This window comes from Geotrypetes seraphini, chromosome 9 (genome assembly GCF_902459505.1).
Source record: "Geotrypetes seraphini chromosome 9, aGeoSer1.1, whole genome shotgun sequence".
In the NCBI taxonomy this organism is placed as follows: Eukaryota; Metazoa; Chordata; class Amphibia; order Gymnophiona; family Dermophiidae; genus Geotrypetes; species Geotrypetes seraphini.
The window spans coordinates 23,146,995-23,291,173 of record NC_047092.1 but is presented as its reverse complement, the minus strand read 5'-3'; the positions used below and the strand labels follow the sequence as shown (position 1 = coordinate 23,291,173).

General features: G+C 43.0%; 1 protein-coding gene across 1 annotated transcript; it reads left to right on the top strand.

Moving 5' to 3' along the window:
- The first annotated feature begins 25,908 nt into the window (after nucleotides 1-25,908).
- On the top strand, nucleotides 25,909-105,602 carry MAPK8IP2 (mitogen-activated protein kinase 8 interacting protein 2). Its single transcript, XM_033958859.1, has 12 exons — nucleotides 25,909-26,210; nucleotides 41,358-41,463; nucleotides 43,179-43,409; nucleotides 50,482-50,578; nucleotides 52,887-55,535; nucleotides 74,886-74,961; nucleotides 75,527-75,699; nucleotides 79,691-79,800; nucleotides 88,371-88,490; nucleotides 88,882-88,952; nucleotides 100,695-100,793; nucleotides 103,510-105,602. The coding sequence occupies exons 1-12, from the start codon at nucleotides 26,146-26,148 to the stop codon at nucleotides 103,580-103,582; spliced, it is 3,870 nt and encodes a 1,289-aa protein (XP_033814750.1). The 5' UTR covers nucleotides 25,909-26,145; the 3' UTR covers nucleotides 103,583-105,602.
- The last annotated feature ends 38,577 nt before the right edge of the window (nucleotides 105,603-144,179 follow it).

The window sequence follows — 144,179 nt, the reverse complement described above, 5'->3', positions numbered from 1 at the left end:
TGCCCCAGCGGAGGCAACTTCTTATGTTCTTATGTTCTTAAATTCAACTTCATACCATTTTCAGCTTCATACCATTTTCAGATCTCAAACATTTTCTGGGTTGATAGATTTCAAAAAAACTCCTTTAGTGCCATTGGAGAAACATGATATAAGATTTGCTGTGCGATTGAAAGAATTTTAAACTGTACTCTCTGCTGCATAGGTAACCGATGCAGTTGGTTCAACACTGGGGTTATGAGTCATTCTTGAAACCCCAGTAATCAATCTTGCTGCAGAGTTAATTAACATCTGCAGTGCCCTCATCTTCACTTTAGTAACTCCCAAGTAAAGAGAATTGCAATAGTCCACTCTACTTAGTGTTACTGCTTGCACCACACTACGGAAATCATCTAATCTAATCTAAACCTTAAGTTTATATACCGCATCATCTCCATGAGAATGGAGCTCGACACGGTTTACAAGAACTTAAAATAGTGGGTAGAGAAGAAGAAAAAGGATGACATGAACTTATGTGTAGAAGGGGGGAGAGAAAGGGGGGAAGGAGAGAGCTACAATTTGCTGAAAAGCCAGGTTTTTCAGTGGTTTGCGGAATAACTGAAGGGAGCTCAGGTTCCGCAGCGGGGTGGTGAGGTCGTTCCAAAGACCTGTGATTTTGAAGAGAAGGGATTTTCCCAGTTTGCCTGAATAGTGGATGCCGCGTGGAGAGGGGAAGGCTAGTTTAAGCCTTTGGGCAGTTCTGGAGGAGTCGAAAGACAGTGGGAGAAGAGGAGGCAGGATTCCGTGAATGATCTTGAAAGCCAGGCAGGAACATTTGAAATGGATTCTGGAGATTATTGGGAGCCAGTGAAGTTTGGCGAGGAGTGGTAGCATAGGTTTTAATCTATCTAACAATTGCAATTGCATATATCCTCTCCGATTCGTTTTCAATATTTGTTTTTCCATAGTCAAACAACTCTGCGAACATACTCCCAATATCGTCATCTCTTTTTTAACTAACAGTTTCTCACCCAGACGCAGGCAGTAGAGGAGGAAGTGAACCACTGTCAATAAACATCATTCAAATGATTTACACAATAACTTTTCAGTCAAACTTCCATGTCTCACTCGAGGATATTTAGGCTCGGAAAACCCTGGCTTAATATACTGGTGCCTAACTCAATTCAGACACCACTAGTTGCGATTTTGCAAATGGCGCTTATCTTTGAATGACGTGCCATAGGTGCTATTTTGCTTGGAGCCTCCCGAGTTAGGTGTCATTTATAGAATCAGGCTCTGAGCGCCTAATGCAGCAAAATAAAAGGACCCCAAAGCTTTAATCACCTCGCATGTAGGTGGTTTCACGCCAAAACACGTTGCACTGAATGGTTGAGCTGCTCTTCTCTTTCTCATGTATACAAATCCGTGTGTGTCTTATGATTTTGCTACTTTTAAGATGTTATAACTGGAAAACAGGAGAACCCCATGGAAGGCATGTTGCTGTCTTGCCTACCTGACTTGTGCATTTTGCTGCTGTGCAGGTGGTGTTGGAAGATGAGCAGGCTCCCGCGGAAGGTGAGGCTATTGCCCACAGGCTGATGGAAGAGCTGGGAATTCAGTCCGAAGACCTTGTTACAGGAGCTTACGTTGACCTTCTCCTGAAGGCAGTTCCATCATAATAAATTGATAAAAGTTGCTTCCCATACCTGACACGAACCCAGCAGCTCGATAATAGAAAGACTCAGATGTGAAGCAGGAGCCCAGATCCTAGAAGGCTGGACCTTTGTTAAATTTTATGAACCTCAACTCAGGCCCAGCTCAAGGGACTTTTGTGTTGATGCCCCCTCCATTTCCACAATCTGGTATCTCTCTCCCCCATCTATCCACCTGTGATCCGGTATCTCCCCCTCCAGCTGAATCAGGTGAGACATTGGCTCAGGACACTGATGATAAGGGGTGCCGAAATCCCAGAATGGCATCTGTCCCTCTAGAGCAGTGGTTCCCAACCCTATCCTGGAGGACCACCAGCCAGTCAGGTTTTCAGGATAGTCCTAATGAATATGCATGAAAAAGATTTGCATGTAATGAAGATGATAGGAATGCAGATCTGCCCCATGCATATTCATTAGGGCCATACTGAAAACCTGACTGGCTAGTGGTCCTCCAGGACAGGGTTGGGGGACCAGTGCTCAGGAGTTTGAAGGTACGTTGGACTGGGATTTTGGCACCCTTTATCACCTGGGCCAGGGCCTCACCAGGTCCATAGCCAGTCCTACCTAAACTCATGTACAGAGGTATCTGCTTCTGTGGTAGTTTGGGTGCAGTCTTATTCCAGGCCTGTGGGGGAAGATCATGACTAATGTTATATGCTTTAGGTGCTCTGTTTGCCCGGAAGGGGACAACTAGTTTCAAGTATAAAGTCCTACTGAATTGTAAAATTTCTCAGACGTGTACTACTCATAAAAGCAATTAAAAAAAGAAAAAAAAAAAGGTCTTGCTGAATTTTATGTGTCATAAAATTAGTAGAAAAATCCAAATACACATCCTTTCGGATGTCCAAAAATTCAAAATTCACAAAAACACCCTTCAAAACACAGGGCTACGCGTCAGACTTATAGCAAAAAAAGGAGAAAAGACCTCAGTGTCCAATAGGGGCTCTAAAAAAGCTTCCCACATAGACAAGCTGGTTTCAGACAGAGTTTGAGACCAGCAGACACATCCTCGGTCAAAAAACTCCTCAAAGCTCTATTAGCAAATTCAGAGTCTCACAAATCTATTTTGATAAATCTATTTTTTAAAGTATTTTCATTAATATTTCATTTTCATTACTTATCTGAACAAATAGCTGTTTAAACGTAGTCCTGGGGTTAGAAAGCAGGAACAAAATTGCTCCGTGGGAAGTAAGTTGAAAGCTTATTCAAGCATGTCCATTATCACACTTCCACACTTCCACATCAATCCAACAGGGCTCCCTGTTTCGCTACAATGCTTCATCAGGGATTTGAGTGTTCATTCACCCGCTTCAGGAGTTCATTCACCCGTGACAGGAGGTCTTTTCTCCTTTTTTTGCTATAAGTCTGATGCGTAGCCCTGTGTTTTGAAGGGTGTTTTTGTGAATTATAAAATTAGTAGAGACAGTTCTGTTGTGATGTGGTTGTTCATATACCACTTCTCTTTCTTTGGTTCTATATTGTGATAATTTGTTATGTTATTGTATACTTATATTGCCTTTCATGAATTAAAAAAACATTCCAAAGCAGTTTACAAAAAAGAACAAGAAGTACCGTATTTTCACGCATATAACGCGCGCGTTATACACGGTTTTTACAAACCGTGCATAACCTTGCGTGTTATACGCGTGAGCGCGTTTTACAAATTTTTTTTTACATAGTTCCCCCCCCCGATGTCCGATTCACCCCCCCGCAGGACCGCTCGCACCCGCATCCCGAAGGACCGCTCGCAAGCACCCGCACCCCCACCCCGAAGGACCGCTCGCACGCACTCCCACCCGCACCCCCACCCTGAAGGACCGCTCGCACCCCCACAGCCTACCGACCCCCCTCCCCTCATCATGTAGAAGCTCCTACCGGTGTCCTGCTGTTTCCTCTTGGCGGTCCCGGCCCCTCTGTGAGCCCTGCGTCTGTGCTGCTTCGTCTTCCGGCGGTCCCGCCCTTTCTCTGACGTCTGACATCAGAGAAAGGGCGGGACCGCCGGAAGACGAAGCAGCGCAGACGCAGGGCTCACAGAAGGGCCGGGACCGCCAAGAGGAAGCAGCAGGACACCGGTAGGAGCTTCTACATGATGAGGGGAGGGGGGTCGGTAGGCTGTGGGGGTGCGAGCGGTCCTTCAGGGTGCGGGTGCGGGTGGGAGTGCGTGCGAGCGGTCCTTCGGGGTGGGGGTGCGGGTGCGTGCGAGCGGTCCTTTGGGGTGGGGGTGCGAGCGGTCCTGCGGGGGGGTGAATTGGACGTCGGGGGGGGGGCATCAGGCTTTCAGGGTGGGGACAGGACTTCAAGGGGGAAAGGAGAGTCGGGGTGGCCAGAGGAGAGTCGGGGCGGACGAAAGGAGAGTCGGGCGGCGACGGGAGAGTCGGGGCAGCATGCGCGGTATATGGGTGTGCGCGGTATATAAAATTTTTTTTACATATATGTCGGTTTCCCGCGTGCTATACCCGTGTGCGCATTTTACATGGGTGCCCGTTATCTACGTGAAAATACGGTAATCAAATATGCCACAAATAATACTTTGAGCTGCTGTCTAAGACCTCTAGTAATTGGGCTGCACGGATCTGAATGGGCTGGAGTTGAGAACATAAGAGCACCTGTACTGGGTTAGACCAATGGTCCATCTAGCCCAGCTTCCTGTTTCCAACGCGAGAATTGCTACTGTGGCTTTGTAAAAGGAGCCCTTATTATTTTTGTTATTGTGGGCCCGATATGCAAAGGATTTATGCCCCACACTTTGGAGCCCTTTTACTAAGCTGCATTAGGTATTAATGCACACCTAATGCAGCAAAAAATGGAGTACGGTGGGATGCGCTACAATGTCATGCAATAGTTTTAGAACGTGCGCTAACTGCGGGCTAATTTTTCATTTTGAGGGAGCATGTCAAGGGCAGAGAATAGGTGTTCCTTTGTTAAGCAATTAGCACTTCTGCATTACCATGGTTAGCACGGATAATGCAAGAGCCTTTGCCACCTAAAAAACAGGTGGGGCTAAGTGCTGCCCTGGTAATTTTTCAAAAATGGTTGTGTGCTAATGTCAACGGCGCTTGGCCGTTAATGTGAAAGAAAACGGGGGTCCTTTTACTAAGCTGCGGTAAGTGCAGGCATGTGCTTATCGCAGCTTAAAATGGTTTAACGTGGAACATGCTCAGGCGCAGTGGCGGGGGGCAGGCCGCCCTGGGTGTCAACTTGGCAAGGACGCCGGCACCTTTTTCCTTCCTCCACCCCCTCCTTGGTGATGAGATGGAATGGGACGGGTCTCTGAAGGGCATCCTCCACGGTTACCTCTTCAAATCTTCGACAGCAGCGAGCAGGCTGTCCTATGTGCTGCTCACGCCAGCCTCATCCGTCACTCCCTTTTCATGGGGCCAGGAAGTGACGTCAGAAGGAAGCTCAGTCAGCACGAGCAGCGGGTATTCCAGCCTGCTCTCTGATGGTGAAGAAGTATGGGGGGGGCGTGGCCATATCAGGGCAGTGAGGGGTGCTCAGATGGTAACACCGGGTATCTCTGCTTCCCTCACTACACCACGGCTCAGGCATCCTGCAGTAATTATGAGATTTGTGTATGCTAACTGCATGCAAAATCTATATAATTTTTTTTGCAGGGGGGGGTGTGTGTCTGGGGCAGAGTGGGTGTTTCTGCGTTGATCAGTTAGCACAGCTACATTATTGCACACTAAGGCCATGATTCTATAAACAGCATCTTAACCATTAGCCATTATTTATAGAATTGCAGCTATTGCTGCCTAAGCGTTCTTAAACACCAGTAGGCGTTGAATCCTTAGGCGTCCTGCCATTTAGACCAGGGATTTTTTTTGGCCTAAATGAATGTGCATAAGGTAGGAACCTATTGATACCTAAGTCATTCCATGCTCAAACTCCGCCCTGAATCCGCTTTACCACGCTTGCATGCCATGTAGGCACCTTGGTCTATGGTTTATGGGTTTTATTTATATCCCGCTTTATACAAAGCGGGTTCCAAAAGCACATACATAGACGTCTGTGTATGTAGACGTCTATGGGCAAATTTAATTTTTTTTTTTAAATCAACAGTGCTTTTAATTAGCGCTGATTGAACCCATTTAAAAAAAAAAAAAAATAGGTTCCTAATTGTAGGTGTCTTTTATAGAACCAGGACCTAACTGATTAACGCATACAAAATAGGAGTCGCTATGTGCTAGCATAGTAATTTTTTTAAATGGCTGTGCACTAATGCGAAATTACTGAATGAACTTATAGCTTCTATCTAATTACCTGTCCTTCCATTAATTCAGAAAATGGAAAATTGACACATAATTGGAAGAGCCATGACAGAATTAATTACACTTTTTGGTGGGCAAATGTGTGTATCACATATAAATATGAGAGAATGAATGCGGAACATTTGGGGTCTAGTAATTCATTTAATAAAGTTTAGAGTCCATTGACTGCATTTGTTACCTTGCAATAAGGGTTATATAGCTTTCCTTTTCTTAGATTTCCTTACACATCCAGGGTGGGTGGGTGGGGGGAGGGAAATGTATTTTGAAAATTTAAATTACTTAATTATAATACTGTAATCACATCATATGTCTTATTGTATTAATAATTGGGAGGAGGATGGAAGAAAATGATTGTTTTATGTATTACTTGTGTAGTTAATAGTGCGTTATAAGCAGTATTTTATGTTCAATTAATTGTATTGCACTGTCAAAGTTTGAAAATCAATAAAGATTAAAAAAAAAAAAAAAGGAAAATGGAAAATTGGTCATTTACTGATGTGGTAGAAATGGCCTTGGCTGTAGGAAAAACTCATGTAAGGGCGCACTAAGGCCAGTTTGGTTGAGTTGGGAACATACAAGCATAATCATTGTCAAAAATAACACCCACTGGTTTTCTAACTTAGCCGTAACCAAGTTTTATTGCATCCACCTTTCACGCACATTGTTCCTTGTTTACATAAAAACATAAGAATAGCCTTACTGGGTCAGACCAATGGTCCATCAAGCCCAGTAGCCCATTCTCACGGTGGCCAATCCAGGTCACCAGCACCTGGCAAAACCCAAGGTGTAGCAGTATTCCATGCTACCAATACAGGGCAATTTCATGCCAAAACATTTCCAGTTATTATGTTGTTAGTTTGCTTTCAGACTGCATATGATGGAGTCTGCTAAGGCAGAGCATCTACTGAACTCTGTGCCCTGAGAGTTGCTGATCACCCACTTCCGGAGCTGTTTTATTTGTTCAGCTGCTGACCGTGGGATTTTAAAAGCAATGTCTAAAAGATGTTGGAGATATAAGAGCCTTGAAGGGAATGTGCCAAGAATAAGCTTACGACATCCATCCAATTACTTCTTCCATTCTAGGCTCGTTGCCCTGTGCTCAGTGGCTTGTGAGACTTGACATTGCCTGTAGATCACCAAAATAAAGCTCATACTGAGAGCAATATTTCTAATTATCCTTTAATCTGCGTTTTTATCAAGGCCTATATGATGTCTCTAAGGGACCCTTTTACTAAGCTACATTAGGTGCTAATGCATACCTAACACAGTAATAAAATGGACTACCACGGGAGGCGCTAAAGACTTTGGGCAGAATTCTGCACCATGCGAGGTCGTGGTTCACATAAACAGTCATGGTACAGGAGGAGGAAGTAACCTGCTGTGCAGTGGTTCACTTCCTCCTCTACTGCCTGCGTCTGCACTGAATTCTGCCCTCACAGAATTCTGCCTGGAGTAATAATATCACATGGTAGTTTTTGAATGTTTGCGCCAGTGACTTGCTGTATTTTCTAAGGGACTCTTACTAAGGTGTCCTAAGGTGGGAAGGTTCCATGGTAGGGTGCGCTGGGTCCATTTACTAGTGCAGCAGAGTAAAATGGCCCAAAATGTGTGGGTGCCATCTTACCATGGGCCTGTGGACATACGAGTAGGTGGGGCCAGGGCAGGATTAATTCGTCGAGGGCCCTTAGGCCCACAAGTACACAGGGCCCCTGCCCCACCCCACCATACGCCCAGGCGGAAACAGGAAGCTGCATCAGGGGGAAGCTTTGGGCAAGCAGCACCGCTTGCACACAGTTCTCATAGCCTTTCTTACCCGCATTGCTTGCTTGTCTTACTTTCCATCGAGGGGGGGGGCCGCATTGCCAATTGGGGAGGGGCTCGCATTGCCAATCGATGCTGGAAGGGCCCATCGCCGTTTGGAAAAAACAATGTTGATGCCCTCCTTCATCGGGCCCCCCTGACCATTACGGGCCCTAGGCATGTGCCTACTTGGCCTATTGGTTAATTCTGCCCTGGGTGGGGGCTCATGTTCTCCATTCGCCTCAAATTGTTTTCACTAGGTAATGGCAAATAATGGGACTTTCAATTGTCATGAAATTAGACATGTGGCAAAACGAAAAATTGACTTTCTTTGCTAATAAAATTGATGACATATACGTTTAATGTGAATTTAAAATTAGAGAAAAATGAGATTCTGTGACATTGTGCAAGAGTCCATCAAAAGGAATGTGACACATTTTGCTTATTAAATACTGAACGTACAAAACATACCCTGTAAGAATAGTTAAGATAAGTCGGAATCCTCTAATAAAGGCAACCACTAGCCTCTAAATCACTTACAATAAATAATTAGTGAGTTCCATGGACAAACAAGTCTGTACATTAACATACTCAGACAAAGCCCTTACGTTGTCTAGAATTATTCAGAAACACTGGCATGTTTTGTCCATGCATGAAGCTTTTAGAGAGGGTCCCTACACTGCTTTTTCTAGACCTAAAAACCTTGCTAATCATTTAACAACTGTGAAGATGATGGCACATTCAGGAGAGATGAGTAGAGCAGGGGTCATCATTCCTGTAATGAGTGTGGAGCTTGCGCTACGTCATTAAACTGTGATACTTTTGTTCATCCATTCAGTGGCAAGAAATATGACCTACGTGGCTCCACAACATGTAAATCAGTGTGTGTGGGGGGGGGGGGTCATATATATTATAGTTTGTCCTTGCCAGCAGCCGCATGTAGGAAGGCATTACAATATCTTCAAGAATACTCATCCAATAATCCACCCAGCACTACCCACATCAATACCATTGAGCCCCAATCAAACTCAAAATTGGAGAAAAGACCACAGTGTCTACTAGGGGTATCTGCAAAATAGAATTCCCACATAGACAGACCTACCTCAATATACAATCATTGAGGCAGGAAGACACATCCTCGGTCTGAAAAACTCCAAAGATAAGTGCAAAAAAAATTTTTTCTTAATTAAATAACAGTTGCATAAATATCAAAATATTGTCACACTTATCTGAAAAGGTAATCTTCGTAGTGCTGGGCTGTAGGAGCAGGAAAAACCCATAAAGTGGAGCATGAGCTAAGTGCAAAGTGGCCACTCAATCTCCACTGCTTGCACACTGTTCACCACGATTTCCAACAGGGCCCCCTGTTTCGCAAAAAGCTTCGTCAGGGAAACGAACGTTAATTATCCAGCTTAAGATAAGACTATTGGAACATAAAAGCAGAATACATAAAGCAGTGGCCACAGCCCCCATTGTATGGAAACAACCCATACTTTTCAAGATCTGCAATGGTTTGTAATTGAACAAATTTCTGACTCCTTTATGGGAGACAAAAGAACCCGCATACATACGTGGGAGCAATACTGGATTCTTGGAACTGGACTCCGTTATGACCCCATTGGTTAAATGAAAACATTGCATGGAATTCTTTGTTATGAACAAGAATTTTCCTTTTTGTAGTAGTGTGTGAACAATAAAGTTTTGAATAGTTATTTTGCCTTGATGATGTCTGCCCGGTAGTTTAAATGCTTTGGCACGTTCTTCTTCTTCTCATTCATGGGCAGCACTGCTTTCTCAACCATGTGCTCCTCTTTGGAAATTTTATGTGATTTTGGCTCTCTTATCCTCTATAATAAAATCCTAAGCGAGCATGCGCACTTAGGACGGCTTGTTCCCTGACAGCATAATGTGTCCCTCCATGCCGAATTCCATTTTCAAACACGGAGGCAGGGAACACGCTGGTGACTCCCCCCTCCCGCCCTCACTCACCAACCGCTGCCGCCGCTGCTGCTCCTCTTCAGAGCAGCCTGCTGAGGCTCGCCGGCCGGCTGTAGTGAACCTCACAGGCCGATCTCCGCCTCGGTAGCACATTCCGTTTGATGCGATCGCATCAGAGGGTACATGCTACCGAGGTGGAGAGCGGCCTGCGAGGTTCACTACAACCGGCCGGCGAACCTCAGCAGGCTGCTTTGAAGAGGAGGGCAGACGCAACGAGGAGAATGAACGGCAAAAGCAGCAACAGAAGGAAATACTGTTGAAAGAGGAGACAGCAGAGGAAATTGCAGTGCGAGCTTTACCCAGCAATACCTGGAACAGTAGCAGCGGCGGCAGCAGTTCGTGCCGGTGGGCCAGAAGAGATCAGGAAGCTGGATGTTGGACAGGAGGAGCAGGTAAGGGGTGCTGCTGGACAGGGGGAGAGGTAACAAGAAGGGTTAAGGCCTACTGCTGGACAGGGGGAGCAGGGAAGAGGTGCTGCTGGACAGAGGGGGAGGTAAAAGGACAGGAGATGGCCTACTGCAGGACAGGGGGAGCAGGGAAGGTGAATAGGGGAGATGTAAAACGAAGGGAGAAGGGCTGCTGCTGGATGGGGGGGAGCAGGCAAGGGGTGGTGGTGGACAGCCGAGGAAAGAGAGAGACAGAAAGAAGGAAAGAGAGACAGACAGACAGAAAGCAGCCAAGGAGAGAGAGAAAGAAAGACAGACACACACATCTATTCTAGCACCCGTTAATGTAACGGGCTTAAAGACTAGTCATATATAAGGCTCCTGCGGAAGGGTTTTTAAACCAAAACTGAGCTTGGTAGAGCCTAGAAGCTTGATTTACAAGAAATTTTGAAGTATGACGAGACATTGAGAAAAATATAACATACAGAGGTGCCCTTTAGTGAAAACTTGAGATAATTACTTGATTTTGTGCTTTTTTAAGCGTTTAGTTCTGATAAGTCAGTAACAAAATAAAGAAAATAAAAAAATATACATAAAAAGAATTTTATGATGAAGATTGAACTGCACTTTATTGATGTGTGCACTATATAATTTTCACACAAAGTGTAGTCCTATGATGGTGTGAAACATTTTTTGCATTGGACAATTCATTTATTAAATATTGAAAACATACCTGCCGGGGAATGACAAACACAACCTCTGCGAGTCAGCACTTCCAATCCACAAAGCCTAAAAACAGGAATGCAACGCCTAATTTTTATACACTGTAAAGCTATAAATTCCAAATGAATACCAGGCACAATTTGAGAACATAAAAAAGATAGAGAAGATTTAAAAAAACCAAAACAAAACCCAGCAACATTTCTTGCTCACAAAACCTAGAAAAGAATCTGACATGCTCAAACCGCAGCTAGTTAAACGCTTTTGCTGGGGTCAGAGTTCATGCCAAACAGTTTATTAATTAAACATTAAAGGTAGTTTTCTGTCAAATCAAAGCCAGCCAATGAAGAAACTTTCCACAAAACATAAAAGGAAGTGACATCAGAAAGAGAGCAGAGGCCAGCGTGAGCAATAGCTTGGAGCTGCTGCTCACTACCTGCAAAGATTTTGAAGAGGTAGGTGGGTGGAGAGGAAGCGAGGTTCCAGCACCCCTGCAAAGATGGTGCCCAGGGCGGTCAGCCCTCCCTCACTATGACACTGTGTGGAAGGTCACAACACCAACTTGCATGTCTCTATCAGTAAAGAGAGGAAAAGATCTCAGAAGCTTGCAACGATTAATGACAATCAGTTTTTAAAGCAGGTAAGGCCTCGTTCATTGATCAAAAACCTCTTGCAGTGAAAGTTCTAGTGCTATTATGCAAATTATAACATTAAAAAACATTTCAAGTGAAGTGCAAATAAACACTCGCACTTATCTTAAAGTTGTCGGTAGTCCGTAAAGTTGTTGGGGTCCGTTTCGCTGCTGTTATTTGCCTTGTTCATGGGTCTATGAGCGCTACAATCCACAAAAATACTATTAAAAACTCAGACTTGTGACAATCAAACTGCAAGTTGCTAAACATTTCATCCAATGTGTACTTACTGCGTGCAGCTTTTTGGCTGATTCTTAGCACTTGCATTCAAAGATGGCGCCAGGTCAACTATTGACACCGGGCATGCACATTATAATACTATTTATCACTGACGTCATTACTCACAATGATAACAATCTTGATCGCATTCACTCGATACTTTTATTGTCTAAATATTTTTTGTCTTATGCTTACAAAAAGGCACTGTTAAAACATAAAAGAGCGCATGATAAAAAGAAAATTTTCAATGATGTATTTAACTAGTAGGCTTAAATGTAGAAGCTTGAAATCTTTTGGTGGCCCTCAGGGCTTGCTTGTATTCACGTTGACTGGATTCTATAAATGGCACTGTCATGCTCAACCACCTTAAAAACGGCCACCGTTAATCACGTGATGGTGCTATTTATAGAATTGCATCTTCGGGAAAGGTAGACGCTGGAAATGTAGGCCAGGGTTTTCAAGGCCTACGTTTCCGGCACCTGCCTTTCACATGAATTGCACCTATGGAGGTGCTTTGACAACTAATACCACTTTTCGGTGTTAGCCACGTCTACAATGGCATTAGGCATTATAAAGCACCTTTGTAGGGGCAATGCAGGTGTTATTTTTTAGGCATTGGTAGGCGCCTTGAATAATTTTTTTTAACCCCTAAGTTAAGGTGCCATGTATAGAATACAGGCCATTTTCATGAAAAAGGCTGGAGACCACCGGACTAGGTAGGGCAACTAAAATAGTCCTTTAAAGAAGAGATAGATCATTTGGTTACTGTTTGCCAACACCTCATAAAACTCAATATGAGATATCTGACAATGTTTTCATATTTAACATATTACAAAAAAAGGAAGGCATGTTATAAAAAACCCCCCCAAAAAAACACAATCCCAAAGAAATTTATATTTATTCATTAGCCTGTCATCCCAAAAGAGCCCAGAATGGGTTACATTTTCCCTATCTTTTCCGGCAGACTCACAGTGTAATGTACCTGGGGAAGCAGAGGATTAAGCGACTTGCCTAGGGTCACAAGGAGCAGTGTGGGGTTTTGAACCCACAACCGTAGGGTGCTGAGGCTGTAGTTCTAACCACTGCAATACACTCTCCTCTATATTTTAAGTGGTACCTCGATAGAGCCAATGTTGGCACTGTTAGGGCTGTATATGGAACAACACTGGAGATTGTAAGAAGAAAACTGGTTATTGTAAAGTGATGCAGTATAAGCTTTCTCAACTGGTATCTATTTTGGGTGTTATTGTAGTATTATCACTATTTTATCATTTTTGTCCTTTTATTTTTACCTCTTTATATATTACTTTGGAAACATGCAAAATATGGTGTAACTAGTGTTTAAGCCTGTTACATTAACGGGTGCTAGAATAGATGTCTGTCTGTCTTTCTCCTGCCCCCCTGTCTCTTTCTTCCTTTCTTTCTTTCTGTCTCTCTCCCTGCCTCATCTATCTTTCTTTATTTCTTTCTATCTTTCTTTCTCCCTCCCGCTGTCTATCTTTATTTCTTTCTTTCTTTCTGTCGCTCTCCCTACTCAGACCCTCACTGAAGCCGCCTTCCAGCGGTGCCAGCTAAGGGATCCCTTGCCCTTTCCTCAATCCAGCTGTGGTCAGTTGCCCGCACACTCCTGGTGGGGGAGGGGAGGGGTTCCTTTAGCTCTCGTTCGCTGAGGTGGTGGTGGGCCACCCCATCCATGCACTCTCTCTCTCCTACCTGCACTCCAAATGCCTGCTTCTCTCACCAGCTCTAGTGGCTATCCCATGTCTCCCTTATTCTTATGTCCTTTTATTTTTACCTCTTTATATCTTAGATGCTTAATGTTTATATCTTAGGTGCTTAGATGTTTAATTCAATCAAGCCAAGTGGTGCCATATAGCATGGGGACAATTTTTGTATCATTCTGCCATGTTTTCTTGGTATCCAATTGCACCTTTCCCAAAACAGTGTGCAAAAATAGCCTCCTTATATTGACACTTTTGTTAGTAATGCCAAACTCGTGCTTTGTCCTGTAAAATATGTTGAATCTATCTTTACATTAAGGGTCCTCAGTAGTTACGGCTTCCCTGTAATAGCTGTATCACTGCAAAACTCAGGTATTTGTGTTTCTCCCTTCCCTGATATCTGTCTCCAGCAAGGACCCCAGGGAGCTCCTTTAAACTGCAGCACACCTGCGCAAATCCTTTACAGCAAGCAGCGTTTCAGCACCACTGGGACACGGACAGCTCCCCACCAAGGAGACAGCCAGAGTCCTTGCCGGAGCACCGCAGTTCAAGACGTTTCTGTCAACGTGTTTGTTTTCAGCTGGAGCTTTCTCCGGTTATCTACCAAGTCTTCCATTGCATAGACCAGATCCTCTGAGCACAGTTCCCTTCTGCTGCCTCGGGAGATTTGCCACTGTTATTCTAGTTCGGCATGTTGAGTGCATCATCCCGATGCAGGCGTCATATTTTGCCAAGACATTTCCCCGATGTGTTAGGTAAAGCAAAGTCCTAACACGAAAAACTCAGGAGTGCATCTCCGAACAATAGTGTCAGCATCATAGCTTGGCTAAAGGCTTTAGGCATTTCTCCAGTTGAACTTTCATCACATCCTGTAGCAGAAACGCCCCCCCACCCCCACCACTGGAGAGATTTCCCGGAGATAGTTTCTCTTACGAGAGAGATTCTGAGATTATTGTGTTTACTCAAGCTGTGCTGCCACAAACCACTAATTTCTCAATTATATATCTAGCGAGACCGTTTGTTGAGCATTACGTTTGCACTTTCTTACATCTCTATTCAGTGCAGTCAGAGCAGGGAAGGGGTAAAACGCGGACCTGACGGACCTCGCGGATCTGCCGCTTGTAGTTCGTTTCTGGCTCTCAGGCCGCTGTACTAACCACTAGGCTATTCCTCCACTTCAAGGGCTATTTGCATTGGCAGAGCGTGGGCGAAGCTTCCATTTAAAGCATAATGATATAGGTTAACACTAGTATTGTATAATGGAATTTGATTGCACTTAGATGCAAGCACACACTTATAGCATTGCCTCCAAAGTAGGGGAACCCCTTTGTTTTGTCCCAAGATGAGAAATGCATCTTTCTACCATTTAAGAATTCTGCTACTCTTCAGTTTTTTCCTCTTTTCCCTTCCATTTCTTTTAGAAACTGACTAATAGCAATTTATGTAAGCCTTTGATTTTTATAATTTTGTAAGGCATTTGTTCTGTTACATTTTGTTGTTGTTGTTGTTGTTATTATGTCCAAAGAGAGGAATCCAATGACACTGCAGTAGATGTCAAACAACAGAACCTTCCCCCCCCAAAAAAAAAAATACTGCCGAAGTGATGTAGTAGATGCCGAGTCTATATATCTTTCAATGAATATTGTGTTAATGTGGTCCACCTTTGTGATAAAGGAACAAAGTCCCAACATGGTCCATGTTTCAATTAATACATCTTCCTCAGGGGTCTGAAGAAATCCTTTATGGGCCACGGTGTCAGGTCAAAAGCGCGCCGGGACAAAGGCGTGCGCAGACAATTGAGCGCCGTGCGGAGGTGCGCGCCGCAGAAAATTACAGTTTTTACGGCTCCGATGGGGGGGGAGTGTGGGGGGGAACCCCCCCCTTTACTTAATAGAGATCGCACCGCGTTGTGGGGGCGTTGTGAGGGGTGTGGGGGTTTGTAACCCCCCACATTTTACTGAAAACTTCACTTTTTCCCTGTTTTTAGGGAAAAAGTTAAGTTTACAGTAAAATGTGGAGGGTTACAACCCCCCAAGCCCCCAACAACGCCGGCGCGATCTCTATTAAGTAAACTGGGGGGGCTCCCCAACAAAAACCCCTGTCAGAGCCCCTATAAACTGTAATTTTCTTCGGCGCGCGCCTCCGTCTTGCGCTCAGTTGTTGGCGCGCGCCTTTGTCTTTAGCGGGGTTGTCTATGAACCATGGGCCACAATGATGTTCTATAAACCTGAACCTCATAGTAAAATAGGGATGCCTTGAAGAGCTGCATATCAGTGGGTCGCTGATAGACAAAGTGTTCCTTTATCACAAAGGTGGACCATATTAAAACAACATTCATCGATTGATATAAAGGCATCTAGTACATTGCTTCTGCAGTATTGTTGTTATTATGTGTTCATGTGTGGCAGATCCAGCCAATGCTGCCTAGTCTTTCCATTAATTTAGGTCATATCCAAGTACAGTAAAACCTTGGATTGCAAGTAACTTGGTATGAAAGTGTTTTGCAAGACAAGCAAAACATTTTATTAAATTTTAACTTGATATACAAGCAATGTCTTGCAATACAAGTACATACAGTATACACGCATCACAGTTGAGCCAGTGGTTCTTCTCTCTCTGACGCTGCAAGAGCGTAATGACTGTTCTAAACAAGCGAGGCCTTGCAATACGAGTATGTACAGTATACGCACATTACAACTGAGTCGATAGTTTTCTCTCTGACGCTGCAGGAGTGTAGTGACTGTTCTAAACGAGCGAGGTCTTGCAATACAAGTATGTACAGTATACACGCATCACATCATCACAGCTGAACCGATGGTTCTTCTCTCTCTGATGCTGCAGGAGTGCAGTGACTGTTCTAAACGAGCGAGATCTTACAATACGAGTACATATGGTATTTTGTATGAAAGTTTTTGGGTTGTGGAGTGAATCATCCGAGTTTCCATTATTTCTTATGGGGACATTTGCTTTGATATACGAGTGTTTTGGATTACAAACATGTTTTTGGAACAAATTATGCTTTACTGTATCTGGGAATCACAGAAATTCAGCACAAAATATATGCTGTTCCATATTATATAGTTTTGTTTTTTATTTTACAAAATTGATGGAGTTATGTCTTTTATATTTGAAATGCCCAAGGATTGTAGGAATTTACCACCACCCCTTTTACAAAATCATGTGTTTTGTCCTGTAAAGCAATATCCAATTTTCTTGCATCTATTTTTTTTTTTTTTTTAAATCAGTGGGAATGGAAATATCTCAGGTGATCACAACTTCCTCATTCTTTACAATTCTGTCAGGGTTGTGATCCTGGAGTATTTTTCAGGTAGACTAGGACTGCACAGTTATTCACAGTTTCCAGTGGATGAGTCATGTTACCTTATTGTGTTTTTCTGACTGCAGGTCTTCTAAAATCAGCATATCACATTCAGAAATGAGATATATAATCATTTCAGTTCTGCTTTACATCTAGTTCTGTCTGTTTTGCCAGTTTTTGTTTTGTTTGGGGGTTGGCTGTAAACCATCTGTCTGTAGTTCACTGTCCTGTCCTTATAATTATCAGCCTATCAGGTTAAATTGGTCTCTTAACCATTCCCGTGCCAGGCTTTGAACTTTGAGTGGAGGTATAGTTAGAGCTGCCCTCAACACCTTGAGGTTGTGAGTTTGATTCCCACTGCATCTCCTTGTTTCCAAGTTTCAAGTTTTATTTAACATTTGATATACCACTTAAAAGATTGTCTAAGCGGTGTACAAGGTCATGAACAGATAAAATCAAGGGGGAACAAAAATTAGACAACAGACTTAAGTGACATCATGAGACAAGAGGGATGGGGGGAAATACAATTTGCGAGAGAGACAATAAAGGTCTATACAGAGGGAGGTGGATATGCTCTTCCTTCTTTCTAAAGTCTGGAGATTACTTGTCATAAGCGTCTTTGAAAAGGTAGGTCTTTAGATTAATTGTAAATTTGTCCATAGGTATTTCTTGTCGGAGATGTGAGGGTAAGGAATTCCACAGTGCTGGTGCTGTAACAGAGAAAATCTTCTTTCTAGTGGTATCGTAGAAAAGATGACGTAGGGATTGGGGAAGGAATAATTAGAAGGTATTGGTTACCGGATTGAAGTGTTCTAGTTGGACAGTGAGGGATGAGAAATCTGTCTATAAATCCAGGAGAGTGAGTTACTCTGAGCAAGTCACTAAACACTTCATTGCCCCAGGTACAAAATAAGTTTCTGTCTAAAATTTGTAAACTGCTTTAAAAAAAAAAAAAAAAAATTTTTTATTGATTTTCTAAATTCAAAAGTGCAATACACAAATATATATCATATAATAAGTTAATAAAAGCACATTCAACTTACAAATATGCATAACCAACCATTTTCTCCCACTCACCCCACCACCCACTGATTATTCAATAAAACACAGAAACATAGACTATCCCAATAACCTTACCCTATTCAGATTAAAAATATCTTCCCACCCCAGGTGGACATACTCAAAAGTAAATTAGGACAGAAATAGCCCCCACCACCCTTTCCTGGATGTGTACGAAAATAAACCAAAACTGACTCATAATCAAAGACCTACTATAGTGAGGTAATACATGATGTCAACGGCCCCCAAACCAGCTTAAATAAGTTACTGTGCTCCAAACTATCGGCATTCATTTTTTCATATCTATAGCTGGAGAACAAATTTGCCCATCAGAAAGGAAAATTTAGGCGGTCATAGTTCTTCCAATTTCGGGTTACCATCTGCATGGCTATCAAACTGCTTTGAGTGTGTAAACCACACAGAAAAAGTGGCATATCAAGTCCTATTGCACCCCCTTTACATGTGATTGCTAAAGTAACTATGCCTGTACTGTTTTTCCTTGTTTGTTGTTTAATATTTTAAAGAGTTATATGTTGTCTTGTTTTTCAACTTCTAATGCTTAATACTGTTTGTTATTTAAGCTTGTTGAAGTGCAAAGATAAAGAGTGCTTGTTTTTGGTTATTTTCATACTTCAGAACTTCTAGATTATTAGGTATGACAGCTGGTCATACCTTTTTTTTGGCATTTGGGGTATATGGTCTTGGCATAAGGTAGATCTTATAGATTATCTGGTAGGGATCAGGGAGTCTTCTTACTTTCAAATCCAACTGGTAGAGAATTTTCTGGAACTAATCTACAGTTCAAAAGCTGCATGAAAATGCAGAGTGCTGTGCCTGTAAGAATAATGCCTTCTGGCTTCCTATGTGTGGATGTTGCTTTATGATTTGGGGGGATAATTTTATAAAGGATTTTCCATATCTAGAGCATATTTTAAAAGCGTAAGTAAGATTTTCAGGTATAAGTGCAAGGAAAGAGCGTGCCTACTTGTAGACATTACCAGGAGCAGAGTTACGATATATGAGAGTGAATCAAAAATTAAAGCAATTGTTAAATTATGCGATAACCGGAACAGAGCTAGCGAAATATGCACTCATACATTGCCTGTTGGATAGTTCATCCACGCTTAGTGCAGCAGTTGGACTTTTGTTGTGTGACTGTCAGAAGATCAGAAACATGGACCCCTCCCCTGCACTTGATATGCCTCCAAACTCTGAACCCTCCTACCTTGCCAAGCCACTATATGGCCTCTCATAATCGATTCTGTTTATCTAAACGGTCTGTCCTTGTTACTCCTATATATTATATGTCTTACCATTGCCATGTTTGTAACTTCGCTGTAAATGTACAGTCTCTTCCTCTGTTAACCGCATTGAACTTCCATGGTATTGCGGTATACAAGAATAAAGTTATTATTATTATTATTATTGATGTTTTGTATCTTGTACCATGCTGTAAAGCCCTTTTTCAATATCAGTTTCAGTCTCCTATAATATTCTTTACTGATTTTTTTTTTTTACTCAGTAATTTGTGCTGGATCATTCCATTTTCTGTCATTCTTTTTCATTTGTATCAGCTTTGCGCCCTTTAATTGTATTATTCCTTTAATACTAACTTTCTAGTCATTTTATTTAATTCATTTTATATACTGTAGGTTTATACCTGGCGGTGGAATTGCCGGATGATGTGCTTCTGCAAGCTATCCGTAGATTGCCTGCTTTTCGGAAGTACACCACTTTCTGGGAACAACATTATAAGCTGGTTTTCCGTTTGTATATCTCTCCCAGGAGGGCTTATTTCTCCCACTTGCGAGAATCTGCTGCCTGTCTTCGTTGTCAGGCTCCTGAGGCGAGCTTGGGACACATGCTTTGGGCTTGCCCTACTGTTCAGACATTTTGGACTGCAGTTTTTGTTTTTGTGGAGCGCATTTGGAACATTACCGTCCATTGCTCCCCTTTGATATTGTTTGGAACTGTTCCTCATTATTTCCCTTGTGTGAGGGGGGCTGCCACTTTCCTCAAATGGACTGTTCTAGTGGCCCTGAAGTGCCTCTTACTTACCTGGCTTGATGCTGCTGCTCCAGATTACTCTCTTTGGAGATGCCGGATGATTTCCCTTTTGATGTGGGAACGCAGAGATGTGATCGACCTTTCTTCTCCTCCAGGCCATATTTTTCAGCGTACCTGGGAACCGTTTTGGACTACTATGACCCCGCTGGCTTGTAGCCGCTTGCTGAACTGTTGATTTTTTCCATTTTGTTTCCATTTGTTTTCTTGGTTAACCTGACAACTGTTAGATTTTTCTGATTGTGCATTGCTTGGAAGGAGGACCCTGGGGGGGGGGGGGGTTATTTATTTTGGGCCGGGTTGTGTTGGGCTGGGGGAGAGTTTCTTTGGGAGGTTGGGTTCTGTGGTGTTGGGCACTGTTATTTAAAATGCTGAGCTTGCATAACTGTGGTTTGTTTCATGTTTGTTGTTGTTGAGCTCAATAAAATACATTTGACCATACTGTAGGTTTATCTGTCTTTCTGTTGATCTGAATTTGAACTGTTGAACTTTCTATTGAGGCATCAAATGGAGAATAAATTAGATTGTAAGCTCTTCTAAGAAGGGATCATCTATTACATGTTAAATGTACAGCACTGCCCCAGCCAGTCAGGTTTTCAAGACATTCCTTAACTAGACCTTAACTAGAACTGTTGCAGAACGGGACCTCGGAGTAATCATTAGTGAAGATATGAAGACAGCCAATCAAGTGGAGAAAGCTTCATCCAAGGCTAGACAAATGCTGGGTTGCATCCGGAGAAGTTTTGTCAGCCGTAAGCCCGAAGTGGTAATGCCGCTGTACAGATCGATGGTGAGACCACATCTGGAATACTGTGTGCAATTTTGGAGGCCACATTATCAGAAGATGTGCTGAGAATAGAATCGGTTCAACGGTTGGCCACCAGGATGATTTCAGGACTCAAGGATGTCCCATATGAAGAACGTCTAGGTAAGTTGCAGTTATACTCTCTTGAGGAACGCAGAGAGACATTCAAATATGTTACTGGCCGTATTGAGGTGGAAGAAGACATCTTTTTCCTTACAGAACCTTGTGGCGACAAGAGGGCCTCCGCTAAAAATCAGGGGCGGGAGATTTCATGGTGACACTAGGAAGTATTTCTTTACCGAAAGGGTAGTTGACCGTTGGAATGATCTTCCACTTCAGGTAGTTGAGGCCAATAACATGACTGACTTTAAGAACAAATGGGATCAACATGTGGGTTCACTTCAAAGAAGAACTTAGGGGGAAGGGTTATTTGAGTGGGCAGACTTGTTGGTCCGAAGGCCCTTTTCTGCCGTCATATTCTATGTTTCTAATGAATATGCATGAAGCAGATTTGCATATAATAGAGGTGACATGCATGCAAATTGAGCTCATGAAATCATGCATATTCATTAGGGATATCTTGAAAACCCAACTGGCTGGGGGTCCCCCAGGATAGGTTTAAGAACCACTGATTTATGCATTGCTTCTGTACCACTCTTGATGTTTTCACTTGTTTGTTGGTTTGATCTGAAGATTAAAAAAAAAAATCAGATGATCATTAGTATAATCAGATGGTCAACATTCATGGGAAATTTGAAATGTACTTAATGATGATTTTATATTTCACTATATGAGGATTGGGAGATCAGGCATAATAAAGACTGGAAGGTTAAGAGTTTGGATAGCGTGAGTCATCTGAATCCTTTCGAAGAACTGGGTATTGGGCAAACCAAACTTTTTCTGCACTTCTGCAAAAGTTAAAAACTGCCCTGCCCTGTAATTAACATTTAAATCCCAAATATTACACCAATAGGTGATCTAGCACCAAACTATATAAAAGGGGCAATAATGGGCACCTTTGTCTTGTGCCACAATTTAACAGAAAAAATGGCGCAGAAAGCATATGGTTGGCAACAATTCTAGCACGTGAAGCATAAAACATGTGATTGTGTATCATATCAACAAATTCTAAAGGAAACCCAAGGTGCAAAAGAACACAGAAAAGGTATTGCCATATGACCTAGTCAAATGCTTTTTCTGACATCCAACAATACATTGATGATAGGATGTGGAAAAGACTGGGCCATGTGTAGTAGATCAGTGTTCTTCAACTGCCGGTCCGTGGACCGGTGCCGGTCCGCAGAAATTTTCTGCTGGTCTGCAAGGATGGCACATCCATCGGGCCCAATACAGCGTTCTTCAGCTGCCGATCCATGGCGCGATCAATGCGGCGTCTTCGGGCTGGCTCCCTGAGTGCTGCAGTGTACAAAGCCAAGGGAAAAGGCTCCTACGCGCGGTCTGTGCCTGAACCGGAAGCCTTCTCTCTGACGTCGCAACGTCGGAGGGGAGGCTTCCAGATGAGGCGCTTGAGGAGCCGCTGCCCACAGCTTTGTGCAATGCAGCACTCAGGGAGTTGGCCCGAAGACGCAGTGTTGATCGCACAGTGGACTGGCCCATAGATAATACCGGGGGGGGGGGGGGGGGGGGAGGCCAGAAGGCAAGGCACATGGAGGGAGAGAGACAACAACAGTAGAAGAAATGCTTTTATGTTTTTTATTTAGTGATTGATTTGTGTGTTCAGGAAGAAATGCATTTGTTTCTTTTCCTCTGGGGTTGTACTGCTTGTAGAGTCTTGCATCTTAGGGTTTGTTTGTAAATATTAGTACTTTTAGTTTTTGGTCTTGCATTTGCATTTGTTTTCTGGTAGGAATGAATGTTAAAAAGCATTCTATTGTCCATTTATTATGGAATTTTGGAAATCAATTTGGAGCCAGATAAATTGCTTATTAGAAAATCATGTGGCATTAACATATGACACAGTATTATTTGGCATGGCGATGAGGGCCAAGAGCCAAATACCCTCTAATAATAATAAACTATTGCTCATTTTGACAGGGGTTGCCATACAACAAATAACACATAATTGGAAAAGTTGGAATAGACTGAACTTTAGTTTCTGGTGGAATTCAGTATGCCATATTTATAAAATGGAAAGAACATTAGCCATTCAAAAAGGGAATTTTAATAAATTTCAGGATATGTGGAGGCCATTATCAGAAGTATAAATGAAAAATAGGCGGGGGAGGGGGGATTTTATTATTGAAGACAATGATTTTATGAAATATAAAATGTAGGGGATAAATTTAATTTGATAAAGATCAATTGTAAAATCTCAAGTGTATTATCTATGTTACAATGTTAGTATCAATATTGTTGTACTTGATGTAAGTTATACAATGAATAAATAATTTTTTTAAAAAAAGCATACAGTGTGCTTTGTGTATTTTAATTTTGTGGTAAACATTATGTGTTGTTAATACAATTATATTGTATGTATATATGAAAAATGAATGGAAAAATTGGTGTTACAATTAGTACTATTATGGGGGCAGGGTCTGGGGTGGAGATTGAGTGGAGATGGGCACGACGTAGCCCAGTGTTCTTCAACTGCTGGTCCGCGGACTGGTGCTGGTCCACAAAATAATTATTTTATTTCCGCCGGTCCATAGGTGTCAAAAGGTTGAAGAACACTGTAGTAGATGATAAAACAGTCATGTATTATCAGCCCCAAAGCGTCCCTTTATGAATCTTGCTTTGTCTATGCGAATCAAGGAGGATATCTGTGATTCCAACCTAAATGTAAGAACTTTGGCATATATTTTAAAATCCAAGTTCAAAAGGGAGATGAGGCAATAATTTTGAACATACTGAAGATATCTATTGGGTTTAGGTAAAACAACCCACAGAAGCCTCTAAAAAACAACCCAGGTGAGTAGGACTTGAAATGAAGGATTGCTACAGTCAATGCAACTTAGGGACAAGCTCCATAGTAAACAATTAAAAAAACCTCAGAAAGCAATCCATCAGGGCCAGGAGCCTTCCCAGAGGTCAAAGATTTAATTGCTGTAGGAATTTTGTTAGCAAGAATATGGTAAGTTGCTTTAATTTTAAAACTTGTGAAAGTGAGGGCAAGCATAGCAAGGAAAGTAGTAGGAACATCACATTTAGAGGTATAGAGTTGGGTATTTAGCTTATGCTTCTCTGCAAGGGAACCGTACTTTGGACTTGGGGGCCCCACTTTTACAGCGAGGGAACCATTTTTTTGATCTGAGATGCTACTTCTAAAAAGGTGCTAAAGCAGGGATCTCAAAGTCCCTCCTCGAGGGCCGCAATCCAGTCGGGTTTTCAGGATTTCTCCAATGAATATACATTGAAAGCAGTGCATGCACATAGATCTCATGCCTATTCATTGGGGAAATCCTGAAAACCCGACTGGATTGCGGCCCTCAAGGAGGGACTTTGAGACCCCTGTGCTAAAGTGAAAATTAAAAATGTTTTGAGCTCTAGTTCACCTCAGCTGCAACTGACAAAATGGTTCTCAAACCCATGCCTTAATAAATTGGTTAGTCTCCTATAACAGTAGTTCTCAATTTTTCTTCTGTTGGGAAAAACCAAACAAAAAGTGCAGGCTATGTACAAGATGCAGGCAATGTTTATTATACCAATGATAAAATGCATTAAATATACGACCGTATTACCAACCCAAGGACCCGACACGCCTTCCTCAGGGGTCCAGGGTACATAAGGTGTGAAAAAGACTGCAAAAAGGTACCAAACAAATGCCTGTGTCAAACAATATAACAAACAGTGAGAGTCCGTCGCATAGTTTAACTGCAAATTTTGTATGAGTTTGCCTATTTAAAAAAGGTGTATGCAACACATCAGTCCCAGATTTCTCACTTGTAATAAAAGAAAACACATATATATTCAAATTCTGGTGTTACCCCAATAGCACAAAATCCCTCCACTGTCTGTGTATGGCAGTTTGGTGGGGGATGGGCTGGGGAGGGCTTCAATGGCTGGGAGGGTGTAGATGGGCTGGAGTAGGTTTTAACGGAGATTTCGGCAGTTGGAACCCAAGCACAGTGATTTTTGCCCAGAAATAGCTAAGAAGAAAAAAAATAAAAAAAAATTTAAAGTGAATCAGGTTGGGCAGACTGGATGGACCATTCGGGTCTTTATCTGCCGTCATCTACTATGTTACTATGTATGTTAGATCCTGTGAAGCAACACCAAAACCTCGCACATATGCTACCCAGAAACTATATAGCAAGCAGAACCTATGGACAGCAGACCTGCAACTTGTCCAGTTGAGGCTGGAGGCAGCAGTTATTATTTGGGTTAGTGGGGACAGAGAAATAGGGGGATTTCAAGAACCTGATTCTCAAGACTGCTGGTCTTCACAGCTTGCAAGCACTGATGGTTACACAGGAAACACAAACTTGCTGTCTATACCAAATTTTTGTGACACCCCTCCCACCTCTTGAAGACAAATCCGGAGCCACCTGCTTCTGTCAGCCTTATGACTTTGGAGTGTACAGCTCAGGTATTTAATTTTTTTTTTTTTTTAAAAATCTCCCTGAACATGTAAACCACAATATTTTGACCACCCTGGTGCATATTTTGGCTGCTGGCTTTCCCCAAAGGTTAGGAGGGACTCATTTCTGTACTGTTGCCAGGCTGAATTATATTACCAGAGCATTGGACAATGTGTGCCATCTTCCAGCAAGGCGTCAAGAACAACTAAGAGCCCAATGTGGAGCCCTCCACCACCCTTGCACCTAGGGGCCTTTGTGTGTATCAGCACCTGGCTCAGGGACAGCAGGCTGCCCTCCCCCTAAGGCTTCCCCCCTTCCAACCCCAATCTTGCATTCTGCAGAACCTCATTACTTACTCCCAGCTCAAACCCCAGGCGATGCTCAAGTAAGGAAGATTCGAGCAGTGCCCTTCTGGATTTTAGCGCCTGAGACAGACTAGCGTCTTTGTGCCCCTCCCCAACTCCCTCCTCCTTGATCCTCAGAATCTCTCCCTCCCTCCCTCCCCCCCCCTTCTCCCCGACTTTCCATCTGCTTCCAGTGCACACTGGCATTCCAAGCAGCTCGGCGCCCCTTTGCCCACCACCAGCCGAACCAGCTAAACGGGCGAGGCTGAAGGCAGGGGCCATGGTGTAAGCTCTTCAGGTGTCACCGCCCCTTCCCTTCCCTTCCCCCGGCTTGGGCTGCGGAGTCCTCTGCAGTCGGCGGGAGGCACTGCTTCGGGGAAGAGGGGTTCGGCTGGCTTTGGCCAAGGCTTCGCAGCATCTGCAGTGAAGGCGGGCGGCTGCTGCATTCGCCTCCGCCCGGCTCCCGGGCTGCATCACTAGGATTTTGCTCTGCAGTCAGCTGAAGGCAGTGCTGGAAGAAGATGGCGGATCGAGCAGAAATGTTCTCCCTCTCCACCTTCCACTCTCTTTCTCCGCCAGGATGCAGGTGAGACTCCAGCCTCCCGACCCTCCCTCCCTGTAGCCCCGCTTAGATCGAGGATCTAGTTGGGGGGGGGGGGGCAGTACCACAATCCCTCCTTTCCCGGTATGATGGAAGCTGTTCAATGCATTTTGTTTTTGCTGGGGTGGAGGGGGGTGATCTGATAAGGATGCATCGCTGATCTTTTATGATAGGGCTCAGTTTTGTTTGGGAGGGGGGCAAAGAGGGGAGCCACGAAAGACAGAGGAGCTCTGACCTTGCTCTGTTGGAGGATGGAGTGTGAGTGAGGACCTGGGATGGAATATTTCCCGTCCGTAGTGAGGCAGATCGACCTCAAAGATCCGCAGGAATGGATTTACTGCCGTTTATGCAAGGGGGAATGGGTGCAATTTGGCCATTGAGGTTTCTCTGTGTCTCGAAAGAGGATTGTGTGGGTCAGGCCTATGCCCTGTTGTAGCCACACCGTTAACCCTTTCGTATCTGCCGATGGAGGGGCAGAGAAGGGATAGCCGGTGTATCAGATACACTACCCCCCTACCCCATGTGTCTGTAATACGATAATGTCATACAAAATGGCATCTCTGATGCTGTTTCCTGTTGGTTCAGAAGTCAGGATGAACGCCTTTCTGGAAGTGAAGCAAATAGCTGATGGAACTGTATATTGGCCAGGGGTGCTTTTGAAAGGCAACAACTTTTCAAAGTAATATATTTTTTTTTTTTACCCTGGACACAACAAAGGAACGTACTTGATCTTGGGGATGCTCGGCACCCACAGGTTTTGTTTATTTTTACCTTAACTGCTAGACACAAATAAGAAAACCTTTCATGTCACCAGATCCCTAGATCCATCTCCTGATGGGAAAGAGGACCCCAACATGTGGTAGACGTGGCATCTCTGATTATCTTTGCAGCCTTCAGGTCTGCTGAGGTAGAAGCAAACTGATGAGGATGTTCATTCGTTTGAAACAACATTTCCCATGCTCTTTCGTGTTCTTGCAAATGAAAAGATGCACATTTTGTAGGGGGGGGGGGCTTCCATTTGCTGTCAATAGTGCATACTCTTCCGAAAGAGGGCACATTCCCTTACTCCAGCCAGTGAAGAATTGCTCAATCAGAGTACCTTTCTATAACCTGGACACGCCAAGTTCCAGGTCTAACTACGAACGTCCATCTTTTTGGACATGGACGTCCCTTCCTTGTCTGTTTAAGGAGTGGAAGGAAAATATTAGATGGGAAGTAGAGGTACTGTATGTTTAAATACCTGAGATGGGTGAAAGGATTAGGTAAAAAGCAAATCAGGAATGGTGTGGTCATACTGTATGTCAAGCTTTTTCCAAGGATTTGTGTATTGGAGGGAGATCCTGATTTAAGGGCTGCTGGTTACCATTATATGAGAAGTTCAGTAGGATATTCCTGCCCTTGAGGGCCACGATGAATGAGTCATATAAGAACATAAAAATAGCCTTACTGGGTCAGACCAATGGTCCATCAAGCCCAGTAGCTCGTTCTCATGGTGGCCAATCCAGGTCACTGGTACCTGGCCAAAACCTAAGGTGTAACAACATTCCATTATCTCAGAGTAAGCAAGATTCCGGAACCCCAAAGAGTAGCAACATTCCATACAGAATCCCCAAAGAGTAGCAAGATTCCGGAACCCAAAAGAGTAGCAACATTCCATACAGAATCCCCAAAGAGTAGCAAGATTCCGGAATCCCAAAGAGTAGCAACATTCCATATAGTTCAGTATCTTGTCATATGTTACATAACGTTCATGACAAGTGGACTTGATAATGTTAATGAATGTTATTTTAAAATTTAATGAAAGTTCTGTTGATTTGAAGTTCTTGCATTGTAAATAAAATAAACTGCCCAAAGCATTCCCAGATCACACCACCTTCCCATATGAGTGTACTGGCTTTATAAAATTGGCATTTAGATGTCCACGCAGTATAGATGTCTAAATGCTGATTTTCAGACATCAAAACCAAGAATAAAGCTTCTAAAATAACCATCATTGTGTATTATCTAATAATACAATGTTTTAGGAGCCATTTTGGTCTTGCAATAGTCTTTGCAAGATGTAACATTATTTATTGGGACACATAACTGTTATCCAGAAATGTTGTTTTTCATGAGTTTTCCAGAACATGTATAAGTTCATTATTCAGATGTACTCACTTTTTCATGAAAGAGGATTACATTTTAAGACATTCAAGCTTTCTTTCAGACTAGTAAAGTTATAAACATTAAACTTTTGCATCAAAGATGACATGTTATTCAGGGAGTCAGTACTTTGAAATAATTTTAAGGGCTCGGATCTTCTCTTGGGCATTTCATAATTTTCAAGTCACTCTATATTCTATCCCATTAGCAGGAGAACTAGGATGGGCAAGAATTGTTTTCTAAGTTAGGGAAGAGATTTTTATATTGCCCATAAATCAGATGGGTCTTGATGGTTGGATGATAGCATTTGGAATTTAATACCTGCCAACAAAATAATAATACTAGTCTTTAAGCCCGTTACATTAACGGGTGCTAGAATAGATGTGTCTGTCTGTCTGTCTGTCTAGATGTGTCTGTCTGTCTGTCTGTGTTTCTTTCTCTCTCTCTCCTTGGCCGCTGTCTGTGTCCTTCTATCTTCCCCCCTCCCGAACAAAGCTGTCTGCCCCCAGCACACCTCTCCCCCCAAAGCAGCCCCCTTTCCCTCTCCCTAACTGTCTCTCCATGGCCCCTTCTGTCTTCCCTCCACAGCAAAGCTGTCTGTCCCCAGCACACTTCCCCCCCGCCCAAAGCAGCCCCCTTTCCCTCTCCCTGTCTCTCCATGGCCCCTTCTGTCTGTCCCAAGCACATTTCCTCCCCCCCAAAGCAGCCCCCTTTCCCTCCCCCTATCTCTCCATGGCCCCTTCTGTCTTCCCCCTCCCCCCAAGCACAGCTGTCTGTCCCAAGCACACCCCTCCCCCCCCAAAGCAGCCTCCTTTCCCTTTCCCCCTGCCCCCCCCCTGTATTGGCCCCATTTCTTACCCTCCCTCCATCCCGGTGTCTTCTGGCCTGCTCCTCTTTAAAGCAGCCTGCGATCGTGGTGGCCGGCTTTAGCGAACCTCGCAGGCCGCTCTCCAACTCGGTAGCACGTTCCCTCTGACTTGATCCCGTGCGTCAGAGGAAACTGCTACTGCGCGGTTCGCTAAAGCCGGCCATGATCGCAGGCTGCATTGGAAGAGGAGGAGAAACGGCGCTGGCGGTTGGTGAGTTGAAGCTCCAGTGTGTTCCCTGCCGTGGACGCGGGCAGGGAGAGAGCTTGCCTGCGCTTCGGGTTGGTGAGTGAGGGCGGGAGGAGGGGGAGTGGCCAGAGTGATCCCTGCAGCTGGGTTCTAAAATGGAACACGGCCACGGATCACACACCACAGCGGCAGGGATCACGCTTTTTTAAAAGCGCATGCGCCGCTAAGGTTTTATTATATAGGATAGACCAAAAATGTTCAAAGGATTTGTGCTGCTAACTTCCCCTTTTACAAAGCCTTGGTAGAGATTCTCCCGCAGCAAATTCACCGAAGCCCATAGCAATTGAATGGGCTTTGGCACATTTTCTGCGCTGGTACTCACTACTGCAGCTTTGTAAAAGGGGTCCTTTGAGAGGTGTGCTTATAAATTGGTCTCTTTGAAAATGTATTAGGGCTGAGTACACAAATGTTTACTCAAAATGTTACTAAACTCTTAAATTTAGGAGCATAAAAAGAGGGGGGGGGGCAACGGGGATGGATTTAGGGGATGAAATTAGGAGCTGAGAACTGATTTTCTTGTTTAGGCTCATACATCAAGGCAAATGAAATGCAGGCCTAAATTCCGCCCCCCCCCCCCCTTTTTACAAAACCGCAAAAGCGTTTTCTTAGCGCAGGTCGGCACGTTGAATGCTCTGTGCTGCTCCCAACATTCGTAGAGTTCCTATGAGCGTTGGAAGCAGCGCAGAGCATTCGGCACACTCGCCTGTGCTAGAAAACCGCTTCCGCAGTTTTGTAAAAAAAAAAAAAAAGGGGGGGAGGGGTATTAAAAGCATACCTTTTAAGCTCCTAAATTACGATTAATTTTCATCTGAAAAGTTATGCTCCTAAATTTGGCTGAAACAGGGCCCAAATTCAGGAGGCTAGCTGAAGAACGTAAATGTAAGCGTTCAGCATTTTCTGACTATTGCGCCCACAGTATTTAGAGCACAGGAGAAGATACTGTGAGTATACTGGTGGAGCGATGGAAATGAAGTTCAAGACCTAATTAACAAAGAAAGTGATCTCTCAAGTGAGAAGGAAGCCCCATCAAACCAGATCTGTGGTGCTCCAGTTCGAGGAGAGGCAGTTGTACCTTTCTTGGTTACCAAACTAATCAAGTTTTCAAGACCTCTGCGATGAACTTGCACGAGACAGCTTGTTGCAGGTTTCCGGGTCTCGCTGCGTCTTTGTCAGGTAGAAACCGACATTTTCACCACCATGCGGTGGCTTTCTTCAGGGTTTACTCTGAAGTCTGCAGTGTGACTTTGGAAACAGTGGGTTCACTGGCCTGATTGGGAACAGGGTAGTCCACCAATTTGAATTTTGGCGGGAAAGTCAGTTGGTCAGAAATTTGAGTTTTGTTGTGAAAGTCCATAGAATGGAAAAAGTCTCTGGTAGGTTTAAAGATGTTCTCCCCGTGGAGCTGGGTTAGATGTTCTTTCAGGGTTTCCGCAACTGGCATTGTGTTTGTTGCAGGTTTCCGGGTCTCACTGTGTCTTTGTCAGGTAGAAACCGACGTTTCAGCTGCCATGCTGTGGCTTTCTTCAGGGTCTGCTCTGAAATCTGCAGTGTGACTTTGTAAATAGTGAGTTCACTGATCTGACTGGAAACAGGGCAGTCCACCAATTTGAATTTTGGCGGGAAAGTCAGTTGGTCAGAAATTTGAGTTTTGTTGTGAAAGTCCATAGAATGGAAAAAGTCTCTTGTAGGTTTAAAGATGTTCTCCCCGTGGAGCTGGGTTAGATGTTCTCTCAGACAGATTTGGTTCCACTCCTGCTTTAATGGAGCAGTCGTGGGGAGTGCTTGAGATTGTATGACCATGGAAACTTACTACTAGGAGAAGGCCTCAGCCCAAAGCAAAGGGCTCCTTTTACTAAGCTGTGTTAGGGTATTAACGCTTGGAATAGCATGCGCTGAATTTCCTTGCATGCTAGACCTTAACGCCAGCATTGAGCTAGTATTAGTTCTAGCCATGTAGCGAGCGGTAATATCCTGTGTGCGCTAAAAACGCTAGCACACCTTAGTAAAGGAGCTCAAAGAGTTAAGGAGCGTATTATTGGAACATTGATAGGAGATATCAGTTGATATTACGCAAGCGGAATCTATGCAAGGAGATTGTGGTGGAGCTTGATAATTATTAATAAATCAGCATCCATTTCTAAGTGTGGCTTTTTAATACAAACCCTCTTATACTAAGCCATGGTAGGGGTTTTTACCGCGGCCTGGGATGCTAATGCTTTGACGCTGCTCCGATGCTCATAGGAATTATATGAGCATCAGAGCATTTAGTGTTCCAGGCTGCAGTAGAAACCTCCATCACAGCTTAGTAAAAGTGTGTGGGGGGTGAGGGGGGGAGGGGGATAGTTAGCTTAAAACTGAAAATAGTACAGCAGGTCATAATCATAAACCACCTTTTCTCTAGTTAGTTATATTGTTTGTTAGTTTACTGATTTCCGTGCAGTCTTTTTCCATTGTTTATGCATAGGTCAACTATATGATGTGGTTCTATCTACTTTTGACCACTGGCTATAAAAACTCTGGAACTCCATTTGCTGTTGAATCTTGGCCCCCACACCATTTTGGTATGGAAGTCCTGTTACATAAGAGAATATTATTTGAAAAAGGAGCAGAGTTCTCTTGCTGCAAGGTTTAAGCTAAAATGCTGCAAGGTTTAAGCTAAAATGATGAATGGTGAAATACTCCTGCCATGTGTATGAGTGAGACACACGTAAGAATCAATGTCTGATTTACTAGAAATAATTTAAAAAAAAGCTTCAGCTATTTTTTTTGGCTTGCAGTACATGACTGGGGGCTACCATGAATACAGAACACTGGAAACTGAATGTCCAGGTCATCCAATAGGATCCAGCAGTGTTTTAGCAGATGCCATGGATGCAAACACCTAATGAAGTCTCTTTTCCCTGGAGACTGTGATCCCCCCTACCCTCTAAATATTGAAAGCTCATGGAAACATGCCAAGATTGAATTATTTTTATCTGGATTTTCAACTTGCACTTTACTATGAATCCTGCACACAAAAGAGGAGATGTAGCCCAATTACAAACTCATTAGTCTAACTTTAGAAGTGGGTAATTATGGAGATAAAAATAATGAAAAGATAGTGAAGCAACTAGAAGCAAATCAGATTTCAGGAGAGCAGACAACATGGTTTCAGACAAACTTTATTGAACGCTTTAATGAGACAACAAAAGTAGTAGATAATGAAGGTGTAATGGATGTTGTCTATCTGGACTCTAGTAAGCAAAGAAACCCAAATTACTCCCACATGAAACCAAGAAGGAAAATGACCAGTGGGAATGACTACACGAGCAGAGCAGGATGACAACAGCAAGTCCTTTATTGAAGAACTGGAATTCAACGTGGAACATGAGCTACCAAGAAGGTAAAGGACCAGTGGGAATGACTTCACGAGCAGAGCAGGATGACAACAGCAAGACCTTTATTGAACATACAGTACTGGAATTCAACGTGGAATATGAGCTACCAAGAAGGTAAAGGACCAGTGGGAATGACTTCACGAGCAGAGCAGGAAGACAACAGTAAGACATTTATTGAAGATACTGGAATTCAACATGGAACATGAGCTACCAAGAAGGTAAAGGACCAGTGGGAATGACCGCACGAGCAGAGCAGGATGACAGCAGCAAGTCCTTTACTGAAGATACTGGAATTCAACGTGGAATATGAGCTACCAAGAAGGTAAAGGACCAGTGGGAATGACCATACAAGAAGAGCAGGATGACAACAGCAAGTCCTTTATTGAAGGCATTGGAATTCCCTTTAACTAGCTGGCTTCAACTGCAAAAGAAACAGCATGTTTCCTGCTCACTGCTACAACGGCTTCATTTGAAAGGAAGCTCTGGAGTGAGAGGACATAGGATGAAGTTAAGAGGTGATAGGCTACAGAATAATCTAAGTAAATACTTTTTTACAGAAAGGGTGGCAGATGCATGGATTAGTCTCCTGATAGAGATGGTGGAGAAAAGACTATGTCTGAATTCAAGAAAGTGTGGGACAGGCATGTGGGATCTCTTAGGGAGAGGAGGAGATAGTAGATGCTGTTGATGGGCAGACTGTAGGGGTCATTTGGCCTTTATCTAACGTCATGTTTCTAACTAGTCAATGTAATAAAGCCACAGGGAAAACATACGTTGCAAGGTAGAGGCATCATCAGCAAGAAGTCAAAAATCATATTGACTTTGTACCATTTTCTTGTACTGGTGAAGCCCTATCTTTAGTAGTTCTAGAAGTTTTACTTTATAAGGACATGGGGAGGATGGAAGCAGTTCAGCAAAGCTGAAATGATACAGATCCTGCCAGACAAATGCTAGAAAAAGAGACTTAACATACTGAAATTGTACTTGTGGAAGAAAGAAGGTAAAGAGGGATAGGGCAAAACGTTCAAATATTTGACAAGTTCCAAAAGAAAGTTAATTCAAGAACAAGGGCTCCGAAGGAGAAGGGTCAGGAGGGAATGGGAGAAAATACTTGTAGATGCCTTGAATAACCAGCAGCAGTGGTGAAAACCAGTATTGTGACATAATTCAACCTTGCTTTTTATAAGGGTTCTCATGTTCCTGGACTGTTCTTTGTAATTGCTGTTTTGCTTTAGTTTTGATGGTTTGGTGTTCATTTCTGATATTTGCTGATATTTTATGTCAGATGTATATTTTTAATTATCATGTAACCCGGGAACAAGGGCTTAGGACTAACAGACTATACATTTAGGCCCAGATTCTCTAAAAGTGCGTCCCGATTTTAGGCAGCTGTAGGCGTCCTACAGCTGTCTAATCAGCCAATCGGGATGCACGTTTTAAAAAAAAAAATGCTCCCCAGGCAGGCCGCCTATATTGAAGGCGAGGTCCGCAAGACACCTAGGCCCTGATTCTGTATAGGACGCCCGGGAGACGCGTCCTATTCAGAATCGGCCTAAACTAAACCCCGATTCTGTAACCGGCGTCCATGTTACAGACGCGGGTTAGAGAATCGGGTTAGATTAGACACGGCCCGCTACACTTATCGCGGCAAGGGATCTCTCTGCCGCTATAAGTATAGCGGGCCGTGGCCCCCTGACCGATCACTAGCAGGAGGGTGCCCAAACCCTCCTGCCCGAAGACGCACCCCCCTCCCCGACACTACCGACCGCCCCCCCCCGACATTACCGATCTCCCCCCCCCCGACAATATCGGTCGCTGGCAGGAGGGTGCCCAATCCCTCCTGCCCGAAGACGCACCCCCCCCCGGCGCTAACAACCCCCACTCCACCAAACCTGTTCTTACAGATGGGTCTTGCACGTCGAGCAAGCAGGCACGCCTCGTCGAAATGAGGCGGGCCCGCCCCTTCCCGGCCCATCCCGCCGAAGCCTAAGGCCTGATTGGCCCAGGCTCTAGAAGCCTGGACCAATCAGGCCTTAGGAATAGCGGGTCCGCCCATCCCTACTAAGTCTAAGGTCTGATTGGCCAATCAGGCCTTAGATTAAGTGGGGATGGGCGGACCCGCTATGCCTAAGGCCTGATTGGTCCAGGCTTCTAGAGCCTGGGCCAATCAGGCCTTAGGCTTCGGCGGGATGGGCTGGGAAGGGGCGGGCCCGCCTCATTTCGATGAGGCGTGCCTGCTTGCTTGACGTGCAAGACCCATCTGTAAGAACAGGTTTGGTGGAGTGGGGGTTGCGTCTTCGGGCAGGAGGGATTGGGCACCATGCTGCCAGCGACCGATATTGTCGGGGGGGGGGATCGGTAATGTCGGGGGGGGGCGGTCGGTAGTGTCGGGGGGGGCAGTCGGTAGTGTCGGGGGGGGTGCGTCTTCGGGCAGGAGGGTTTGGGCACCCTCCTGCCAGTGATCGGTCAGGGGCCACGGCCCGCTATACTTATAGCGGCAGAGAGATCCCTTGCCGCGATAAGTATAGCGGCCGCGTTTACTTACAATGTAGACCAGCATTTTGCTGGCCTACATTTTTAAGCTTCTCATCTACTAGGGAGACGCTTTGGGCCGCCTAGGATCAGCCTAAGGCCCTTAGACGAGCTTAGGCATCTTGCGGGTCTCCCTAGGCTCCCGGAGGCGCCTTCAGGCCTGCCTGGGGAGCATTTTTTTTAAAAAAAACGTGCATCCCGATTGGCTGATTAGACAGCTGTAGGACGCCTACAGCTGCCTAAAATCGGGACGCACTTTTAGAGAATCTGGGCCTTAATATATAAACGTATGGAACAGATAGAAAGGACAATAGGACAAAAGTCTCCAAAGACTTCAGCGAATTCAGAACACTGTGGCCAAGCTGATCTTCGCAAAAAACAAATTTGATCATGTTTCCCCACTTCTGTCCAAACTTCACTGGCTTCCAGTAATTCCAAGGGTTCATTTTAAATGTGCCTGCCTAGCTTTTAAGATCCTACACGGCATCTTCCCTCCCCTAATTCCACTATCTTGGAACTCCTTGAGTCCTGATACCACCCAAAAATTTAAACTATCCTTCCCCTCGCTAAAAAGTATCCTCTATGCGGGAAGTTAGGGAAATCTCTCTTCTTCAGAATCACAGGGCTTTGGAATAACCTCTCTGCCCCACTACGGAATCTGGGCTCCTTCCAACTATTCCGAAAGCATCTAAAAACTAGGTTATTCACAAAAATATAAGGCTCGCTTTCCCCCTATACTCATCCTCCAACCCCATTATGCTGTTCCTTTCTTATATTAAGCTTTTGTAAACTGTGCCGAGCTCTATAATTATGGAGAGGATGCGGTATATAAACTTAAGGTTTAGTTTAGTTTAGGATTGAGAGACTGCAGTGTTTTGAACAAGTTATCTTTCGTTTCCCTGAGAGCAGAGGCTAGGAGAGAGATAATAAAAAGAAAAGGGTAAGGTAGATAAAGGAAGTAAGATTTAGGGTCATAAGAACACAAAATTTGTCACTGCTGGGTCAGACCAGTGGTCATTCGTGCCCAGCAGTCCACTTACACGGCAGCCCTATTTGAGTCTAGCCTTACCTGCATATGTTCTGTTCTAGTAGGAACTTATCCAACCTTGTCTTGAATCCCTGAAGGGTTCTTTCCCCTATAACAGCCTCTGGAAGAGCGTTCCAGATTTCTATAACTCTCTGGGTGAAGAAAAACTTCCTTACATTTGTATGGAGTCTTTTCCCTTCTAACTTTAGCGAATGCCCTCTCATTCTCTTCACCTTGGAGAGGGTGAACAATCTCTCTTTCTCTACTAAGTCAATTCCCTTCAATATCTTGAAAGTTTTGATCATGTTCCCTCTCAGTCTTCACTTTTCAAGTGAGAAGAGGCTCACTAAGGCTCTTTTCGCCTTCTGTTTCTATGGAAAAAGATTCTAAAACTGCAGCGCATGCTATAGTTCAGGGAAGGGCAATCTCAGCCCTTGAGGGCTGCATCCCAATCTGGTTTTCAGATTAGAGCTTCTTTCAAGATGACCTGATGGTTGGTTCCTCTTAGCTGTTGCATTTATGATAACAAGGAATGTCTTTCAGAAACCAGTGGGAGTCTTTGCCTAAGCTCCTGAAGACCTTCGGGCGCCTTCGGGCGAAACACAGTCTTGTGTTGAGCTTACGGGCATTCTACTGTTGATTGTGGAAACACATTGTGATGGATTATGCAACAACTGAATGAAGAAGATAACGAGTTAATAAAGGAAACAGAAGAAAATCAGAAATGGGCATTTTATTGAAAGAACTCAGGTTTTCAAGTTTTGTCAATTTTGTATGAGATTGAAAAAATGTTATGTGTGTAATGAAAATGTAAAGTAGGAAAAGGCTTTTGCTGGTGATGTTGTTTGTTTAAATGTGTATATTTGTGATGACAAGTATTTATGGAGGGATATTTGATATAAATTTAATGAGAAATAAATAAAATTATTTATACAAGTATATTTAAATTTTAAATAGCTTCTGTTCTTATTAACAATGAATATGCATGTGATCTATTTGCATGCACTGCCTCCATTGTTTGCAGATGGATGTCATGCATATTCATTGGGTGAATCCTGGAAACCTGACTGGGTCGTGGTCCTTGAGGACTGAGGTCACTCACCCCTGGTATACCTGAATTGACATTCAAGAGGCTAAAACTCTTCAGGAACCAACCCAGTAAGTGTTGGTAGGTTGATGATAGCCAGGTATAAGCGTTCATTCAGGAAACAACCTGACTAGATTTCATAGTTGTTGTTGATTATTATTAATCTTGCTCGTAAAACATGGGGCTGGGGTGTTTCCAAGTATCAGCTTAAGTGAGGGTAGGGTAGAGTTACCTTATGGTTCCATTGAAAATAATGAAAGTAAAACCCCCGGTGTCTCAATCTGTCCTCCTTTTTCTGGACTATATACTAGGGAAATTCAAATTACCCAATGATGATAAACTAACAGCTCTATCATTGATCACCTTAAATAGATAATAATAAATATAATATCTATAATAAAATTACACTATCAAACTGGCTTCAAAAAGTGCTATTAAGTGAACGCTCAGACCCACAACCTGAACTCTACTGATTTTTCATTGCGCCAGTTGCAAATGAGACCATCATAGCATGTTCACTGTCTCTGCCACCTGCTAAAAACTCTATAAAGATAAGAAGATTGTTACTTATCTGTATTGCATGGTGGAAAAAATTCAGCTCTGCAACTACTCCGGGTATATTCTTAGCTTCTAAAGTGCTGTCGTACTCTCTCAGACCCCCGAACCTAGGTTTCACAGTTGGTTTCTTCAGGAGGGGACACGGGTAACAGGACTCCCCCCGCCCAGCTAACAGACAGCTCCAGCAACAGTGAACATGCTATGATGGTCTCATTTGCAACTGGCTCTGTGAAAAATCACTAGAGTTCAGGTTGTGGGTCTGAGCGTTCACTTAATAGCACTTTTTGAAGCCAGTTTGATAGTGTAATTTCATTCTATATATTATATTTATTATTATTATCTATTTAAGGTGATCAGTGATAGAGCTCCTTTTTCTGGAGCCATATGGTAACTCTACGTGAGGGCACTTGTATGCTCAGTTACCCAGGAAGGTAGAGAACCAACAAAGAAGACAAAATACTGAATTGGATAAGAAGTGCTGTTCTGTTAGTGGCTGGGCTTTTTACAGCTAGCAACTGGGAAATAGCCTTAGCAATGTAGACCAGAATAAGTGGGCAGACTCTGTGGGATGATCGACTTTTAATTGTTATCACCTGCAATGTTACTAGTTATTGATTTTAAAATTTTCTATTCTGCTTAAAACCTTAAATACATAAATCCAGTTAACAAAACATCAACATGCCACAGAATTACAAATCTTCTCAGATAATCAACCATACTAGAAAAAAGAATCCTCCAGGCTGATGGAATGCCTTAATAAATAAAAAAGTTTTCAATAATGCTTTGACATGACCTTAAAAATCCTTTTAGGACATTTCATAACTGTGGACCAGCCACTGAAATTGCTGCCACCCAGTGGCATAGTAAGGGGTGGGGGTGGGGGGCGGTTCGCCCTCCCGGTCGCTATCATGGTGGGGGTGCCAGTGCCTCTCCTCCTCTCCACACCCCCACCTCTTCCCACTCCTCCCCTCCCCTTCCCTTCCCTGTACCTCTAGTTGCTCACCTCCGCAAGCAACGTCAACGTGCTCCTTGCGACCATGTCAGCTCCCACTGATATTACTGCCAGAGGCCAAGCAAAGGAAGTGACATCAGAGGGAGGGCCGATGCGGTCGCGAGGAGCACATTGACGTTGCTGGTTGTGGTAGTGAACAACTAGAGCTACAGGGGAAGGGAAGGGGCGTGCGCGCGGCAGGGTGGATTGGGGAAGGAGCTGGGGGGGGGCAGAGACAAGGGCAGGGGAGGGGCACCACCAGCCCGGGCACCTCTCATCCTCGCTACGTCACTGCTGCCATCCATGTTTTCTTATAGAGTATTTCGTATACATGTTCAAGAGATAACCTCATTGCTGATTGTGATCACAAAGAACGAGATGGTAAATATTTCCTCAGGACTGCGTCAGATACCAGGGAGTCTCGCCATATACTACTTGATGTAGAATTGTCGGTTGTTCTCTGGTTGTGCAGATTGAGTGAAAGTACCCCCTAATATTCAGCAGTACTTAGCTGGCTATCCTCCCATATACGGCAGGAGATAGCTCGCTATCTCTAACCATGAAGGGCTAACCAACAAAGTTGGCTCAGTCTCCATTGAGGGCTATATACTTAGTCCAGCGATTTTCCACTTTTTTTTGTTCCGTATTTTTCCAATAGAGCGAAAAAAGAGGAAAATCACTGGACTAAGTGCATAGCCCTCAATAGAGACTGCCCCAACTTTGTTAGCTGGATTGGCAAGTGACCAACTGTGTCACATGACAATATTCAGCAGCTAACCGCTAAGGCTAGGGGCTAGATAGACTCACCCAAAATGCTAAGTCTGAGGCAGTGAACTCTATCCTAGAAATTTAATGCTGGTGGCCGTATATGGCCCCTGGCATTGAATATTGGGGATCGCTGTTGATCACAGGAGGTAGCCAGGCTGCCTCCTGTGGTCTCAATTTCACCTTGTCCCTTTGGCTTGGTTTTTGGGACTATGTGAGCCGAAGTTTGGATTAATTCGAGTTTTATGATTCATGTACAACATCATCATACAATGATTAACTCGAGCTAAGTGACTTTTGAATTTCTTTTCTACAATATGAACTTAGTGGTTTCCTTTGCCTCCTTTTTTTAGGTGCATGTATGCATGTTTGTATGTTCATTTGTGATGAATTAATGAGATGTTATGAATAAAGTTATAGTGCTTTTAATGTATTTGCATTAGATCTATTGATATCGGTTTACTTGGATCGCATTGGATCACATTGGCATAACTTGTGAATGAATTTAACTTGTATTTTTAATGAGTGGATTCTTTGTGGGTTATATTTCATCAGTTTTGAATCCTCTTGTGAAATCTAATTTTTCTCAGTGTGTTTGTTTGTTGGTCTCAATTTCAGCGCCATAAAATCTTAAATCCCTTCTCATCAAAGTGATTTAAAAACCTGATCCTAACAAGTAACATACAGTATGATCTCATAATTCTGATTGACTAAGGGCCAGATATGCAAACAGGCTTTTCCCTTTTATTTCAGTTGTTTGGACCTTTTTAATGCAAGCAATAAAGATTTGCATATGTTAAGTTTCGTTGGTTATGCTGAGTAGGCCTGCGTGTTTGTCTTTGGAGTAATGGAATTTCTTTTCAGTCAAAGTTCTCGACAATTGGGTGACTTTTCCATTCCTTGAAGGAATCTTCTTAACCCTTTCAGGACCATAAGGATCGTAGGCCAATTTTTGTGGTTTTGACGACATTTTTATGGTAAAAAGGGCTTGCAGATGCCAAAAAATTGATTTTTTTTGTGAAATATCATTATTTTTTTTTAAAAAAAATCACACTTCTGGCTTATGGACAGTGTGGCAAGTGAATCTTCTCGTCAATCTGGCAACGACGCTAATGAATGAATGTCGGAACCAGTTTGTTTACATAAAGGCAGTATCATATGGAATCCGTACATATCAAATTTAGAACTGTAGACTATCCCAATAAAAATTTATAGGATTTTAAAGTTATGGGACAAATATGTCCCTTGGTCCTGAAAGGGTTAAAGCCCTTGAGGCTTGTGCAGATGAGGACGGAGCTTAGGCATTGGTGGAATGAGGCATTATGACATCACAATCTGAGCTCTAGAATGTTGCTACTTAGGATTTTAAAGTGTTTGAGGCTTGTGCAGATGAGGACGGAGCTTAGACATTGGTGGAATGATGTATTATGACATCACAATCTGAGCTCTAGAATGTTGCTACTTATGCTTTTAAGTGGGGGATTTTTCTTTTGAATTGAAAGATCAGTGATCTCCTTTTACTTGTCTCCTGCCTCTAGACCACCTCAGGATATCAGTTTAGAAGAGTTTGATGATGAAGACCTGTCAGAAATTACAGATGACTGTGGAATTGGTCTCAACTATGACTCTGATCATTATGATAAGGTAAACACTCAGACAGTAATGGACAGTAATACAATAAAAACCCACGTTTTGACTTCTCAGGTGATTCCACAGGTAAAATCAGTTATTCTATATAAATAAGATCACTTTATCTAATCACTGTTTCTCTCTACGCAACTCATGGTGTTTGTATGTATTTATTTATACCCCGCTTTCCCCAAGGCGGGTCACAATAGAGTACATACACAAACAGAATCACATACAGTACAACCAATCGAACATGAATAAAACATAACAGTGATAATGAAAAGCCTCCTACAATTACAAAGAGGCTACCAGCGCCTCACTATAAATCAAGTCCCATATTTTATCCAGACGAGGTATTTCTTCAACATTTTCTTAAAACTACTCAAACTTGTTTGCTGTCGTAAATATCCCTGACACTGACTCCCAACATTATATTTGAGCAGTTTGCTTTCCACATATGCCTTCAAGGCAAGGGTCTGGTGACAAATCTTGGTTGAGTCCTGATAGAACTTTCAAACATAAAGAAGTGGGACACCATCGACGCCATCCTATAAATTTATTTTCCTCCTTAGGGGTCAGTTCATGAAGTTTTCCCCCATTCTGTGTCTATGGGAATAGACCTTGATGAATTAGGCTCTTGGCAGTAGTGTACTAAGGGGAGGGGGCGATGTTGGTGTGGGCGCTGGCACCCCTACTCCTCTCCACCCACCACCTCCTCCCCTCTCTGCGTGTGCCCCCCTTCCATTCCCCCATACCTCTAGTTGTTCACCACCGCGAGCAACGTCAACGCGTTCCTCGTGACCGCGTCGTCTCTCCCGCTGACGTCACTTTGGGCGCCACGTATAAGAAGTGATGTCAGAGGGAGAGCCAATGGGGTCATGAGGAGCACGCTGAAGTTCTCGTTGCTCTTGGGGGGGAAGCAGAGAAGGGGGCGGGGGAGGGGAGCCACTCATCCTTGCTATGCCACTAGCTCTTGGGATGTTTCTTCTCTTGTCCTTTTATTGACTCTGGCTCTTTGTTCTTTGCTAACGTTTGCTAATGTCTCTCCTGTACTCCTTTCCCTTTGGTCTATTCCTGTTTCTCCTGATATCCCTCTAGTATTCCAAGTTTATTAAAATTTTTGATAAAATGCTAATCATTACTTCTAAGCGTTTTGCATTAAAAATGGGGGAAACCATCAAGAGACAAACTAAAACAATGAAACAAAAGGAGAGAAGGGAGAACTACAATATTTAGAGAAAAGAACACATTAAAGGTAAGAGCCAAGGGGATGGGGAGATCAGAGTTTAAATAGAACAGAATGCTAAGTGGACCAGATCAGCTTTCGTAAATGTCTTTAAAAAGAAGGCATTTTAAATTTCCTTTGAATTTTTCTAGATTACTTTCTGCCCTTATGTGGGTTGGGAGGGAATTCCAGATTGTAGGGGCCGTAGTGGCAAATGAGGTAGCTCTACGAGTGCTCTTGATTTTTAAAGAGGGAACATGAAGAAGATGTGGAGTGGTGGATCTTAGTGTTCTAAGCGGATCGTGTGGGATAAGATGCTTGTGGATAAATTCAAGTTCTTTAGTTTTTTGAGCTTTGAAAGAGAGAATGGCGATTTTGAAAGTAATTCTGCGCCTCTGCCTGCCACAGTCTTGTCTCTGCTGGTGTCTCTCCTCTGCTCCACTTTTCCCTGACCTGGCTTCATGTCTCTACTAATGTTTCTTGACTTTTTTTTTTCCCTTGGCAGGATTACTTGGTTCTAGAGCGATGTGAGAAGCCTCATCCTATCTGCACGTTCCAAGAAGATTTCCAGGAATTTGAAATGATAGATGACAATGATGAGGATGAAGAGGATGAAGAGGGTAACGAAATGGAAGTTCCACCTTCACCCTCGCTCTCTCCCATCCCATCACCCTCCTGTGAAGAGTCACAGAAAACTCGACCAACAACTTTAAACCTGACAGCTCCAGGATCTCAGGTGATATTCAAGAATATACATTTGAGAGACAGGTGGTATATATATATATATTAATAATAATAACAGTTTATATACTGCAGTACCGTGAAGTTCTATGCAGTTTACAATGATTAGAAAGCTGCTACAAATTGAGTGGAACTTACATAGTTGGAGATTAGTGGCTAACAGTTTAAGAGATCATTTGTTATGGGAGAGATTGGGATGGGAGAGATTGTGCAGATCAGCTACCTAGGTACTTCAGGGACAGGTATGTTTTTAGGTGTTTCCTAATTCATCATATGATTCTAAATGTTTATTTATGTGTTATATATCTCTCAATAGTGTCTCCTGAGGAAGGCATTTGTATACGCCGAAACAGGGATCCTTGTTGGGATGTATACTTGTTTAATAAAGACTTATCATTGGTTGATAGTAAAAAAAAAAAAAAGACTCATACATGTGTTTGACCACATATGAGAGAAATTTTATGTTAGACATTGTATATTGGAGACATTACATGAGAGGGCTTGTATATGGGTCATATGTATGTGAAGAAAATGTATGTGTTAAACAGACTGTGTGTGAGATACACATATAAGATAACCAGTTTGTGTTATACATAGAGGCCCTGATTCTGTATAGGACGCCCAGGAGAGGTGTCCTATACGTAATCGGTCCTACACTAAACCCCAATTCTGTAACCGGCGTCCATGGTACAGACGCCGGTTAGAGAATCGGGTTAAATTAGACGCGGCCGCTATACTTATGGCAGCAAGGGATCTCCCTGCTGCAATAAGTATAGCGGCCGCAGTCGCGGCCGCCTGTCCCATCACCAACAGGAGGATGCCCAGTCCTCCTGTCGGAACCCCCCTGGAACCCCCCTCCCCCCCAAACTGGTAATCGCAGGCAGGAGGATGCCCAGTCCTCCTGCCGGAAAGCCCGACGACACCCCCCCCCCAAACTAACCTTTACATGTTGGTCGGCTGGACGGGTCTTGCTGCCGTCCAGCCGACGGGCCCGCCTTGTGGAAATGAGATGGGCCCGCCCCTTCCCGGCCCATCCCCGCTAAATTTAAGGCCTGATTGGCCCAGGCTCTAGAAGCCTGGACCAATCAGGCCTTAGGCATAGCGGGTCCGCCCATCCCCACTAATCCTAAGACCTGATTGGCCCAGGAAGGGGCGGGCCCGTCTCATTTCCACGAGGCGGGCCCATCGGCTGGACGGCAGCAAGACCAGTCCAGCTGACCAACATGTAAAGGTTAGTTTGGGGGGGGGTGTCGTCGGGCTTTCCGGCAAGAGGACTGGGCATCCTCCTGCCCGCGATTACCAGTTTGGGGGGGAGGGGGGTTCCAGGGGGGTTCCGGCAGGAGGACTGGGCAGCCTCCTGCCCGCGATTACCAGTTTGGGAGGAGGGGGGCAGCAGGGAGATCCCTTGCTGCCATAAGTATAGCGGCCGCGTCTACTTACAATGTAGACCAGCATTTTGCTGGCCTACATTTTAAGCGTCTCTTCCTCTACTAGGGAGACGCGTAGGGCCGCCTAGGTTCGCCTAAGGCCTGCCTAAGGCCCTTAGGCGAGCTTAGGCATCTTGCGGGTCTCCCTAAGCTCCCGGAGGCGCCTTCAATATAGGCGGCCTGCCTGGGGAGCATTTTTTTAAAAAACGTGCATCCCGATTGGCTGATTAGACAGCTGTAGGATGCCTACAGCTGCCTAAAATCGGGACGCACTTTGGAGAATCAGGCCCAGATTGTGTATAAGCCAGGCACATTGGGCTTGATATTCAAAAACAACTGGACTCCAAAATTTAGACTTCTAAATTTGTGCCCTATTTTGAACCCTTTACTTTAGAAGCTTGTGTTTTAGTCATCCATAAGCTGGAATTTAGGTGTCCATATTGCATGATTTTATAAAGCCAGGATAAGATTGTCTATAGCCATATGCCATGAAGGTGTGGTCTGGATTTCTTGTAGGCAGGGCTAGGGAGGGACCAAAATATAGATGTTCATTCCCCATTTCAGAAGGAGAATTAATGTCTATGTCCACAAAGATGAACATTGACATTTAGGCCTGTTACCCAAAACATCTGTTTGAGCAGCACTCCACTGTAGAAATGAATGGAGGTTGCCTCCTTAATCCTCCATTGGTTGATCTCCCCTATGATATCAAAACTGGCAAAGGATAGTGGGCTTTGTGACACCTTCAGGAAATATAGAAGTTTGTGATACAAAAATGGCTGAGATAAATGTCTGTTTGCTACTATTTGGGTAGGCCAACAGGCAACAGACAAGAAGGTTACAGTTAGGCTGTGAGAGACACTTTAAATGTGTGTAGTAAGGAATCCCCCGAGGAAGGTTTGAGAACCGAAATGCCATTAGGGACAGTATATTAGATGTGCCCTGGCGTCAGGAGTGAAATTCAGACAGTTCTGGAGTTCTATGGAACAGATAAGAGCAGTTTCACATGTTGGGATTGACATCGTATGTTGGGATATTTTGCTGTGACTCTTTATGGAACATTTTTTATTATTATTATATATTTATTCAGTTTTTCAAACTTAATTACCAAGCATAACTGGAACATTTTATAATGATTTAACTCAAAAGTCAGGATTATAAAGTTAATTAAAAAGCATTTAGATGGTTAGGGAGGTTGTAAGAGGAACAAACGATAAAACAGATCAGAATTGGTGAAGAAGGTTCTGAAATAGTTGTGTGCTATAAGAGACTCCAGGATCTACTTTCCTGGATTAAATCTCTGATGTTCCTCTCCTGGTTAGTTAACTTCAGTTTTTTAAATTTTAAGAAAATCTCCCTAGTGCATGGGATATAAAAGAAAGGTTTGGAGTAATTACTCTTAAAAGTCATTTTAGTGCAATGTGAAAGTGTTTTTTTCTATATAACAGTTGGAGTGATTTGACTCAGTTTGAAAGTGTGGAATGAGAAACACTACCTGTTTTTTCTCTTTCTCACTATTTGGGTTTCTGCCAGGTACTTATGACCTGGATTAGCCACTGTGGAGACAGGATACTGGGCTAGATGAACAATTGGTCTGATCCAGTATGGCTAGTCTTATGTTCTCAAACATCCATGTTGCCATTTCATGGGTCCAAACATGGAAGCAGCAAAACAAATCAACCAGTAGTCATAAATTTACCTAAAACTGTATTAGAAGAGCAATCTCTGATATCAATGTTGTCCTGTCGTTTAGAACTGTGGTTCCCAACCCTGACCTGGAGGACCATCAGCCAGTTGGGTTTTCAGGATAGCTCTAATGAATATGCATGGAGCAGATTTGCATGCTTGTCACCTCAATTATATGCAAATCTCTCTCATGCATATTCATTAAGGCTATCCTGAAGACCTTGCTGGCTGGTGGTCCTCCAGGACATGGTTGGGAACCACTAATTTAGAAGGTACAATGAAAACTCAACATGTTTTGGCAGTACAATGCCTGCATCAGGGGCATAGTTAGACACTGCTGCTAGGATAGGGTTACTATATGGCTCCAGAAAAAGGAGGATGGATTGAGACATCCGGGTTTTACTTCCACCGAAAGCAATGGAAATAAAACCCGGATGTCTTAGTCCGTCCTCCTTTTCCTGGAGCCTATGCTAGGACATGAATCACACCTTAAAACAGGGGTGTCAAAGTCCCTTCTCGAGGGCCGCAATCCAGTCGGGTTTTCAGGATTTCCCCAATGAATATGCATGAGATCTATTTGCATGCACTGCTTTCATTGTATGCTAATAGATCTCATACATATTCATTGGGGAAATCCTGAAAACCCGACTGGATTGCGGCCCTCGAGGAGGGACTTTGACAACCCTGCCTTAAAAAGAGAGCACACAATATGTCAAAGGGTGCCTATATCGAGCTCTCAAAATGTTAAAATATAACATAAGTTTTTATTTGTATACTGTGCCAATGCCTTTCAGTTCTAAGCGGTTACATAAATTGGATACATCAAAGAAGAAAATGTAACATAAAAAATTAATTTGAACGTTTAAATTTAAGGTTAATTCTATGTGTCCCAGATTATGAGCACAGTCTAAACCAGACATGGTGGGCAACTTCGGTCCTCGAGGGCCAGAATCCAATTGGGTTTTCAGGATTTCCCCAATGAATATGCATTGAAAGCAGTGCATGCAAATAGATCGCATGTATATTCATTGGGGAAATCCTGAAAACCAGATTGGATTCCGGCCCTCGAGGACCGGAGTTGCCCATGTCTGGTCTAAACTAAGGTGCCTAGAAAGAAAATGGAGAAAAACGGTATAAACGTAATTAAAATAGTATCAAAGAAAAATAAGGACGATCAAAATTAAAAATGCCTAATGAGCAACAACATTTGTATGATAAGAGATCAAGAAAAAAACCCCCACTGTAAAAATCCTTTGATTAGCAAGAACATTGTATTTGTATTGCTGTTTCGTAACATGGACATCGATCTGCTCCTGTTTTGCCATAGTCATGTTTCATTTTTTAAATGGATATCCATGCTGTATGTCAGTGATTCCCAACCCTGTCCTGGAGGAACACCAGGCCAATCGGGTTTTCAGGCTAGCCCTAATGAATATGCATGAGAGAGATTTGCATATGATGGAAGTGATAGGCATGCAAATTTGCTTCATGCATATTCATTAGGGCTAGCCTGAAAACCCAATTGGCCTGGTGTTCCTCCAGGACAGGGTTGGGAACCACTGCTGTATGTAACCAGCACATGGACACCCATTTTGGCATGTATTTTAGCAGGTTTTACTTCAGAGTTACTGATGTTTCTTATTGGAGGTGACTGAAGCATATGTGTGATTCAGAATACCATCACCCCTGTTTCTTGTTTAATAGTTTTGGGGTTGATTGTATTTTGTCATTTTGTAATTATGGAAACTTCAATAAAGATATTGAATGTTAGAACAGCCTCAGAATTGGCATGTTCTAGTCTGAAATACAAGCACTACCACCATAGGGTTACTAGACGTCCGGATTTCCTCTAACATGTCCTCCTTTTGAGAACATTCCCACGGGTCCGGATGGCTATTCAAAACCCAGCATGAGCAGATGCCTTCCTGTGTGATGAACAGGCAGCCGGGGGGGGGGAGGGGGCTGGGGGCGTAGCTAGGGCGTGACGACGCTGGGATGAGTGGGACTAGGCAGGCCTAGGGGCGGGACTGGGGGGGGGCTGGATTTTAGTGATGTAAAATCTGGTAACCCTATACCACCATGACCTGGACATCTTTATTCCAACTTGGATGCCATTTCTAAAACGCTATTCCATGTTTTCAGCTGAAAATTCATATTAATTTAGGAGCTTACAAATTGTGTGTATAAATTGAGGACTGCCATTCACTTGCCTAGATTTATAAACCTAATTTACGAGCTTAGTGCTGAAAATCTAGGTTTAGGCGGAATAATTAATGAACCTAAACCCCCCCAAAATTAGTGCTAAGCTCCTAACTTTTTTTCCTTACCCTAAATCTGCATCTGTTCCATCTGCCTTTTATGCTCCTATTTGAAATTTAGAATATACATTTAGGAACTGAGCCTTCTGAGGCAAAAAAAAGAATGTGTGAGAGAGAAAAAAGAGATAGACATGGGGAAAATAGGTGCAGAGAAGGGAATGATTGGGTTGGAGGCAGGGGTGTAGCCAGACACCCAATTTTGGGTGGGCCTGAGTAGGGTTGCCAGATTTTGCATTTAAAAAAAGAGGACATGTGGCCCCCACCTCGTTCTGCCCTCAAGCACTACCCCATTCCTCCCACAGCCTTCTACCATACCACCCCCCAACCCTGCCCCCCCCCCAAACCTCATCTCTTCGGGGCTGCATCTGGAGGGCATCTGCGCATGAGAATGAGATGAATTTATATATGATCTGGAAGTAAAACATGACATCTTTCTATGAAATAATAAATAAATAAATGGATGTGAAGGGGAGGGGAAAGGGGGGTGGAAAAGGTATAGGGGTATATATGATATTATGAATAGGTAATATAGAAAATATATTTTGGAGAAATGATAAAATTATTTATGTAATGTTTGAGCTTTGAATTTAATTGTAATGAGCATATATTGTATAATTGTATATTTGATTGATTTCTTCAATAAAATGTTTCAACATAAAAAAAGAAAGTAACAATAAGAAAATATCCGTTTTATTAACTTCAATATACTTTTGACTAGCCTTTGAAGGCTAGTACCAAAATCTAGTCAAAAATTGTATTAAATCAGTCCAGTAAAAAGTATCATATTTTTCCTTTTCATTTTGTTTTATTCATTTCACTCATTTTATCTATAAATTGAGAATATGAAAAATTGCTCTCAGTAGGGGGAATGTGATGAAGAGTGGCAAATTTCTGTAGGGCGAGAACAGAAGGACGGTTCATAGACAACACCGCGAAAGACAAAGGCGCGCACCGACAACTGAGTGCAAGACGGAGGCGTGCGCCGAAGAAAATTACTGTTTGTAGGGGCTCCGACGGGTGTTTTGTTGGGGAGCCCCCCCAGTTTACTTAATAGAGATCGCGCTGGCGTTGTGGGGGGGGTTGGGGGGTTGTAACCCCCCACATTTTACTGTAAACTTAACTTTTTCCCTAAAAACAGGGAAAAAGTGAAGTTTTCAGTAAAATGTGGGGGGTTACAACCCCCCAAACCCCTCCAACGCCCCCATAACGCGGCGCGATCTCTATTAAGTAAGGTGGGGGGTTCCCCCCACGCCCCTCCGTCGGAGCCCTAAAAACAGTAATTTTCTGCGGCGCGAGCCTCCGTGCTGCGCTCAATTGTCTGCGTGCGCCTTTGTCCCGGCGCGCTTTTGTCCCAGCGCGCTTTTGACCTGACACCCAGAAGGACGTTTAGCAAGCTGAAAATGGAATGAGGCTTGAATAAGGACTGGCTTTGGTGAGAATGGGATGGGGATTGTCTGTGAGCTGAAAGTAGGATAAATGGCGGTGTCTGTGTCTACGGCGAAAATGGGACAAGAATGGGATTAGGAGTGGCTTATCTCCATGACATAAGAGTAGAGTGAGGAGACTTTTTGCTGAGATGAGAAAGAGACAAGGGGGCTTAATATCTAATGAAGACTGTCCCGGTAATTTTCCCCAGGATACACTGAATAACAATGGTGGATTCGTGCCTCAGAAAGCCACTTGGCAAGAAACCCTCTTTCATTCGTCATCTTCGTCTTCGGCCTTGCATAATGGTGAGTACTCTGATTGTGGGATCCCAGCTAGATAGCCGGAGAAGAAAAGATGGCGTGCCTTTATTCAAAGATCACTCAAGGACTAAGGGGTCCTTTTAGGAAGGCGCTCTAACCGATTTAGCGCACGCTAAATGCTGAGGCACCCATTATATTCTATGCACTAATCTTTAGCGCGTGCTAAATTGAATAGCACGCGCTAAATCAGTTAGCGCGCTTTAGTAAAAGGTAGAGAATAGAACAGGCATACTGACAAATTAGCCGCGAGGCAAAAAGGCATGCATAATAAAGTGGAGAATACTGAACTGAAGTTGTGGAGCTTTTATTGGGAAACCATTAGGAAACACTCCCAAATTATGCCCATGGGCTATAAGATAAAGAGATAAGTGATCATCATTAGTTGCTTCAATTTAGAATTCTTTATTCAGAGCTCCCTCTTAAAAAAGCCAAGTGTGATGGAAAATCTATTTAGTTATCTGGTATCCCCTCTTTTTATAGTTTACCTCCATGTTTTTGCTCTTTGTCTGTCTCCTCTTTTACCCCTGTGTCTTCTTGTGTTCCTCTTTCTTTTCCCTTCCCTGACATAATAGGTGTTGACTCTGAAAGGATTAGATGTTTTCCTGAAGGAAAAGGGGATTGAAGGGTATAGATGGAGGATTAATATACAGGTCCTGGACCTGATGGGCTGCCGCGTGAGCAGACTGCTGGGCATGATGGACTTCTGGTCTGACCCAGCAGAGGCACTGCTTATGTTCTTATGAAGGGGTGAAAGAAAGAGAAGGAAAATGGAGAAATCTGGGATATGTTCTACAGAGAGTGAAATAGTTGAGACAGTAAATCTTGAAGTTTGAGATCAAATCCAGTAATTTCCTACCTCTCTGTGAGGGTCTTCTATCTGTTCTTACATATCATCTTTCTACACTCCCTATGCCTTACTCCCACAAGCCTACATTCCATTTGTGCATACATTAACATATACTTTGCATGATTTTCTCCCATAAGGCACTCTTTCAGTCTTATACACTAGATTCTGAGCAGGTTGTGGCTTCTTTTATTGAATCAACATAAGAATAAATTAGTGTTGATTCTGTACATGAGATATCAAGCAAGGCCAATTCTTCAGAGGTCTTCTCTGGTCTCAAAAATTCATGCAACCACTTTGTGTAATTCAGTTGGCTCAAGGATATGGCTATTAGTACTGAATTATGGCCTTGCACAATTCAAGTCTACATTCTCTGTGACCTATTCCCAAAATAGAATATCCCAGTCTTAATAGACTGCTGAGTTCTAAAGGATTAGATGCCCTAGGCAAATCTTTAGGTTTACCCACCCTCTTTCCCCAAATAACTTTCAGACCATAGGTTTTCCCTCTGAAATTTTATAATTAAACTGAACAATCATGATCATCCCTACACCATCCTTCTGTGAAGGATCCTGTAAAAATGTGTAATTGGACACCAACTTTAAAATATTTGTTTCATAAAGAGGGACATTTCCAAATAGCATTTACTTACGTAAACAGGCTATTTGAAAATTGCTTACTCTCCCTGCAGTCGATAGCACACACTGATTTTTTTCTGTGTCTTCTAAGACCTAGTGTTTTGCTTTGACTACAACAGCTCTTTGCCGTCCTTTAGAAGGTGACATTTGAGGCAGCTCCCTAGTCTGCTTGATGGTTAAGCTGGCACCGGCTCCTGCTGAGCATACCCTCATTTCTAACAGTCTCTCCTTTTCATTACGGACTCACTCTAGACAAATTCCTCCAATTCTACTTCTCAAGCTTCACTGTTAAAGGCTAGGTTGGTTAAATGCCTTCTCTGCTTACCGCTGTCAGGATATTCAGACACACCATCTGACATTCTGTGCTTAATGAAAAAAGACTTCCCACTGTATAATCCTCTCTTGCTACTGTTCTCTTTTTAGTTTTATGAGCCTTCAAAGTACCCTGCTTTCCTGTTTCCAGCGCTCAGCGGGCACTATTTTCAAAAGGTTAGCTCACCTAGTGATTAAACTAAGTAGTACAGAAAGTCTTGGTATACAAAGTCAACACTTGAGTTATAGGAAAATCTCCATCAACAAGAACCAATGTTTATTTTGAAACAAGAGTTAGTAGAGGTCAAGAAATACGACTTGAAAGTCTTCAGCAACTGGACAGGTCAAAGATAGGATACCAGTTGCATGTTTCCTCTGTCCCGTGATGCTCAGTGCTTTCCGGCACTTTGAGAATCATCTGATTATGTACAGTGGTTTCCTGTGGCAGGACCCATCCCTTCTGGAGGTCTAACCACATTCTTTGTTTTCTGTTTCATAGGACATTTCTCCCCTTCTCATTCTTGTGTCCAAGATGGAACCTGCTCAGAAAGCCAAAAAGCTCTGGTGCTGAATACTGGATCAAATGCCAAAGGGGATGCAGGGCAGACCCTGGCACCACTAAAGCCCACCTTCTTTCACTTGGAAAGCAACAGACATGGTTCCCTAGAACACAGTAACCAAGAGCAAGAGAGTGCTGGGGAAGATTATAACATGAATATCATCTCTTCTCCACCATCCTCACCACATTCCCCATCTCATCCCAGCCAAGTGTCTCCTAAACCATGTCTCTTTCCAACAGGGTCTTTCACTCACCATAACATGTCTACCAGTTCTGAAGCCATCAAGGATCTCCAGCATCCTGATGCTCACCAAGTGCCACCAGACTCAAGCCAACATGAAACTTCTGAAAGACAATTAGGGCAAGATCAGACCTGCAGTACAGTAGAGAAATCAAAGAAGCAAAAAAAAGAGATGCATGTACCAAATCCACAAGCCTTAGAAAGTCACGGGGACCTAAAAGAGGAACTAGATCACAATCTTTCTACAAACCCTGGCAACATATCTACTGTGGACCTTGTCTGTCAGGGAAGTACTCCTCTGTATGATGAAGAGCTTGAATGTGATACTGAACACAGCAAAGTAAAAATGTTCTTGCAGAAGAATAATGAGGAAGGCACATCACTAGGTGGATACACTTGCCTGCAGGGGCTTACAGATGAGCTTAGATCAGAAAGAGAAGTCTCTCACTTCAGTGGTGGTGCCAGTGTGCATGGACATTCATCAGGTTCTTCCAATGATACCTCTTCTCCATCTTCTGATCCAGGTATTGAGGCAGATCTCACCAGCAGAAACTCCAAACGGTTCTTGCCATCCTCTCGTCACAGTGAGGACCTGAGCTCTCCTGGTTCTGATTCAGACATAGAGAGAGAAATCGAGGCAGCATTTGCCTGCAGTGACCATATAGAAAGCAATATGATATCATCAATATCTGAGACAGAGCTAGATCTCAGCAGTGACAGCAGCAGTGGAAGATCCTCTCATCTCACTAACTCTATTGAAGAGGCCAGTTCTCCAACATCTGAACCAGAACTGGAAGCTGAGCTAGAGGCTGAAGGTGTCATGTGCATCAAAGACTCGTTGCTTTCGGCAAATTGCAAAGATAAAGAGAATTCAGATATGAAAGGGGAGATCCCAGAGATTAGAGTTGCAGATATAAATATGGTGAAAAGAGACAGTTTGTTGGAAACAAAAATAGAGGATTACTACAATAGTATAAACCCCGATGATACTTCAATGCCAATCGATCAAATTGATACATCAGTTCCCTGCCCATTAGATGTGAAAATAGATCCAGATCACAGCCTTGAGAGCATCCGCAGGTCTTTCTATCTTCCAATTGGGCCCAAACTCATGCCAAATGTAGAAGATGATGGAAATAGTGAATATGATTCTGATTCAGAGTCTGAAGCCGACTTGAGTGAAGACTCTGACTCACCATGGCTACTTAGCAACTTGGTCAACAAGATGATCTCAGAAGGTTCTTATCCTATTAAGTGTCCTGATGAGTGCTTCCAGCAGTCCAACTCTCTTTGTGATACCATCTCACCTGCTTCAGACCTGGACACAGAGATTATCACTGAAGACCTGGACCAAGAATCAGACCTGAGAGATTCACCACTGAATCAGGAGGCACCCATCCCAGTATGTGAGGAATATGTTAAGGAGTCAGGGTGTTCTCACAGCATAGAACTGGTAGATATGGAGACTCTTCGTAGCTCTATCCAGACTAGAGAATATGAGAATCTAACTGGTGTAGATCCCATAGCAAAGTCATCTACTCCCATTGATGATCCAGAACCCTGTTTGTACATGAGCAATCCAACACATGACACCATTATACCTGTATTTTCTGAGCTCTCCGTTGACAAGCCTGGTGATTCAGGAGGATTAATTAACTTTGGGTGTCGTACTGAGCCCGTCAAGAATTTTTCTTTCAGAGACATGGTGCCCAGCACAGAAAGTTCAGAGATAAGTTCCAAACCCACTGCTCAGGTACAACCAAGACATGGTGCAGATGAATGGACTATTGATAAAAATCATGATTCTGGTAATCTAGAAGACAACAAATTTATAGATGATATCCGGATAGAAACAGTTAGCCGAGAGTCAGCCAAAACTCAGTTGACTATTGATGTCTCCACAGCTAAAACAAACAGGTGTTTCAACCTGACCTATTCTACTGATGAAGACGATGTCCCCTACTTTGGTAGCCTTAAGAGCTCTCCGTTTGATGAGAACTGTTTGGATGAGCCTCACAACTTTGATGAGGATTTGCAAGACCTTCCCCCACCTGTCATGTTAGGACCTAGGCAGCTGGATGAGTCCCTGGCATATGACTCCATCAAGTATACTCTGGTGGTGGATGAGAACACGCAACTAGAGCTGGTGAGCCTGAAAAGGTGCACCTCAGTGCTGAGTGACGATAGTGAAATTTTACCAGTCTGTGACTTTGAGGAGGATGAGTTTGGGGAGGGGGTAGAGGCGCAAGACGGACGATCTTCATCAGAAGACTCTTCCCCAGAGACTAATATGCAGTTCTCCAAGAAATTCCTCAATGTGTTTGTCAACAGTACATCCCGATCATCCAGTAAGTTCCAATTCTAATTTAACTCATTTTTAATTTTTGTGTCAATAAGATTAACCTGGTCAATATTCAGCTGGCGGTAGTCAGTAGTTTTTTAAATGCTGACTGCCATGAGCAGAATTAGGCCCTGATATTTAATGCCAGGCCATGTCTGGACAATGACATTGAATAACAGGGGCTGAGTGGAGCGTGTCATGTTACCAGTTCTTATCTGGGTCCCAACTGACCTTCAGCCAGGACCCACATAAATCTTGTGTCAATGTCCTGAGTTCCCCCCAAATAGACAAGACCCCCTTTCTACCAACCCCAGTAAGAATAGGACACCCTGACCTAACTGAACTCCCTAGTGGTCCAGCAGTGCAATGGGAGCAGAAGTAAGCCCCACTTGCTCCTGCTTCTAGCAACTCCATGGCCAAAATGGCCACTGTGACCTTTTGAGGTAGTCTGAAGGTATGGTGAGATTACCACTAGAAGTTGTGGTGTCCATTTTGACCATGGAGCTACTAAGGGCAGGAGAAAATGAGGTTTGCTTCTGCTCCCATAACTCTGCTGAACCACCAGATTTGCGGGTTATGAACCCGATTTTATAGCTACCAGATTTGAATTATAAATTGGAAAATTTTTCCTGAATTCTCGTAGTGGAAGTAAGTGGTCGTCTCATATTAAGAACTCATTTATGCTCCTGAAAAAAACTGAGTGCATTTAGAAATGTTTTTGAACCACAAGTATCTAGTCCTTCAGTCCTTAGTCCCTTCACAGTTGGACTTACTCTAGGTTGTACCAAATTTCAGACATCTCAACTAGAGAATGTCACGGGGACAAATTTTTCCCCGTTTCCGCGGGAACTCATTTTCCCGTTCCGTCCCAGAGAGTTCTTTTCCTGTCCCTGCTCCATTCTTGCAAGCTCTGTCCTCTTCTGCTCAAGCCTCAAACACTTAAAAATCATAAGTGTTTGAGGCTTGTGCTGTTAAAACAGAGTTTGCAGGAATGGGGCAAGGACAGAGACAGTGACAAAACTTGCGGGGACGGGATGTGGAAATTGAGTTCCTGCGGGGAAGGGGAAAAATTTGTCCCCGTGTCATTCTCTAATCTCAACTTCAGGTGGTTCAAAATTTGGTAGCCCAATTGACTTATTTTGCATCTAAATATGATTTGATAACTCCCTTACACTCACTGCCTACATGTTTGAGAGCTGTTCTCTGGACGTATTTATGAAGTTACTGCTGTTGAATGAAAGTGAGAATCAATGGCGTAGTAAGGGAGGGGCGGTCTGCCCCGGGTTCCATGTTGGTGGAGGCGCTGGCATCCCTCCTCCTCTCAGCTCTCCGCCTCTTCCCATTCCTCCCCTTCACCCCCGCACCCTGTTCCTTTCCCCTGTACCTATAGTTGAAGTTGTTTGCGGCGGTCAACAACATGCTCTTCGCGACCCCGTTGGCTCGTCTGCTGATGCCACTTCTTGGTGCCACACATAGGAAGTGGCACTAGAGGGAGAGCCGATGGGGTCGTGAGGAGCAGGTTATTGACCACTGCAGCAACAACTTCAACTAGAGTTATGGGGGAAGGGAAGGGGGGGCGTGTGCGGCAGGGGGGCGGATACCAGGGCAGGGGAGGGGCGCCTTTCACCCTCGCTATACCACGGGTGAGAATTTCCACCTTCTTTCGAAGATTCACCAGTGTGTTAATTTGAATTGCCCTTGATGCAGGCTTGAGGAAAACCTGCCACGTTGGGTTTTTAGCTGGTATTAATTTGATCTGTGGATGTATTTTAAAGCTTTAGGATTCGTGCAGCCCCATTTTAGAAAGAATGTTGACGTAACAATTGAGATGTCTAGTCTAGGATGTCTCAAATTATACGAGTATTTCAGGACAGAATCTGCTGAAATGGAGCTGGTTCTTAAATACAGTAGAGGTCTGCATGGGAACGGGGATCGCGGGAATCCCGGAGGTCCCACGGGAGTCCCCCCAACCTATGGGACTCCCACGGGGACTCCCTCTGGCCCATGGGACTCCCACGGGGACCCCCCTCTAGCCAACGGGACTCCCACGGGGATGGAAGGCTTTGGAAGCAGGGTTTGTCCATCTAATATAATGGACACGTCAGCCTTAGTAAAAGAGGGGGTTTATAAGTCAATTACCTGAACAGCAAACAAAAAAAGGGTTCCACCAAAGAGATTCCACAAGGAAAACAGCAGCGCAAACACAAAAGAAACTGTGGAATTGATGATCCTGTCAGAAGTAATTGCTGCTTTTTATGGGGACGGGCGGGGATGAAGGTAATTCCTTGCGGGGATGGGTGGGGACGGAGAGGATCCTGGCGGGGACGGAGAGGATCCTGGCGGTGACGGGCGGGGATGGGTGGGATTTCTGTCCTCATGCAACTCTCTAAAATACAGGTGAAAGAGATGTTTATATACTGGCTATGTGCTGCATAAACACCTATTTTAGAAAATAAAACATCAAAAATTTCAAGGGGTTGCAAACCAACACATAAACATATTTGGTGCTGGTCAACACTCTTTTATTTTTGTGTTTAGTCTTTTAATTTTCTTAAATTGCATAACGACTGTGTTGACTATATTGTTTTTTATCATTATTACTACTTTTTTTTTTAATGTTTGTTGATTGTGCCAATTTCTGCTGTATATTTATTTTTTTATGCTTGTATGGTTTTGTAGATTGCGAATCCCTGATGCAGGCAGTTGCTGAAACACGGCCTGTGTCGGGTTTGTTTGAAGATTGCTACATATATCTATTGTTATTTAAAATCTTGCCAGCTTGGATACGTTGGTCATCTCTGCTTTTAAGTACCAGTTTCTGCATATTTCGAATGCAACTAGCCCTTCTAAAATGTACATTAATGGATGCAATAGTTAATTATGTTTTTCTTTTTATTATTATTCCTTTGTCTTTCTTCTCATTGCAATTTGTGGAAATCTTTAGCAATCTAACTTATTCTGTTTTCCCAGCAAGAGGAGTAATGGTGCTTTAATAATAATAATAACTTTATTTTTTATATACCGCCATACCACAAACAGTTCTAAGCGGTTTACAAGGGAAGAGCCTGTATACAGACAGCGACATTACAGAGAACTTTAGAAATTACACTTCTCCCTCCGTATTCGCGGTTTCAGCAATCGCGGTTTCAATTATTCACGGTTTGTAGTTTGCTGGCTCCTTCCCCCAAATACATCAGCTTGCATAGAGAAATCGCTGATTCCAAGCATTTACAGAGAAAATCGCTGATTCCCAGCACTTTCTTCACCGTGTTTTGCCTCTCCTTCAGGAACAGGCCAGGTCTCCCACCATGTCATTCGCGGTTTCACCATTCACGATGGTTTTTAATAGAAAACATATGAAAATAACATATGAAATAGAATAGCATATGAAAAAGTTATTTTCGGTTTTTCTGTATTTGCGGTTCTGTTAATCCCCTATCACCATGAAAACGGAGGGAGAAGTGTACATTGGCATGTTAAGTTTAGTCTGGTAAGTAAGGTTTATCTGGAAGTGTTTTGGAAGTACATCAGGTTGAAGTGGGGTCAGAGAAATTTGTCAAAGAGATAAGTTTTTATTGACTTCCTAAATGTTTGGTACAAAAGTGCGTTTGAGATGAAGTTGGTTAAACATTTGTTCCATTTGCCTGCTTGAGCCAGGTGTAATATTTACAGAGCTACCTTTTCTTAGGCAGGGTTGGTGCTGTTTGACTTCTGGGAATTAGTGTTATTTTGGCATGATATGTTTGCTGTCTAGGTTCAGAGTGTTTGTTTTCCGGGGTTTGTATTTACTTCACAGAATATCTGGCAGTGCAAGGAATTTGTGTTACTATCATTGAAGTGATATCAGAATTTGGATAGCTTTTTCATGTATGGTGAACTGAAAGGTAGGCTCCTTATTAAGGGAGTTTTTGTGGACAATGAGTGAGTATTAAAGGGGCAAAGTTTTCAAGAGATTCTGTTAACTTTTTTATAGAAGCACTGGTTAGTTTCAGGGCAGGATTACATTACATTACATTACATTACTGGCTTATATTCCGCCTGTACCTTTCAGTTCTAAGCGGATTACATCAGAACTATAACTGGACATTTCCAGGAAGAGAAATACAAATTACAATTAAGGCGTAAGGTCTAAAGCAATTTTGATGAGTAGATTCTAAGAGGGGGAGAGAGGGGAAAAGGAAGGGATTAGGACGTTTGGGTGAATTTCTTGAATAGTAGGGTCTTGATTTCTTTGCGGAAAGCCTTGAGGTCAGTTGATGCTGTCAGTAGGTTGGTGATGGAGGGGTCCAATTTAGCTGCATGTGTTGCAAGTAAGTTGTCATACATCTTTTTGCGTTTAGTTCCTTTAAAAGGGGGGAAGGAGAAAGGGGATTGGGTTCTCCTCTGTCTGGTTGAGAGGTTCCTGTTTAGACGGTTGTTTAGGTGGGTGGGTGCCGTTCCGTTTAAGGTTTTGAATAACATACAGTATAGTTTGAATTGGATGCGGGCTTGTATTGGAAGCCAGTGTGAGTCTAGGAAGGCGTTGGTGATGTGGTCAAATTTTCCAAGGGAATAGATCATTCTGAGGGCAGTGTTCTGCACGGTCTGTAGTTGTTATATTAGGTAGGTAGGACAAGAAAGGTAGAGGATATTGCAGTAATCCAATAGACTTAGGACTAGGTATTGAACTATGAGTCTGAATTAATTCATCAAGGGCCCCTAGGCACACAAGTACACTGGACCCCCTGCCCCGCCCCGCCCCACCATGCGCCCAGGTGGAAACAGGAAGCTGCGTCAGAGGGAAGCTTTGGGCAAGCAGCACCGCTTGCACAATTACAGTTCCCGTTGCCTTTCTTACCCGCGTTGCTTGCTTGTCTTACTTTCCGTTGATGGGGGAGGCCGCGTTGCCGATCGGGGTGGGACCTGCATTGCCGATTGATGCTGGAGGGGCCCATCGCCGTTTGGAAAAAACAATGTTGATGCCCTCCTTCATCGGGCCCCCCTGACCATTTCGGGCCCTAGGCACGTGCCTACTTGGCCTATTGGTTAATCCTGCCCTAGTTAGGATGTTATCAAATACGTGTAGTTTACTAACTGATTGATATTCAAAATGATTTCACCTGCCAGAAATAGCACTGCCTGGTTAAATCGCTTGTTCGCAGCAGTCTGCTAATTTTCAGTGGCATTTAAGAACATAAGAATAACCTTACTGGGTCATACCAATGGTCCATCATGCCCAGTAGCCTGTTCTCATGGGGGCCAATCCAGGTCACTAGTACCTGGCCAAAACCCAAAGAGTTGCAACATTCCATAACCAGTTATCGCCATTGAAAATTAGTAGTTAGTGCCCAAATGAAAACCAGCTATTTTGAGGAAAGAGTCTGCACTTGGCCAGCAAAGGTGGAGTCTGCACATGGTTGGTTAAGTGTCGATATTCAGCACTTACCCGGCCAGGATAACCACATAAAACAAAGTCATAAACTTAATCTAATCTAATCCACAAAAAGGTTCAAGGCGATTTACGTTCAAAGAGACTTTAAAATCTACGGTAAAATACAAAAGCAATCAATAATTAAAATATCATCATAACATGAATATTACAACAAGTCATCTTGAAAGGTCACTTTGGGCAGCCATAAAACTTAGAGACTTGAAGAAAGCACAGATGTTTATTCAGCATATATGGACCCCTGAGCCCAAGCTGGCTTCAGAAGTCCTGAAACCAGGAAGTTACAGAAATATTTATACATTCTTCTGGCTATACAACTGAATTCTAGAAAAAACTTTTCACATGTTACTTTTCTTAACAATCATTGGTCCTAAGCTCACACTAGCAGGTCACTAGCAGGTCACTTATCTAAGCCCTGCAGTCTTTCTGTTACATGTCGTTTATGCTGAGATAGCCATAAGAAGCTAGAATGCCCAAGCTAAAACACCCAGTGCAGGCAGGCTAGAACATGAGATAAGTTAGGTCTGCAGCTAAACATAATTCAGCATTTTATTCAAGAGAAAACTTAGTTCAACACTTAGGAAAACCAGTCCCAGACTCCTTCAATCTAAAAAAAAGTTTTCAAATTTTTACGAAACCTTAAGTAATTGATATCCGCCCTAATGTAAACGGGTAGATTATTCCAAATTGTAATGGCAGCGTAAGCAAAAGAGGAGTCGAGCTGTCGTTTATACCGTACTCCTCTAATCTGTGGAAAATGTAGTAATAAAGTATCATATAATCTGGTGGAAGAATAAAGCAAATGAGAAAAAAAAGTAAAATCAGTTTATCTGAAGAGTCGGTCTGTACTATACGATGAACTCTGCAAGCTGATTTAAACTTAATTTACCTCTCAACTAATAACCAATGAAGATTTTTATTCGCTAATGCAAGGGTGTCAAAGTCCCTCCTTGAGGGCCGCAATCCAGTCGGGTTTTCAGGATTTCCCCAATGAATATGCATGAGATCTATTAGCATATTCATTGGGGAAATCCTGAAAACCCGACTGGATTGTGGTCCTCGAGGAGGGATTGCAACACGTTCATATCTTTTTAGACCAGCTTTATGGTTGGTTAGGTTCTGAACATCGACTTAATTGGCGACGTGTTCAGCACTGCCTAAATTGAATATTCAGTGCCGAAGCCCAAACGTGGCCTGGCAGTGGATCTGGGATTAACGCTGGTGGTGGTCAGCAAAATGCTCACTGCCGCTGGCAGAATATTTATCACTAAGTGGTTGAAACTGGCCAGGGGTTTCATTTTTGCATGGAAAATTTTTGTCCTATCAACTGAAAGATATGGGTCTTTCTGTGAGGATAGGCATGACAAGGGAAATGTCATGTTGGTTTTGCACTTGTTGTCCTTCCTCAAATACTTCTGTCTAGACACCTTGGGCAGGAGGCAGATGATGGAGATGTGGGAAAAGGCAGAGGATGAAGGCAGGAAAATGGCTGCTGGGGAAAAGAGAAATGGAGTTCTGTTGATAGCAAAGGATACGAATGAGAAGGGGGCCATTACATATGGATATGAAAGGGTAAAGTTATATGCCTCACCCATGTGAATATCCCATTGCATTTGCAAAGAAATGCAAGGGTACTAGAAGAAAGTGGAGTGTGTGTGTGAGGGAGTGAGGTATACTCCCTCACTAATATTGCAATTATGCCTTTGTACAGCAGAGGCTGCTAGTGTACAGAAGGCAAGAGTAAGCCACCTTGGTGGAGGAAGGGAAGTCCTGCTGAGTCATGGTGGGTGGGACTCAATCGGTTAGGAGGTCCCAGGGGAAGATGTCACAGAGCACGAGGCTTCCCAGAAGAAGTGGCCCCAGCATACTCCTTGCATTCTGCTTGGCTGAGGTAAGTCAAATTTCTTGTGAGCCTTGTTCTAAGGTCTCGCTAAGACCAGATCTCACTACCTGTTTTGAGGAAGTCTTGTTGCAGTCTGTGTTTGGGGTGTGGTATTACCAGCTCCAGGCTCAGCTCAAGACTTTTGTCTGTTAAGCCAAAAGACTGTTTTCCAGTGTGCTTAATTCTGTGAGGTAACAGGATTCAGGGAGTTTGTTTTGAGTCAATAAAAACATTTAAAAAAAAAATTTTTTTTTAGTATTGCTGCTTGTGTCTAACTGTGCGCTCACATTTCCAAAACCCAAACCCCAATTACATATGGTGTCAGTTTGGTGATTTTTGCCTCTGAAACAAGAGACAATCCACAAACTTCCAGAGATCCAGACCTAGGTACAGGGAATTAGGTTTTTGAAACGGGATAAGATGATTAGCTTTGCCTCAAGTCAGAGAGCTGAAGAAGTTTAGTCAGTGCTGGATAAGCAGGATTTTTTTCCCTGTGAGTTTAAGCTACAAATACACAGAGTACTGACAAGTTTAATTATGCTGCTGTATGCACCTGACCAGCAGACACAGCTTGTGTGTGAATTGCAGCCCTGAGAGAAGGGAAGGCGTAAGTTAGAGAGCTGCCTTAATTAATCACAGTGATTGCAGCTGTAGAGAAGTTGTTGATTCAAGGAGAAAAACTTCTGATAGAAACTGAAGTTTGCTGCTAAGATCAGAGCAGGCAAGGAAAACAGTGCAGGGAGCAGGAGCTAGGGGGTCTGATACAAGACCAAGTTTCCAAGTTTATTGGTTTTTAATATCCCGACCATCAAACAATTGTCTGGCCGGTTTACAATAAAATTATAATAAAAAAAAAAAAAAAAAAACAAGCATTAAAAGTAGCAGTATGTGCAAAAAGATGTCTTAAGTTAAACATAAATGACAAAGACTTGACGAACTGGAGTGTGAGGGCAGTAACAGCGGAAGGGGAAAAAGTTACATTGTATAGATGAAAAGGAGAGAGTGGGGGGGAGGATTGAACAAAAGGGAGGGAAACATTAAGATAATGGAAGTATGCTGACCGAAGGAAGAGAGAGAAGATGCTTTTAGGTTTGATTAAAAGCATCTCGAAACAAGAAAGTCTTTAGATTGATCTTGAATTTGACTAGTTGTTGTTCGTCGCGGAGGTATTGTGGAAGTGAGTTCCATAAGGTAGGGGCTGTTATAGCGAAGTTTGATTTGCGTGTATAATAAAAATCTTTGAGAGATGGAATATAGAGAAGTTTTTGGTCGGATGATCGTAATGTACGAGTGGAACTTTGAGGAATAAGAAGTTTATCGAGGAATGTAGGTTGATGTAAGAGTCTGATTTTGAAAGTGAGTAGAATAATTTTGTAAGTGATACGATAAGAAATTGGAAGCCAGTGGGCTTCCTTTAGGAGAGGAGTGACATGATCGTATTTGGTTTTTTTGTAGATAAGTTTTATTGCGGTATTTTGTATCAGTTGAAGGCGTCGTAATTCTTTTTGTGGAAGGCCATTGAGGAGCGAGTTGCAGTAGTCTAAGTGAGAAATTACTAAAGAGTGGGTTAATATGGTAATAGAGTCAGTATTTAGAATGGATATTAATGATCTGATAATGCGAAGTTTATAGAAGCAGACTTTTACTACGGAGCTAATATGTTCGTGAAAAGAGAGATCTCTATAGATGATAACGCCAAGTAGTTTAATTTTAGTTTCCAGCTTCTGAATGAACAGCAGACAAGAAAGAGTAAGAGTGGAAAGATAAAAGTTTTGCTGCTGCACTGGAAGCTTCAGCTGGAGCAGTTAGAAAATCCTGGATTGGAGTTACTATGTATAAAATTTATTTATTTAGATTTCTATCCCATTCTCCCAGAAGCTCAGAAAGGGTCACAATTGACATTCACAGTAAAGTTACAGGACATAAAAATTATAGGCATTCGAAGACGAGGCAGGTGAGGGGACGTAGAGAGAGAAGGGGAGGGGGAGCAAGGGAAGGGAGGGTAGATATAGGGGAGCAACAAAAAAGTCATACCCCACGTAGTAGATGCACAAGCAGAAAAAAGTGAGGATGAAAGGATAGTCCTTCCTTAGGAACACACAATCTTTATTGGAGAATCACATAAAGCAGATTACAGCTCTGCTCAACACGGCTAGTGTTTCGACACATAAACAATGTGTCTTCATCAAGAGTTATTATAAATCCTCTGAGATTGACAAACAGCAGGCAGTAATCCACAAACTGAGCAATTCACCAAAACAGCGGAATGCAAAAACCACTTCCAGATGTGCAAGTGAAACCCAAACGCTCACACTGTTACAGGGGGATAAGAAATGTGAGAAAACCTTAGAAGAAGTGAGAAGGGATGGATATGACGGGAAAGGAGACGGAAACTGAGAAGAGACAGCTTGGGTCCTTAGTGGTGGTCTGCCAGCGGCCGTATGGAAGAAACAGTTTGTGGAGAAGAGGGCAGTATTAAAAAAATGGGCCCGGAAGGAGGCTGCATCAACTTACACCATAGAGAAAATTTGAGCGAACACTGGCTTGCACTTCAAAAGTGGTCTGAAAATAAAGAAGACCAGTTGTGACTGGCTTTAAATGATCTTTCAATGATATCTCACTATGTCGTGTTACCATATTTCATTTATTTATGGTTTTTTTAGCCCGTTCTCCCCAGGAGATCAGAACAGGTTACTTAAGTACATCCACAGTTAGGTTGAAGACATTAGACAATATAAAACATTGAGCAGCATCCAAGTCAACAGTATATATCTAGGGACATTATACGTGAATAAACTATGTTAACTAAGCATTACTCAAAGCAATATGTAACTTACATAAAACATTAAACATACAAAAAAGGGGATACACTTATACAAGATAATTAATCCAGAACCAGTGTGTAATACTTCTAGTCTTTAGTTAAATCCTTTCCTGCTATCAGAGTGATGTAACAATAATTACATTACATTAGAGATTTCTATTCCGCCATCGCCTTGCGGTAAAGGCGGATTACAAAAGAATTACAAAAAACATATTACAAGAAGATATCTGGTAATTTCTAGAGGAGATAAAGAGTAGATGAGGTTGCTTTGGGGAATTGGGAAGGTATTGGGAAGTGGAAGTGGGAAGGAGCTAGCGGTATTAAGTCATTTGCAGGAATTTCTTGAAAAGTAGCGTCTTTACTTCTTTTCTGAACGAGCATAGAAAACAGCATAGCAGCCCCAAAATGCTATGTTTTTTTGCAGCACAGATACCTATCATCGACGGGTGGTATCAGAAAAAAAGGACACTTGTAAAAAACCTATTTATACAGGAACAAACAAAGTGTCCCTAAAAAAACCCAAAAATGGACACACAATACGTTAACAAAAAATTATTTCAATAGTCACTCCAAAAACCAGGAAAGAGATGTCCTACTCTAGAAATGTTCACAAGAAACAAAACAAAACTTAAACCACTTGATCAAGCAAATTACTTAACTGACTCCATAAGAGGTGAAAGATGTAATTCTTCAGCGGCACTAGGCCCAACTCCAAAATGTTCATCGGCGGTGCAGTGGGGGATTAAGCGACTCGCCTAGGGTCACAGGGAGCTGCGCAGGCTTTGAACCCACGACCTCAGGGCGCCGAGGCTGTAGCTCTAACCACTGCGCCACACTTATCCGGATAGCAGCGACATTTGGGCCCTCTTTTACTAAGGTGCGCTGACCGATTAGCGTGTGCTAAACGCTAACGCGTGCATGTTAGTCTATGGATGCGTTAGCGTTTAGTGCACGCTGGTTAGCGCACCTTAGTAAAACAGGGGGATAGTGTCACTCTCTGGAAGACCTAGGGCAAGAGAAAATAAAAGATCTGGGTTTGGAAATTGAAATCGAACCCTGGATAATGACAATATTTAGCTTTTTGATGCGTCTAAAGTTATCCAAGTCTTGGTGCTGAAAATGGTTCATAGTCAGTGGCGCGCAAAACAGAAGCGCGCGGGGAAAAAGTAAATTTTAAAGAGCTCCGACGGGGGGGTTTGGGGTGGCAACCCCCCCACTTTATTGGTTAGTGTTTGCGCTGCTTTTGGAGGGGAGTTTGGGGGGTTGGAAACCTCCATTATAGAGAAAACGGAACTTTTTCTGATTTTTTCGGGAAAAGTTCCGTTTTCTCTATAATGTGGGGGGTTTCACCCCCCCACACCCCCTGCAACAGCAGCGCGAACACTAATCAATAAAGTGGGGCTGGTTGCCACCCCAAACCCCCAGTCGGAGGTCTTTAAAAATTATTTTTTCTCTCGCGCGCTTCTGTCTTGCGCTGAATTGTCGGCGCTGGATTGTTGGCGCACTGGCGTCTGGTGCGCGATTATCCCATCACCGCTGAAAACAACCATTATGTAAATAATTATAGCAGTGGCCACCATATCCCTTTGTCCTTTTGTTTCAATCCTACTTCTTTTTTTTTTTTTAATTGTCAGTATTGGTCTGTTTGTCTATCCCCCAGGTTTTTAATTAATTTTTAATATTGTAAAGATGTAAACCGCTTTGGTATGTAAAATCAGTATATCAAGTCACAATAAACTTGAAACTTGATATCTAGACATTGGCCATTCCTGAATGTTCAGGTATATGTTTACAAGATCCCACAACAGTGAAAAATTATTCCACTGTCTTACCACACCTCATTCAAAATGATTACAGGTATATGTTTAAACACCACAGCAGATATGTAAAAGAAATGCTGACCACAAATTTTAAGTATTGACTTGTGAATTTTTAGATGACAGGGCAGGGCATGGAGAGTTTGGTGCAGTGGTTAAAGCTACCGCCTCAGCACCCTGGGGTTGTGGGTTCAAACCCGCGCTGCTCCTTGTGACCCTGGGCAAGGCACTTAAGGTCAAATTCCATAAGAAGCGCCCAAAAGTTAGGCTCTGTTCAGCGCAATTCAAGTACAATTGGGTGCTGTTTAATGAATCACGCTGAGCGGTACCTATTTTGGAGGCGCCCAAGAAATAGGCCAGCTCTAGGCCCAACTAAAAGTTAGGCGCCTAGCTGAGCGCTTAAGCACGCTTAAGAGCGGCGATTCTGCGACAAGGCGCCTAACACGTAGCCACGCCCATGCCTAATTTGCATAGCGCCTTTTTTTTTGAAGGCCGCCTAAAATTTTTGAGGCGCCTAGTTGCAGAATCACGTTTTCTTTTTTTTTTTTTTTGTAAACTGTTTATTCAAAAGACAAAATACACGCAGGAAGCAGAAATCACATTTTCCAATGCAGAACAAGTATCAAACGACCAACAGAAGAACCATGAATACAGGGAGAGTCCAGGCCTGTGTTCTGATAGCCTGGATCCAACCATTCCTCACCCCAAAAGGAACCCCGCCCACCCTTCCCCAACCCAGATACCTCCCACCACTACAACCCCCCCACCCCCCAAGACCCCACCCTCAATCCATTGGCAAGAAAAGAACTACTGGCTTCCGCAAGCGATTGACCACCTGGCTTTTTATCATAGGGGGTAAAGTATCCAAATAGGAGGCCCAAACTGACAGAAAAAGCTTACTCGAGAAAACCGAGCGGACATAGATTCCCATACCATTAAAAGATGGAATTTATTGCGCCAATACCAGATGGTGGGTGGGGAGTCCTGAAGCCAGTGATTGAGAATGCATTTCTTCCCCACAATATAACCCTTATGAATAAGCAAACAGTCGCCTGCAGAAAGCCCTCCCAGATGGCCGGTAGCCATAAAAAGAATCCCTTCCACCGTCGAGGGGAGTGCATAACCCACCAAAGATTCCAAATAACACCGGACCTCCAGCCAATAGTAGCACACGACCACAGACCATGCGCCAAAGAATTATCAACCCGGCGACATTTCAGGCAAGTAGAGGTAGGGGCACACCCAAAATGAAAGACCTGTTTCTGGGAGATATAACCCCGATGGAGAACCCGAAATTGACATTCCTGGAGCTCAGCACGCTGCACCACCCTGGGAATCTGCTGCCGAATCATGCTTTCTTGATGGGCACCTATGTTTCAATCGTCAGAGAAAGGGCGGGACCGCCGGAAGAGGAAGCAGTGCAGACACAGGGCTCAGAGAAGGGGCGGGACCGCCGGCAGAGGAAGCAGCAGGACAACGGTAGGCAGCTTCTCCATGATGGGGGGGTGGGGAGGCTGTGGGGGTGCGAGCGGTCCTTCGGGGTGGGGGTGCGAGCGGTCCTGCGGGGTGAATCGGATGTCGGGGGGGGGGGAACTATGTAAAAAAAAAATGTACAACGCGCTCAAGTGTATAACGTGCATGGTTATGCACGGTTTGTAAAATCGTGTATAACGCGTGCGTTATATGCGTGAAAATACAGTAAACAATTATATAACAGAAATCACAGTATCAGATAGGTAATGATCAGTATACTGCAGGGGTCTCAAAGTCCCTCCTTGAGGGCCGCAATCCAATTGGGTTTTCAGGATTTCCCCAATGAATATGCATGAGATCTATTAGCATACAATGAAAGCAGTGCATGCAAATAGATCTCATGCATATTCATTGGGGAAATCCTGAAAACCCGATTGGATTGCGGCCCTCAAGGAGGGACTTTGAGATCCCTGGTATACTGTATGTATTGTCATTAATCTTAGGGTTACCAGACGTCTGGATTTCCCCGGACATGCCCTCCTTTTAAGGCCATATTCTGGGATCCGGATGACTTTTCAAAACCTGGCATTTTGTCTGGGTTTTGAATAGCCTCCTCAAATTGCGTTGGACAGAGAGGAAGTCTGCGCATGTGCGATGTCATCGCGTGACATCCGCACATGCGCAAATTTCCTCCCTGGCCGACATGATTTGTGGACAAGAGCAGGCAGTGAGGAGCGGCGGACAAGAGCGGGCAGAAGGGGGCAGGGCTTGGGTGGGACTGGGGGCAAGATTAGGGCAGGGACGGGCGGAACTGGAAGGGCCTGGGAACGGGTCTAGGGGGATCCGGATTTTCCGATTGGAAAATCTGGCAACCCTAATTAATACCAAAATTATACTTCTCTCCTAAACATGGGTTCCTTCTTTAGTTTTGAACTGTTTATTGATGACACTGAAATATAACATAGGAAAACATGAACATTACAAATCAGAACCTTAGGCCCCTCCCCGGATGCATCTGGGGAGGGGCCTGAGGCTCTGATTGGCCCAGATGCATAAAGTCCCACGCATAAGAGGGGCCTTATGCTTCTGGGCCAATCAGAGCCCCGGTTGCATGTGGGGAGGGGCCTAAGGCTCTGATTGGCCCAGATGCATAAGGCTCCTCCTTTGGGAATTCACCAAATTGTTCCACAGGGAAAAGGGAAAACCAAGAAAAAAGCAAAACTTCACAAATAAAAACAATGCTGATCAATTAGTACATTCAGATCACAATCTGTTTACTGTGCATTATATGGATTAATTGATCAGCATTGCTTTTATTTGTGAAGACTTTCATTAAAATCTTTTACATCAAGATCTTCGGTCCCACAGCAAATCTGTGCTTAATACATTTCCAGATCCCTGCTTTCCAAAATAATTTCCTCTGTTAGATGTTTATGCTAGCATTCACATCCAATCAATGAAGTCAGTACCACCAAAATAATTACAAACATACACAATACACAAGCCTGTTCCTCAAAAGGAAGGCAAGGAAGTACCTATCTTCCTCTTTCTACAACAGTAGCAAAGGCCACAGTTTTCTCTTAGCCAGACAGCTCCTTCCTCTAAGCTAGTTTGCTTTAATCTCCATAAGACATTTTCTAAGTGCTAAATCTTTGTTTCAGTATAAAATTTCCATCATACTCCCACATGCAGGCAATTATCATTATAATTCACTTTTGCTCTACACAGGAAAAAATGTCTTTTAGTATTCTGCCTTGACTCTGTTTCATTCAATAGACATTCATATAAAGCAGTGGTCTCAAGCTCAAACCCTTTGTAGGGCCACATTTTGGATTTGTACGTATTTGGAGGGCCTCAGAAAAAATAGTTAATGTCTTATTAAAGAAATGACAATTTTGCATGAGGTAAAAACTCTTTATAGTTTATAAATCTTTCCTTTTGGCCAAGTCTTAATAATAATATTGTAATTTATAGCTAAAGAGACATATGATCAAGAAACTGTTTTATTTTACTTTTGTGATTATGATAACCATACCAAGGGCCTCAAAATAGTACCTGGCGGGCTGCGAGTTTGAGACCACTGCTATAGGCTAAGGCTCTTTACACCTGCATTGTGATGTTATAGAACTTTATGGTTATGGAAACATAGTAACATGATGGCAGATAAAGGCCAAATGGCCTATCCACAGCATCCACTATCTCCTCCTCTCCCTATTGGCTAAGGCTCTTAACATTTGCATCTCCTCTTCCTATAGGCCAGTGGTCTCAAACTCAAACCCTTTGCAGGGCCACATTTTGGATTTGTAGGTACTTGGAAGGCCTCAGAAAAAAATAGTTAATGTCTTATTAAAGAAATGACAATTTTGCATGAGGTAAAACTCTTTATAGTTTATAAATCTTTCCTTTTGGCCAAGTCTTAATAATAATATTGTAATTTATAGCTAAAGAGACATATGATCAAAAAACTGTTTTATTTTACTTTTGTGATTATGATAAACATACCGAGGGCCTCAAAATAGTACCTGACGGGCTGCATGTGGCCCCTAGGCTGCGACTTTGAGACCACTGATATAAAGGTATTATTTTCAGCAGAGCAGCACAGCGATACCGTCTCTTTCCAAAGCTCTCACATTCTCCTGTTATAGCTGCATAGTTATCGGATAGAAAACAGAGGGTAAAGTTCAATGGCCATTTTTCTCAATGGAGGAGAGTAAACAGTGGAGTGCCGCAGGGGTCTGTACTGGGACCGGTGCTATTTAACTTACCACTCACACACTGACAGGAAAGGTGACATTAATCAATGAGCTGTGCATTTTGCCTTGGTTCGGTGGCAGGAAGTGCTGCTACTTTTTGGGGTTTTGGCAGGTACTTGTGACCTGGATTGGCCTTCATGAAGAGGGGGTACTGGGCTAGATGGACCACTGTGGTGTGTGGAGGCATACAGCTTAAAGTTCTTCAGTATCAGGAAGGTTTTCCCCTTCTTCCACGTCCTCTCTTCTGAGCAGAATGGGGCTAAAAAGCACATGAATTCAATAAAAGGTTCCTGGGGATCTCAGAGACTTCCTACGGTTTTTGTTCCACACTCAATGCAAGCGGTGTGATAGAAATGTACCTTCATTAATGCACCTTAAATGGAGTGCATGCAAAACTCATTTAATGAGCATTAGCCAACAATGTAATGCAGTGTAATTGATTTCCACATGCTGAAAAGATTTAATGTGCATTAAGAGGTATTTTATAAAATGAAGATCTGAAATGAACAACAAAAAAGGATTGTTTATCATATGGAAAACTTTAATAAGCTTAAGTTAAAATAATAATAAAAAAAGAATGCCCGACAATTATAAAGATGTCCCAAAAAAATCTGAAAATGAATCAAAACTTTTTGTTGTTCCAGCTTTAGTGTTGAAGCTTTGAGGTGAACTTTTAAACTGTTTTGGTTTACTTGTGTGTTTTGTTTATTATTAGTTTGTCCATTATGAATGCCTACTTTATTACTAAGTGTTCTCCCACCTCCTATTTAGAGTTTGGGGAAAAAAACTGGTATTTGCCCTTAAATTACATTGAAGCAATTAATTCTTTGTTGATGAGGTACTTTGCTTGTAGCACAGATGCTTTTGTATTAGTAAAAACTACTTTATGAAAATGAGGAACATATTTTATACTTATTTTAATTAGAAGATTTCTCTTTGTGTACTATTGTCCATTTTGATATAGAGTAATAGACAAATGGATTGTAAACTGCTTTTGGGTGAATTCCGTCATGAAAAGGCAGTTAATAAATCCCAATAAATAAACTTGTATGATGAATGAGCTCACAAACCAGGAAAGCTGAAATATGGATATTCCATTTTTACGGAATGAGATGCTAGAGTTTCAGTAATGGCTACAGTGGGCTTAGCAGTGCTGCCTCATTCTCCTTCCATGGTCAGGGAAGAACTGAGGATATTATGGAAGCAGTGTTTACAGCTCCCTGGCTTTCCCCAATTCAAGAGGAGGAGGCTTAACTACCATTTAGATGACCCATCCAATCTTCCCAAAGCAAACAAAAAAAAAAAAAGAGAAGAGAAACACCTCCTATGAAATATCACAGTCAACAAAAGCACAGATGAGAGAGATGCTTCAACTGGGACTTTATTGCACTACAACATCAGGTGAGGCACTGGCTTAGGGTGCCAAAAGCCTGCCTCACTGGCTTACCATTCACAGAGTTAGAGCCTGCAAAAGTTAGGACTGTAAACCAAGCATGAACATTATTTAAAAATACCATTCTGGAAGCCCAGACCAGATGTATTCCACGTATTAACAAAGGTGGAAAGAAGAGAAATGAGAGCCGCCGTAGTTAAAAGGTAAAGTGAAAGAGGCTATTAGAGCTAAAAAACATCCTTTGAAGAATGGAAAAAGGATCCAAATAAAGAAAATAAGAAGAGACATAAGTACTGACAAATTAGATGCAAAGCATTGATAAAGAATGCCAAAGACGCAAAAACACATAGTAACAACTTTTTTAGATACATCAGAAGCAGAAAACCTGTTAGGGAATCCTTAGGGCCTTTGAATGATCAAGGAGCAAAAGGAGTGCTCAGGGCGGATAGGGCCTTGCAGAGATACTGAATGAATTTTTTGCTTTGGTCTTTATAGAAGAAGATGCAAGAGATCTACCTGATGTACTATCAAATAACTTTCAACAAAAGGAATGGAGAAAGAAAACTCAACTTCTATGAAAAAACAACTCCACAGAAAATCAATCTTTAATAGAGGAAAAAGCCTCAGACATGAAGAGAGCAATTACAATAGCTCTACTCCTTAGATATCACTCAAAAAAAACTCCAGAACGTTGTGGAAGATAACGAGGGTGATATGACTAAACAGACATCAATTAGTAGCCCCTTCCAATGGGGAACCCGCATTTCATGGCTGCCTGCCACTTCTTCAGGGCAATGGAGCTTAGGTGAGTTGCTTCTGTTCATCCCTCCTGTAGCTTCCCTTTGGAAGGGGCTACTAATTGGTGTCTGTTTAGTTATATCATCCTCGTTATTTTCCACAACATTCTGGAGGTTTTTTGAGCCAGTGATATCTAAGAAGTAGAGCTATTGTGATTGCGCATGCGCAGATGCCCTCCTGCCCGACCAGCGCAGGCATTAGGGGAGGGGCTAGGGTGGGATTAGGGGCAGAACTGGGGTGTAACAGGGTGGAGATGGGTGGTCCTGGGGGGTGGGTCTAGGGGGTCTGGATTTTACGAATGTAAAATCTGGCAACACTAACCAATAGCATCCTTCAGTGTTATGTATCACAGTGAAAGCTTTACATCTTTGTTCTCCTTTTTTTGCATATCACAGTACAAATCTTGCCCCCTCTGACACTCAGTGCTGTGTACCACAGTAAGATTATACTTGTGACAGTTGTTGAGAATCACTGTTGAGAATCAAAGTAATCACCCTGGACTCCTGTCCTGTCATTGACAGTATCCCTTAGTTCGGAGTACCAAAAAAATAATCTTAGCCCCCTTACCCGGTTGTTACAGGGGTTTTCATTGTTGAATGTCAAAGTAAGAACCCTGGACATCTACCCTGTCACTGACAGCACCCCCTCATCCTTTCAGTGACTGCAGCAGTATACCAAGAAGCAAAGGAGCTAAGTTTTCAAAATTGAGGATGCTAAACCGTATGGAAATTTTCTCTCCCTGGATACAGTCAAAGAGTTTGTTCAGTGTTGGGGGTGCTCAGGCATCTACAACAACCACAGAGCTGGTTCATATGCCAGGCAGAGAGGGGAGCATTGAAGGAAAAGTGGAAGATCAAAAATCAAAGGGACTGTGGAGCCTTTTTGATATGGTGTGTTTTGGTGTCACAGTAAGAGCACCACTCTCCCGTTCTTGCTCGTCACAGTAAGGCTATGTACCGTAATACAATGTTATGTTGTCTGGTTTCTAGGTACTGAGTCCTTTGGGCTATTTTCCTGTGTGATAAATGGAGAAGAAAGGGAGCAGACACACAGAGCTGTATTCAGGTAAGTTGAGCAGCCAATTTGTCTTTTTCTCTGATACGTAGACACTTTGACGTAATATATCTCATTACTCTGATCTTATTTTAATCACTATTTTCTCTTTACTGTTGTTTTTGGTTGTTTTTTCTCTCGCCTTTTTATTGTCTTTTGTGCATCTGTATCTCTGTCCCTTTTATTTTCTTTAAAAAAATTATGTCCTTGCTGTTTTCCTTTCTTCTTGTTTGCTTTATCTTTTGCCTTTTGTCTTCTTGTCATTCTTGTATCCTTCTTGCCTCTATTTCTTCCTTGCATTATATCTTCATCTCTCCTTTTTTTGTCTTTTCTTTATTGTCGTTCCTGCATGCATTTTATTTCTGTCTCAACATATCCTCTTATTCTCTTTCCCATTTCCTATTTTTATTCCCCTATTTCTTCTCTTTCCCTCACATCCTTTCTTCCTTTCTTGTGCTTTCATTCTCTTGCTCTCACTCTTGGCTTCCCTCTCTACTCATTCTTTACTTCATTTTCTTTCTACGTGAACTCTCTTCCTCCTATTCTTTATTCTTTCCTTTCCCTTGTTTTCCCTCAGGTTCATTCCTCGACATGAGGATGAACTGGAACTGGATGTTGATGATCCATTATTGGTGGAAATTGAAGAAGATGATTATTGGTACAGAGGTTATAACATGCGGACTGGAGAGAAAGGAATCTTCCCAGCTTTCTATGCACATGAGGTGGTCAGCCAGACAAAGGAAGTCACAGGTACGAAAGGTTCTCCTGAACTGTACAACAAACAGCGCTGTCATAGCCTTGCCATGGGATAAACATGATGATTCTGTTGACCTCTGTGCATCTTGCCTTAAAGTATGAAAGTACAACAAAGTGAAGGCAAGTGAGATGTCTATGCCATCTGGTAATTTATTATGAAAACACCATAAATCAAATTAATCTCCAATGAAGTCTCTATACATGTACCAAAATCCTGAATTTGTAGGTGGAATCAAATTAGTCCATTGAACAAACTTCCCGACTAGGATCCCAGTTTCGGCGTTTGTGGGATGCCTTCTTCAGGGATACTTACCCCCTCTTCTACAAAGTCATGCGGCAACAGCCCCGAAGCCCTTTAAATCTCTATGGGCTTTGGGGCTGTTACCGCGCAGCTTTGTAGAAGGGGGGGTGTTAAATACACTTCCCCCTCTGTATTCACGGTTTCGTTAACCGTGGTTATGGTTATTCGCGGTTTTTCATTCCCAGACTCCGCCCCCCAAATTTACATCAAAGGAAATCGCTGCTCCCAGCGATTCACAGAGAAAATTGATGCTCCCAATATTGTACAGAGAAAATTGCTACATTTGTAGGTCAGGTTATTCGCGTTTTTGTGTCTTTTGTAGGGGTTTGTTTTGGTTTTTTTTACAGAAAAACCTCAAATAACATACAAAAAGTTATTCACGGTTTTTCTGTATTTGCTTCCTTGCTGTTCCCCTATCACCACGAGTGCGGAGGGGAAAGTGTAGATAAATAATCGTACATCAAATAAAGACACATCAAATAAAAGCCATCCATCAAATAAAAAATATAAAACCTATTAAAAACATATTAAAACATAAATAAAACAGCATTTTAAAAACAGATATAAACATTAAAAGATATAAAACATTTTAATATTACTTGCTGCTTATTTTTTTATTATTTGCCATCTATTTCTTTTATAAGTTCTGTAACCTTTTTGGTGATATTTTACCATCCACAGGCTCTGACTGTCATTTGCTTATTGCTAATATGTTTGGTTTTTTTTTGCTTATACTTCATCTTCATCTTCATCTTCTTTTTCTTTTTTTCTTTTAAACTTTATTTAGTTTTTAATGCCAACAAAAAGTGCAATACAATTTACATACAAATAATAATAATCAAATAAGCACTTATAAACAATCAGAATCTATACAAAAGATAAAAATTCCCTCCCCCACCCATCATTACCATCAGGAATAATACCAAAACAAAAGATATACCACCCTCTTGCTCCCACCCCCCCTGGATGTGTGGTTGAAAAACAACGGAAAATAAGGATAAAGATAAAGGACAACTATAGCAAATCTATAAAAGACGTCAAACCAATTTGAATATCTTATTATGCCCCAGCAAGTCAGCATTCATTTTCTCATACTTATAAGGTAAGCATAAGCTCACCCACTCACCCATCAGAAAGGAAAACTAAGGCAATCCCAATTCTTCCAATTTTGAGTAATCATTTCCATGGCTATCCCGGTCATAATTAGGAAAAGCCTGCATTTACAGTGGTCCATGGGGGGCTTAACATGTAATAACGTTCCACATATAACTTACCTCATACGTCAATGGAATTGATGCCTCCAGTATGGTATTAATTAATATTGACTTCCAAAAGTTAAGTATCAAAGTATCATCTTCTTTTTCTTAAATGGCAGAGTGTCCGGAAGTTTTACAAAGGACTTATTTAGATCTGAACTATCTTCTCTAAGATAACATTTTGCAGCGATTTTTGTGACATTCAGGGGCCCTTTTACAAAGGCGCGCTAAGCGTTTTAACGCACGCTAACCATGCGCTAACCGCTAACACGTGCATGTTAGTCTATGGACGTGTTAGTGTTTAGCATGCACGTAGATTTAGCGCGTGCTAAAAATGCATAGTGTGCCTTATAAAAGAGTGGGTCAATGTCAGGTGTGATAAGCCTTATTTTATATTACGGTTTTAGAATGCTGACGTTTCACTTTCTGGATGGTCCATTTGCAGCACCTCCTTTTTCCCTCACTAATGACTTTTGTACCATGTACGTCCTAAATGATTCACTTATTTGGTTTTTATCATCTTTCAGAATATCTTTCTTTTTAGACTAAACTCATTCTGTTTAATACTGAAATCATCCATAAAAAAAATTCAAAAATGTTTGATAGTAGATTTTTTTGTTGCACCAGTATACTTCTTATGCTTTATATCTATTTCCTTGATCTTTTATTGAGTAATATTAAAATATTTCATATCTTTGTATGTTTATATCTGGTTTTATTTATTTGTGTTTTAATATGTATTATGTTTTAAAATATGTTTTTAATACATATTATATATTTTTATTTGATGTATGGTTATTTATCTATTTAAGTGTCCCCTGAAGAAGGCTTCCCACAAATGCCGAAACTGGGATCCTACTCAAGACGTTTGTTCAATGCACTAATTTGATTCCATCTACCAGTTCGGGACCTTGCTGCATGTATAGAGACTTTATTGGAGATTAATTTGTTGTATGGTCTTTTCATAATATTTTACCGGGTGGTATAGACATCTCACTTGCTATCTTATAGTCGTAGCATGTACCTCACAGGATCTTTATATGTTGGTGTTGGAAATTGCGTGTCTTCTTCAAAGTTCTAAAAGTCCTTCAGCCACCATTCCATGTTTCATCAGCACAGCGTGTACAGATTCTTTGGTTAATAAATAGATCAATATCTGTTATAAAATGTTTGATAAAGTCACTCGTGAATTGTTTCAGCATTATGTAATTATCAAAATCCTTAAAAAAATGGTAGGATGTGGAGGAGTAACACATGAATTCTAGAAACCTAGATAAAACAGACTGATTTACAATTTGCCTCAAAACTACTTAACATACTGGCTCTTCTTTTCCTCCCTCTCAAACCCCAAATCTTGGGGAATAAGAATGGAGGGAAGGATACCCATCAAGACACATTGTTGAGATGAAAAATTACTGCATCTCAATGGCCACGAATTTGGTCTTGGAGGATGAAATGTACGTTGTCAGCATCTATGAGACAAACTTGGTTTTTTCTGTTGCATAGAGCGTTGTGGACCCCTGCTAGGTTACAAAAATTAGATAGCTCTTTGTCTAATAGATGTTGGCATTGTCATCTAGAAGTAGAAACTTTAGATCATTTATTGTTTCATTGCCCATGTATTATGAATTTTTGGAAATCAATTTGGGACCAAATTAATAATTTATTAGATAACCCAGTGGCATTATCCTATGATACTGTGATATTTGGTATGGAAATGAGAGCAAAAAGTCAGATTTCTGCGAATAACAATAAATTACTACTTATAATGACTGGTGTTGCCATTCAGCAAATTACATATAATTGGAAGGATTGGAGGAGATTCAATTCTGGTGGAATTCTTTATGCCATATCTATAAAATGGAAAGGTTTATTGCATTACAACGGGGATATTTTAAGAAGTTTCAGGATGTGTGGAAACCATTGACAAAGTATTGTAAAGATTAATTTGAATTTGTTTCCCTTATATTTATTAACTTAAGGTATAGGGAGGGGGGGAAGTTTATTATTATATGTTTTATATGATAATGGAATATATGGGAGGGAGGGATGGGAAAGGGGAAGGGATAAGAATTTATGAAATATATCAATGATTGTTTGTAAGTGATGTATTTATTGTTAATATGAATGAATATATTTAACACTTAATGTATTTTTGAAAATGAATAAAGAATTAATTAAAAAAAAAAAAGATGAAAACCCTTCCATACCCACTTTAGGGTATAAGTTAGTGTACTCTTATCTGAATTTTTCTCCCTTCCTACATCTTTCTAAAGACCATTTTTATATTTTGGTTTTTTTTAATCTCCTGGACTTTATTGTCCTCTTTACAATCTGATTGATATACTTTCTTGTTTGAAGAAAGAATAATGCCAAATAATTTGCTGGAAATGGATCTTTTTCTACCTCTGAGTCCATTTGCTGACAGGTTTAAAGCGAAATCCTTGCTGGATGGAGAGATTTAATGTACAGTTCCTGGGTTCAGTGGAGGTCCCGTATCATCAGGGGAATGGGATATTGTGTGCAGCCATGCAAAAGGTAAGGATTTTCTGTACAATTGATGTGTAATTTTAGCTTAAATAAGGACCCAGGATGCACCGGGAAGGGGGTCTAAGACCCTGATTGGCCTGGGTGCCGAAGGCCCCTCCTATGAGAGGGGCCTTAGGCCCTTCCCCAGTGCATCCCAGGATGCACCGGGAAAGGGAAGGCCCGCCATTGTGAAGAGGCAGGCCTGCCGGCTGGAGGGTGTAGGAATATTACAAAAGTTAAGGGGGAGGGGTTGGAGCTTATGGGTGTTCGGGTGGAGGTTTAGGAGTATTGGTAGTTGGGACGTCATTAATTCAATGGGGGTTTGGGGGGTGTCAGAGTGGGCAGTTCGGGTGTATCGGCAGTTGGGGTGGGTCAGTGGTTGGGGGAGAGCTTCCCTCCTGCCTATCGCAGTTGGGGGATCACCTGCCAAAGCTACTCAGCTGATTGTGGCAGGAGTATTTCTCCCCCCCCCCCCCATCAGCTGAGGCGGAAGGACTCTGATCAGGGATAACTTCCTTCTGCAATCAGCTTATGGCTGCTGCGGTCTGACTTTAGGATCTGGCTTCTGCATAGATAGGCAGCGGAAATGTAGGCCAGGATAATCCGGGCCTACATTTCAGCCACCTATCTTGCCGTGAATCATGGCTAAGTAGCTGCTTTAGCCTGCCTAATGCCACTTCCAGCATTGGCTGCGCCTACTTTGGCATTAAGCGGCCTAAAGCAGCTACCTAGCCACAATGGCAGCCACCTTTTATTTCGGCGTTGTAGGTGTATCAACACTGCCGTTTTTTTGCCATTTCTGGTGGCGTTTTTCCATTAACTTAGGCATCAGCAGGATGCCGACTGACGCTTAAGTTTAGGTGTTAGGGTTATAGAATTCCCCCGCAAGTGCTCCAGTGGCACTTGCGTATGTAATTGTAGCACTCGCTGGGATTCTGTAATTTTAGCACTAAGGTCATAGAGCAAGGGCGTCCGTGTTCAGTAAACAGACAGCAGCTCAATTAATTAAAAACAAGTGCAAGCGTGTTGAAATTTTTTTAAAAAGGGTGTTGCAGTGTGAGACTTTTTTGCAGTTTATAAGGGACCAAATGATGTCGTTGGCTTCAATATATAAAGAAACATTGCTTTCTGTTGGTTCCATTTATTGTTTATTGAACTCTATTAAATGGGAATAAAATAGGTATGGTCTTGGACTTTTCACATAGGTGTACCCCTAAAATGTCACTATCTCCAGTAACAAAGGCTGAGCTATTTATTTATTTATTTTAAAAAATTTCTATACCGTTTAAAACTAAACGGTTTACAGAATTAGGTACATAATTTAAAAACAAAATCATCATAACATAGACATAGAAATCATTCTCAGAAATCATACCTACAAACTAAAACCATGTTAAAAAAGATCGTGACTAGTTCATCAGCGTTGCCAGAGATGGCAATTATTGACTAGAAAAAGGCATGTACAAATAGTTGCGTCTTGAGCAGTTTCCTAAACATGCCCTTTTCATGGCAATTTCGTATTTGGCCTATGAGGGAGTTCCATATTTTGACTCCTGTGCAGCAGAAAGTCATTTTACCGCTTGAGCGGACTACTGGGCATGATGGACCACTGGTCTGACCCAGCAGTGGCAATTCTTATGTTCTTATGTTCTCTGAGTGAAAAATTATTTCCTCCTATCGGTTTTAAAAGTATTTCCTGTGACTTCATCGAGTGTCCCATAGTCTCTGTAATTTTTAACGGAGTAAAATTCGATCCACTTGTGCCTATTCTTCACCACTCTGGATTTTATAGACTTCAATCATATCTCCCCTCTGCCGTCTCTTTTCCAAGCTGAAGACCCCTAACCTTTTTAGTCTTTCCTCATACGAGGGGAATTCAATCCCCTTTATCATCTTGGTCACTCTTTGAACCTTTTCTAGTTCCACTATATCTTTATTGAGTAATCAGAAATGAACCCAATACTCAAGGTGAGGCCGTATCATTGAGTGATAACAGAGGCATTATAAGATTCATAGTCTTGTTAACAATCCCTTTTTAAATAATTCCTAGCATCATGTTTGCTGCCGTCAATCATTGGGTGGAAGGTTTCATTGTATTGTCTACAATGACATCCAGATCTTCTTTTTTTTTGGGGGGGTGCTAACCCCTAAGGTGGACATTCAAGTTTCAAGTTTATTAGGTTTTAATATACCAACCATCAAATAAATATCTGGCCGGTTTACATTACAATAAAAAATATAGATAAGAAAGAGGAGTTAATTTAATCAATATTTAGAAGTACATATAGTGTATATTAAAACATAGACAAGACAAACTTGATTGTGAGGGAAGAGGTTTATGGGAGGGTAAAGTTACATTGTTGAGAGAAAAGGGAGAAAGAGGGAATGGGAAAAAAAAACATTTGGGTGGGGAAAAAGTCTTTTAAAAATAATTTTTGAAGGTTAAATGATTGAAAATAACAGAAAAAGTAGATACTAAACTGAAATGAATGCATCGCGGAATAGAAAAGTCTTTAGGCCTATCTTAAATTTATCTAGTTGTTGCTCGTCGCGAAGAGGTTGTGGTAACGAGTTCCATAGCATTGGAGCAGTGACAGAGAAATTTATTTTCCGTGTGTAGTAAAAATGTTTAATAGAGGGGATCAGAAGGAGATTTTGATTAGTAGATCTCAGAGTACGAGATGAACATTGGGGAATGAGGAGTTTATGTAGAAATGAAGGCAGATGAGAGGATTTTATTTTAAAGGTCAAGAGGATAATTTTATATGTGATTCGGTGGGCCACAGGAAGCCAGTGGGCATCTTTCAGAACTGGAGTGACGTGATCATATTTACCCAGTTTATAAATGAGTTTTATAGCTGTATTTTGAATCAATTGGAGACCGTCGGATTTCTTTTTGGGGAAGACCGTTAAGAAGGGAATTACAATAGTCTAGGTGAGAAATGATCAGAGAATGAACCAGAATTGTAATTGATTTCGATCTGCAAGATTGAAGTTAATGAACGAATGATACGAAGTTTATAGAAACAGATTTTTATTATAGAACTGATGTGATCGTGAAATGATAAATCTTTATCAATAATGACCCCTAAAAACATTAGCATCCAGTAACTGTGATTCGGGTTAATCTTCCCAATGTGCATCACTTTGCATTTGTCCACATTAAATTTCATCTGCTACTTGGATGCCCAGTCTTCCAACTTCCTAAGTTCCTAAGTTCCTAAGTTCCTAACTGCCTGCAATTTATCACAATCTACATGCGTTTTAACAGCTGTGAACAGTTTCCAACCTCCCATTTGTCTCCAAACTCCTAGAACGAATAGTGCTCTGCCGATTACACCCTTTCATTGAAGAACAAGCTGCCCTTTCCCCTGCACAATCCGGCTTCCGAACAGGCCACAGCACAGAGTCAGTACTCCTAGATATAATTGATGACAGCTGGTCGATACTCGACAAAGGCAGCGACGCCCTACTAGTCCTACTTGACCTCAGTGCTTCCTTTGACACTGTCGACCACCACCTCCTCTTATCCAGACTCTATGACCTTGGAATCAAGGACTCTGCCCTCCAGTGGTCCACCTCCTTCCTTCACCAAAGAACCCAAACAGTCCTACTAGGGAAACACAAATCTAACCTCAAGCCTATCAAATATGGTGTTCCCCAAGGCGTCCTTCTTCCCCCCCTCCTATTTAACCTCTACATTAGACCTGTCATTGATATACCCCAGAAGTACAACGTTAAAATCCACTCCTACACTGATGACATCCAGTTGCTCCTCCCACTAGGCGAAAACTGATCAAACCCAAATCACCAACCTCCAACACTGCCTCTCTGACATGAAAATCTGGATGACAAACAACAAACTACAGCTGAACGTCTCCAAGACAGAACTTTTATGGATCAGGAAAAAAAGTACCAAATACACACGCCCAACACTATCATGGGACTCCACCTTACTAACTGCAGCAGATCAAATACGCAGCCTAGGAGTAATAGTAGACAGCCACCTGTCCCTGTCCACCCACATATCCCAAGTAGTCTCTACCTCCTTCTACTACCTCCGCCAACTGAGAAGGATCAAACCCTACATCTCCACACCTGACCTAGCCCAACTCCTCTATGCCTATGTCCTCTCCATGATGGATTGCTGCAACTCCCTATTTAATGGAGTAGCCAAAAAAGATCTCAAGCGCCTCCAGCGGGTACAAAATGCAGCAATCTGCCTCCTACACAGCCTCAACTACCACGATCCCATCTCCCCAGCCCTCCACATTGAACACTGGCTTCCAATTAACCAACGCTGTGCATTCAAGGCCCTGGTAATAGCACATAAAATAATTTACTCCACCACCCCTGCCTACATAGAATCCAAGCTAACCCTGCACACCCCCACCCGCCCCCTTCGCTCGGAAATGGAGAAACGCCTATGCATCCCCCCCGGAAGGTCCCTCCTGTCAGAAATCGCCCACAAATGCTCCTACAGCCACTTCATCCCCCAACTCCCCCCACAAATCAGATTACAGAACTCATTGATGACCTTCCGGAAAGCAGTAAAGACCCTCCTCTTCAACTAAAATTCAGCCGCAGTCTACGCATCACTCCCCTTAAACCCACCCTCCCATCTACCATCTCTTCTCCATTCTTAACCTCTACTTAAATTGCCGTATAGTCCTTGTTCTTAAAATACTGTATAGTCTTTGTATTGTCCAAATGTACTCCACTGTGAATGTTTGCTTGTAGGCCGTTCGGAGCTACTGGGAAGACGGGATAAAAATATAAATAAATAAATTTAGTGTCATCTGCAAATTTAATCACCTCAGTCATCATCCCAATTTCCAGATTGTTTATAGCACCAGTCCAAGTACAGATCCCTGTGGCACTCCACTGTTTACTTTCCTCCATTGAGAAGAATGATTATTTAACCCTACCCTCTGTTTTCTATCTGATAACCAATTCTCAATCCACAACTGAACATTGCCTCTTATTCCGTGACTCTTTAATTTTCTCAGAAGTCTCTCATGAGGAACTTTGTCAACAGCTTTCTGAAAATCTAAATATACTACATCAACCAGCTCACCTTTATCCAAGAACATAGGATTGTCCAGAATAGAAATCTGGATAAATAAGATCAACTTACCTATACTAGTTTTTGTGGGGGCTTTTCCTCCAGGAATTTATCCAACCGTTTTTTTGAATCCTGCTATATTAGTTGCTGTGACCACATCTTCCAGGGAGAAGAGCCAGTCCCCTCCCTTTTCCAACAGTCTTTTTGTTCTTCCTGCTGACCCTTTGGTGCTCCAGTCTTCCTCTCAAGCTCTTTTGTGTTCCCCTTCAGGGCCCCTATGGGGCAGGTAAAGTGATTTGCCCACGATCACAAGGAGCATCAGTGCAATTGAATGCTGGCTTTCTTGGTTCTCAACCAATTTTCTCTGACCAATGGACTACTTCTCCGCTCAAAGTGCCCAGGGATTTTGAAAATTTACCCTAGTACTGTAAGCGCATTTCGGGATGATTTATATTCTTGCATATTTTGACTCTGCAGCTTTTTGTGTATATTTCTTTCCATGAAGTCTGGATGTTGTAGACACCAGTGGTATGTAGTAAGAGAGGGGGCGGTTCGCCCCCAGACACAATGTTGGTGGGGGCGCCGGCACCTCTTCCGCTTCTTCCCACTCTTTCCCTCACCAGACGCATACGCACTAGTGCTGCTTGATTCAGGAAAAAAATATTTCGATTTGCTTCAGCCTAATGAATCGATTTTTTTATTTGATTCGATTCGATTCGATTTTCCTGCACAATTGGATGTTTTTTTCAAACATCCTGGTAAGTTTATTTTATAGCCTGTTCACCTCCTTTGCCCTCTCCTACCCACAATGGTGCTGTGGTGTAAACAAAATAAACAAACAAAAAAGACTTCCTCTCTCTGTTAAATCCTAGCTCAGCTCTGGCAGGATACAAATTTCAAATCTGACACATTATAATCACAAAACAGAAAATAAAATTATTATTTTTTTACCTTTTGTTGTCTGGTCATTTTTCAAATCATGTTGATCCCAGGCTCTGCAACAAACATCTTCTGATAACTTGCTTGACAGGGTCTCTTGCCCAGATCCACCATCTCTCCTTTTCTCAACTATCTTGTCATCCAGCATCTCTCCCTCCTTCCCCACCAGCTCTCCCTTTCTCTTTCTAACTACCCTCCTATCCAGTATTTCTATCCCCTCCCACCATCCCTTGTGTCCAACTTCTCTTCCTTTCTGTTCCTTCCCTCCCTAAATCCCTCTCCTGTTTTTAGATCCTTATTTCTTCTATCCTTCCCCCCATCTCACCTCTCCATGATCTCTCCCCTCCACCAAGTTCATTTCTCCCATCTATCTTCTCCCCATCTCTCCTCCAGTCCACCAACTCCCCCATCTCCCTTCTCCCTCCATCTCCCTTTTTTATTTTTTTTATGGTACACAAAATATTTATTGTGGTGTAGCATAATTATTAAAGATTTTAGCCAGAAAAGAAATGCATGTTCCTCTATTCATGGAAGTTCAATTGTTCATTGAGGATTTCTCAGTTGGTTGCTCATTTATTGGAGCTCTCTGATTAAGATGTCCATTGTTCTGACTTCATTAGCTAACTCGATGCAGACGTCACTCCTTCCAACATCTGTGAATAGTTGCTTTGCTTTGGAAGATAATCCTTGGAGGTTAAGTCGTGCTGAAGAAAGAATTCTCACAGCTTCCTGATGGTTGGATTTTTTTTTTACTGTATGCCACTGCCACGTGCAAATTCAGTTGCTCCTTTTATAACTGTCGTAAACGAGGAAATGTCCTTGTCCCAGCCACTCCGATGGGTCTCACATTTATGTGCCTTAGAGAGATAGTGTAAACTAAAGCCTTTTTCATTGTCATCTTCATTATCACTCTTTCCACTGCCATATAGATTCCAGATTTCTCCATCATTTGTCTCTCTAGCAGTCAATCTTCCAAACAACTCCTGCAGTTTCCCCTTCAAACCTGTTGCCAATTCTCCCTTTCGATCAACTATTCAAGTTTCAAGTTTATTCATTATTTGATTAATCGCCTATCACTGATTACTAAGCGATGTACATAAAATATTAATATTGGGTAAACAAGAACAAAAATGAATAAAAAGATAAAATCTTTAAACATAGACAAAATACAACGGGAAACATTAGGATGGAAGGGAAAGAACTACATTTTCTGATAGAAAAGGAAGAACAATTAAGGGTAATATACAAAGGGGAAGGGAAAACAAATTAGTTTATTAGGAGTAAAATACACAATTAAACAGAATGGATTACTACTATAAAGAGCAATTGGCTTTTCAATTAAACATTGAAAGCGTCTTTAAAAAGAAAGCTCTTGAGTTGGCTTTTAAATTTATCAAAGTTTTTCTCCTGTCGTAAGTAAAGCGGGAGAGAGTTCCAAGTTTGTGGTGCTGTAACTGTTCCATCCACCACTGCCTTCACCAGAATGTTCAGCACCTGAATATCTTTGTATTTGTCTTGTAAATCCATAAGTCGGTGATAAGCTTTAATAGCTTCTGAAAACTCTCCTATATCAGTACTGGTAAGAATGTAGTTTTCCCAAATCTGCCAGTGCTCGTAGTTGCATTTGATGGCTTCTTGCAAACTTTAACTACCTTTATTTTGACGTTACTGTACAATGTGCTGCTGGTGGTGGTAGCGATCCACTCCTGCCACCACTCCTTGCGTCTTCTTTCCACTGCGGCCCGCCCTCACCGAAAACTTCCTGCTTCCGCTTGGGCGGCCGAATGGAGAGAAGACGCCCAGAGTAGCGGCAGGGTAGTGAATTGCATTCGCTACCACCGCTTTGCCTGGCCAGGGAGGAGAGGAGAAATACTTGCGGCTGGGAAGGAGAGAGCCTTGCTGCCGCCGATCTGCACCAGAGATCCGTTCGGGATTTCCCTCTGCCACCGGAGTCCTTGTTTCGATGTAACTTCCGGTTTTGCAAAACCGGAAGCTACATTAGAAGCAAAGACTCCGGTGGCAGAGGGAAAGCTCGAATGGGTTTCTAGTAAGGGGGCTGATGAATCGGTAAATCCGATTTTCTTAAAAAAAACAAAACAAAACGATTCAAATCGATTCACCCAAAGTGAATCGGAGAATTGATTCAAATCGCAAATCAGGCAGCACTAATGCACACTCCTTCCCCGTACCTCTATTTGTTCAATACCGCGAGAAACAACTTTAATGTGCTCCTCGCGGCCGTGTCATCTCTCCCGCTGATGTCACTTCTGGGTGCTTTGCATAAGAAGTGACATCAGAGGGAGAGCCGATGGGGTCGCAAGGAGAACGTCGAAGTTCTCGTTGCTCATGGCAGTGAACAACTAGAGGTACGGGGAAGGAAAGGGAAGGGGGAGGGGGCATGCACGCGGCAGGGGGGATCGGGGAAGGAGCAGGGGGAGGTGGAGACAAGGGCGGGGAGTGGTGCTGCCACCCAGGGCACCTCTCAACCTCGCTACGCCACTAGTAGACGCAGCACCCGGTTTTAGGAAATTTAACTCAATTGCTGGATTTGATTTGCTTTTCTTGGGCATTTCAGATTGCAACCACTAGGAAGATGACGGTCCACCTGCGCCCACCTGCGACCTGCGACCTGGAGATCAGCCTCCAGGGCATCAAACTGAGTCTGAGTGTGAATGAGTATAGCAGAGAGGAGGAGGTAAGCAGATGAGACCCGGAAAGGTGAAGGCGTTCTTCGGACCTTCTTGATTGTATTAAGATCTCTCCTCAAGATTTCACATTCCTCTCTCTTGTTCGGAGAGTTCTCTCTTCTGATGGATTCGGTCCTCGCCTAAAGGTCTGGATCTCTGCTGTTTTGGAGGAAATCTTTCCTCGGAAAGATTTTGGGTCATGTCCCTTGTATTGAGTTCACTTTCATTTTGAAGTACTTGGTCATTGTTTCAAGAGGTTTGGGTCTCTGTTACCCCTCAATTGAGGGTTTAGACCCTGTCTCTCGTATAAAGACCTCTTTCACAGCAGTATGAATGGTGCTCCATGAACTAATTTGTCATAATTTGCTAAACTAACTTCTTTATTCCTTTTTTTTACAGTTTGAAAGATGCAGTCACTTTTTCCAAATGAAAAACATTTCGTTCTGTGGCTGCCACCCTAGGAATAGCTGGTAAAAATTATTTTATGATCCTCTGTCCTATTCTTATAATAATTTAAAGTGTTGCCTTCCTCTGCGCTTACCTGCTTCTTGTACTATTGGCCAGTCTCCTAATAGTGAGTGTTTCCTGGCGCTTGGCTTCCCTTCTCATACAGAGCCTTTGTCTATGAAAGGCATTAGACTGAATCTATCTTTATTCCTGGCCTCTCTCAACAATGCCAAGTCCTTCTATATGCCTGGCCTTTCTTCATGTTCTGCATCACTTCCCATACTGAATCTTTACATAGAAACAGAAACATGATGGCAGGTAAAGGCCAAATGGCCCATCTAGTCTGCCCATCCGCAGTAACCATTATCTCTTTCTCTCTCCGAGAAATCCCACGTGTCTATCACAGGCCCTTTTGAATTCAGACACAGTCTATGTCTCCACCACCTCTTCTGGGAGACTGTTTCACGCATCTACCACCCTTTCTGTAAAAAAGTATTTCCTTAGATTACTCCGGAGCCTATCACTTCTTAACTTCATCCTATGCCCTCTCATTACAGAGTTTCCTTTCAAATGAAAGAGACTCGACTCATGCGCATTTACATTACATAGGTATTTAAACGTCTCTATCATATCTCCCCTCTCCCGCCTTTCCTCCAAAGTATACAGATTGAGATCTTTAAGTCTGTCCCCACACGCCTTATAATGAAGACCACGTACCATTTTAGTAGCCTTCCTCTGGACCGACTCCATCCTTTATATATAAGAACATAAGAACATAAGCAGTGCCTCCGCCGGGTCAGACCACAGGTCCATCCTGCCCAGCAGTCCGCTCCCGCGGCGGCCCAAACAGGTCACGACCTGTCTGTATCATCAGAAGAGGCTCCCTTGCCACCTTGGTTTCTCATTTAAGTCCTGTCTTCCTATCGAAGTCCTAACCCTCCGGTCTTGCACCTGCACGACCTGGTTTGGTTTCTATACTCATTACCTGGTTAGCTTTCTATACTTGTGTTACATCCCAGCTCCTCCTTCAGTATCCCATGATCCCTTTATCCTTCAGGAATCCGTCCAATCCCTGTTTGAATCCCTGTACCGTACTCTGCCTGATCACTTCCTCCGGTAGCGCATTCCAAGTGTCCACGACCCTTTGGGTGAAAAAAAACTTCCTTGCGTTTGTTTTGAACCTATCTCCCCTCAGTTTCTCCGAATGCCCCCTCGTATTTGCTGTCCCCTTCAGTCTGAAGAATCTGTCCCTATCCACCCTCTCTATGCCCCTCATGATCTTGAAGGTCTCTATCATATCTCCCTTGAGCCTCCTTTTTTCCAGAGACACGCAGCTCCTGATTAGTGAAACCCGACTTTAGTGCAGGAAGAGGCGGTCGGAGTATATCGCGAGTGATTTCCTTCACTCGTTGGTGCTCCGGCTGCTCTCTCCTGCTTCTCCGCCTGCCCTCTCCTATCTCCCCCGCTAAAAACCATATTCACAGTTGTTCAAGATTCCCCCTGTGAATATCGGGGGAGTACTGTATTCTAAATGAGGTTTCACCAAAGTCTTATACAGGGCATCAATACCTCATTTTTCCTACTAGCCATACCTCTCCCTAGGCAACCTAGCATCCTGCAACCCAGCATCCTTCTAGCTTTTGCCATCACCTTTTCAACCTGTTTGGCTACCTTAAGATCATCACATATAATCACACTCAAGTCCCGCTTTTCTGTTGTGCACATAAGCTCTTCACTCCCTACTCTGTACCGTTCCCTCGGGTTTTTGCAGCCCAAATGCATGAACTTTGCATTTTTTAGCATTAAATTTTAGCTGTCCAATTTCAGACCATTCTTCAAGCTTCGCCAGGTCTTTCTTCATGTTATTCACACCATCCAGCGGGTCTACCCTATTGCAGATTTTCGTGTCATCCGTACAGAGGCAAATCTTACCTAACAACCCTTCAGCAATATCATTTGTGAAAATGTTAAAAAGAACAGGCCCAAGAACAGACCCTTGAGGCACACCACTGGCAACATCCCTTTCCTCAGAGTGATCTCCACTACCCTCTGTCGCCTTCCACTCAACCAGTTCTTGACCCAGCCCATCACTTTGGGACCCAGCCTGAAGGCACTCAGTTTATTTATTAGATGTCTGTGTCAAAGGCTTTGCTAAAATCTAAATACACCACATCTAGCACACATCCTCTATCCAATTCTCTGGTCACCCAGTCAAAGAAATTGATCAGATTTGTCTGACAAGACCTTCCTCTAGTGACTCCATGTTGCCTAGTCTTGAACTGAGTTTCTCTCTATTCCAAGTCTTTCCCTATGTTTTGCTTTTGTACAGAAGAACATAAGAATAGCAGTACTGGGTCAGACCAATGGTCCTTCTGGCCCAGTATCCTGTTTCCACAGTGCCCAATCCAGGTCGCAGTACCTGGTAAAAACCTAAATAGTAGCAATATTCCATGCTACCGATCCCAGGGCAAATAGTGGCTTCCCCGTCTCTGTCTCAATAGCAGATTATGGACTTTTCCTCCAGGAACTTGTACAAACCTTTTTAAAACCAATCTATGTGAAGGTCACGTGATGCTGTGAGCTGAACGGCTGTGTTTCCGTTCGGCTCCGGAGCCCTGCGCTTCATACCGCCTAAATTTTGACCGTCGGCACGAACGAATCTGACCCCCCTTGACAACGGACGGAGCGCTCCGTGTATGGACAAGTTTCTCACCCATTCGGCGTCTCCAATGGCTTCCAAATCGACGAAGAAAGACCGGGAGAAGGTGCGGCCCAGCGAAGAAAAAATGGCGGCCGCACCTCGAGGGGACGTGCCGGTGGCGGCGTTCACGCCCGATATGATAGCGGAGTTGCAGCAGGTCATATTACAAGCTTTGGGGCCACAAATGGAATCAATATCCACTAAGCTTACAAAACTGGAATCTTTAATGGAGGACAGTGCCAAGCGCGTGACAGAGCTGGAGGGGCGGGTTTCAGCAGTGGAGGACGGGGCAACGGCGAGGGACGCTGCGGTGTCCACCCTGACCACACAGCTTCGAGTGTGCCATGACAAAATTGAAGATTTGGAAAACAGGTCTCGTCGGGGGAACCTGCGTTTCATAGGTTTGCCGGAGACCATAGCAGATGCGGTGCTTTTGTCGGTGGTGGAATCATGGCTGGCAAGCGAGCTTCCTATGCTGTCCTCCCTGGGCCCAGCTCGTTTTGAGCGTGTACACAGAGTGGGGCCTCGTCCAGGAAAAGAGCAGAGACCCAGAGTTGTAATTGGTAAACTTCACAATTACAGACATAAAGTAGAGCTGCTGCGGGCATTTCGCTCCAAAAAAGAGCCTCTGACATATGAAACTTTACCAGTACGTATAGGTCAGGATTACTCTGCAGCACTGACCGAAAAGCGTAAGATCTTCCATCCTCTCTGCTCTAAACTCGTGGAACAAAAACGGAGGTTTATGTTTCTTTATCCAGCAGTCCTCAAAATATTTCATAAGGGAAAGTGGCATGTATTTGATTCCGCAGATTTGGCGGGAGAGTTTATTAACTGTTCTGACTTCCCTTCGGGAGCCACTTGACTAACATGACTAGCTGTTGCTGTACAACTGGTATTGGGGGTCTCTCCTTTATGTTATGAGTTGACGGTTATGAAGTGCACTTATTTTACCAAGATTATAGAAGGCAGGGTTCTGACAGCCTCTTAGATGTGATCTGCTTTCCTGGAACCTGGAGGGTTTTAGGTCAGTGCAGTTTCTAGATGGTTGGGGATTGGGGGGGGTAAGGGAAGACAAAGGGGAGGGGGGTGGGTTAGGTAGGGATGGCGGGATTGGGGGATTTGCAGAGGTGAAACTGGGATCATCTATATTCTTTTATGTTTTTCCTTCCAGTGTATTCTCTAAGAGTGTTACAAATACATCCTTCTGTTTGGCATTACTACCTAGTTTACAGACTAATTCTCTCCGGTGTGGCTGGGAGCCGGGGGGAATGGGTAGAAGGAATTGTGCAATGTATAATCTGACTGTTTTCACGTGAGTTCTAAATCTTTTCGCATTATATCCTGGAATGTTTGTGGGATTACCTCTCCTGTAAAGCGCAGTAAAATTCTGCAGCGTCTCCGGCATCACAAAGCTGATTTGGCCTGTCTTCAGGAGACCAGACTTTCGGATGCTGAACACGCTAAGCTCCTGCGCAGTTGGGTGGGACAGGTTTGTTATTCCTCCTCCTCTATTGGGAAGGCGGGTGTGGTTCTGTTAGTTAGAAGGGGATTTCCGGGGAAAGTAGAACAAATTTACCAGGATACTGTGGGGAGGATACTACTATGTAAGGTTACCATGTCAGGTTCTACATTTAACTTGCTCATGATTTATGCTCCCAATCAATATGATCACGCATTTTTTACCACAGTGGCGGGGCTCGGTATTCGGGACCCTAATAACCCTTTGATAATTTTGGGTGATTTTAATCAGGTACTAGACCCTAGCGTTGATAGAACGGGTCCGGGTCCATCTCAATCCATGGGACCTACTAAGGGTATACCCTATTTATGTGATACTTTAGATCTTATTGATCCTTGGCGTACGTTGCACCCAACGGACCGGGATTATACACATCAATCTCGCGCACACCACACATTCTCTCGCATAGATTACATATTGACATCGTCTGGTTATCTACCAAAAATACAGGCTTCGGAGGTGGGTCCTCTTTCTGTGTCTGACCACTGTCCTATTTGGCTTGACATATTGACTGGGGTTGACTCAGTGCCTGGGGGAACTTGGAGGTTTCCGTCCTATTTATTCAAAAATATACATTTTCAGAAATATCTTGCACAGAAATGGGACGACTACCTGGCCTTCAATTCTCAACATCAGGAACAACCGTTATTATTTTGGGAGGCGGCTAAATCCGTGCTTAGGGGGGATATTATTTCTTACGTTAGTGCACACAGGAAACGACTCTCTCAGGGAATCTTACATTTGGAGAGTGAATATAAACGTCTAAAGAGGGCTCATATAGCATATCCGTCTCAGCGGTCGCAGGAGGCTTTGGCGGCGTCACAGCATGCTTTAAATACTTTATTACATGAACGCACTCAACATTATTTTCATTATTGCAGGTTTAAATTTTACAGATTCGGGAATAGAGCAGGGCGTTTGTTATCAACTCTGACCAAACCCAGTCGTCCAAATCGTCACATTTCCCGTATTCTACTTAGTTCGGGTAGGGAACTTACTAACACACCCGATATTGTGGATAGCTTTTTCCAGCACTACAAAGATTTTTACGCCTCTGGAGAGGGTCGGGGGGGGGGCCAGCAGTGGAGGACTATTTGATGGATGCAGGGGTGCCCAGATTGACATCTCCGGAATGTTTACAACTGAATCGTCCCATTCAGGGTAAGGAGTTACAGAGAGCGGTGAACCAGCTTAAGGGGGGCACGTCACCGGGTCCTGATGGTTTTTCCCCAGAGTTCTATAAACTTCTCTTTCCATCTCTTTGCGGGCCTCTGGAGGCATACTATAACACTGCTCTGGAAGGTGGCTCTTTCCCACAGGGGTCCAATCAAGCCTTTATAACTTTAATACCTAAGCCGGGCAAACCCGAGATGGATGTTGAATCATACAGACCAATATCTTTAATCAATGTGGATATCAAGATATTAGACAAAATATTAGCTAATAGACTGGCCCCATTGTTGTCTAGACTGATAGTTCCGGAACAAGTTGGTTTCGTACAACATCGTCACTCAGTTCTTAACGTTCGCAGATTACTCACAGCAATACAGTGTTCCAAAGACTCTGCTGCTCCGGGTATATTGGTGGGATTGGATGCAGCCAAGGCCTTTGATCAGGTTGATTGGGAGTACCTTTTTAATGTGTTAACATACATGGGCTTTGACGGGTGGTTCCTAGATATGATTCATTTGTTATATAAGGATCCCACGGCTTGTGTTTTGGTTAATGGTACACGTTCCCCAATATTTCCAATAGCACGTGGGACGAGACAGGGTAGCCCGCTATCCCCACTCCTTTTCTTATTGTATTTAGACCCCTTCCTGCGTACTATAATGCAGGATGACATATTAATAGGTCTACCGGAAGGGGATTCTCATCTGCGAGTCCTAGCTTATGCTGATGACCTTCTACTAACATTGGGATCTCCTGAGACTTCTCTCCCTAGGGCCCTAGAGTTGTTGGACGAATTCAGTATGTACTCGGGAATGATGTTAAACAAATCAAAATCCATGGTACTGCCTTTGACCTTGGAGGTGCGGATGCAATGGCAGGGTACATTTCCCCTTGTTTGGGCGTCGGATCACCTTACATATTTGGGCATTATTATCTCACCTGATCCTGCAGAATTGTATACACTTAACATAAACCCTCTGGTTACTACCACGGTTCGAAAACTTGAGAACTGGAGGGTTTATCCACTCTCTTTAACGGGTAAAATAGCATTGTATAATATGGTTCTGGTGCCTCAATGGCTCTATGTATTTCAAATGATCCCTGTTTTATTGACTGCTCGGCATGAAAAACAACTTGGGAGAAGCTTACAACGCTTTCTGTGGAATGGGAAGAGAGCACGAATTACATTGTCTGGATTGGCACGTCCAAGAGACCGTGGTGGTTTTGGTCTCCGTAGTCTCCGCCTGCTGTCATGGGCGTGTCAGATGAGACACCTGAATGACTGGTTTAGGGGTACAAGCTATTTTTCGGCAACCTCTCAGGAACTATTACTTTGTTCCCCATATCATTTTAGTTATCTACTTCATGTATCTCATTTGCCACGGAAATCTAATTCTGCAAGAGACTTGTTTTTAATGCCTCTACGACGCCTATGGAAAATACTATGCCAGCAACTACATATTTCTTTCAAGGTGACTCCTTACTTGCCTCTGCGTGGCAATGGTGCCTTTGCGGCGGGATTGGACCCGGTGTCCTCCACGGTATGGAACTCCCGACCTAATCAATATGTGTTTCAGCTGGTCCATTCTTCGGGTGCCCTGAAGACGTTTGAGGAATTGCAGCGTGATAATGGTTGGCGATCCGCTGATTGGCTTTCTTACCTTCAACTATTCTCATATGTGACTTCGTTGCCACGTGAGGCTATCACCGACCGCAGAATGGAGTCCCTTTCGGAAGCGTTGAGTTTAACGGCTCAAGTACAGATTCCATTACGATTTCATCATCGTCACCTTCAGGAACAATTGGGCGAGCCCCCTTATGATACAATTGCTCTTAAATGGACACAGGAACTTTCCTGTGAGGTGACTTCCTGTATGATACGTAGGGGCACCCTTCGGGCGGCTCGGGTGACGCATAGCATGACACTGTTTGAAATGGATTACAAATTTCTACATCGGCTCTACAGATCTACCTCCTACCAGTTTCGTGCAAAAATGTGTACGTCTGACAACTGCCTGAAATGTTCTCACTCTCCATCTACATTGGGACATCAGTTCTGGACATGTCCTAGGATTTTTACCTTTTGGCAACAGCTTTGTGCTCATATTCAAGCCATATGGAATTACAAATTTACATGGACTCCGGTGATGTTGTTTACATTGAATCAAATTCCTTTATCTGCACCGAAGGGATTTCGTAGTTTCCTGTCTAGAGCGGTGTTGTTGGGGAAGAAGGCAATATTGCTCTACTGGATCTCTGCAGCGCCTCCGACCCTGTCTCAATGGAGAACATTGATGATTCATCAAGCCTCTATGGAGAGACTTTGCTTTACTTCATTGGACTCTATGCAGGGCAGATTATTTTGCACGCGCTGGACCCACTTTTGCGACACATTAACACATAGAGCTCGCAGCAAATTATTGAACATCTGAGCTTATTGTGGGGAATACACTGGAATGGATTTTGAGTTTTTCTTATGGTTTGGTTCAGGTTGTGGGAAGGGGGGTGGGGGGGGGGTGGGGGGAGGGTTTCAGACGACAGGTGAAGTTGTGAAGTGTACTGGTACTCATTCTTTCTCATGTACACCTTGTATTCTGACTGTTTGTACATTCTGTTGAAAATGCAATAAAATATAATATGAAAAAAAAAAAAGAAAAAAAAAAAAAAAAAAAAAACAATCTATGTTAACTGCTATTACTATATCTTCTAGCAATGCATTCCACAGCTTAACTATTATCTGAGTGAAAAAAATATTTCCTCCTATTAGTTTTGAAAAGTATTTCCCTGTAACTTCATTGAGTATCTCCTAGTCTGTATAATTTTTGATGGAGTAAAAAAAATCGATCCACTTGTACCCGTTCTATACCACTCAGGATTTTGTAGACATCAATCCTATCTCCCCTCAGCCGTCTCTTTTTCAAGCTGAAGAGCTCTAACCGTTTTAGTCATTCCTCATACGAGAGGAGTTTCATCCCCTTTATCATCTTGGTTGCTCTTCTTTGAGCGATACAGAGGCATTATAACATTCTTGGTCTTATTTACCATCTCATTTCTTTTTTTTTAAGTTCAAAGATTTTATTGAGTTTTAATATACAACTAGTCATTAAGCCCGTTACAATAACGGGTGCTAGAATACTGTTCACCCTCTATGTTGCCCCTTCCATTCACTGCCCTCTCTTCTCTTTCCATCCAGTGTCCGCCCCCTCTCTCTCTGTCCCATATGGCCTCTCTCCATCTCCTCTTTCCTTTTCCCTTGGTCTGGCATACCTTCCTCCTTCCCTCCATGCCCTGCCATCTGTTCTTCCCTCCAAGCCATTCTCTCCCCCTCTGCTCACTTTCCTCCTTCAACTACATCATCGGGCAACAGCAGCATTCACAATTCATTGCTGTTGCTGGCTTCAGGTATTCCTCTCTGGCGGGTCCTGTGTTCATGAAAACAGGAAGTAGGAAGGACTGGCCAGAGAAGAAGGCCTGAAGCCGCAACAGCAGCGAATTGTAAACGCTGCTGCTGCCTGAAGCACCCGAGGCAGACGCTTCTCTCCCTTCCCAGCCCAACCCCCGCTGACTCTGCGACCCTCCCGGCGAGATGACTTTAATAACAAACCTCCCTCCAGCTTTGGCAGCCGCAGCACGCTAACAGGCTGGTTCGCGGCTTTCTTCTGCCATTGAGTCTCTTTGTCGCGTCATTGATGACATCATTAGTGACGCGGCAGAGGGACTCAACTGCAGGAGAAAGTCGCGAAGCAGCCTGTTTAACGTGCTGCGGCTGCCAACACTGGAGGGAGGTTTGTGCCGGTATGTGCAGAAGCGATATGTCTCTCCCCCTCCAGTACCTGTGCAGCACTTTGCTGCGGCGCATCCTTCCATCCTGAGTCGGCCACAGCGCTCGAGTCTGTTTCTCCCGCTTTGTCTAGCCGTCGCATATGCACTTTGGCCACGGACCTACAGATCATGGATCAGGGATTACAGATCACGCATGCGCATGCGCGGCTAGCGTTTTATTATATAGGATAAGTACAGAAAAAGAAAAATGTTAACGAGGCAAGATACAGAGGCAGACACGTTGTATGTATAATATAAAATTTATAGTCTACCTCACCACCAATACTTACCATCTCATTTCTAATAATTCCTAGCATCTTGTTTGCTTTTTTGGCTGCTGCCACACATCAGGCAGAAAGTTTCAGCGTATTACCTATGATGACACCTAAATGTTTTTCTTGAGTGCTGATCCCTAAGGTGGACCCTAGCATCTGGTAATTGCTTATTCTTCCCAATATGCATCACTTTGCATTTGTCCCCATTAAATTTCATCTGTCCAGTCTTCCAATTTCCTAAGGTCTGCCTGCAGTGTTTCGGTCTGCGTGCATTTTAACAACTTTGAGCAGTTTTGTGTCATCTGCAAATTTAATCATTCCAATTTCCAGATCATTTATAAATATGTTAAATAACACCGGTCCCAGTACAGATCCCTGCAACACTCAATTATTCACCCTCCTCCATTTAGAAAAATGGCCATTTAACCCTACTCTCTGTTTTTCCAATAACCAGTTCCTAATCCACAACATTGCCTCCTATCCCATGGCTCTTTAATTTTCTCAGGAGCCTCTCATGAGGAATTTTTCTACAGCTTTCTGAAAATCCAGATAGACCACATCAACTGGCTCACCTTTATCCACATGTTTATTATGCTAATCCCTTTTATGTATACCAGTCTCATAATGAGTCTGCCTATGCCTGACCTTCCTTGCTGTTGACACTTCCCCTGTACCTAATCTTCCTCCTCAAACTGAGACTTTCCTTGAGTCTGACCTTTCCTCCTGAACTCAGGTCCAGATTCTCAAAAAAATCCTTAAAAAACAGACAGGCTGATAGTAGTGATTTTAAAAAAGCGAGTCATTCTCTAAAAAAACGCTCATGCAAATGAGGTTGGCGGAGAGTAGCGAAGACTCACTACATTTGCATGTACCCACCACCGGTGATACTGATGGGCACATGCGCAAAATAAATGCAAAAAAACCCCCAACCCAACAGCAAGAGAGATGCCCAATCTCTCACACCACCAACCAACACACCTCTCGACTGTGGGAGAGATGCCCATTCTATCTCGCTGCCAACCAACCACCCCCCCTCCAGCAGTGGGAGAGATGCCCAATCTCTCCTGCCGCCAACCAACGTACCTCTTGGCAGTGGGACAGATGCCCAATCTATCTCGCAGTCAACCGACACACTCCCCAGCAGCGGGAGAGAAGCTCAATCTCTGCCACCACCAACCAGAACCAGGAGAGATGCCCAATCTTTCCTGCTGCTGACACATACCCCAGCAGTGGGAGAGATGCTCAATCTCTCCCACCACCAATCAACACCCCCCCTGCAGCAGGAGAGATGTCCAATCTCTCCTTCTGCTAACTGACACCCACCCACACCCCAGCAGAGAGAGAGATGCCCAATCTATTCCACTGTCAACTAACACCCCCCAACTCCCCTCTGCAGTGTGAGAGGTGCCACGCTCTCCCACAACCACACAACACCCCCCCTCAATGTTGCCAATGACCCCTACCCTCTCCCCATTACCTTACTTTAGATAGCCGGAAGGATGCCTACTCCTTCAGGCCAGCTGGCCTGCCTCTTCAAAATGGCGGGCCTTCCCCTCCCCGGTGCATCCTGGGATGCTCCAGGGATGGGCCTGAGTCTCTGACTGTCCCAGGTTGTTTAAGGATCCTGCCATAAGATGTACTGGGAAGGGGGCCTAAGCCTCTGATTGGCCCAGACACATGAGGGTGTATTAGTTGGTGGTGGGAGAGATTGTGCATCTCTCCCGCTGCAAGGGGGTGCATTGGTTGTGCAGGAGAGATTAGGCATCTCTCTTGCTGCTGAGGGGGTTTGGGGGAGTGTTGGTTGTCGGTGACGCAGCAGGAGAGAGTGGACATTTCTCCCGCTGAACTTCAATTTGGGATTTTTGTTTTTTTTTAATTGCATGTCAAAACACGCACCAGAGATGTGTTTTTCACTGGACCAGTCGCAGATTTTTGTCGCCAAAAGCCGACGCCATTTTTGTAGCGTGGCTCAGCGATTTTTAAGAATCAACCGGAGTGCTCGTTTAAATATTGAAGAGCCCATTTGCATAACGGTGTTAGAGCCGTTTTGATAATCCGCCACTAAAATATGTGCTCGCTAAATCAGCCAGAACCTATTTAGTGAGCACATTAAAGGCCGAGAATCTGGCCCTCAGTCCTTCTTCCTTTCCTGAGAATCTTCCAATATCCTGAAACCTTTGTCACTGTGATTAGTTGCTTCCTGAGTCTAGCCTTTCCTCTTCAAAGAGGCATCTCTTCTTGTGAATAATGAACATGTTTCTTTTGTCTTTAGTTACTTTGGATTTATCACCAAACATCCAATGCTGAACCGTTTTGCCTGCCATGTTTTTGTTTCTCAAGATTCCATGCGGCATGTGGCAGAATCCATTGGGTAGGTTGCTGTTATTTGTTTTTCCACAATGTTCTTCAGCCTAATACAGCCAGATTGTGTGACACAGCAACTGGGAAAGTCAACAGTACACCTGGGTACTTCAAAAGTATCATGAGTAGAACAGGTTTTTGGTGAGACCCCATTAGTATGACCAAATGTCTGCATTCAAACTAAATAGTTCTAATCTAATCTAGTCTTCCATTTGTGTCGCTCATACCTATTCAGGCTCTAAGCGACTTACAGAGTGAGGGTTAGAAGCGGGTCAGAGGGTGGACCTTAATAAAGGGCCTTAATAGAGGGAGAGGAGAAGAGGGGAGGACGTAAACTCAGTCCTCAGTTGCTGAGGGAGGAGTTTTTCAGCTTTGTCCAGAATAAGATGTAGTTAGATTCTTTTCTGAGAGAAGCGTGTTGGTTTAGCTGTCAAAGAGGAAGGTTTTCAACTTCTTCCGGAATGATGTGTGGTTAGTTTCTTTTCTGATCTCTTCTGGTAGGTCATTCCAAGCTTTTATACCCATGAAAGTGAACATGGAGTGGAACATTCGCCTGTAGTGGAGAATTTTTGTAGAAAGCAGATTTAGTTGTATTCTGTTTATGATTCTCCTAGAGGTGGACCAGGCCATTGAGAATAGTTGGGTGAGGGGGTGGCTGAGTTTCCTTTCTCCTTGCCCATAACTGCCTGGGAGCCTGGTTTCCCCACTTCCTGTTTCCATCAAAATGACATGGGGGCATCAGGACAGGGTATGCCATTCGGGCCCTGGCCCAACTCAAGTTCTGATGCTCTGAATTCCAGATCTCATATTCAAAGAGATTTGTAGTCACTTCTTGTGTATTGTAGGAACATGTCTCTTTGCTCTAGATTGCCCTTCCTTTGCCACTGCTATGCCGGCACCACACCACAAGCATGTTTCAAAACATATGCATACACTGGCACTGCTGTGGGAGAGGTAGAGGAGTGTGGAACAAAGGGATTGGCTCCCACAGTGGTGTTTAGGAAAGAGTGAGGTGGAAGATGCTGGAGAAGGGGAGCTTTTGCTGGAAGACGCTAGTGGCATAGTATGGGTGAAGAAAGCAGATGCTGAGGGAGTGGGAAGGGTGAAGAAGGCAGATACTGTGGAGGAGGGAGAAGAGGCAGGGCAAAAGATGCTGGGGGAGGGAGGAGAAGAGATGATGAGAGAAAGCTGGTGGAGTAAATGAGTCTTGGGGACAAGAGAGAGAAATCAATATTTAGTGGTGGTTAAGAGGGGATAAGTCTGGGAAGCTGAGCCTGGAGATGAGTAGGAAGACAGGGAATGAGCCTGGAGAGGATAAATGAGAGGGAGAGAACCTGGAGACATGAGAGACAGGGAGTGAGCTGGGGAGGAATGGATGAGTGATTGAGTCTTGGGGGAGGGGGGCTGATAGAGTGGATGAGTGATTGAGCATTGAGAGTAATAGAATGGATAAGTAATTGAGCCAGGGAGAGGGTGAGAGAATGGAGGAGTGATTGAGTCTAGGGGAAGGTTGAAAGAATGGATGAGTGATTGGGAGGTGATAGAATGGATGAGCGAGTCTGGGGAAGGGTGAAAGAGTAGATGAGTGGCTAAATCTAGGGGTACTTTGAGCCTTTGGATGGTGAAGGCAAGAGAGGGATGTGATGAAAAGAAAAAAAGAGGGGCAAATGTTGAGAGGAAACAAAATGGAAGAAAAGGAAAGGGAGGATGAGAGCAATTGGAAGGGAAGAGTACAGGAGTGAAGGAAAGAGGAGAAGGACTAGGGATATTCAGCTATCTCACCCGCTCAGAAACAAAACACTAATTGCCTCACTAACTGTGCAATTATATACACATATATGCAACCCAAATATACTCATTCTGAGCATTGTTCTGTGTTGGTGCGCACATGTGGCTTAGCACGTAAACACAAGGGGTCGAACATATGGACAGAGTATGGGCGGGATGTAACATGGAATCCTGTAAGTTAGGTCGACCCATGCCACATTTACATTATGCCAGGTCTGTGGCGGATGTCACCTAAGGCGTGCCAATACTTCTACTACTATTATTTCTATCGTGCTACCAGATACGCAATGTTACGCTAGTATTCTGTAATAGAATCTAGGACTCCCATAGTACAGAAGTATAAATTCAATAGCCAGTAAACAATATAAAAGAAAATCAGTAACCGTAAACCTAGACGGAAGTGAATATTATAAATATTATAATTTATACTTCTGTACTATGTTCATTTTTGGGCCGATGGCCAATGTATTTTCGTTATTTATGTAACTCTGAAATTCAATAAAGATTATTGAACTAAAAAAAAGAATCTAAGACTCCCAGATGCCAATATAGAAAAAGTTCTTACTGTGGAGCATCAGGGCTAGTAAATGGAAGTGCCCACTTATAGAGTTGCCCTGTAGTGGCTGCTAAGAGCACTCTCTACATAGATTCAGTGATATACATGGCTTATTGAAATACCGCAGCTGGCATTTTAAACAAACGCTTGTCCAAACTCATGCTCCTGTAGTACATAGTACAGTTTTATTTGATAGATTGCATATCTGGAAAGGCATTTAAGTATTTACACAATAAGTTAAAAACCAGGGGAATCAAAACAGAGAACATAACACTACTGGGGGGGGGAGGGGTTGGGGGAGGAAGGAGAAAGGGGGAACGGGGACAGCTAGGGATGGCTTAATACAGTGCCTGAACTCTTACTTGTTTCCTTGACTTTGCAGCCGAGCTTTCCAAGAATATTACCAGGAACATCTGGAATATGCCTGCCCCATAGAGGACATTTACCTGGAATAACGAAGCACAGAGACATCCCTCAGCATTCAAGCTTCAGCAGCTAGAAAGGAATGACTTGCCCAAACTCAGAGACACAGGGAGATGAGGTGAAAGGTACCCAAGTAATTCTAAACTTCCTGTCTCTGTAGCCAGACCTCTCGAATCTGTGAGCATCTGCACATGACAACCAGGATCGAGTTCTAAAGTCTGCCCAACTAATGATTAACGTATCACCCACTGGGACCTCCACAGCACAATGGCTAGGTGACATCAGTCATTCAGGACCTCCTTACTGTACTTCAGAGGTTATAGCATCCCTTGTTCATCTGGAGTCCATTTTTCTATCTGCATCCAGGACTTCCGTATTATAGTTCACAACTGTGTGTATCTGCTACTACTTACAGATATGGTCCATCCAGAGCCCTCTGACAGCTGCCCCAAATGTCTCTACCCATCCTATTTTCTTCTGGAGAAGTTTCCAGCTTCTCTCTCCATCCCAGATATCTCTGCTGCAGTTTCTGTCTTCATGTTGTTCATGTATTCTGTACTCATCATGCCCTATACTATGACTCACGTCTTGTATCTCAGTTAAGTGTTCCCATTCTGAATCTCATAGCTCCTATCTGTATCCAGGGTTGTAGTTTACAGCTTATAACCAGAGCCCCCTCCTCCTCTCCATCCAGTAGCTGCAACCTGTAGCTCACAAAATCCATGTTTTTTCCGTGGAAAAATGGCCTTAAGCCTCTTTCATTGATTCATATCCAAGACATTCTTCTCCAAGAAGTAGACAAGATCATGATCAAATTGGTGCAGTATTCAAAAGTAGCTTTCACAGACTTTGAATGAGAAGACCCCTGGCAAATTTTCTCGATACATCTTCTATAAATACTCTAATCCACTCCTTAGTAATATCCAAATTAGATTATTGTAATTCCCTTTATAAGGGAAATCACACTTAAGGAATTAAGACGGCTGCAAATTATCCAAAACACTGCAATAAAAATCATCACTAAGTCCAGGAAGTCAGATTATGTTACACCCCTTTTAACGGATGCTCATTGGTTACCCAAAATTCATAGAATTACATTCAAAATAGTCTTACTAACTTATAAAGTACTATCTTGTACATCTCCTCTGTTCTGAGAGAGATTACTCATTCTTTATGCGCCTTTAAGAGCATCAAGATCTGAGGACAAAAATCGTATGTCCATCCCATCTCTAAGATGCATTAATACTTGGAGGGATACTATCTTTTCAGTTACGGCTCCTCAAACCTGGAATTCACTGCCGAAGCAACTGAGGGAAGAGCAGTCTTTACACAGATTCAAAGATTTATTAAAAAGCTTTTTGCATAAAGACGCATTTGACACATAGGATTTGTACGAGGCTTTGCTTCTAATTTCTTCCCGTCCTCATGTTTTGACCTTTAATTGTTATGTTTCCTATTCTAATTGCACTTCTCCCCCGCCTCCCTCCTGTTTAATTAGTAGCTTACTAGTTGTGATTGTCTATCTTCCCCATTTTATACTGTACATCGCTTTGAATTTCTTGAAATTGCGATACGATCAAAATTTTTAATAAACTTGAAACTTATATCGCCCACCAGTACCCTCTCCACCACAGTTAGCAGTTAATATTCCAATCTGGTGACTCGCAGTTTTTATCCCCATACTGAAGTTCATAGTTTCTTTCTCCAGATCAGTTGACAACTTTTACTCTCATCCATTGCAGTGAACGGCTTCTGTCCCCATCACCACACAAGACCTCTCTGCAGCTCACCATTATTCTTCCCCCCTGGCCTTTCTGCTGAAGAACACCAGATCTGTCTAAGCTGTTGACATTGTTACATGGCAGTAATGGCCATTCTGAAAACTATCAGCAGAGAATTAATTTATCACCTATCCAGCTCCCCACAGCAACTCCAATTTTTGGTTGCTAGAAACATGACGGCAGATAAAGGCCAAATGACCCATCCAGAGCATCCACTATCTCCTCCTCTCCCTATTGGCTACGGCTCTTAACATTTGCATCTCCCCTTCCTATAGGCTAAGGCTCTTTATACCTGCATTGTGATGTCATAGAACTTTATGGTTATAGAAACATAGAAACACGAAGGCAGATAAAGGCCAAATGGCCCATCTAGTCTGCCCATCCGCAGTAACCATTATCTCTTTCTCTCTCCGAGAGATCCCACGTGCCTGTCCCAGGCTTTCTTGAATTCAGACACAGTCTCTGTTTCCGCCACCTCTTCCGGGAGACTGTTTCACACATCTACCACCTTTTCTGTAAAAAAGTATTTCCTCAGATTACTCCGGAGCCTGTCACCTCTTAACTTCATCCTAGGCCCTCTCATTCCAGAGCTTCCTTTCAAATGAAAGAAACTCGACTCCTGCGCATTTATATTATGTATGCTTATCTAGGTCTTCTCTACTGCAGCTCATAGCTTTTTTTTCCACCCAGCAAATGCAACTCACAACCTTTCTACCCTCCCAGCACCTTTCATTCAGAATCCCTTTCTGTGTGTCCCCTTCTTACTGCAATTTTCATTTCTAGCTAAGCTGTGTGACGACTACTTTACAGCAAAAACTTTGATTGTATTTTCCATCCTAGAAGCTTTCAATTCCAGCACAGCTTTTATCCAGAAATCTCCTGTTGCACAACCCAACTGGGGTTTTTTCCCCCCCTTTCCCAGGTTGTACCTTAGAGTTTTGTGTATTTAGGGCAAAAGATTGGACTTTAATCACCTGGGGTATACCTGGAATAGATGACCATAACATAAGGTGTAGCTACAATCGCAAGAGGTTCTTTCACAGTCTGAACACTTTTCTATCTACAGCAAGGATAAAAGGCGTAGCTTGCTGAAGCAGTTATTTATATACTAATGTATAAAATCTCTCTCTCTCTCTACACCGCTGTATATTTATGTAGGTTTCAGTATGTCTGTGTATCTGTTCAACTCCATTTGCCAGGCCAAGACTTATGTAGTAGGTGAATCAGGCTATAAGGGTGCCTGGCATGAAGGACAGCAGCAGCGGGGGGTGAATATTTAATTTTAATGGCTTATAAGATAGCAGTTGCTTTGTGCGCTGAGAGCTGTCCCTTAGTCTGTCTTATTCCTCTAATTCTTTTTGAGGACATTGACCATCAGGGCTTTGTTTCCTAAAGTTTCAAGGCTAAGGCACAGCTACGCTTTCAAATATGCCAGCCTTCACACACTCCAGGACTCTCGCTCCACGTAGGAAGCAGAGAAGCAAGTGCGGCCACACGTGCGCTCAAAACTCAGAGAGAAGCTCCGGCGTGTTTAAGCACGACTGCTGGTTTCTCTTAAGACTGCAAGAGGCCAAGAGCCAAGTCTGCGTGCTGATCTGGATCTGGGCATCAGGCAGTGAGGACGTGCTTCGATGCTACACCTAAGCAGGTCTGAAGGCAACGCTAAGGTGCTATGGTGCACTGGTTTGGAAATGCATTGCGGGACAGGAGGGGATGGAGGTTAGGAATAAGGAAGCTGGCTTCAGGGAAAGACTGATATTCAGAAATATGTTGCTAGGAGGAAGAGTTGCATTATAGTTTAGAAAGAAGTAGTGAGCTTAGGGAAAAGTGGATGTTATAGTGTAAAGAAGCAATGATTGGGAAAGATATGACATTACAAGTTTCACGTTTATTCAAGCATGATATACCGCTTTAAATACCAAAGTGGTATACATTGAACAGAATTAAAAATATAAGTAAAAAAAAAGGGAGAACTACAGGACATAACTGGCAATACAAGCTACAAAATAGAAATGGATGGGATATATTTCATAAAAATAAAAAGGAGGGAAATGGGAAGAACGAAAGGGAGAAGGGAATTGTCTGATCCATGGCCTTTGACTGAGTTTCATATGTATTTAATCCTAGCTATAAATCTCATAGACATCTTCAAAGAGAAAGGTTTTAAGGTTGGATTTTGAACTTGCTGGGGTTAGTCTCCTGTCTCATAGAAACATAGAAACATAGAAATAGACGGCAGATAAGGGCCCACGGCCCATCCAGTCTGCCCACCTTAATGTCCCTCCCCTACCTTTGCCCTGTGAATAGATCCCATGTGCCGATCCCATTTTGCCTTAAAATCAGGCACGCTGCTGGCCTCAATCACCTGTAGTGGAAGACTATTCCAGCAATCAACCACTCTTTCAGTGAAAAAGAATTTCCTGGTGTCACCTCGTAGTTTCCCGCCCCTGATTTTCAACGGATGCCCTCTTGTTGTCGTGGGACCCTTGAAAAAGAAGATATCTTCCTCCGCCTCGTTGCGGCCCGTAAGATACTTGAACGTCTCGATCATGTCTCCCCTCTCTCTGCGCTCCTCGAGCGAGTATAGCTGTAATTTGTCAAGCCGTTTTTCGTATGGTAGATCCTTGAGTCCCGAGACCATCCGGGTGGCCATTCTTTGCACCGACTCCAGTCTGAAAGGTGCTACAAAATGAAGGAATTGGTAAGAATGCACTTTCTTATTCAGTTTAGTTTTATTACTTCATGTGTGTCAGGTCCGAAGGGAGGGCGTTCCACAAAGTGGGTGCAACCGCTGAATAAATAGTCTGGCGTGTGGCATCGTAAAATAATCGTCGAACAGAAGGAACTGCTCGAAGGTGTTGTTGAGATGAATGAAAGATTCATATGGGATCGATAGCCTGTCGACAAATAAAGGAGTGCGAATGAATTGGACTTTAAAAGCAAGGAAAATAATTTTAAATGCTATTTTCAAGCATGAGGGATGAATAGCTAAGAAGAAAAAAAAAAAAAAAAAATTTTAAATTGAATCAGGTTGGGCAGACTGGATGGACCATTCGGGTCTTTATCTGCCGTCATCTACTATGTTACTATGTTACTATGTTATGAATGAGGTTAAGGGAAAGCCAACATTAGGAGTCTAAAAAGGAAGAGAAACTGATAGGATAGGTAGCCGAAGGTTGACTTTAGGAGACTGGAATCAAGTACGAGATGAGGAAAAAGAGATTTCCCTGAGAGAATAATATAGAAAGAATTAAAAGCAAAATTAGAAGAGAAAAGCGTCTCAGAAAGAAACAGCAAAACATATATGAATATACAGGGCAAAGGAGACATGACACATTGCAGAGAGAGACACCAAACAGGAACCGGTAAGAGAAAGAGTAATACATAATAGGAAGGGCCCCTTTTACAAAGCCACGATAGTGATTCTCCCACGGTAAATGTACCGAAGCCCATCGGAATTGAAAGGCTTTGGTGCATTTGCCACTGCAGAGTCGCTATCGTGGCTTCGTAAAAGGGGCCCTAAGTCATCAGGAAGGAATTCAGACCCCTTAGAAAGGAGCCCACAGTATAGACACCTGAGGGGAACCTAAAGACTGCCTGATGAATGACTAATTCTGAGAAACTTCACATTGAAGGGTCAGGTACAGCCCCTCAGAAAGTAACATATGTAGAGTGACTCTGGAAGGGAAGAGATAATGCTTTTGTTGGAATAGCAGCACTGAAAGGTGCTACAAAATGAAGGAATTGGTAAGAATGCACTTTCTTATTCAGTTTAGTTTTATTACTTCATGTGTGTCATTTTTTAATGCAAGTAAAATCATATTTGTGTGCATAAGATTGATTTTGTGGCTGTACATACGTGTTTTTTTGTGCATAATGTAGCAAAACAGAAAGGACAAAATTAAACAAAATGACATTTTTTTTCAATATCCCCCCCTAAGATTAGAGGGAGAAGGTGTCCTTGTTCATGGATAGGTTTTAAGCTGAGGTACAGAGGAGCGAGAGAAAGAGGACAGAAATAATTTCTTGATAATCAGGGGTTATGTCAAAGATTCTTGTATTTGATGGAGCCACTTCCTGCCTTTGGCATTTTCCTGTTTTCCTACTTGTCTAAATGTGGCTCCCTTTTGTTTCCAAGGCCTGGAGGTGGGGAGGAGGGGGTTTTCTGTGTTGAATGCTTTTCGTTCTGAAAGAGATACTCCTTCAGTATTGAGAATGTCTCTAATACCACAGTACCCGACCTTCTAGCTCTTCTCACATTAAAATGCATGAAGGGGTTCCCTGAGCTATCCGCAACTAGCAATTGTTTTAATTTCCTCAAAAGAGCAGCAACAGCAGCCCTTTTCCGCTGTAAAGAGGGTCCCTCCAGGAGTGGGCCCCTTGGCTCCCTGGTAGTGCCATATGAGAGACCTGGCTTTGATTCCCAGATTGGCCTGAGCTGGAAATCCTGTGGAGGCAGTTTCCACAGCCTCTAGAGGGGGAGAATCTTTCATTCTTGCTCACTGTGGATACCTAGAACCAGACAAGATCCACAAGAGCTGAGTTTCTCAGGGATCTTCAGTTTATGTCCCTTGAGTGTGAACTACCGTGGTTAGGTTGAGTTGAGAGATAGAAAAATATGTATAAAAATATGATGGATAGTTGTGAATGGAAGCCCAAAGGAGCAGGAAGAAGCTGTGTGTGGATTCCAAATCTTGGCCCGTAGAAGTCAGAATCTATTCCCCGTATTCTATAACTGGTCACCTAAATTTAAATGCCTTGTGCGCACTTGAATGTATAGAACACCGCCATCCTCCTGGGTAAGTATCCATTTACACGAGTGATTGGCAGCTCATAAGTGCCATTCTGTAATTCGCAAGTAAATATTATAGGGGCATTCACAGAGGAGGGGCATGGGCAGGATATAGATGTGGCTGACATTTACATGCATAACTTACAGAATTCTCTAAGTTACACGTGTAATGCTCGTATTTAGACATTCACATTTCTGTGAGCCATAAACCTGTCATAAATGGTCACACTAAATGCTGGTTCATTGATGCAGGTTTACACTAGTCTGTGTTAAATCTTCTTCTAGCTTGGGCTCACTACCTGCATTAATATGGCACCAGCTTTGTTCTAGAATTTCCCTTATTTTCCATAGTAGGGTGAGGGGTGGCTTAAAATTCGTCTGCATCCATATAACTCTTAATATTTTAAATAAGTGTTGGGAAATAGCAGGTGAACACATCACATGGATAACGTATCCATATAAATTTACATCTGTATATTCAGTTGTAGAACATATGAGTACATGCATATCATTTTATAAGGATAAATTACCAATATAAGTGGCCAGCAGCTGGCTGCATATTGATAACAAAAAAGGGTCCCTCCTCCCTTGCTCTCTGACCTATGCTTGCAAGATTTTCTGTCCCGCAGAATTGGGGCTTTGCTGGTTTCTGCAAGTAACTGCAATCTGTTAGCTTTTACAAAGAAAACCACAAAATCGGCACTTCTTTCTGTAGCAGAAAAGATGATTGTGGGGAAATTACAATATTTCCTAAAATATTTTTTTTACTGTAGTACAATATAGGTATAGATATATCTATATCTAGATATAGATGTATACTAAAATGCATGTTAAAATGATAAAAACACTGTTTAGAACCTGTCTGTGAACAGTGATAGCAGATGAAATGATTCTGCATGCGTAAGGGTGCCCTCTTGTGGATGCATTCTCAAGATTCCTTCACCGTCAGTATGCTCCAAGTTTATTTTCAGCATATTTCTCTGCCACAGCAAGTATGCTCTGAGAACTTCCTTGCCGCCTAGAGGGACATTCCTAGGGTTTACGCTGCCTGCAGATACAGTGCCTCATTGGTAACATGTCCCCAGGTCCTCCCTTCCCCACCTCGCTCACCACAGATACTTTTCAGGGGTTCCTCCTTCTTCTCCCTTTTCACCAAAAGTGCATTGCCCTAGTTCCTCAACTCTGCAGATGCTTTCACAGGATTTCCTCTCGTGGCCAAATTCCCAGGGCTCCCACCAGAAGAAATCGTTCCCTTACTGGTTCTTGACCAGTTAATTGCTTGCAGGAACCAAATGCAACCCTCCCATCAGTGCTGGCTTAATGACTGCATAACTGGACACTACTGTATCTAAGAAATATTTAAACATGTAACTTTACATAAAAGGAAAATAAGCTCTTGTAAGTTGTACAATAAACAAAGTTGAAAATTCTTTACCCTTACTGCCTTGTCATGGATCTGTCTTCTAAATAAAGTATATACTTGGTGTGAATAATTTTGTGGCTTGCTCCTCATTTCCTTGCTCACACACAGTAGGTGTCAGTAGTACAGATTATATTTAAGAGAAAAAGTCATAAATCTGAGAAGCCCTCCTTAGAAGAGTTGTGAGTTCAGAATTTTTATAATAGTCTTATGGGGAATTGGAATTATAGCAAAACTCAGTAATGTGGAATTAAATGATGGCTGGGTGTTGGCTTCAGTATTGATCTTATATGAATCAAAGATGAAGACAGCAAGGTCTGATGTATCCTTCTAGAGAGATGATGGAGGCTATTGTTGTAATGGATTTTGAGCACACTTGGGATGGATATGGAGGGCAGTGTTAGGAAACAGGTAAACAGATACAAGGTCATTGATGAATTTATGTTGGGTTGCATATGGAAATGTCAAGTAGTAGATTGTTTTTATCTGCCTTCATTTGCTATGTTAGGTTCAGAGGGTGTGAGTGGCACATGTGTGGTGCTGAATTTGCTAGGTGGTTGTAAATCATTAAGAACTGCTCGATTTTGTCATACCAAAGGTTTCTTTGAGAAAAGTAGGATATGTAAATGAAAAGGTCTTTTCCCTAAAAAGCTCATAAAAATAGCCTTACTGGGTCAGACCAATGGTCCATCAAGCCCAGTAGCTCGTTCTCACGGTAGCCAATCCAGGTCCCTAGTACTTGGCCAAAACACAAAGAGTAGCAACATTCCATGCTACCGATCCAGGACAAGCAGTGGCTTCCCCCATGTCTTTCTCAATAACAGACTATGGACTTTTCTTCCAGGAACTTGTCCAAACCTTTCTTAAAACCAGCTATGCTGGCCGCTCTTACCACAACCTCTGGCAACGCGTTCCAGAGCTTAATTAAATGTCCTCCTATTGGTTTTAAAAGTATTTCCCTGTAACTTCATCGAGTGTCCCCTAGTCTTTGTTAAATTGAGTGTGGGACTTGTGGTACTACAAAGGTTTTCCCCTTTGAACTTAAACCTTAAAGATAGCAAATACCTGTCAGTCAGAGAAGCATCCAGGCACCTCCATGCACAAACATTACTGAGATGCTTGCAATTATTTGCCTACAGCATAGAACAGCTTGTAATGACAAATAAGAGTATACAATTTACTATGTATAGGTGTCTAGATCTGTTGAGTTTACGTCCTTTTTAGCTCTGGCACACTAAACGGAGCAAATGTTTTTCACGACACACTAAACAAATGTTTTTCATGCTACATTATAACTGAAATTACAAAATTACAAAACCAACAAAAATTAAATTTGAGAGTTATTTAATGTTTTGAAAGCTATATTTGGGTAATTGTAATAATGGTGAAACTAAAGTAGATAGAATAGAATTGCTAATCAATGCGATGGATGAGCTTGTTTTGAAGTGCAAAATAATTCAAAATGTGGCTCGATAGTCGACAAACAAACACGCATTTCATCATCCACCATCTGCAGTTGTTCTCTTTTCTTTTTTTTTTTCGATTTAATTTGTCAGAGCTGAAAATCCAAGTTTGCAAAGATAAGAAAATCCAAATGGTAACAAAGCCTTGATTGCTTTATTGCTCACATTAAGATTAACTACTGCATAAAAATACAACTAAAATGTCTGCAGAATTATTAGAATTATTAGGGAAGAATAAGGTATTTAAATTAGTGTGGGGCCCAATAGCAGCTTTTGTTGCATCTATTTAAGTTATATCTCTTTTCAAGTTAAGTTAGGTTTGGTTCCATACACATCCGGGGAGGGAGGGGGGTATTTCATAGCAATGTATTGAAAAATGTCTATATTTTGGGTCTGTAAAGGGTTGGGGGGATAATGATGATTTTTTAAAATTTGTTGTTCAAAGGTGTGTTTTTATGGTTGATATCTTTCAAATGTATACATTTGTATTGCACTGTTCATATTGGAAAATAATACACATTTTTTTTTTTTTTTAATTAGTTTTCAAGGACCAATCACGTCAAAGAATGATGCTTGTCTGGGCGGTTGTATCCTTACGCACAGACGCTCATAGCATTGACAGATGTACGTGTCATGTATTCTAGTGTATACTTATAAAGGGAATTTTTAAAATTAAAGTAAAATTCTGGAATCTCTCGTGGCACACCCAGAATCTTTTCGGGGCACACCACTGTGCTGTGGCACACAGTTTGAGAGACACTGCTCTACACAGACAAAAAGCTTAGAACTAGAGAATGACACGGTGACAAAATTCATCACTGTTCCCGTCCCCGCGGATAACTGCGGGAAATAATCCCATGTCATTTTCTAGTGTCTATTTCAACCTCAGTCCTTCTACACCAGCATTCTTCAAAGCAAAGCTTGAGGGTCAGAGGTTGTGGCCATTCATACTCTGATTCTTATGTGAGCCAAGGATAATGAAGCCATTGTGACATCACTGATGTGATTGGCTCTTAGGCACTGGTGGAATGAGGCATTATGACATCACAATATCTGCTCTGGATACCAGAGACTGTCATTCTGTAGTGTCTATCTCAACCTCAGTCCTTCTACACCGGCATTCTTCAAAGCAAAGCTTGCGGGTCAGTGGTTGTGGCCATTCATACTCTGATTCTTATGTGAGCCAATGATAATGAAGCCATTGTGACATCACTGATGTGATTGGCTCTTAGGCACTGGTGGAATGAGGCATTATGACATCACAATATCTGCTCTGGATACCAGAGACCTGTAGTGTCTATCTCAACCTCAGAGGTCCTTCTACACCGGCATTCTTCAAAGCAAAGCTTGCGGGTCAGAGGTTGTGGCCATTCATACTCTGATTCTTCCCTCTCTCCTTAAAGAATGACATGAAGATGGTTTCCCGCGGTTATCCGCGGGGACGGGAACGGTGATGAATTTTGTCATCGTGTCATTCTCTACTTAGAACCCTCCGAAGTATGGCTATTCAGTGAGTTCCAAAAGGATCCTAATGGAAACAAGCCTGCTGAATATGAGTTTTGTAGCTGAGTATTATGAGCTAGGAGGGGTTAGAATAGAAGGACTAGGCTAATTAGCACTGACTGTATATTAAGCAGGCCAAACTAAAACATATATTTTATTTTAAATGCTCATTCACAATACTGATATTTACATGCGTCTATTATAAGCGCATATAAAACCTGACTTTAGAAAGGCAGAATTTACACGTGCAAGGGGACATGGTTTGAAGTGGTGCTGGGGTGGAACCAAATTCTACATGTGTTTTCCCATTTTCAGTAAGGAAGTGAACATGTAAGTCCCAATATATTAACATTGGGATTTATGCATAAAGCTGGTCCCTTCCACATGTAGATCTGTAAAAAGTGCTCACTTGGCCCAGTCCTTTACAGGAGAGAATTGGAAGTTCTCCCCTTTAAACTTGCATTGCTTATTTCACCCTCCAAAATGAAAACAAATGATTGCAGACTCCATTGTTAATTTCTGGTGTGTATATGTGTAGGTTTGCAAAATGGCAAGCTTGCATGTACATATAACGTATTAATAACACAATTAGTGTTACATTTTTAAGTTGTGCTAAAACATTTTAATGTGATTAATGACATCATCCCTCTGTCTCTCTTCCCCACCTGTAACCATCCAGCTTTTCTCGGTCCCCTTATCCCATATCCTGCTTTGGCCTTTCTTTCCTCTGCCCCCCCCCCCCCCCCCTCCGCTGGCTCACTCCCTTGCTCCAGTGGTTGGGCTTGCTGCTTCACCTCCATTCTTTTATGAATGACTTTTGTCTAAGGATTGCTTGAGAGACAAACAGGAGAAACTGCCTTCACACCAGTGAACAGCAAAGAAAACGACAATGGTGACCAATTGGTGCTCAGTCTCTTTTATTGAGATACACTTGACATGATTGTGTTTCGGCCCACAAGGGCCTGCCTCAGGAGTCTTGTAGTTAAATCATGATAGTTAAGACATGCAAATTCATAAGATCTTTCCAATCATCCTAGGAAACACCACTCCTTTGTAAACGGGCATATACTGCTGACTGCTGCTTGGGGAACCAGCGTATGCTACTGCCCGCGGGCTGGTTCCTCAAGCAGCAGTCAGCAGTTTATGTAGAAGGACTGAGGTTGAGATAGACACTACAGAATGACAATCAGATGATTGGACAGATCTTATGAATTTGCATGTCTTAACTATCATGATTTAACTACAAGACTCCTGAGGCAGGCCCTTGTGGGCCGAAACACAATCGTGTCCAGTCTATCTCAATAAAAGAGACTGAGCATTAATTGGTCACCTTTGTTGTTTTTTGTTGACTTTTATCTAAATCGCCATCTTCATTTTCCTTACCATTCCTACGGAACCTCTGTGATATCACTTGATATTCTTGACCTCTCTGTCTCCATATTTCTCACCGCCCCCTTCCCCTGGTCTTCTGCCATTGTCCTTGTCAACCGCCAGGTCCAAAGATCATCTTTTCATCTCTTTCAGGACCCTTATGCACCCCAGTGACAACTCCCCCCCCCCACCAACCACAGGTCCTTTATTATCCTCATAGCCTTATCCCCATCACTTCCCTTTCCCAGGACCCGTACCATTCCCCAGTGTTGGTTCTCCATTACCAGCTTCCTTATGACCTTACCCATTTCTGTCTTTTCTGGCTAGAATTCCCAGCGTGGGTTGTCTCTTTTCATTTTGACCATTCCTTTCTCCTGAGAGAAATGACACTGCACGGCACATGAAAGATTTCTTATAAATTTATTACATAATAATCATCATAATCATCATCATAATAATAATATAAGAAACATATATCTCTGTGGGGTGTGTCTATCACAACGTCAACGTTTGTGAGGTGAAGAAACCACACCTCTGTTACTCAGGAGGGAAAACTCCTCGTGAAACATTACTATAAAACGTGTGAAGCAGACCTGACCATGTGCGTTAAAAAACCCAAAAAGCACAGGTGTCGGTGCGTGTTTCTGTGTGCCTTGTGTGCGCTCACAAGTCCATGTAAGAGAGAGAAAGGCGCGATGCCCTTTTTTGTTCTAGGAAAGATTCAAGCAAAGCAAATGGACAATTGTACTTTGCAGCGTTTAAAGGTTAGCACAGATGCTGGTTCCATAAGAAACCAATAGGCTTGCCACATGGCCTTCTCGGTTTTTTGTTTTTGTAAGTCTAGGAATACAAACAGAAATTCAGAAACAGAAATTGACTGATGGACTTAATCTGGACCATAAAATGTAAAAGAAAAAAACCGTTTTCACCCAGTTTTTACAGAGGACGACAAAAGCAGTTTGATCTAATGAAAAATCACAGTAACATCAGTAGTTATCCACTTCAGGAAATACATTTGTAGGTTAAATATAATGTGTGTTTGTTCTGAAAATGAAACTAGCAACTAATATGCAACTTTTCATGTGTTTCCATCGTACACCTTCCTTGCGTTGCCTTTGTTTGAAGGGTCCAAAATTGAACATTTTGACCTGCAGAACTCTGTATTACCTAGAGGCCAGAACAGTTTCAACATATGATATCAGAAAATAGCTATCTACACATGAGAAAAGAAAACCCTTGAGATCCACTTTGCAAAAACATGAAAATCCCAAAACAGTAGCTGTGTTAACCAGGTGCTGTATTCTTTAAAAAAACAGGAGCCCAAAACGAAGATGTGAGAACCTTCAGGATACACAAATACAAGAGAATAATGCGGATATGGTTCAATCAACGATCTGAAACGATGTCAAAGCATAGAATTGCGTTTCTGCAAATTGGCACGTAATGAAATAAGGTGACGCTCTTTTCAACGACGGTGGCAAAATAACGCTCACAATTTAGGAAGTTGGTTGGTTGGGCTGAGCACTTTTCAGCACCCCCTCGTAATTTTGTCATGAAACTGGCTTGTTCTACAATTGTGGGGGGGCATTGGAACATCTTTTTGATGGAGGAGGCAAATAAACCAACCTCTAACCATAACCCCAAGCTCCCTACTTTGTGATAGTCTGTGAAGCAAAAGGCTTTGGTGCCCCCACCCCCACCCCACCCTCATTCTGCTGCCTTTGAATGAATTCAAATCGGTTCATAGACAAAATCGCGCGAGACAACGGTGCGCCGACAACTGAGCGCAGACAACTGAGCACAAGGTTGATGGCGCGCCGAAGAAAAGCACTATTTCAAAGAGCTCCGACAGGGGGTGTTGGTGGGGAACCCCCCTATTTTACTTAACAGACATCGCGCTGGCGTTGTGGGGGGTTTGGGGGGTTGTAACCCCCCTCATTATACTTGAAACCGAACTTTTTGCCTGTTTTTTAGGGAAAAAGTTCAGTTTTAAGTATAATGTGGGGGGTTACAACCCCCCAAACCCCCCCAACGCTAGCGCAATGTCTGTTAAGTAAAGTGGGGGGTTCCCCCCCACACCCCCCGTCGGAGCCCTTTAAAATAGTGTTTTTCTTCGGCGCACCGTCAACCTTGCGCTCAGTTGTCTGCGCGCCGTTGTCTCGCGCGATTTAGTCCCGTCACCATTCAAATCACTTCCAAAGTCTTTTGGTGCTACGCTGGGGCTGTTTGAAAACATTGCTGGACATATGCTAATTTTGCAACACTAACAGGGAAATTGTATAAAAGGCACCTACAGAGAGGTGCCAAATAGGCACCCAACTTAATTAGTATATTGGCTTTAATTAGGAACTTTAATAAGCTCATAACTGAAGACAATAAAATTAATTGAGTGATAGGCGCCTATCTTCTTAGGTCCAATTCTACAAAAGATAGGCACCTAACTCCAAAGTAGGCTTGTTTAGGAGTGGAGAAGGACTTTGGCGCCATTAGGCATGATTCTCTAAAGTACTTAAGTGCTTCTAATGTAGCTTTTAAAAACCTTGGCCTACCTAGTAAGTGCCTAAGTGTGACTGGTATGAAATAGGTGCCTAAAGCTTTGGCACCAGTTACAGAATCTGTCCCTAAATGAAAATAAAGGAGATTTGGTGGGTATGTGATTAAAGTAAAATTCCTATTTGTTAAGAACAGCACTGAGAAAGAACACTTAGGTCTTTTACCTAGAAATCAATTGCTCCGGCTTGGAAGCTCACTGTAAAGGCCTATCACGTAGTCTCTAATGGACTGTGAGGCTCCGCAGTGTAAAGTAATTTGCATTTAATGGGCTTTTCCACAGTGATTCAAGAATAAGCCTTCGTCCAGCAGGAGATCTGGATACCTGCACTGTCACTGGCTTGGATAAATTTGGATAGCTTAAGTCAGTGTGCTTAACATCTGTTTCAATCATACGGTCTGGACACAAGCAGAGAAGCCGAGATTAGCCCAGACGGGTTTAAAAAACCCCCAATTTCCTGGGCACAGAAAAGCAAATGGAGAGAAAACAGCAAATTTGCTGTGCTTTTTTTAGTCTGTACTGGAACATGTTGATTGCATCAGATCTTGCATCCAAGTCACACTGTAAAGGGACTATATATGACTATTCATTTGATATGCAGACAAAACTGTCTTTGTTCTACCATTCCCTCCCCCTCTCAAAAGAACAAGGTTCTATTTTCCAAATGATTAATCAGTCTGAAAGTTCATTGAACGCATCTAATCCTTTTGACCTCTCTTCCTCTTTCCTTTACAACAGAATATCTATTTTTCCTTATCGTAGGCTTGTTTTTATTCATAATGTAGGGTATCTCTTTCTTCAGAGGAGAGGCAAGAACCCATCCATTCTTGCAATCTCACAGTCTTGAGGAAGTTACTTTCTGTGTCAGCTGGAAGAGGATTCCTGGTTTAACTTTTGACTTTCTTATATTTGACACTGAGGCAAGTGGGACTGTGGAGAGTTTCTATTCTAGCTTGACTTCGTTCTCCTGCGTTGTGAGAATTCAGCCACCATATCTTCTGCTACTGTGCAGGACATTTGCGCGGTGATGCTTTTATGTTTGGAACTACAAGGTTTTGATGGTTTTCTAGACTCCAGGCTTCAGACTCCCAAATCCTATACCTTTAACAATTATGGGGCAATTTTGAAAAGCCTTTGTTATTTGCAGAGTACATGGGTGCTCTCAGCCCATGTATACTGCAGCCAATTTTCGAAGGAAAAGCATGTACAGTAAAACCTTGGATTGCGAGTGTTTTGCAGGACAAGCAAAACATTTTATTCAATTTTAACTTGATAAACGAACGTTGTCTTGCAATACAAGCACGTACAGTATACGCACATGACAACTGAGCCAACGGGTCTTCTCTCTTTGACGCTGCGGACTGTTCTAAACGAGCGTGGTCTTGCAATACGAGTACATGTGCGTCACGTCATCACAACTGAGCCGATGGTTCTCTCTCTGGCGCTGCGAGATCTTGCAATACACGTAGCACTCTATAAGCGCGTCACGTCATCACAACTGAGCCGTTATTTCTGCTCTCACTCTCTCTGACGCTGCAGGAGTATAGTGACTGCTCTATAGTATTTTGTATTAAAGTTTTGGGGTTGTGGAACGAATCATCTGAGTTTCCATTATTTCTTGTTGGGAAATTTGCTTTGATATACGAGTGCTTTGGATTAAAAGCATGTTTCTGGAATGAGTTATGCTCACAAACCAAGGTCTTACTGTATATTGTTTCCCTCTATAAATTAGCAAGTGCATGCCAAAAGTGTTCAAGAACTTTGCACCTTCTATTTGTGCAGGCAGCTGAGTGGAGTGAACACAATGTGTATAAATTTGAAAATAACAGAACCAAGAGGAAAAAGGGGGGGGGGGGGGGTCCAACCTTGTCTGCAGTGAAAAAACCATCCAGGAACAAACAAACCAAAACTGCAGATATGTACAACGATGTAGGCAAAATTTATTGTGACAACCAAAGTATATTTAAAAACCTTTTTACCAAACAAGGGACCCAACACGGTCCGTGTTTCGGACACCGGATGTTGGCTTGCCCAAATGATGCTCGAGGCCCCGACCTACCTCGACTTCAGAAAACTTCTCAAAACATACCTATTCCGCGAACAGGACCCTTAACCCTCATTCCCCTGCAATAATCCACCTCCCGCCCTCCCCCCTCCTTTTCTCCCCCTCCCCTCCCTTGGCTCTCCCTCCCTCTTTCCTTCCCAATCCAACCTTGTCGCTGCTTGTAACTCTGATAAAATGTTGTAAATCCGTGTTCAGATCGGATCTTAATTAATTGATGTGAACCGCCTATTGGGTATGGCGGTATACAAGAACATAATAATAATAATAATAATTGGCGAGTTTGTTTCTAGCATATGTTTCACTGCATTTTTTTGTGACATATGTTTTTTCCCTTTTCTACCATGGACCCATGATGAAGGTTGTCCGAAACATGGACCGTGTTGGGTCCCTTGTTTGGTAAAAAGGTTTTTAAATATACTTTGGTTGTCACAATAAATTTTGCCTACATCGTTGTACATATCTGCAGTTTTGGTTTGTGTGTTCCTGGTATAAATTTGAAAATCCCATTCACACGCTTCCCTGACCTGAACACACCAAAGTGAACACCTCTATTTAACATGGCTAAACATATACAGGCAAAGAGGCCACATACAAAAATAAAGCCCTCTATATGAATCGTTCAAAATAAGGTTTTCTATTTTATAGTATTTCAGCTCTCTGAGCTATTAACTTGGTGTCCAAATTGGGGCATCCAAAGTTGCACGCAAGCTTTTAACAATTAATTATCGACATTAACTAGCACTGGTTTGGATTTGCGCGTGGATCTGGCTGCATACAGTTTTATAACGATCGCGCCCAAATCCTCTCGTGCAAAATCGAAAAGGGGACATGGGTGGGTCAGTAATTACACCAGGTTTCACTTGGTGTAAATCCTTGCGCCCATAGTTAAGTCCTGGAATCCCCACTAGGCACTACTGTATTCTATACAACGTATTCAGCCCAGAGCACCCTTTACAAAATGGTGCTGAGCGTAGATTTTTTTTCCCCCAGCACCTAATTTTTAGCGCCATTAACTGAATCCAGCCCATAATATTCAAGGGAAGATTTCCATCATCCTAGGCCTCTATTAAACTATAGTACATAAAAAGCAAGCGTATGTGTCTCCAAAATCAATCATGGCTCAACCAGAGCCCTTGACAACACAATTGAAAGCAATCACTTATCTGAAGGTATTCCAGGGGAGAGTCATAGCCACTCAAGTACAGAAACACCAGAGCAGTTGCTTCATGGCTGTAAGTCCAGAAAGGCCCCATTTCAAAAAGTCTGTTTACAATGACAATGGCTGCAGCTCTCAACAAAACTATAGACTCAATCCTGGCGCTGTAAGGGTCTGCGGCAACACAGATGGATTGTTCTCCACCAAACCATTCTGATAAACTGCCTTGAAAATGATCCTGCGCAAGACTTGGCATGCTCATTTCTGAGAAGCTGAATCTAAGTTTGAAATGGGTCACAGTTCCTTCCGGTTTTAACATATTGCTCTGCCAAAGATTGCTCACCTTGGATAACCATTTTCATTTCATTTAGGATGCTGGTATACTACTTAAAGGAGGGAAGACTGGCCTGTACAAGGAAAAGCCACAGTTAACATGTCCAAGGGAGAGGGGAAGGACACTTTAGAGGATGGAGTTTGAAGAAGGACAGAAAGAACAAATGGTAGCGAGTTCAGGGATAGTTACGAATCCTGTGCTCGTTGACTGGGCTGGGGAGGTACACAGAGCGCAAGAGAGTGGATCAGCTATAATGGTAAAGGAGGGGAGAGTCTTGTGCTGTATCTTTGGCAGTGCACCCAATGCAATCCCCACCCATCAATCCAGGGAGGTGCTAAATTGATAGGCAAATTGTTATTCATTGTTCTGGGTTATGTGAAAATTGTTCATGTAGCGGGCCGTTCAAAAGGTTATATGTCATAATAGGGGTGGGAAATCCAAACCACTAGAAGAGGAAAATATAGCGAACTTGAGATAGAAACACATCCATGGGTGCAGTGGCACTTCAGGGTGTAGCATTGGTTGGAGGTCACCAGGCTACTGGACATTTCGCTCCTTGGGCTCCTCTGGGATGGTGAAGGGATATTGGGGGGAGAGGGACCTTAAACACTTCTGAAATCCTGGCAGAGTTTAGGATAACCCATGCTGGGGTTGGTGGCTGACTTTCGCACCTGCTTCAGAAGGAAAGAGACCTGAAGACAGGGGTAGAGAGGGAAGGCCTAAAGCATGGGAGAAGTGCCTATGTACTTGCTTGGGAGAAGAGGAGTGAGCTCCCAAATACCTAGCTTAGAGGTTGATTAAACAGAATCGATTTGTAGGTTGCATGTAGCTGGGACCTCCGAGTTTAAGAGAACAGAACCCGGAGGGTTTGCTGTGCTTTATAGTACAGAGGTGGATCCAGCTGTTGCTGGGTTAAGAACTGATTGAGCTATGGAATCTGCTTCCCAGCGAGCTGAGATTCCAGACCTCGCTTAATATTTTAAAGAAAGATCTGAAGACTTTTCTATTCAGAGATGCGTTCTCCTAGGCAACTGAATCTTTAAAATAATGTAATACGAGCTACCTATGAAGAGCAACTAGACTGTGTTGTTTTTTCCTCCCCCTTTCTTCTCTATCACAAATTGAAGTTCTTCCCCTGTCGCTTTTTGTATTGTGGTTTGGTTTTGTTTTTTAAAAAATTTTTGTTAAATGGTGTTAATTTTACTGTATGCTGATTTAAGCCGCTTAGTTACTCTGTGATTTGCGGGATATCAAGAAATAATAAAAACCTGAATAGCATTTTCAGGACACCCCCCAACACCCCCCCCATCGGAGCCCCTTAAAACACTGTTTTTCTTCAGCGCGGGCTTGCGCCTTGCGCTCAGTTGTTTCGGCGTGCCTTTGTCGGCGCGTGCTTTTGACCTGTCACCCAGAGGTCTGCTGCCACTTAGGAGAGTCTCGACAAAGCATGATCTCTTCAACATGATGAAGAAAAGAAAATGAAGTAAAAGCTTCAGTTGCTTTCCTTTACCTCTGCAAACAAGCAAACACGAAGCTATGTGCATACTGGGCAGGATAAACAGCGCCCAGAATTGCTGCGGGAACAGCGAAAGCACACTGTTCAACCAGGGGAGAGACAAATTGAATCAAAAGCAGTGCAAAGATTAACACCATTTGATCTACCTCAGTGTTCCTCTTGGTCTTTTTAAAGATGGACTCCTAGAAGGCAAGCCATTTTGCATCTAGAACACATAAGCCATCGAAGTGGCTTATATAAATACTAAACGAGCCTGGTCTATGGCGAAATCTCGATCAGGCACCGAAAACAGCAAAAGAGACAGTCAATTCTAAACTAAACTAAACTAAACCTTAAGTTTGTATACCGCATCATCTCCATAAAGATAGAGCTCGGCACGGTTTACAGGTAAATTCAATAAATGAGGGAAGGACATAATAAGAAATTAGAGGTTATGAAGAGGATAGCTAGCTTTACATTTTAAATAGATAGCTTTACGTTTTGGAGAAAAGCCAGGTTTTTAGATGCTCTCGGAACAATTGGAATGAGCCTAGGTTCAGCAGCGGGGCAGGGAGGTTGTTCCAAACCTTTTTCTTTCTTTCTTTCTTTCTTTCTTTCTTTCTTTCTTTCTTTCTTTCTTTCTTTCTTTCTTTCTTTCTTTCTTTCTTTCTTTCTTTCTCTTTCTCTTCCTCTTTCTTTCTTTCTTTTTTTTTCTGTTTTCTTTCTTTTTAAACTGAACTAAACTAAATCTTAAGTTTGTATAACGCATCGTCTCCATAAAGAAAGAGCTCGGCACGGTTTACAAGTAAATTCAATAAATGAGGGAAGGACATAATAAGAAATTAGAAGTTATGAAGAGGATAGCTAGCTTTACATTTTCAATAGATAGCTTTACGTTTTGGAGAAAAGCCAGGTTTTCAGATGCTTTTGGAATAATTGGAATGAGCTTAGGTTCCGCAACGGGGCAGGGAGGTTATTCCAAAGCTCAGTGAATTTGAAGAAAAGGGATTTCCCTAATTTACCTGCATGCATGACGCCTTTTAATGAGTGGAAAGATAGTTTGAGTATGTGGGCGGATCTGCTAGTGTCAGGTCTCGAAGAATTCCAGGATAGTGGGATTAGGGGAGGAAGAATGCCATATAGGATCTTGAAAATTAGGCAGCTACATTTAAAGTGAATCCTAGAAATCACCGGAAGCCAGTGAAGTTTTGACAGAAGCGGGGAAACATGATCAAATTTGCTTTTTGTGAAGATCAACCTAGCCGCAGCGTTCTGGACAGGAAACGTCCAATAGAAGAGAACAGAACGAGCCTGGTCTACATGGCTCGTTCTGCTATTAAAATCACAGCTCTAATTTTCTATATGTAAACAATTATATATTTTAAAAATATTTGTAAAGTGCTCAGACCTGTAACCATTTTAGCTGCAGTCTTGATTTCCTTGCCTTCCGAGTTGGTAGTAGCCAGTAACGGTGTCCCTGAGGAAGAGCCTACGAAACTCGAGTCGGGGGGGGGGGGGGAATCATCGATTTTATCATGGCTATAGTTTTACACTAATGCACGTTTGAGCACCAGCACTTTAAACAAGACTATGGTTACAGATAACAGCTTCTAACAACCACTCGCCAGTTCAGATAAATAAAGCAGTTATATATATTCACTAGTGTTTAAGCCCGTTACATTAACGGGTGCTAGAATAGATGTGTAGACTTTTAGCACAATGGGGCGCTGAGGCGTTTCTTTCTTTCTGTCAGTCTTTCTTTCTCCCTGCCCCCTTTCTTTCTTTCTGTCTCTCTCCCTGGCCCCCTGTCTGTCTTTCTGTTTCTTCTCCCTTCCTTTTACCTCCCATGACCAGCAGTACCCCTTCCCTGCCCCCCTGTCCAGCAGTAGCCCTTCTCCCTTCCTTTTACCTCCCCCCTCTCCAGTAGTACCCCTTCCCTGCCCCCCTGTCCAGCAGTAGCCCTTCTCCCTTCCTTTTACCTCCCCCCTCTCCAGTAGTACCCCTTCCCTGCCCCCCTGTCCAGCAGTAGCCCTTCTCCCTTCCTTTTACCTCCCCCCTCTCCAGTAGTACCCCTTCCCTGCCCCCCTGTCCAGCAGTAGCCCTTCTCCCTTCCTTTTACCTCCCCCCTCTCCAGTAGTACCCCTTCCCTGCTCCCCCGTCCAGCAGTAACCCCTCTCCCTTCCTTTTACCTACCCATATTTAGGCTCCCATTTCCCCTTTTACCTTCACTATTTCCACCTTTTGCTTCTCATCCAGCATCATTCCATCTTCTCTCTCTCTCTCTGCTATCCCATCCAGCATGCTGCTGTCGCTATCTTTCTCTCTCCTCTGTATCTTAATTTCCCTTCTTATCCTTCAGTTCAATCTCTTTTTTTTCTTTCTCTCTTATCCTCTGTATCGTCCCCCCCCCCCCCACCTTTCTTTCTGGTTCCCTGGCTTCTCCATCAGTTAGAGGGAGCAGTTTCCTCAGCTGTTGAGTTACTTGCCGGATCAGGCGCTTTTCTTTCCTCTTCTAGCCCTGTCCTCAGCCCATTCTTTCCCAGCACAGCCCGGAAACAGAGAGGCAGGGAAACGGTCGTTGGAGACACTGTGGCTCGCTGCCACTTTCCTTTGCATCCTCTTGCGTTTGGGAAGCCAGGCTTCAGCCATCTTCCGCCGCGGCCTGCAGCCGCTGACAGCTGCCACGGCTGACATCCGCCTCGGGGGATTCTCGCGCATGCGCACTCCTGCCTACGGTGCCCTACAGCACATGGAGAAGGGGAGCACGCAGGAGGAGAGTGCATGCGCGCTTAGGGCTTTATTATATTAGATTGATGGTTTACAGTGAGTGGTAATGGGACCATAAAGAGCGATGATGGTCCAATATTAACCATTAACAATTATATATTTTAAAAATATTTGTAAAGTGCTCAGATACGGGTCTGAGCACTTTACAAATATTTTTAAAATATATAATTGTTTACATCTAGAAAATTAGAGCTGTGATTTTGAGAGTGATAATCATAGCATCATCACAGAATATTAATAGTATTTTCCAAAAAATTTAAAGAAAAGTCGTTCTGCTATTGGACATTTCCTGTCCAGAATTGACCGTCTCTTTTGCTGTTTTATATAAATGATATCCAGAAAGAAGACAAAATGAGGTAAAGTTTTGAGAAGCAGATGTTCAGAGATTTAAAAAAAAAAAGGCTTGCTTTGTCTATAGCAGTGTTCTTCAACCTTTTGACACCTATGGACCGGCAGTTGAAGAATACTGGGCTAAGTCCATCTCCACTCAATCTCCGCCCCAGACCATGACCCCATAATAGTACTAATTGTAACACCATTTTTTACATTCATTTTTCATATATACACAATATAATCATATTAGCAACACATAATGGTTAACCACAAAATTAAAATACACAAAGCACACTTTGTATGCTTTTCAACATTCATTCCTACCAGAAAACAGATAACCCCATGCAAATGCAGGACCAAATATTTACAAGATGTAAGACTCTGCAAGAAGTACAACCCCAGAGGAAAAGAAACAAATGCATTTCTTCCTGAACAGACAAATCAATCACTAAATAAAAAAACATAAAAGCATTTCCCCTACCGTTGTTGTCTCTCTCCCTCCATGTGCCTTGCCTTCTGGCCTGGCTCCCGGTGTTATCTTTGGGCCGGTCCACTGTGCGATCAACGTGGCGTCTTTGGGCCGGCTCCCTGAGTGCTGCATTGCACAAAGCTGTGGGCAGCGGCTCCTCCCGCGCCTCATCTGGAAGCCTTCCCTCCGACGTTGCGACGTTATAGAGAAGGCTTCCGGTTCAGGCGCAGGCTGTGCGTAGGAGCCTTTTCCCTCGGCTTTGTGCACTGCAGCACTCAGGGAGTCAACCCGAAGATGCCGCGTTGATCGCATTGTGGACCGGCAGCTGAAGAACGCTGTATTGGGCCCGATGGATGTGCCGGCCTTGCGGACCAGCCGAAAATTTCTGCAGACCGGCACCGGTCCACAGACTGGCGGTTGAAGAACACTGGTCTATAGCATTCATCTCTCAAATTTCCATAAAACAGGACTGTGTATGAGATGGAAGGAACTGAAAATTCCTCAGTTCCTTTGACGATGAGAGAGAGTGCCATTTTAATGTTTATTCTTGCAGTTCATTTTTACTATGTGTAACTTTCACAGCAAGGGGAATAATTAGAACGATAGGCGTGATCTCAAAAGCATTCTTGGAATAAGAAAGCCAGAAAGTGAAGTTCACTTCTCATGACCTCTAAGACTACATGCAACACTATTACAATCAGAAGAACAATACCCTATATCAAGTCACTAATGCAATATGAGGGTAATTTTATAGAGCATTTTTGTGTATAAATTTTTGATCTGCACGTGTAACCTGTGTAAAGTATGTGCCAAGATATTTATTTATTAGGATTTATTAATTGCCTTTATGCCTTCACCCAAGGTGATTTACACTGAACAGTAGTCAGGTACTCCAAGCATTTCCCCTATCTGTCCCAGTGGGCTCACAATCTAATATGGTACCTGGGACAATGGAGGGTTAACTGACTTGTCCAGGGTCATAAGGATCAGCACTGGGATTGAGAGGAAAAGGAAGATGAAAAGAAGAAATCATGGAAAATTCTGGTATAAAGTCCTTGTAAGTCCTTGTATGATACAGGTGAAGCAGGATAAGTCCTTTGGATAACACTAAAGGTGAAGAGACCAGACCTCAAAGAAGAAAAATCCCCTTTCTCCCTCCTGCTCTAATAAATCAGTATATTAACAATATAAAAGACATTTCATAACCCACTTGCCAGCTGGCATATACTGATTGGGAAATACCCTGTTGCTGAGCTAGCTGCTAGGTTAAGCGAAACATGTAAGAAACAAGGCTTAACTCTGATGCATGGCAATAGGGCTCGCACCTGGCAGGATATTATGCAAAGATGAAAACATCTCATGGTCAGAAAATAGAATTCTCAAGAATATCATTTAGCAAGACATGTCTTGTGATAACACAGCAGGGAGGGGGTTGAGACTCGGAATTGCTTATATGGTAAAGGAAAGGGGCATTTGCGGGAAAAGGTTAGGCCTTAGGGTAAACTGAACAGACGTATAGCATGACACAAATGTATAAACCAATAAATGAATCTACTTATGTAATGACGTATAAGAAAATAACCAATAAAGATGTATCATGTGATTTAGGCCAATGTGGTATTGACCACCAAGAAATGTATAAAAACAGGCCTGTAAGCGGAAGCGAGCAGAACAGATATCAGAGGATCCTCAGGCCTGAAGATCACATTCTGTTACTCTATATACTGAATGATTTATTCTTGTAAGCTGTTACTGATTGCTAATAAATATACTTGTTGATTGAAACCAGTATATAGCGTGTGAGGTCTCCATTTCGAGGTAGGCCTAGACAGTGGCCTACTTCAGGATCAAACCCATAACCTCAGGGCGCTGAGGCAGCAGCTCAAACCATTAGGCCACTCCTCATAGCATAAGCCTGCTGCAGTCTTGAGTGAGCACAGGAAGAGTTCATAAGTACATGTGTAGATTAGGAAGTAAGCTAATCTATATGTGTACTTGCAGAATCCAGGTACAGACATTTCAAGATCACGAGTATCTGCACCTCCAAGTTAAGCGTGATTTCTGCCACTGACACTTATTTTATAAAAAAGATACTTAGGCATCTATTTGCTCTCTTTGATCAGGCACCATATTATACAATTACCCTCTATGGGGGCAATTCTATAAAGCAAAGAAGTGCGCTTAGTGCTAATTCTATAATGGTGCCAAACTTTATCAAACTCACTATGGCGTGCTGAAACTCAGGTGCGAAAAGTTATACCATAAACTGGCAGACATAACCTGGTGCATCGGGTCATATGTTACAAGGTGTGAATTGCTAATTATTGGCAACAATTAATCAATTAATTTGTGCATGCACATCGGCTCTGTGCACAATTTTATGTGCCGTATACAGAATATGGGATTCAGTGCATATGCATGCTGCTATACTTGGCAGAATAATGGTCTCGCCTCAAAGTCACATTGTAGGTATGACATTCAGGGTATGGAGACTTGAATACCGCCTTTTTGTGGCTTTGGCATTCAAAATGGTGGGTATTGGAGGATTACCAGACTGGAGAGAGGTGGTGGAGAGGAAAACGGTGACTGAGTTCAAAGAAGCGTGGATTGAACACAGAGGATCTGGAATCAGAAAATAATATTAAAAATTGAACTAAGGCCAGTACTGGGCAGACTTGCATGGTCTGTGTCTGTATATGGCCATTTGGTGGAGGATGGGCTGGGGAGGGCTTCAATGGCAAGGAGGGTGTAGATGGGCTGGAGTAGGTTTTAACGGAGATTTCGGCAGTAGGAACCCAAGCACAGTACCGGGCAGAGCTTTGGATTCTTGCCCAGAAATAGCTAAGAAGAAAAAATTAAAAAAATTTAAATTGAATCAGGTTGGGCAGACTGGATGGACCATTCGGGTCTTTATCTGCTGTCATCTACTATGTTACTATATTGAGGGACTTGCCCAGGGTCACAAGGAGCAGCACTGGGATCTCATCTCACAGCCTCTGGGTGCAGAGACAACAGCTCTACCAGTGAGCCACACCTTAGAAAACTTAGATACCATTTGTAAACATAAATGACTTGTATGTGCAAAACAGCATATAGGCACAAGAATCAAGTTTAAAAAAGGTTTTACCTATATGTGTTGATATAGAACAAGCAGGAACTACAAGGAGGTGTGCTCTGGGCAGCCCTTTGGTTTTAGTGGATCAGCTTTGTCCTGGTTCGAATCATTTTACAGGACAGGCTCCACAATGTTATACTGGGCTGGGCAGATGTCTTCTGAACAGTAACTTGAATGGGGAATCATTCAGGGCTTTGGATTGCAATTCTATAAACTAGTACTTAGAGCAGACATGGGCAACTCCGGTCCTCGAGGGCCCGAATCCAATCGGATTCTCAGGATTTCCCCAGTGATTGAAGCAGTGCATGCAAATAGATCTCATGCATATTCATTGGGGAAATCCTAAAAACCCGACTGGAATACGGCTCTCGAGGACCGGAGTTCCCTACCCCTGATTTATAGAATCTGGCTCATAGTGCCTAACTTCTACAGGACATACATGTGAGCAACATAGGTGGCCGTGGACATGTCTCTCAGTTACACACACAGTTTTAAGAATGCTATAGATCCCGTGTATCACTTGGCGGAGGAGGGTGTTTCCTTAATTCGTCATCAGGAAGAATTAAGGAAGCACCCGGCTTTTGGCAGCTCACGCGTTTTGTGGACTTTCTAGCTGGACTGTGGTCAAAAAGTGGCACACTGCATTGTACAGGACAGCGAGAGGATATGCAGGACAGCGAAGCAGAAACTTTTGGCATTTACTGGCAGTTGAATTTTAGGACGCCGTTTGAAAAATTTGCTACTCCGGAGTTTTTTGACAACTTACCTCCTGATGATTTTACCCTGTTTCCCCGATGGTAAGACACTGTCTTATTTTTTTTGGAAGGCCAAAATATGCTCTAGGGCTTATTTTCGGGGGGGATGCCTTATTTACCCATGAAGAAGACTACAGTACACAGTTATTGTTGAAAAAAAACCCAGAATTTTATTACCTGTATTGGATGTTCTGGCCGTGAACAAACTCCTGCAGTCTCCGTTAGGGAGGGATGAGGGAAGCTGCCTGTGTTTCCTTGCGCGGAGTCACGTGCGCGCGCTGCAGTCCTGTCACTTCCTCCTCTTCACGTCGTGACGAGGCGCGGCACGCAGCCAAGGAGGCAAATACGGTAGACGGAGGGACCACACGGAGTCACCCACCGTACCACCCGATTCGGGTAAGCGCAGGTATCGGTGGGTGGCTTATTTGCGGGGGGGGGGGGGTGCCTTATTTTACATTTTTTTCTAAAAAGGGGGGGCTGTCTTATTTGATGGCCCTGCCTTATCATCGGGGAAACACGGTAGGACTTAACGTAGGGCTCCTTAGCTTTTTAAAGCCTTGATGTCCAGCCCGGGTTTTTTCTAGTTGGAGAGTTTTCTCTCCGCCTGTGTGTTTTCTCCCGGAGCAGGGTCAGTGATAATCTGAGCCTTATCCTTTAGGATTTTGAGGTCCTTTTATCGAAGATTTTGAATCCTGGCTAACTTTGGAGTTCCCTACGTTAAGTCTTGACACTCAGATATTCAAATTTTGTCTTACTAGTTAGTACGAGTGTCTTTTGCTCTTATTTGTGTATATAGAAGATAAGAATTGTCATACTAGGGCAGACCAAAGGTCCATCAAGCCCAGTATCCTGCTTCCAACAGTGGCCAACCCAGGTCCCAAGTACCTGGCAGAACCACAAATAGTAGCAACATTCCAGAGCTGAGACTGTGATGTCATAATAGCCTCATTCCACCAATGCCCAAGAGCCAAAGTCATCAGTGATGTCACAATGATTTGATTGTCCTATACTTGGCTCACATAAGAACATAAGAACTGCCATATTGGGATAGAGCAAAGGTCCGTCAAGCCCAGTATCCTGTTTCCAACAGTGGCCAACCCAGGTCCCAAGTACCTGGCAGAACCCAAATAGTAGCAACATTCCAGAGCTGAGACTGTGATGTCATAATAGCCTCATTCCACCAATGCCTAAGAGCCAAAGTCATCAGTGATGTCACAATGATTTGATTGTCCTATACTTGGCTCACATAAGAACATAAGAATTGCCCTACTGGGACAGACCGAAAGTCCATTAAGCCCAGTGTCCTATTTCCAACAGTGGCCATCCCAGGACCCAAGTACTGTACCTAGATAGATCCCAAGTAATAAAACCGATTTTATGCTGTTTATCCTAGGAATAAACAGTGGATTTTCCCCAAGCCATCTCAATAATGGCTTATGGACTTCTCTTTTAGGAAATTATCCAAGCTTTTTTTTAAAACCCCACTAAGCTAACTGATTTTTCTGGTTTGTTTTAAATCTACTATTTAGTAGCTTCATTGCATGCCCCCTAGCCCTTGTATTTTTGGAAAAAGTGAACATGTGATTCACATCTACCCTTTCTAATCCACTCAGTATTTTATAGACCTCTGATATCACCCCTGAGATGTCTTTTCTCCAAGCTGAAGAGCCCTAGCCTCTTTAGGCTTTCCTCATAGGGATGTCATCCCAAACCTGTTATCATTTTTGTCACCCTTCTTTGTACCTTTGGATATATTGTGAACATGAGGTATTAATTTATTGTGAGCAGGTAGGGAATGCATATGATGCTGTGTTGAATAAATGCATAATGTGTAAGAGATTATTGACTATGGATTACCTATGTACTTTTTTAAAATAGGTGTTGGGAAAAGGGATATACTGTGCGTTACTAGATATGGGCTATGGGATTGTATGTTTCATAAGCATGTATAGCCCCATTTTACACAGAATGTAGAGATCAGTTTTGAAACACCCAAGTTGGGCGAGGGTATTTTCCTAAAATACCTGGAAAAGTGCATGGGTATTTTCTGGTATGTGAAGTGGCAGCAGCAGCGATTTTAACAAAGATACTTGAAGAAAAAAAAAAAGAAAAGAAATAGCACACGTCCAGCAGCTTCCAATCTATATGGAGGTGTTGGCGTAAAGTCGTGATTTCACCAATTCCAAGTGTAGCTGCACCATTTAACAAACTTACGCATACAGGGGGCACCATTGAAAGTAGTGAATGAAGGGTTAAAGGGGATGATTCCCTTAATTCACCATGTAAAAACTCTGGCTGAAATGAGCAATTTTGTAAAACCCAGTATGGCTATATTTTCCCCCCACTTGTCTATTCTCTTTCTGAAATGGAAAATGCATGTAATTTTACGCCCAAACCACGCACTCTTCGAATTTCTGCATGGTGTGGACATTAAATAGCTGTATTTAAGCATGCATATGATATATACATGTGTACTGGTGCTATTTACATATGGAAATGTTTCTAAATTAATGGCCATGGAATTCAGCTAGACTCTAAGCAATAGTATGCTAGGGGGGACATGATAGATGAGGTGAAACGTTGGTGGAAACAGTGTGGAGTGGAGGAGTGGCCTAGTGGTTCGAGCAGCTGCCTCAGCTTCAATCCCAGTGCTGCTCAACCCTCCATTGTCCCAGGTACCATAGTCAGATCATGAGCCAAGACAGACAGGGAAAATATCTAGAGTATCTGATCATTATTCAATATATTGTAAACCACTTGAGGAAAGGCGGTATATCAAGTGACCATCCCCCTCCTTTACAAAGCCATGCTAGCGTTTTTAGCGCCGGCTGAGGAGGTAACAGCTCCGATGCTCCAAGAATTCCTACGAGCGTCGGCTTTGTAAAAGAGGGGGGGCATGTTCGCTGTAGATGAGTTTATGGAATATTTCAGTGGTGCTTTTAACATTTTTCCCACTTTGAAAGTGTAATACTCGTAAAACAAAAACAATCTCTCAATTGATAAAATGACTTCAAAAGCATATCGGAATTTGCCCTTTTCCTTTGGTTCATTCATTCATTCAAATTTTCTATACTGTTCTCCCTGAGGAGCTCAGAATAGTTTACATGAACTTATTCAGGTACTCAAGCATTTTTTCCCTGGATAAGTTTCCGCTTTTGACGAATTTCTGGCTAAGCAGCTAAATTAATCCTAACTAAATTCACAAAGTGGCTAGATTTAGCTGCTGAAATAACTTGCCAGTCCCAGAAGCATTCCTGGAGCAGGGTTTATAACTTAGCTAGTTGATGCTGGTTTCCATGCAAAAATAGCAGGCCTAAATATAACCTGCCAAATTTTGACTAGAGAGATTTAAAAGAATGTTCAGTTACAAATTGTTCCATCAGAAAATGTGCTTATGATCACAGGTTGAAGATTTAGTCAGAGATCTTAACCATTTACGGTCCATTTGAAAATTTACCTCACAGTATATATATCTTAAAACTGTAGCTATCCCATAAATAGGCTTTTTTAGGTTGCAGCACTTTGAGAGGAAGATAATTAGACCAATATTCATTAACAAGCAGGTAGAGGAACAGGGATCGCAGGTAGAGGAACGGGGATCGCAGGAATCCTGTGGGTCCCGCGGGAATCCCCCCTAACCCCCTGGGACTCCCACGGGGACCCCCCTCTGGTCCACGGGACTCCCAAGGGGACACCCCTCTGGCCAACGGGACTCCCACAGGGTTGGAAGGCTTTGGAAGCAGGGTTCATCCATATAATATAATGGACACGTCAGCCTTCGTAAAAGAGGGGGTTTATAAGTTAATTACCTGAACAGAAAACAAAAAAAGGGTTCCACCAAAGAGATTCCACAAGGAAAACAGCAGCACAAACATAAAAGAAACTGTAGTAATTGCTGCTTTTTATGGGGACAGGCAGGGATGGAGGTAATTCCTTGCGGGGATGGGTGGGGACGGAGAGGATCCTGACGGGGATGGGTGGGGACGGAGAGGATCCTGACGGGGATGGGTGGGGACGGAGAGGATCCTGGCAGGGATGGGTGGGGAGGGAGAGGATCCTGATGGGGATGGATGGGGACGGAGAGGATCCTGGCGGGGATGGGTGGGGACGGAGAAGATCCTGGCGGGGATGGGTGGGATTTCTGTCCCCGCGCAACTCTCTACAAGCAGGCAGGCCATGTCACCGTATATAGATTAGATATCTGCAAAAAGTTACAGATAGAGAGGGTATTTTCAAAGCACTAGATTTACAAAGCTGCATAGTAACCTATGGAATTTTGTAAGTTTAAGGGCTCCTTTTACTAAGGGCTCCTTTTATCAAGGTGTGCTAAGGGGGTTAGCACATCGGACATTTCATCACGCGCTAACCCCTGCGGCAAGCCAAAATACTAACGCCTCGTCAATGGAGGCATTAGCAACTAGCACGGCAGGCGGTTTGACGCCCGGTATTCCGCGCGTTAAACCCCTACCGCACCTTGATAAAAGGAGCCCTAAGTTGCGATAGCAGTTTTAGCATGCGCTGAATTGCCGCGTGGCTAGACCTTAATTCCGCTAGACCTTAATGCCGCTAAAATCCTGCGTGCACTATAAACGCTATCACAGCTTAGTAAAAGGAGCCCTAAGTGCTTTGAAAATAAGCCCCCATTGGTCAGTGAACATAAATGCATAAGTGCCACTGCCTAATAATAATAATAATAATAATAATCAGTTTATATACCCCAAGGCCGTAAAGTTCTATGCGGTTTACAATAGTAAAAAAACCAAAAACACCCAATAAAAGAAGTTGAATAGAACTAAAAAAGTTAAAAGCATGTATAACTTTATATGATTAACTTATCTGTAAAATGTTATACTTACTTTTCATGCATTGGCACTTATACATGAGCAGTGGCATTTTAGAAAAGTTGTGGATGCCAGCCTATAGACATCAAGAGCTACGAAATGTAGAATCCTAATGTAAAACCGTATCTCTGCCCCCTGACCTAAAGTGAGGTCCCCACTACTTTCTTGCAGGGGAAAACATTTAGCACTACCCTGGGGTACAAAATGCGTATTTATGAATTTGGATTTGGCTCACACCTTTTTCAGCAGTGGCTCTATATGAGTTTTACATTTATGTACACTAGACATTAGTTTTGGTGACATGTCCAAGAAGTAGACGTGACAATGCTGTGCTGGTTTTTGTAGAGCTAAGACATCAGCATTTCTGAACCTGCATTTGGACCGCCTTAGTCTTCGTTGTTGGGTCACAGTGAGAGGAAGAACTTTGTACGTTGTGTCATGGCGGATGAAGAGGACATGTCTGTGAGAGTACTACTCACTCTGGAATAATATTTTCTAAATAACTATCTCCGCTTAGAGCCTTCAATATTAACATAAGTTGATATCACTCTAAGTAATGCCTCTAATTCAATTCTTTTTTCATAACTATTTCATATCAGCTTAAACCAAAGACTCCACCGCGGTTATGAAAAAAAGAATTGGATTAAAAAGAGACATTACTTGGAGTGATATAAACCTATGTTAGAGTACTGTGGCATGATCATTGTTTCACCACCGTATGCTTGCAGTAACATTTCAAGAGTTTCATTACTGCTCTTTCTACGTTTAACACAAAAAATTAAATTGCACAACTCTGGCGTACTTCCTCATCTGCCTTGACGAAACGTACGAAGTTCTTCCTCTCGCTGTGACCCAGCAAAGATTTTTGGCATTCCAATTTTTTGAGACAGTGAACAGACAAATTGATAGTGGAGAACTGGTGGATATTGTATACTTGGATTTTCAGAAAGCGTTCGACAAGGTTCCACATGTAAGACTCCTCAGGAAACTGCAAGGCCATGGAATAGAAGGGGACATACTAAGATGGATAGGCAAATGGCTGGAGAACAGAAGGCAGAGAGGGGGCATAAATGGGAAATTCTCAGACTGGGAGACTATGACTAGCAGTGTGCCCCAGGGCTCGGTACTTGGGCCCATCTTATTTAATATCTTCATAAATGACCTGGAGGATGGAACATCTAGTGAGATCATCAAGCTTGCAGATGACACAAAGCTATGCCAGGCAATCAAATCGCAGAAGGACAGCGAGGAACTCCAGAGCGACTTGAGCCAATTGGAAAATTGGGCAGATAAATGGCAGATGAAGTTTAATGTGGAGAAATGCAAAGTCATGCACTTAGGCAGAAAAAATAAGGAACACAAGTACAGTATGTCAGGTGCAACTCTGGGAAAAACCGAACAGGGACCTGGGCGTATTAATCTTTAGGACCCTGAAGCCGTTGGTGCAATGTGCGGTGGCAGTGAAGAACACGAATAGAATGCTAGGCATGATAAAGAAGGGAATCACGAGTAGATCGGAGAAAGTAATACTACCGCTTTATAGAGTGATGGTCAGACCACACTTGGAATACTGCGTCCAACATTGGTCTCCATACCTAAAGAAGGATTTAAAAGTACTCGAGAGGGTGCAGAGACGAGCAACGAAGCTAATAAAGGGCATGGAGAACTTGGAATATGAGGAACGACTTAAGAGACTGGGATTGTTCTCCCTTGAGAAGAGGAGACTGCGAGGGGATATGATCGAGACTTTCAAAATACTGAAAGGATTCGACCAAATAGAGCAGGATAAAAAACTAATTACAATATCCAATGTGACACGGACAAGAGGACATGGACTAAAGCTAAGGGGGGACAAGTTCAGGACAAATATCAGGAAGTTCTGCTTCACGCAACGAGTGGTGGATACCTGGAATGCTATCCCAGAAGAGGTAATTGCGGAATCCACCGTTCTAGGGTTTAAGGGTAAGTTAGATGTACATCTCCTTATGAGTGGCTTAAGGTGACATAGGTAAGGGTAAGCTAGATGCACATCTCTTATGAAAAGCTTAGAGTGATATGGGGACTAACACTATGCCAGGGTACACCTGGCGGAGCCTTTGCATGTGCGGATCGCCGGACTTGATGGACCTAGGGTCTGTTCCGGAGATAGCACTTCTTATGTTCTTAACTGCAGATTCAGAAATGTCAATGTCTGAGTTTCACAAGAAGTGGCACGGCATTGCCACGTCTACTTCTTGGAAAGAAAACCAGAGGCCGTCTCGTTACTTTTCAATCAGCCCTCGTATGTATCTTGTGCCATTTCTACAGAGTGCTGATTAAATAAAGGTAAAAAAAGAAAACAGGCTGCTTAATATTTTGCTGGGGGGGGGGGGAGGAATTTGAGCCAGGTGCCCCTGAATGTCAAGCGCAGTGCTTTAACCATTAAGATATTCCTCTGCTCCAATACATTCCTTATTTTGATCCAGTGCTGTAGCGAGGCTAAGTGTGGTGCCCCTCTCCGCTCCTCCCTCTGCTGTGCATGTGCCCCCTTTCCCTTCCCCGTACCTTTTTCATTTTTCAGGAGAGAGCAACAGCACGAACTTGCTTCCCGCGTCATAGAAACATAGAAAACGACGGCAGAGTGGTCTCAGATCTTATCTGGAGAGTGCCGATATTCAATTGGTTAGCTGGATAACTTAAGACATCCGGATAAGTTATCCAGATACTAGAATGAATGTTTACCTCTATCTGGACAAGATGTGGTGCTGATGACCTTATCTGGATACTCATTGCTGCCCAGTATCTAAACCAGGGGTGTACAACCTTTTGGCTTCCCTGGGCCGCATTGGCTGAAAAAAAATGTTTCTGGGGCCGCGCAAATGCTGCAGCAAGACAGAGGAGGGAGCCGGCAAGATGGTAAACACCCAGGGGCAGCAGAGGAAAACACTGCATCGCCCTCGACCGGGGCCACACAAAATCCTTCACTGGGCCGCATGTGGCCCTCGGGCCGAAGGTTGGACACCCCTGATTTAAACAGAGACAATACAAATGCAGGCAGTGCTCATACATTCACACCAAAAACGTAAGTCTTACTATACTACCCCAAATCCCACTACTGTCCAAATAACCTTATAAAATTCTACAGGCAATATTTTTAGACCTCCACTGCACATAAATGTGGTCTATACCAGTTTAAATTATGGGTCTAATTAGCCAAACCTGAAGACTTAAGATATCTATGGATATACTGATAAAGCTCACAGTGATGGAATGAGAATTTTATAAAAGATACAAATATCTATCTATTTACAAAACACTGAATTATATGAGATATTGTAAATTCTTTTAGACATCTACACACACACATATTATATGATGTCTGGAAAAAATGGGATTGCTTACATGGTTTCTAAATACTGTGCAATTGCTGAAATATTTAGTAATGACCTTTGAAAATAAATGAGTCCAAAGTCCCTTAGCTTTGCACCTTTTTTTGTTGCAAAAATTTGATTGCAACTTTATTTTCTTTGCTAAACACCATTTTGTTAAACGGATCCCAATGGTCACTTCCCGAATGACATCATTTTGAAAACAAGGATCATCCAGTTTTTATAGCATCTTGCAGGAACACCTTTCAATAACAGTAATAATTTTTTTTAAAAAAATAATAGTACATTTGTTTTGGGGTTATTTGGGTTAGGTTGAGATTCCATTTCTTTTGGACACCACATATATGTGTGTGTGTCTATAAAATATTTAAGAATTCATGTCTATTTACTTTTTTGTTTTTTTTTAAATTCATTGCTTTGTAGTATGAACAATCCCATCTATCACTTTGAACTTAATCAATCCTGAAATTTCCATTCCTACATGTATATCTTTGGGATCCTTGTTCAGATGTTAATTAATTAACCTCCCTTTTTACCTTGTTTCTACCATGGCCCGGAGCACTTACGGGCAAATTCTATAAGAAGCGGCCAAAAGTTAGGCCCTGTTCAGCGCGATTCAAGTAAAATTGGGTGCTCTTTAATAAATCACGCTGAGCGGCACCTATTTTGGAGGCGCCCAAGAAATAGGCCAGCTCTAGGCGCAACTACAAGTTAGACACCTTTGTGAGCACTTAAGCACGCTTAAGAGCAGCGATTCTGCAACAAGGCGCCTAACGCATAGCTACGCCCGCGCTTGACATGCAGAGCACCAATTTTTTGGAAGGCCGCCTAAATGTTTAGAGGCGCCTTATTACAGAATCGCTCTTTCTTGATAGGCGCCTAAATTTCAATTAGTGCTGATTAACAAAGCTCAGTTGAGCTTGTTAATCAACTTAGATAGACGCCTATCTAGTTGAGCGCCTCCAAAACAGGTGCCTGACATTAGGCACCGGTTACAGAATTTGGGCCTAAATGCTCCAACGTTGCTCTGACTCTCATAGAATTGCTATGAGCACTGGAGTATTTAGCATTCAGGGGTGCGGTAAAAACCTCTATCACGGCTTAGTAAAAGAGGGCCTAAGATGCAGTAGGGAGTAAATTTATATGATTGTTGCAGATATCCAGGTCTCGCTGCGTCTGGGTAGGTAGAACCGATTTCAGCCATCATGCTGTGGCTTTCTTCAGGGTATACCCTGACTTGATACTGTGTATATATATAAACCCTAGCCGCGCATGTGCACTCTTAACTGCGTGCTTCCATGATCCGTAGGTCTGTGGCCGCAGGAGTGTGCATGTGCGAATCCCCAGCCTTCTTCCCAGCACCTACCTACACTGGCCGACAGGATTGGCCGTCAGCGCTGGACTCCCTGCTCTCCCCAATAGTCGGCTCCTCTTACCAGCGGCACCAGCGGCACTTCCGACGCTGGCGGGGATCGAGAGGAGTCGCGGCGACACCTCGCGCGGTGGGAAGGGAAGCGCCAAATAAACACTCCAGCCGCTTTGCGGTCCCGACTCCAAAACTGCCGATTCCAGCAGCGTGTGCAGCACTCTACACACGCTGCTTCGGGGCCTTCTACTGCCCTGAGTTGCTCTGCCGCGTCTCTGATGATGCCATCAGGGACATGCCAGAGTAAATCAGGGCAGTAGAAGGCCCCGAAGCAGCGTGTGTAGAGTGCTGCACACGCTGCTGGAATCAGCAGCTTTGTCGGGACCGCGGGAAGGGAAGGGGGGTAAGGGAAACGCTACTGCTGCAAAGGGAAGTGGTGTGGGGGGGAGGGAATGCTGCTGCTGCACAGGGAAGTGGGGGGGGGATCGAAATGCTGCTGAACAGGGAAGTAGGGTGGGGGAAATGCTGCTGCTAAATGCTGCTGCACAGGGACATGGAGGGGGAGGGAATGCTGCTGTGGCTGCTGCACAGGGAAGTGGGGGGGGGGGAGGGGGGAAGAAAGACAGACAGCTAGCACCCGTTAATGTAACAGGCTAAAATACTAGTGTATATATATATATATATATGACTTACAAGCAGGTAATTTTATTAATCTGTATCTATAATGTCCAAAAATAGGCATCCAGAACCAACCCCTGTAGTGCCCAAAAAGGTAGATATGTGTGCAAGTATCCTATACATCTGCTAATATATTTTATAATATAAGCAGGTACATCTGATACTATACCCTTGGAAATGTGTGTGCATTTTCTTGCTAGCATATGTACTTAATACTGTTTAGAATATTGTATACTTTACAAGCAGGGAACGCTTTATAAAATTACCCTCATAACATTTAAAGATATGCCTAACACCATCTATTCATTATTCTACCCTGGTGTATATTCTCATTTTCCATCTAATACCAATACTGACAAACAAAGCACACTGTTTGAAATGCTCTATATCCAATATCTGATTTCAAACACATAGTCAATACCAAACCGCACATACAGTCCTATCCATCACCCATAAGCTACTTTTATGCACAGATATACTCTTACACAAGCACAAACCAACAGAACATACTATATCAACATTCCTCATTAACCAAATGTATATATCCAACACTAAATTCATATACTATACACAAAAAGCAATACAGAACTACAACACTCAATACCCAACCCTTTTTGTCAAGCACCATACTTGTACATTCACAACTCTGTTCCATGGTCTACAAAATCGTTAGATCTGCCACAAAATAAACATCAGAAATTGAATGAAGGTGATCAACCAGTTGCTTAGCGGTAGTGTTCATGATTTTAGTTTATCTTTTGCTCCTTGTGCTAGCCAGAGCTGGAGATGCTAATGTTCATAGCCTTGGAGGGTGGAATGGGAAAGAGTCCCAGGCATAGTGCGATGTGTAATGGTTGAGCTAGAAGAGGGTGAACCTGAATAGTTGCCAATAAAGGCTCATGGCACCACAGTATCAGTAGGCTCTTGTTCTGATTAAACTGGAGGAAACTGGAACACAAAATTAAACAATTAAAGCAATTTCAAATGAAGGGACTAATGCTATTGCTTGAGGAAGCCCAAGCTTGATCCTTAAAACTGGCTTTAGATAGATATAAAAGCCGGCCCTTCTTGATTATGACCGGAATAGCCATCCAGATGATTACGCGTAACTGGAAGAGTTACAACAGACTTAATTACACATTTTGGTGGGCAAATATTTGTTCCACATATAAATATGAGAGAATGAATGCGGAGTGTTTGGGGTCTAGTATGACATTCAATAAGGTGTGGAGCCCAATGACTGCATATGTTTATAGATTCCTTACACATCCAAGGGGGGGTGGGGGAGGGGGAAGGGAAGGTATTTGGGTTTACTAAAGGTATGTATCTAATATAATAAAACCCTAAGCTGCGCATGCGCACTCCCACCTGCGTGCTCCCGTTTTCTGTGAGCTGTAGGGCACCGCAGGTAGGAGTGCGCATGCGCGCGAATCTCTCTCTCTCTCTTCCCCCCGAGGTGGATGTCGGCCGCGGCGGCTGTCAGCAGCTGTAGACCGTGGCGGCTGTTGGCGGCTGCAGGCCGCGGCAGCTGTAGGCCGCGGTGGCTGTCGGTGGCTGTAGGCCGTGGCGGCTGGTGGCTGCCGGCTACTGAAGGCTGCAGTGGCTGGCAGCGGCTGCAGGCTGCGGCGGCCGAGCACGGAGCCACCAGCAGCGGGTGGCGGTCAGCCCGAGAAACCCCTGACCTACAGGCTGGGCCGAAGTTTAAAGTACTGAGTGTAGGAGGGGCAGGAGAAGCTAGACTGAGGGAAAAAATGATGATGCACAGGGAAATGGAGGGGGAGGGAATGCTGCGGCTGCTGCACAGGGAAGGAGATAGGAAGAAAGACACAGGGACAGGGGCAGGGAGAGAGACAGAAAGACAGACAGACAAAGGGGGCCAGGGAGGGAGAGAGACAGAAAGAAAGTCAGCAGGAGGAAGAGAGACAGAAAGAAAAAGACAGGGGTAGGGAGAGAAACAGAAAGAAAGACAGACATATATTCTAGCACCAGCGGGAGGAAGGGAGACAGAAAGAAAAGAAGAAAGACACAGGGACAGGGAGAGACACAGAAAGACAGACAGACAAAGGGGGCCAGGGAGAGAGACAGACAGAAAGAAAGACAGCAGGACAGAGAGAGAGACAGAAATAAAGACAGACAGACATATATTCTAGCACCCGTTAATGAAACGGGCTAAAATACTAGTCTATAATATTGTAATAATATATGCATGTGCAGTGTAATAGTTATGTGAGGAAGGGAGGGAGAAAAGGATTGGTAATGGATTAATTTTGTGTATTTTAAGTGCGTCATGTTTAATATATTTGTATTGAACTGTCAAAATTTGAAAATCAATAAGGAATTAAAAAAAAAAAACAACAAAAAAAACCACAAACCACCCTGGCTTTTGCTTCTTAAACCATCTGAGGCTGGAGCTGTTCTGGAGGCAGCCTTCCAAACCAATAGGAGAGGAAGTCTGAGTCTTGGTGCACAAATGCCATCTACAGGCTGACTCAAGGGCACATTTGTTGTAGATTTCAGACAGAAGCCCAGTTTGTTGGTTCCTCTCTAAGCTTTAGGATTGTCACAGTGAAAACTGGACTAAACAGGACAGAGGAAATGAAGAGAAAAGCTTTGGGTAGGTACAAAAGAAGGTTCATGGAGGAACTGTCCACCAAAAGAAAAAAGAAATCACCAAATCAAAATGCAGATAGCTTTCATGCTGCAAATGTGATGGTGTATGGTTATGCTCTTTTAACAAACTGCTGGCTTACTGTCTCCACACGGATTTGACTTTGTGACCCAGTGGTTACTCCTTTTGTGATCCCAACACAAAAATCTCACACATTTGCTTTTTGATATATTCAGTATCCAATATCTTCCCTTCTAAATTATATAGCCATACCCAATACCTAATCTTATACACTGTGTATACAATTATCTAATTACAAAGTCAGTTAGATTGGAAGAAGACCAGAAATTCATTAAGATAAGGCTTCTGAATGCTTAG

Bases quoted from the DNA above. Each gene is read 5' to 3' on its own strand.
- MAPK8IP2 (XM_033958859.1), top strand. From the start codon at position 26,146: ATGGCGGATCGAGCAGAAATGTTCTCCCTCTCCACCTTCCACTCTCTT. The intron at 50,579-52,886 runs GTGAGTACTCTG...TCTGTTTCATAG, and splicing joins GTCTTCGGCCTTGCATAATG to GACATTTCTCCCCTTCTCAT. The intron at 55,536-74,885 runs GTAAGTTCCAAT...TCTGGTTTCTAG, and splicing joins CAGTACATCCCGATCATCCA to GTACTGAGTCCTTTGGGCTA.